Source organism: Xenopus tropicalis, chromosome 4 (genome assembly GCF_000004195.4).
Source record: "Xenopus tropicalis strain Nigerian chromosome 4, UCB_Xtro_10.0, whole genome shotgun sequence".
NCBI lineage: Eukaryota > Metazoa > Chordata > Amphibia > Anura > Pipidae > Xenopus > Xenopus tropicalis.
Genome location: NC_030680.2, coordinates 141386416 through 141508311, shown reverse-complemented (window position 1 = coordinate 141508311; position 121896 = coordinate 141386416). Strand labels below are relative to the sequence as shown.

The 121896-nt window shown below is 42.4% G+C and overlaps 2 protein-coding genes across 5 annotated transcripts; one reads left to right on the top strand and one right to left on the bottom strand.

Annotated features, from left to right (window-relative positions):
* Positions 1 to 11585: 11585 nt before the first annotated feature.
* Positions 11586 to 21202, bottom strand: LOC100492806 (2-epi-5-epi-valiolone synthase). 3 transcript variants are annotated; one of them, XM_002940475.5, is made up of 6 exons: positions 21105 to 21202; positions 17219 to 17810; positions 15906 to 16533; positions 15044 to 15277; positions 14030 to 14282; positions 11586 to 13096 (listed from the first exon to the last, which is right to left on the bottom strand). In XM_002940475.5, the coding sequence occupies exons 2-6, from the start codon at positions 17407 to 17409 to the stop codon at positions 13014 to 13016; spliced, it is 1389 nt and encodes a 462-aa protein (XP_002940521.1). In that variant the 5' UTR covers positions 17410 to 17810; positions 21105 to 21202; the 3' UTR covers positions 11586 to 13013. The 3 variants fall into 3 exon arrangements, with proteins under 3 accessions (XP_002940521.1, XP_004914210.1, XP_031757073.1); XM_004914153.4 differs by having other exon boundaries at positions 11588 to 13096; positions 17219 to 17449; positions 21105 to 21200; XM_031901213.1 differs by lacking the exon at positions 21105 to 21202 and adding an exon at positions 20911 to 21038 and having other exon boundaries at positions 11588 to 13096.
* Positions 21203 to 21250: 48 nt separating this feature from the next.
* On the top strand, positions 21251 to 72801 carry MGC147226 (uncharacterized protein mgc147226). Of its 2 annotated transcripts, NM_001079162.1 has the most exons (12): positions 21289 to 21347; positions 24260 to 24443; positions 26770 to 26810; positions 28625 to 28848; positions 41844 to 42083; positions 45224 to 45295; positions 45520 to 45736; positions 46630 to 46838; positions 49346 to 49418; positions 59904 to 60021; positions 65860 to 65950; positions 72172 to 72801. In NM_001079162.1, exons 2-12 carry the CDS (start codon positions 24268 to 24270, stop codon positions 72181 to 72183), a joined length of 1473 nt encoding a protein of 490 aa, NP_001072630.1. In that variant the 5' UTR covers positions 21289 to 21347; positions 24260 to 24267; the 3' UTR covers positions 72184 to 72801. The 2 variants fall into 2 exon arrangements, with proteins under 2 accessions (XP_012816817.1, NP_001072630.1); XM_012961363.3 differs by lacking the exon at positions 65860 to 65950 and having other exon boundaries at positions 21251 to 21347.
* Positions 72802 to 121896: the final 49095 nt, after the last annotated feature.

Here is a 121896-nt window from a genome sequence, read left to right as displayed (position 1 = left end):
TACTGCAGAGCAGACACTAAGGGCCACAGATTTAGGTTTTAATTCATTACATATATGACCACAATGTTATTAGCAAATCAGCCCCAAATTATCAGACCTACGGTCTACTCTACTCTCAGCTACATACAGTATAATGCCTGCAGAATTATACAGACATGATTCCAGGATAAATGAGAAATGATTCTGGTAAGTATTGGGGAGGGGGAGCATATCAATCATTCCAATGTTGATATATAAGTCTCCAGATGTAGGATATGTTAGTAACAGAATAGTCCAAGGATCACAATACTTTTGCAAGTTGTATTTTATGCATGCTTATTTACTTGTAGAGTCAGCAATACAAATGTAGATTTTTACTGAAAGGAGATGATGGTCAAAATTTCAGTGTTTCGGTGTTTAGAATTGTATACAAAGAATAAATTGTGATAAAGAGGTTTGTGCCTCTGTATTGGGGGGATGTGTGATGCTGGGCTCGCTGGCAGTTTCCCAATATAAATATTTTTGGGATGTCATGTTGTGCTAATGCCCGGAGAAGATTTTCTCTATCAATGCAGCATTTAGAGGGGAAGGGGGAGCTATAATGAAAAAAAAACATTAGTTAACTTACTATGTAAAAACAAGGTAGCACTCCACCTTCCTGTAGGGAAATAAAACCCTCATTGACTGTCCTGCTTTCTGCAGGGGGAAACACGGACGCGGGATTCAGTATATGTCAGGGTTCTGGTCTGCCCCAGCGCGTCTGGGGCAGAGCAGAACGCCGACACAGGTACTAGCTAGGGAGCGGGGGCCGGGTAAATGGCCGCAGGGGGCCGCGGGCCGTAGTTTGAGGACCACTGCCTTAACTGGTCAGGCTTGGCTCAACAGTCAAACCCCCTTCCTTGTACAAATGTGGTATTGTGCATTAAAGAGGTTGTTTACCTTTAAATTAACTTAAATATGTTATAGAATGGTCAGTTCCAGGGCAGGAACTAGAGGTAGGCAGAAGAGGCAGCTGCCTAGGGCACAACGATGGGGGGGAGCCAGGCAGGAACCTCTCCTGCCTACCCCTAGTCCGTTCTCTTAGTCACCGCCCCTTGCCACTTGGCACTATCGCATCGCGAACCCCCCCTCCCCCGCAACTGCGCATGCATGCCAAAGCACATGCGCGGGGGGGGGGGGCGAGGTGGATGACCGGGTTGCCTAGGGCACCCGGTCGGCTTGGCCCGCCCCTGGTCAATTCTAAACAACTTTTCAATTGGACTTCATTATTTATTTTTAGTAGTTTATGAATTATTTGCCTTCATCTTTTGCCTTTTTTGCAGCTTTCAAATGGGGTTCACTGACCCCGGCAGCCAAAAAACTATTGTTCTGTGCGGCTACAATTTTATTGTTGCTTTCATTACTTACTTAATCTTACTATTCCGGCCATCTTCTTTTCATATTCCTGTCTCTCATTTCAACCACTACCTGGTTGCTAGGGTAACTAGAAACCTAGCAACCTGATAGCTGCTGAAATTCCAAACTGGAGAGCTGCTGAAAAAAAGTGAAATAATTACAAAACTAAAAATAATAAAAAATGAAGACCAATTGCACATTGTCTCAGAATATTACTCTCTACATCATACTAAAAGTTAACTCAAAGGTGAACAACCCCTTAAAGGGCCACAGTCACGGGCATCCTTACAGCCCCAGTGTATACCTAATATATATTATGGACTTGCCTATAAGAATTGTTTACAATTTCAGCTCCATTAAAATCTTTCTCTGCTCACAATGGAGAACCCTTCTGTCTGACTCTACTACAGGTTGAACCAGACATCTCTCTTGCCATTGTGAGGTTACATTTGACAGTTTGTGCCTACAGGGTGACAGACTGTGTCACCTACTTGACTTTTCATTTGGGAGCATTGAAGGAGACATGAGCTCCACCTTAGGGACTGATTGTTTGATGTGTAATGCTCAATGGCAACTCACAGCTGAGGACAATGACGAGACACACATCTGGGGTTTTTCTGTAGGTCTTGCCCCGATTACTGGGGCAGATGCAATAACAATAACTCAAGGCAACATGACAAAATTTGTATTCTGCATATTTTGTTTGTAAATGTATTTCATACGAGTAAACAAAAGGAATTCTGGGAATGAATTCCAAACAAACTCTTAGAAAATCTTATTTACATGGGTTTATCCTATATGCTAAAGCTAGCCTATAGGATAAACCAATGTAAATGGGATTTTCTAAGATTTTGTTTAGAATTCATTCCCAGAATTCCTTTGGTTTACTTGTATCTGTACCAGGCTTCTCAACCCTAATGATTTGTTTGTAAATACAAGTGAGTGTAATTACATCAGGGGGCAGGAATCCCCACCATATGGGCAACTTGCCAGCATACACTTGGCTCTCTGTGTTAATAAGGTAAGTGATATATAAAGGGCAAGTAAAGTAGAGAAAAGTTCTTTTGGATTATCCTTGTGCTACAGGTTTACAGCCAGGGTCGGACTGGGCCGCCGGGACACCACGAAAAATCCCGGTGGGCCCTGGCGGCCCAGACCCGACGCTTGCCAGTGCTCCCCCTCCCGACTGCTCTGCCTCCGGCGTGTCAAATTTACGCGCTCGAAGGAGGACGTCGGGTGGGGGGCCCTGCGAGGGGGGTTGGGGGGGCCCTGTGAGGGGGGTTGGGGGGCCCTGCAGGGGGGGTTTAGGGGACGTGCCTGGCTAGGGGCACCTGCAGGGTCCCTGGGACAGGAGCCCCGGTGGGCCCTTCACCCCCAGTTCGACCCTGGTTACAGCTAGTGACCTGCTGAATATCACAGGTTACAGCCTTCTTTTTAAAGGAAAACTATACCCCCAAACAATGTAGGTCTCTATAAAAATATATTGCATAAACAGCTCATATGTAAAACCCTGCTTTATCTAAATAAACCATTTTCATAAAAATATACTTTTTTAGTAGTATGTGCTACTGGGTAATCCTAAATAGAAAACTCCCATTTTAAGAATTAAGTTCCCTGGGAAGATAGGATTCACAGTGCACACAAACAAGCCAAGGCACACATACATGCTAGGCCCCATCAGCCAATGAATAGACAGAGTTCTGCCTTTTGCTCCCACACTACTTCCTGTTACAGTTAGAGCTGCATCACTTCCTGTCAGCTGATCTCTGAGGGAGCACACAGCCCATCACTAAATGGCGGCTCAAGGGAAAGGATGTAAAAGGGCAATATTTACTGATATATATATATATATATATATATATATATATATTTTAAATAATTTAAAGGGCCGGTATACACATAAGCACAATAAAAAGGATGTGGTGAAAATGTTGTCTGCACTTTTTTTAATTTAAAAAATCAATATTTTTTTTATAGTCTTTGCAATCATAAAGTACTGATGGAAAATTGTGCATAGTGGCACAATGACTGTAAAAACCCAAAAGAGTCGGTATACCAGATGTGGAGAATAACAGGGGCTGTGTTCACTCAGGGTGAAAAAGCAAGTACAGGCGGTGGAATGGATGGAATGATTTGCCCTAATATTACCTGAGGCACTAACAAAAAGTAGGTTACATAATATACATGTAGCCCACTTTATAAATAGATGTGGCACTACCTGCTGATATGTCACTATACTTGGCGCTTTCAGGAGTCCTGAGCCCCGCTTACTTTGGGGGAACAGCTATTACTTTGTACTTTGGCGTGCCTCCACCCAGGATAGGGATAGAATGAACTATAACTCCCCTCCTGGGACCTTGATACTGTACTGCAGTGTGGGGACTCCCAGCACTCCTGGCACCTTGCCCCCTCCCTGGGGTAGTTGCTTACCAGGCAGGTGGATCCTCCGTGTATGCAGAGACAGGACACTGGATGGATGTTTAACCAGTGGAACTTATTTATTGTCACAGATGTATCAGACAGGCAGGTTACACACAGGAGCAATGAGACAGTCAGGGTATACTCCCTCTTCCTTAAGAGACCCTCTCTCCACGAGATATTAGCAGTACTACACGCCAGATGATTCCCTTTAGGGGTTCCCTCCGGTACTTCTCGCCAGAAGCCCCTCTCTAGGGCACTTCCCGGTACTACACGCCAAGCGGACACCCCCTCAGCAGACCTCACCCCGGTACTTCCACTTAGATACCCCTGGATTAGGCAAATCTCCTACACTTAGCACTTTATACCCTGACTCCAGCTATGAGTGCTGGTGGATCTTAATCCATTAAGCCTCCTGTCGGGGCCAAGCTGCCCAGCTAAATGATCCTATCTACCACTCCTAGAATGGTCTATTACACACATCTAACTCACTAGACCCAGCCTGTCACTATCCTCTAGCCAGAGGGGTCCCAGGCAGGAAGACCTGCAGGCACATGGCTGCACAGTCTTATATACTGTGTGCACCCTGTGGCCTAACTATTGAACTGCAGGGAAGCTAACTCCCTGTTAACCCTTATAGTGCCAACCACCCAAGGTGTCCCACTACCAAAGTGTTACCCTCCCTTGGAGTCTATCCTGGGGGCAACCATCCTAGGGGACCCAAATTTTGGGGAACCCTACATACAGGTTGCCACAGTGCCATTTGGTTAAGATTTCAGAGAAATAACTTTTTGTTTGTTGTCTGAGTTCAATTGAAGCCTATTGTGTTGGGAAAAACCCTGCTGCAAATAAAACACAGGTGAATATCTGCTTGATGTTATCTTGGGTGTCTGTTACTTTGGAAAAAGTACAACACTTACACTGCCATTTGAATGAATCCCCACTATATATAGAGAGAAAGAGATATAGAAAGAACAGAGGAGTGAGAGAGAGAGTATCTCAGATGAAGATTTGCAAAAGGAACCTTGTGATGTTCTTTCTTTCTGCTGTCTTAGTCTCTGGTCCTTAAAGCCTTCCAGGGTCGGACTGGGCCGCTGGGACAAAACCTGGTGGGCCCTCGCTGCCCAGATCCGACCCTTGCCTGCTCTTCCCAGCCAACTTTTTTCCTTCCCTGACACATTAAACTGAAGTGCTCAGGACTACGGGCGGGGGGGGGGGGGTTAGGGGGGCTCTGCGGGGGCCCCTGTGGGTAGTTATGGGGTGCAGCGGGGGCCCCTAAGGGGTGCGGGACGCGGCCGGCGGGGGCACTTGTGATTGAGTGGGCCCTGCACCCCCCAGTCCAACCCTGAAGCCTTCTGACTTCCATTCATGTACCCGACATAAAAGCCAAAAATTTTAAGGGTCAAGGTGTCTTTAACTGGGTTCTAGTACTGGATTTTACTGAAAAGGACAGTAACACTGACAATATCTCATCTGCGCTGACAAACAGAGAAGGTTTTGTAGAGAGAGAAGAGAGTCCCATTTCAGAATCTCATAGCAACATATCACTTAGAGCAATTGCAATGGTAAATAACATGCAATTTTGGATTTATATGGGCGAGCCCTCAGCTGGAACTTTTACCTCTGTCAAAGGCCAAGCACGAGTGTACAAAGGATTTTAGCCCTACAGAAGAGAAGACCTCTGGTACGTTATACACTATTATGTCTACATTTCCCCAGTAATTAACTCCACGGCTGACATTCCTACAGTTAAATTGACAGCTGTAATTACATAGTTATCTGACTGCAGGGTAAATATACGGCATCCCTTGTATAACTAAGGGAGATACTTGAAGTCTTGTCCTGAGGGATCACTCAAACTGAAGTTTAATAACTCCATGTGCAACCATACCTAGCCTTCAGCACTCTCTTACCTAATGTGGTCACGTTTTGCCTTGGACTGTCACAATATGCAGTATTGCACGGGAGCCACGTGCTTCCATCAGCAGATATTGTGCTTTAAAGGTGTAGCATGTTCTGTTGTTTCATAACTGGATTAAGATTCCTGGAAAAAGAAGAGAATTAATAGCATTTTCATACCAATAATAATAATATCATATAGCCTCTGACTGGGCCCTTTCATTGCACTCCTTCTTGCTCAGTCTTTGTCTTTATATTGGTTGGGGGTGATTTCAATTGGATTGTATTTACACTCATAGGCATCCATGTTTTATTGTCTTGTAGAATTTTAGGGTCTACACCAGGGGTGGCCAGACTTTTTCCATCGGCGATCAACAGATGACTCCTCCCCCAAGATGCAGCATATGTACGCATTCACGCTGCACTTCCGCATCCCCCGGCTTCAGCGCGGTCCACCAGAAATCTACACTGGTGGACCGACTGGTGGACCGCGATCGACGTCATGGCCACCCCTGGTCTACACTCAAGGATGACAACAGGGGTCATTTATTAAGTGCAGGGCAAAGTGCACAAAATGGGCACAATCTACCATTTTTTTTGCACCTTGAATAATTGCCACAGGTCACTGTGCTTCAAAACTTTATGGTTTCATGGTAGGTGCCGATTGTAACAGAGCCCTGTATTTACCCCCTGCCCTGTGGCAGAGCATTGGCAAGCCCCAGATGCAAGTGCTTTTAGAATGAGCACTGTTGGGCAGGACTACCATCAACTTTAGGGCCCCGCACCAGTTATTTATATGGAGCCCACCATGAACACAAGTGCGCAGTACCAACATTTTGGCCCCGCCCCTTATGTATGCATTATAAACAGCTGATGTTACTCTTATAATAAGCAGCTCATATAAAGAGATCCATTGATTAATGTGCTAATAAGTTGTTCAGAATTTTGGGGGTCAGTTGAGTTTGCCCTAAGTTTAACCCCTTCCCACCTACCTGCCCCTGCTCTGTGATATCATTGCTTGATATGGAAGTAAAATAAGTTTTTGCATACATTCCGTAAACCGAGTTGAGGGGCCCAGTGATATTGCTGTGAGGGCCAATAACTAGTCAGTAGTAGTTCATAAAATAGTCAAAATAATGTCAGTAATAAAGTCAGTATTTTAATTGGGGGTCAGTGAAGTTTATATGTAAGTTACGTAAGTTCCTTTGACATGACACTCGTAAGGGGGAATTTTGAAAGGTTATTTCACGGGGCTTGGTGCAGCTGTACCCCCTCTCCCCCCGATGGTCGCCTTTCTATCGGACTTCTGTTCTGAAGCTACACGGAGCTACTTAAGCTGGCCATACACGTGGCGATCTCACGATGTTTCGTACGACCGTCGGTCGCACGAAACATCGTCAGATCCGCCACACACCATTCAGGGCTGAATCGGCAGGTAAGGAGGTAGAAACAATAGGATTTCTACCTCCTTCTGCCGATTCAGCTCTGAAGGGAGAATTTTGGTCAGGCGCCTTCTATGGCGCCCGATCAAAATTTTCTAACCTGGCCGATCGGCGAGTCGACCGATATCAGCAGCTTCCTGCAATATCGGTCGGCTCGCTGACATGCCATACACGCACCGATTATCGTACGAAACGAGGTTTCGTACGATAATATCGGTGCGTGTATGGCCACCTTTAGTAGCAGCTACTTAACGCCAGAAAATCCCCTGCCATAGAAAATACAGATAATTGCCTCTGCTAAAACACACGTAGAGACAATTATCAGTAAATGATCAGCATTGTTTATTTTAGTAGCCACAACAAGTAGCTGCTACTAGTCGCTCTGTGTGTCTTCACCCTAAGAAAACACAAATTGTTTGGGTCAAAACCAAACAGGTGAAAACCCTATCAGAGCAACATATATTAAAAGAAAGGAAGGTGAGGAATCAGATATGAGACTATACAAATCTACTTATAAATTCAGTTCCAGCTGAATTCACATCTGTTTTTAACTAACTTAATAATATAGTACTTTATGCTGAAAAAAGACATCTCTAACAATTTCAACATTTCTGTCTATATGAAACCTGCCTAACTGCTAGTTTATCCAGAGGACTTTGAAGCCTCTCCTATTTACCTCACATGGTCTTTTCTAAGCACTTTTTTGAAAAATACACGTGAGTATTACAGTATATATAGATATCTGTGTTGACTGTCTCTCCTGCTTGTATAAGGCTCTGTGCTCACACACAAACCAGGGGCATACATCCATGCTAGGCTACTTCAGCCAATGAATGGACAGAGGTGTCCTGCCCATACACTTCTTCCTGGTTAATTTTTTCCTGTCAGGTGATCAGTGAGCGTCCCATAGAACCAGGGTTGCCAGGTTGGCAGGTTTTCCACCAAATTGGGCTACTAATTTAAAGCCTAGGCGGGTTTTCAAAGTACAAACCCGCCAAGATACAAATTTGGGCTAGTTTTTGGAGTCTTGGCGGGTTTGTAGTTTTCAAACTAGCCTAGTTTTTGTCCTCTGACATGCATATCCCAGTGCATGCTGGGTAATGTAGTTTGTATCTTACAATTAGCCTGCAGCTAAGATTAATGTAAAACTACAATACCCAGCATGCAATTATAGACAGAAACTCCATTTTCTATTCCTCTTTGCTGAACCTGAAGCAGCAAAACTACTATAACCTGCATGGACTGGGTAGAGAGGGCAGGGAAACATCAGCCATCCCAGTAACTGGAGAGGGGGCGCAGGGCTTGGGTAGTGATTATACACTTTAAAAAGGCATATTTTCCCATATATACTTTTATTTTTTAGAATTTTTTTTCATTGCGCATATTGGGCTACTTTCAAAGTAGCTTTTGGCTAGTTTTGGGCTGGTTTTAGAACAGACTTTGGCTAGTTTGAAAAAAATAAATCTGGCAACCCTGCATAGAACTTCACAAAATGGTGGTTCAAAGAAAAAGGCCAATATTTACTGATAATAAATTATCTTTAGATTAAGTTTTCACTCATAAAGTACAGATTTCCATTAAAAAAAACAATACAGTTTGTAAAGGGTTTGGCCTTTACAGACTGTATTGTACACCTAGGGGCACATTTACTAACCCACGAACGGGTCGAAATGAGTCCGATTGCGTTTTTTTCGTAAAGATTGGTATTTTGCGATTTTTTCGTATTTTTTGCAATTTTTTTCGGCGTCTTTACGAATTTTTCGTTACCAATACGATTTTTGCGTAAAAACGCGAGTTTTTCGTAGCCATTACGAAAGTTGCGTAAAATCTTGCGATTTTTCGTAGCGTTAAAACTTGCGCAAAAAGTTGCGCTTTTTTCGTAGCGTTAAAACTTACGCGAAACTTCGCACCTTTTAAGTTTTAACGCTACGAAAAAGGCGCAACTTTTCGTGTAAGTTTTAACGCTACGGAAAAAGCGCAAGATGTTACGCAACTTTCGTAAAGGCTACGAAAAAGTCGCGTTTTTACGCAAAAATCGTATTGGTAACGAAAAATTCGGAAAGACGCAGAAAAAATCGCAAAACATACGAAAAAGTCGCAAAATGTTCGTTTTCAAGTCGGAACTTTTCCAATTCGGGTCGAATTCGTGGGTTAGTAAATCAGCCCCCTAGGGTTGCCACCTTTGCCGGGTCGTAAACCCGGAAAAGGGGCATGTGATGATGTCAGTGCCGTGCGTTGCTGATGTCATCACGTGATGTGTGATGATGTTAGGGGCGGGGTTATTGCATCTGTCGAACCCAATTCTGAGGGTTTCTGCCCGATTTTCAGAATGTCTAAAACCAGGCAGAAGTTTTTGACATGGACAGGTGGCAACCCTACATATGCCAGAAAGTTCAGGGGCACATCTAATAAATGCATGTTGTGGGGCTGCACTGATTGCATTGAAATTAAATTACAATCCATGCAGATCTTTATGCTGTATTTTCAAGCAGCGGCCTAGATTTTTCATGATTTTCATGTAAACCTCAGACTACAATACATGCAACCATGTCTTCCAAATGCCATACGAAGGGGCACATTTAGAAAGGGCATTTAAAAAGGCATTAATATACAATCTAAATCATGACATGGTAATTTTCATGACATAAATTATTTGTAGCCTGAATGCTATGTCGAGAGTGGTGTCAAATAATGGAGTTATTTAGGGCATTAGCCTTGCTTTGAAAATAAGTACACAACTTTATTAATACACCAGTCAGCTCTAATAGATGGTTCCTGTGACCATAATGCATGACTTTATTTAATGTATAAGGGCAACAGGTAATTTATTTCACATAGCATTTATTATATATTGAAAGATTGGAGCTTAAACAATGTCCCCCACCCCCAGTTCTGTCCAGCCTTACTGCAGGTATCTTTTCTACGGCTTTCACACATGAACAATGTTCTTTATGACACCAGTATGCACAAAATATTGAGGCCCACAGAACATTTTGCAGGGACCCCTCCAACTACTGCATGCACAATTGGTAAAAAGTGCTGACCTTGTCTACATGAAATATGAGAGATAGTAACAGGTAGATAATAAAGCTGGAAAGTCTTGCTTGGGTGCAAACGTCATACATCTCGTACACTGAACCTGTAGCTCTGGTGTCAAATGACTACAGGTGCCTAATTAGGTTTGTTTATGGAGAAACATTCCCTTCTAATGAGTGAATGCCATTTCAATTACCATGGCTTCAGGCTGCAGTCTCTTCAGTACTGTTCTTGGTCTGTAAGGCTAAAGGTGGCAACACACGTGGCAATCTGCGATCTTTCGTGCCACCATCGGTAGAAACAATAGGATTTCAACCTCCTTCTGCCGATTCAGCGCTGAAGGCAGAAGGCCTTCTATGGCTCATGATCAAAATCCTTTAACTGGCCCGATCGGCGAGTCGACCGATATCAGCCGACTCGCCATACACACACCGAATATCGTACGAAACGAGGTTTCGGTGCGTGCATGGCCAGCTTAATGCCACAAGTAGCATATTCACGGCAAGCTGAAAAACGATTGCAGAGAATACGCTATTGTAAAATCCTCCTTGTGCCTGCACTGCAAAGCATTGAATATGCTCAGTTGCAGGCACATGTAGTCAATATCCAATGCGAAGTCTCCCGGTTTTTGGTGTATGTTGGCTACATGTGCCTGCACTCAAGCATATGCAATGCATCCCGGTGCAGGCACAAGTAGAAGTTTTTTCAAGGTATTCTCGGTAGGGATGTACCAAATCCCGGATTCAGTTCGGGATTCGGCCGATTCCTGACGTTTTTTCAAGGATTCAGTTTCGGCTGGATCTGTGTGGGGAACCGAATCCTAATTAGCATATGGCAATTATAATTCCGAAAGGGTTAAATGGACAGTGAAAAATTTTTTTTTTAACCCCTTCCAGTCTTAATCAGCGTATGCGAATTCGGATTCAGCCGAATCCTGCTAGGTGGGTTTGGCCGATCCCAAAAATGTGGGTTCGGTGCATCCGTAATTCTCGGCAAGCGTTCTTCAGTTTGCCAAGAATACACTACGTGTGACATTAGCCTTGGGTGGGCCATCCTTGGGACAAATAATGCAATAATGTGCTTGGGTGTTAGCCGATCAATATAACAGGACTGTCGGCTAATGTTATGCGTGCCCTTCATATTAAGCAGCGGGCACATATAAACTTGCCCACCTGGAGCAGCTATATAAGAAACAGGCCCTGCGGTCCGGGCCCCCAGCAACTGTGGGGTCAGCTTCCTCTATAGTTTCACCACTGACATCTGGGAGATTATGGGAATATAGTTTGTGTCTATCAAAGGGTGAAATATCCAATACTGTGTGTGTCATCTTTAATTTCTGTATGAGAAGCCAAACTCCACCCACACCCCAAACTCCACCCACACCCAGCAAGAATCATAAGGATGACGAGTCTTTAATATGATTTGCTCATTTAATTTATTACAAATATTTCTATATGATCTGCTTATTACAAATAACACCATCATCCTTTAGCACATTCTTCGTTATAATGTATAAACCAAGTTTGTTATAAGTAGTTCATATTTCTAACTGCGATCTTCATAAAGGATATCCAGCCCTAAATCCTTTTTTGTTCAAAATGTTACACATCATGCATTAAGTAAGTATCTGCAATGAAAATACACACTGGGTTCTCATTATACCCATAGGGTACAGTTTAAAATATTCCCCATATACTTGGCAGTTTGATAAAAGCTATGAATGAATGAATGAATGCATTGCCAGATTAATGTAATAGATGACATCAAACGGAAGATGTGTACCTTTTAAAAATGGGGATGTATTCCCTTTAAAACTTTAAAGTTTGAGGTAAAGCCAACTGAGTATAGAACTTTCTATGTATTTTGGCTGGGGTTGCAGCATATGAACTGGCCTATTCAAGCAACATGGCAGCTCCCACTTATGTGCAATTTCAAAACACATATGGAAGGAATATTTAGTGTACAAAATTCATTATTCTTTCCTAGTCTCTATAAGCATACAAATAAAGGGTTTTATATACACATAGTAAACAATGTACCCCCTTATTGTAAACTATAGGGATATTAAGTCACCAAGGAGCTCCATGACCATATAAAAGCATAAGGCTGAAGGTTGCAGGTCATGGAACTCTGAGGCGACTGCTAGAACATATATCAAGAAGGGGGTACATTATTATAATATACAAGTTTAAGAGTGTCATGTGACAAATGACATCACTAAGCACCAAACAGACAACATCCCTTATGATATCACTAAGCACCATGTAAGAGGATATAATATACAGGATTTCCACGCCTCTTGTGTATTACGTTCATTCGCTGTGTTGAACACACTCGCTATCAGTGGATTTGGGCAAGATCACTACTTGCAATAATATCTATGCTCTCACATACAGAAGTAAAGCAGGGTTTCATCCAGATAGCAGCCCAGTTTTAGAGTAACATTATCCATGCAGAGGTCCTTATGAATTGTGCTTAGTACAATTATAAAGCTACCGTTTCTAGCATCCTTATGGATTTATACAAAAGTGCCCCAAATTATGATACGTTTCCCTCCAAGCATCTTACCATCTAATTGTAGAAAAGCTCAAAACTAGCTCCTTTGCGCTTTAAAGCTTACACTCATTTGTCACACGAGTTCTGAAACGTCCCAATAATGGTCCTTAAAGTGCTTAATGAGACATGGTTCCCCAGCAGCCTACGATGCCAGCACTGCGGGTTTTGAGTGTAGGAACATGCTCAGATTCAGGCAATGTAAACTGTGGACTAAACCACGAACATATGGGGGACTATAGGTAGGAACATCCCACGCAGAGTTCTCAGGGGCTCCTGTTCTGCCAATGCTTATGAAGTACTGTTTCTACAGTCCTCTTCCCACATCTTATACGCTGCTTCTATAGTACCCTGACTCACATCGTTGAAGATTTCTGGCAAAAAAAAAAAAAAAAAAAAAAAAAAAAAAGGGACAAAATATTTAAAATCCAGGCAAAGAAATTTGTCCTAAAATACCATAGCTACACCAAAAGATCCCTAATGAGGGTTAAGCCGAATTTTATTTAAAGGATAAAGGTCCATATGGATTGAGGGTTGTATAGGCAAGGTCTGGACAATTAAAAAGGTTATAAGAATAGGTTTTACAGGAACATTTTCTCCTACCATGCATTACTAACAGACCTGGACTGGCAATCTTACAGCCAGAGGAGTTGCTGAAAGTTGCCAGAGACCAGGGGTCGGGAACCTTTTTGGCCGAGAGCCATAAACACCACATATTTTAAAATGCAATTCCGTGAGAGCCATACAATATGTTTGGCTGCAGATGCTGTGGGGCAAGGTAGGGTGGGTCCCAAGGATGCCGGATGTGGATGCGATGCAGAGGAGGGTGTGGTCTGCGCTCGGCGGATAGAAGACGTGTTCTAAGGCTTAGAACACGTCTTCTATCCGCCGAGCACAGGGGCAAGGTAGGGTGGGTCCCGAGGATGCCGGATGCAATGCGTAGGAGGGCGTGGCCTGCTCTCAGCAGATAGAAGACGTGTTCTAAGGCTTAGAACAAGTCTATCTACTGAGCGCAGGCCACGCCCCCATTTTTTTTTTTTTTTTTTTTTTTTTATTAAAGATTTGGCAGCGAGCCAGATGCAGCCATCAAAAGAGCCACATCTGGCTCACGAGCCATAGGTTCCCTAACCCTGCCATAGACACTATTTATTGGGCAGGTGGGGGGGGGGGTGGCTGTTTGGGTCTGTGTACTTCAAATGCCAGGGCCTATTTTGTACCCCAGTCCAGGCCTAACTACCAACCATATTTAGAATGAGGTTAAGAAGAATAGTTGATCTTCCCCCTGCCCATTTAGTAAATTGCAGTACCTGCAGTTCCCAGTCCTGTAGGTAGAGGGAGTCGCATCTTTCCTCCGCTGTGCTTGAATCTTTCAGCTAGGGCTTTCTTAATGAGTGACACTGCGCAGTCTGCATGCCAAACTGGCAGCTCCAGACCTCTCATACACTGAATGGTACGATCCTTCTCCTCCAATGTAATCAGCCCTCGCACATAGGATACGTGTGTCATGAACGCCATGTCTATGTTCACTGCTTCGCCGTGCATTAGGGCAGGTAAGACTTTCTGGAAATTGGCAAAATAGGAACAAGTTGAATATATTGTACCTATCCCATGATTTGTTTCATTTGTGCTCCATTCTGGGAGTACAAAAAGCTGCACCTCTAAAGGGGCCATAGGTGCAAACTCCAATGTAAGAAGGTGTAATACAACTTTAGGGCTTATTTAGGTTCAAGTTATGCCCATATGATGTAAATAAGGCCTTCTGTCTTTGCCCACAGTAGTAGGACTGCTTTACAGAAATCAAGAAAACAGAGCAGCTGTCTCCACTCCTTTTCTTTATGCAAGAAAGTAGTACATATTTTATTACAGTATAATGTGGTATGAAAAGATAAGATGACATTCTGCAGTGTTTATTAGAAGCAATATTTCCATCAAACCATAGGATTAATATCAATATGAAATTCACAAAAGCCATGTAATCTATAACTATAACTGACAGACAATCACTCAGAAGGAAATAAGGTCAGATACAAACACTGGTTTATCAAGAAACAGAATGACAGTTCTTGATGCCAGAGGAATGTGCCTTCCCAACCACATTCAGAAACATCAAACAGGTTATTAATGACTGTGTATAGTAAATACTATGTACTGCTTTCCTTGAAATGAGCTCATAGAAATCTTGTTTCAAAAGGCTCAGGACCTGTGCTTTTCTCCGCAGAAGGTGATTTAGTAACACTAAACCCTAAATAAGAGTTGGAACTCAATTGTGGAACTTTTTGCAGACTGAAATCAAGCACCCGCAAAATACTAAAGACATTTACCATCTCCAGCTCTGGGCTGATCACATGACCATAGTCCACTAGACGGTCCAGATCATCCTCCCAGAGATTGGGGGCCAGCTCCTCCAACATTGTTTCAATGGCGAGTCTGGTGGTCTTTAGGGCGGGGTCCCCACGACTTGTAACACCTAGCCTAGATTGAAATTTTGTATCTAGCAGGTGTTTCCCATGGAGCTCTAGGAGTTCAAACAAACCCTTATGCTTCATTAATGCCATCTGGAAATAAAATAACAGATTTAAACAAACTTTTTTTTTTATAAGGTTTTAATGCATAATATATTTCTTAGCATAATGAATGATTTAAATATAATCACTATTAAAAGCAATATATGTTCTAGGCTATCTGCACTGCTAGTTCTGACTACTTGTGCCACTGAAACCGTTCCCCTAGTCAGCTCCCCAGTTCCCACAATGCCTTGCATATTCAGTAATGTAAGATTTGCAAATAATCACAAAGCAAGACATTGTGGGAACTAGATTGTTGACGATCAATTATAAATCTTACTGAAAACGTGTAATTTATGTATACTGGAAAGTTGCCAAGTGTGACATTTTTCTTCTGTGCAAAGTTGTATATAGGGCTACATCACCTTTGTGTTATGCATGAAACAAATATGTTTACTATAAACAGTAAAGAAAAAAAACTGGAATTTGTCACATTTGTGGTTTGGACAAGGTATAGTTAATGGTAGCCACAGTGTGAGACTGATGTATATACTGTACTATAAACAGCAGTAGAATTTGCTGCACATATTTGAAATATTTTATAGATGACAATGATGGGAAACCCTAAATCTACAGTCATTTGACAATGAAGAACGCACAGACATGTATTGAGAAGTACCTTGAGGATTTCACCAAGGCCATTAGAGATCTGTCGGCGCGGAATCGTTTGGATAAAGGACCTGTCCAGGAAGGTGGCGGCCGGAGGAGTGTAGCTTCCCAGCTTATTTTTGCAGTTGCAGAAATTGACGCCATTCTTGGCCCCAACGCTGGCATCGACGTAGGAGAGGAGGGTTGTAGGAACTCGAATGTAAGGGGTGCGACGCCTGTAAAGGGAAGCGGCTAGGCCTACAATGTCCAAACAAACGCCACCTCCGATAGCAATGATCGGCTCAGTACGTCTATCGAGGGAAAACTTGTGGACTTCCTGTAGTATGTTCATCACCAGGTCCATGGATTTGGTTTCTTCAGTGGTTACGAAAGGGAGAATTTTATAATTGACATTGTTGGCCTCAAGGTACTTTCGGACTCTGGCGCCGTACAATTTATCGACGGTCGTGTCTATTACTATTAAACGCTTTTGTGGCTTCTTCTGGTAGGCCTCCAGCTCTTCTGCATCGGACACATGGCCATAGAGAAGGGTAGGATTGCATGGGTCAAGGAGGTCCTGGCTTTCTACCACTTTGTAGCGGAAAATGATGGGGGCCTGTACTGTCCAGCAGATACCAGAACTGCAGATCTTTTCCCCACTGTAAAGAAACAAATATTTAACAGTATTAATGATATGTAATAAAGAAATGCATAATGGAGTAATTGATTATGCAAAGAACAGATGTGATTAGAGTAGAGCCTTCTTTAGATGGATAACTAGGGATACTGTCTTGGCCCCAATAGTGGAGCCCAAAGAAACACATTTGAATATAGGAGGATATGAGATATATTAGAGCTGAAGAACTACAGTAACACTATCAGTGTTGTCCAAGCTATGATTCTTCACCTGTTGGAGCTCAACTGCCAGTAGGCTGCTAACAACTGAAGGGCTGTCAGAAGATACGGAGAGTCTTAGTTTAACAACAGTTGACAGCCCATGGGCCCTCTAGTACTACTTTATAAATAACTGGGCACAGAAAAGTATTCTGTTCCCAGTCCTTGCTCTTATACAGTTGGTGCCTTCCACAAAACAGACACACAAGAGCTGCCATTTACTTGCAGAGAGTCAGCAATACCAGGATTTGTACATATAGGGAGCAACGTAGTAAATTAAAATTTTTACCATGCCTAGCAGCCCATAGCAACCCACCGGCAGGTAACATTTACTGGTCATGCACACATCATGAGTTACTATATATGATGCAAACACATGCCAATACAATAGGAAAATTACCATACACTGAAAAACAAAGATAAAGCCCCCCACCCCCCAAACAAACTTACATTTTGGCTTGAGAAACCACAATCTGGTCTTCTTCCCAAGTGCAGGGAAATTCGTGCCCACTCTCCACCCGACACCAAGTGTTCTTCACCTGGATCAGTTTGTATTCTCTTTGCTTGCCGTGAATGCTGGGCAACTCCTTTTTGGAGGTCTCCTGAACAGGGGCCACTGGGTAGATTTCTCCAGCTGGCATCTTTGCAGTAAAAGTAGTTTGTTGCCTTCCAAGGGTGCTCCTTATAGGGTTTGAAAGGTGATTAAAACTTGCCGGCCCCTGAGATGTATTTATACAACTGTGGGCCAGTGAGTAGCCAATCAGTAGCCCTCAAGGGCAGTTCCCTGAGCAGGTTAAGGCACGTTACAGTTTATAAAACTGGTATTGTATAAGGCAAGAGGGAGTGGGCTGGGGCTTGGAGGAAGAGCCTATGTACAGTTCACTGACAGGTTGTATAAATTACATCAGGAAAAAAAAAAAAAAAAAAGTCCACAACTTTTTACATCTTCTAGTTGTATAAGTCAGACTTCAGCTCTATAGGTTATGAAATCCCATACAATCCGGCCAGCATTTGTACACAGATTCACTTTTCTTTCTAAGTGCTTTAATGAGAGAAAGAAAATAGTGTAAATTTGCATATATAATGGGCAAAGAGGGATTTAATGGTTTGCACACTTACACACACACAAGGTGTGTTCTATGATGTTTCAAGAGTCAGTGCCAGCAGTGCATAGAATATAAACAAACAAAATACAGTAGCAAATTACAAACACATTTAAAGGGGTAGTTTACCTTTAACGTTACCTCAGTATGGTATAGAACGAAAAATTCTTAGCATCTTTTCAATTGGTCTTCATTTTTAAAATAATTTTGTATAGTCTGAATTATTTGCCTTCTGACTCTTTTCATCTTTCAAATAGGGGGTCACTGACCCCAGTAGCCAATAAGCCATTAGTTTTTTTTATTCTTGTAATAACGTTACTTTTTATTCAGGCCCTCTATTCATAGTGCAGTTTCTCATGCAAACCCATTGCCTGGTTTCTAGGGTAATTTAGACCCATAGCAACCATATAAGTGTTCAAACAAGAGCTGAACATGAAGCCAATGCTGGATTTTGCCCCATTTGTGCACCCCACCCATGTCACAAATCCAGGCCTGCATTAAGCTATAAAATTTAAAAACCACAAATTAAAATGAAGACCAATTGTAAGTTGTCCCAGAATCACTTCCTACATCACACCAAGAGGCACATTCATTAAAGTACGACAGGTCCAAATACAAAAAAAATCATGTTTTTTCTAAAGTTTACAACTTTTGTATATTTTCTGCAATATTTTTGTTAATTTACGCAAATTTTTCGTACTCTGCACAACAAAATCATTTGTTGCAACGAGTACGAAAATTTTGGATACATTCAAGCTTTGGTATGGTGACTTTCCTTGGGCCGGGTTGGAGCTGCAGAGTGCCATTGAGCCCTATGGGAGACTTTCCTTGGGCCGGGTTGGAGCTGCAGAGTGCCATTGAGCCCTATGGGAGACTTTCCTTGGGCCAGGTTGGAGCTGCAGAGTGCCATTGAGCCCTATGGGAGACTTTCCTTGGGCCGGGTTGGAGCTGCAGAGTGCCATTGAGCCCTATGGGAGACTTTCCTTGGGCCGGGTTGGAGCTGCAGAGTGCCATTGAGCCCTATGGGAGACTTTCCTTGGGCCGGGTTGGAGCTGCAGAGTGCCATTGAGCCCTATGGGAGACTTTCCTTGGGCCGGGTTGGAGCTGCAGAGTGCCATTGAGCCCTATGGGAGACTTTCCTTGGGCCGGGTTGGAGCTGCAGAGTGCCATTGAGCCCTATGGGAGACTTTCCTTGGGCCGGGTTGGAGCTGCAGAGTGCCATTGAGCCCTATGGGAGACTTCCAAAATCATGCACTAAAGGTTCAAAGTCAGAAAGGTTTTCCCGCCGTTTACGATCGTTTGGATACGAAAACTTCGCGACTATCGGATCGCCATTCTCAAACTATTGTCTCAATACAAAAATTACGAGGTCTTCGTATTCAAACGAACAGAATTTGTGACTTTTCCCCAAACATCAGAAACGATCTGATTTCACGACTCGGATGCACACTTGAATGAATCTGGCCCCAAAAGTTAATTTTAAAGGGTAAACAACCCCTTTAAGCCAACTGACAGTATATAGGAAATGATATGGTTATACATAAATTAGGGAAGCACTGAATACTGGATTCAGTTCAGGATTCGGCCGAATCCCGGCGGTTTAAGGATTCGGTTTTGGCCAGATCTGCGGTCCTGGACGAACCGAATCCTAATTAGCATAAGCCAATTAGAATTCCGAAAGGGTTAAATGGGCAGTGAAAAAAAATGCAGTGTGCGGCGAGTTTTAACCCTTTCCGGTCCTAATCAGAATATGCGAATTAGGATTCAGATTCGGTTCGGGATTCGGCCGAATCCTGCTGGGTGGGTTCGGTACATCCCTAACATACAGTACAGGTATGGGACCAGTTATCCAGAATGCTTGGAACCTGGGATTTTCCAGATAAGGGGTCTTTCCGTAATTTGGATCTTCCTACCTTAAGTCTACTAAAAACTTAAAACATTAAACACAATAGGATTGTTTTACATCCAATAAGGATTAATTATATCTTAGTTGGGATCAAGTACAGGTACTGTTTTATTATTACAGAGAAGAGGGAATCATTTAACCATTAAATAAACCCAATAGGGCTGTTCTGCCCCCAATAAGGGGTAATTATATCTTAGTTGGGATCAAGTACAGATACTGTTTTATTATTACAGAGAAAAGGGAATCATTTAACCATTAAATAAACCCAATAGGGCTGTTCTGCCCCCAATAAGGGGTAATTATATCTTAGTTGGGATCAAGTACAGGTACTGTTTTATTATTACAGAGAAAAGGGAATCATTTAACCAATAAACCCAATAGGCAGGGCCGGATTTCAAAACGCGGCGCCCCGAGGCCACCCCCTGTCACGCCCCTCCCCCCCCACTGAGTGTAATGGGGGGGGGGGGGAGGGGGTGCTTGTGCGCGTGCGCAGTACCCCAAATGAACAAAAAATGTCAGATTTTGGTGCGGCGGCATGCCGCCCCCAGGTTTCTGCCGCCCTAGGCCCGGGCCTTTGTGGCCTCTCCACAAATCTGGGCCTGCCAATAGGGCTGTTCTGCCCCCAATAAGGGGTAATTATATCTTAGTTGGGATCAAGTACAGGTACTGTTTTATTATTACAGAGAAAAGGGAATCATTTAACCATTAAATAAACCCAATAGGGCTGTTCTGCCCCAATAAGGGGTAATTATATCTTAGTTGGGATCAAGTACAGGTACTGTTTTATTATTACAGAGAAAAAGGGAATCATTTAACCATTAAATAAACCCAATAGGACTGTTCTGCCCCCAATAAGGGGTAATTATATCTTAGTTGGGATCAAGTACAGGTACTGTTTTATTATTACAGAGAAAAATCTGAATTATTTGTTTAAAATGGAGTCTATAGGAGACAGGCTTTCCGGATAACTGATCCTATACCTGTAAATGCCAGAAAAAAAAGTAACAAAGAAAAAGTATTAAATAGAAATAGGGCTTGCCATTACACAAGGAGAAGTTAATTATGGAAACACATGGCAGGGGAGGGGAACAAGCAGTCTTATGAAACCAGTATGTTACATATATAGGTTTTACCTTCTCCCTTTAGGGCATTGAAACTTTCCAAGTGGTAGTGGAAATTAAATGAGACACGTTAGGGGCCCGCAGCAGCTGGAAGGGGGGACAGAAGGAGCCCTGAGTACCGCCTACATATTAGGGCAGGGCCCCCCCGGCTTGTGTAACCATCAATGTTACATAAAATAAGGAAAACATAAGATTCATTCACTCACAAATAGAAACACGCCAGCTTTCCAGACACTCCTAACGCAGGGAACCTGGGCTGGCCATTGGTCCGGGGCAGAAGCCAACCCTACCTGCCCCCAGGGGGGCAACTGCTGAAGTCCGGCTCACGTGTGCTGCATTTAAAGCTCTCCGAGTCACGTGGGGGAATCAGGGTGAAGCTGTCGCAGGTGCGACACGTTGCAGTTTATATATAGCGCAGCGGCGGTGGCGGCGGTAGCTACACAGCACTGGTATGTTAGGGGATAACTCTTTTGTAACAAGGGTTTCGGGCAGTTTATAGTATTAATCATGGATACAAATATATAAATAAGTATTAATTGCCTTAACTCCACTTTTGTGGCCCCACCCTTTGCCAATGAAGTGATGAAGCAGCTCAAACTTCTGGGTTATACTAGAGCATTGCAGGGAGTTACAGAAGCAAAGAATATGCCTCTCCCAAAGCTGAAGTAATCAATATCTGTAATACTATTATGTGTATAAGCTTGAAAGTTGTAGTTGCACCACAGCTGTCTGCTATTGCATATAAAGCCACAATGGAGCATGTATGTATGTATATATTTATTTATAAAGTGCTACTTATATACACAACTCTGTACAGTAGATACATTAATACAAACAGGGGGTTATTAAGATAATAAAAGATAAATACACAGTATAACAATAAATACAAATAAATAAATAAATACAAAATACAGTTGCAATGAGTGTATAAGTGTATAAAAGTAACTAAATTATAATGTGCTGCTGCTCTGCACTGGTAAAAGTTGTGTGTTTACTTCAGAAAGTCTACAGTAATTTATATAAATAAGCTGCTATGTAGCCATGGAGGCAGCCATTCAAAGGAGAAAAGGCACATAGCAGACAACAGATAAAACACTATTGTATCCTACAGAACTTATCTGTTATCTGCTATGTAACCTGTGCCTTTTCTCCTTTTTTCCAGCTTGAATGGCTGCCCCCGTGGCTACACAGCAGCTTATTATATAAATTATAGTAGTGTTACTGTAGCAAACACACCAGTTTTACCAGTACAGGCCAACAGTGCATTATATTTTTATTACTTTAACGCTGTTTCATTTTTTGGTGTTACTGTTCCTTTAAGAGTCAAAGACACAAGAGGATGGAGGTCCCTGCCCCGTAGAGCTTACAATCTATATGGGAGGGTAACTTACAGACACAAATAGGCAAATATAAGTGCTGTAGGTCACAGTGGGTGACATTACAATATAAGTGCTAGTTCCCAGATCAGGTGCTGGGCGAGTGCTCCAAAAGGGAGTCTTTGAGTTTAGTTTTAAAAAAGACTGAGGGAGAATTCTATATATCTTAAAGGACAAATCAACCCAGAACATAATTATTTGCCTCATAAAAGAAAACAAGATTCTAAGCAACTTCAGCAACTGCAGTATACATTCATTACACATTTCTAATGGTTTTTGACTTATTTGTATATATAATTGCTATTAGAAGTATGTAACGCAAGGCAGCAGCCTGACAGACCTGTCTTGCTGGAGGAGACTGACCTTTGCCACATTGTTTAAAAAGTAACAACCAGGAGTTCAACAAATGCTGCTTTCAACAACAATTACATTTGTAATAACTTTAAAGAGGTTGTTCACCTTTATGATGTAGAGTAATGTTTTTGCAATTGGTCTTCATATTTTATTATTTGTGTCTGTTTAATTAGTTCATTTTTTTTGCTCAGCAAGTTTGGAATTTCAGCAGTTACCTGGTTGCAAATTACCTTAGCAACCAGGGAGTGGTCTGAATGAGAGACTGGTATATAAATAGGAGAGGGTTTGAATAGTAAAATGCATAGTTTTTTTGGTGGCTGGGTCTATGACCCTAATTTGAAAATTGTAACGAGTCAGAAGAAGGCAAAAAATTTAAAAACTGTTAAAATAAATAATAAAGACTAATTGAAAAGTTGCTTAGAATTGGCCATTCTATAACATACTAAAACTTGGCCATGTTGCAAACTACATCTCCCATCATCCTCCGTGAATGCCAGTCATTTAGATATTCCACGTGCAGATTGGTTCCCAGTTTGAGCTCTTTTAATGGACGTATTGGGTTGCCACCTGGTGGTTATTTTACTGGGCTAGCTGGTAAAAATCATGACTGAAGCCAATGTTATAAATAGGAGGATAAGAAAGATAAAACTATAGGATGCAGGGTTTTTTTTTCAGTAAAGTTGGTAACCTTAGTAATGCTCAGCCCCAAAATGGCTGAAAAACATTGGCAGAGAATATGCCCTATGCGCCATAGCTCTTAGGGATACATTGTACTGCCAATATGCCCCTCCCACAAGGGGGATATAGTGGACCATGTGGGAAATCATCTTTACCCTCAAGTATAAGGCCTGTGATATAAATACAAATTGTATTGGTCTTGAGACCTGGAAGAAATCCTCTTATGTGTTAATTAAGTACGGGTGTGACTGTCAGTCAAACGCTAATCCTAGGGGACTTGACATTTAACACCAAAGCAAACCTGAAATATTACATGGCACTAAGCTTCAAAGTGGGGGGGGGGGACAAAATCCCAAAAGTGGCATAAGGAATGTTGCAGAGTCTGCTGTTTTAAACTGACTAATCTGATTCAATTGTTGCATAAATCAACCTAAACTCAGGTGGGTACAACTCTTTCATTGGCCAGTGTCAACTGCAAGTCCAGTAGTCACTGCTTTTGGTTGTAGGGTGATGATGGAAGTTGTATCTTAGGGCTGGGGGTCAGCCGGTGGGCCTTCGCTTGTTTGGCTATGGATTACCAAAAATCATTTTAAGGTAGAGTATGTATCAAAAATATAGAATAAAAAATGTCATTGTTGAAATTGTGCATTTACCCCACTGGGCCTTCTGCATTCCTGGCATTTGCCCCGATTGATGTATAAAGCTGGCCATACAGTCTGGGCAGAGCTGGCCATAAAAGTTGCCGACTCGGCTCCTCCAAATTGTTTTAGCAACTTAACGGCCTGTATATGGGGTGCACGGGGCTAGCAGTGAAGCAATGAGCACATTTTTAGCTGTTAGGATTAGAAGCGAAATCTGGTGTTTCCATGGTGGGGGGAATTTTCTTGCAAGTCTGCACCAATTTTTTTTTTTTTTGCAACTGGTACTGACTGGCTAAAATGTTTGAATTTTAGGTACTAAAATGGATCTTCTTGCTGAGTATCTTGAAAAAATCACAGATCTGTGTAGCAGCAGCAGCAGCGGGGATGAATTTCCTCAAGAACTAAGAACTTGTCTGGAAACTGCATCGAATATTGTAGCCAAACTGAGGGCTTCTTCAGGACTCGCAAAGAAAGACTGTGCCGGTGCAGTCTGCGGGTAATCTTGTTTCTTCCAAATGCCCTGCTTTTCACTGCCAATTTTGCAGTACTAAATTGCTCTCTAAATGTCCTGCTCTCCTGCTGACCCCCTCTGAGAGTTTGTAATAGTCTTGCACCCCGGCAGCGCCATGATTTACAGTACTGCTGTTAATGTATGGGCAGGGATTGGGGCAGGGCTGTCACTTTTTCTGTCATAAAATGCTTGGGGGCCTGAGATTATTATTAACATTTATTTATAAAGTGCCACATATGCCGCAGCGCTGTACAATAAGTGGGTTTCATACATTGGACATACAGAGTAACATATAAAGCAACCAATAACCGATACAAGAGGTGAAGAGAGATTGTTATGAACTGCTTGGGGGACTCAGGGAGTGACAGGAAATGCTTGGGGGACTCAGGGAGTGACAGGAAATGCTTGGGGGACCCAGAGTGACAAGCAATACTTGGGGGACCCAGAGTGACAGGATATGCTTGGGGGACCCAGAGTGACAGGATATGCTTGGGGGACCCAGAGTGACAGGAAATGCTTGTGAAACACTGAGTGACAGAAAAATTTTGGGTGCCACAGTTTGTTATGAATTGCTTGGGGGACCCAGAGTGACAGGAAATGCTTGGGGGACCCAGAGTGACCGGAAATGCTTGGGGGACCCAGAGTGACCGGAAATGCTTGGGGGACCCAGAGTGACCGTAAATGCTTGGGGGAACCAGAGTGACCGTAAATGCTTGGGGGACCCAGAGTGACCGTAAATGCTTGGGGGACCCAGAGTGACAGGAAATGCTTGGGGGACCCAGAGTGACCGGAAATGCTTGGGGGACCCAGAGTGACCGGAAATGCTTGGGGGACCCAGAGTGACAGGAAATGCTTGGGGGACCCAGAGTGACTGGAAATGCTTGGGGGACCCAGAGTGACCGGAAATGCTTGGGGGACCCAGAGTGACCGGAAATGCTTGGGGGACCCAGAGTGACCGGAAATGCTTGGGGGACCCAGAGTGACAGGAAATGCTTGGGGGACCCAGAGTGACAGGAAATGCTTGGGGGACCCAGAGTGACCGGAAATGCTTGGGGGACCCAGAGTGACCGGAAATGCTTGGGGGACCCAGAGTGACAGGAAATGCTTGGGGGACCCAGAGTGACAGGAAATGCTTGGGGGACCCAGAGTGACCGGAAATGCTTGGGGGATCCAGAGTGACCGGAAATGCTTGGGGGATCCAGAGTGACCGGAAATGCTTGGGGGACCCAGAGTGACCGGAAATGCTTGGGGGATCCAGAGTGACCGGAAATGCTTGGGGGATCCAGAGTGACCGGAAATGCTTGGGGGACCCAGAGTGACCGGAAATGCTTGGGGGACCCAGAGTGACCGGAAATGCTTGGGGGATCCAGAGTGACCGGAAATGCTTGGGGGATCCAGAGTGACCGGAAATGCTTGGGGGATCCAGAGTGACCGGAAATGCTTGGGGGACCCAGAGTGACCGGAAATGCTTGGGGGATCCAGAGTGACCGGAAATGCTTGGGGGATCCAGAGTGACCGGAAATGCTTGGGGGATCCAGAGTGACCGGAAATGCTTGGGGGACCCAGAGTGACAGGAAATGCTTGGGGGACCCAGAGTGACAAGAAATGCTTGGGGGACCCAGAGTGACAGGAAATGCTTGGGGGACCCAGAGTGACAGGATATGCTTGGGGGACCCAGAGTGACAGGAAATGCTTGGGGGACCCAGAGTGACAAGAAATGCTTGGGGGACCCAGAGTGACAGGAAATGCTTGTGAAACACTGAGTGACTGAAAATGTTTGGGTACCACAGTTTGTTATGAACTGCTTGGGGGACCCAGAGTGACAGATAATGCTTGGGGGCTAGAGTGACAGGAAATGCTTGGGGTGTGGCTATAGAGTGGGAGTGGTCAACATTTTCAGGTATTTGGAATGGCAGAACATCCAGATTATATTAGGATAGCAGCCTGAGTGGCCAGATTGCCTCAATCCAGTCATATAACCACAAATCAAACATGGGATCCTTCAGCGATTCAGACCCTCTCAGCTACAGCTATTAAAAGAGATAAATTGGCTCAGATAATGGCGGCACTGTAGCATTGTGGGGATAAAAACCTCATGGGGGTGGCTCCGTAATATCTGTAGCTCTATAACAGGGGAAAACGGGGAGGGAGAGTAGAACTAAATCAGACCCATTATGATTTTCTTCTGGATTTATTATGTGGAGTTAAGGGACATCTAGTGTTTAAGGAGAACATACTTCACGTGTCAAAGGAAATAAAGAATTCACTGCAGAACTCAGTGTTAATGTACTTCATTATTGTTTTTTTTTAGAAATACCTCAAAGCAAGCTGCCCAGAGTGGCCAATGTACAGGTATGTGTATACATCTCTATATGTTTGTTTGTTTTGGACAAAGTCAGCTTTATACCCCTTTCTAGTAGAACCCTGGATCACAATCATCTTTCAGTAGCAGTTACATTTACACAAAACTGTAAACCACTGAAAAAATGTGTACAGGCATGGGATCTGTTATCCAGAAAGCTCCCAATTACAGGAAGCCATCTTCCATAGACTTCATTTTAATCAAATAATTCACTATTTTAAAAATGATTCCTGTTTTCTCTGGAATAATAAAACAGTGCCTTGCACTTGATCCTAGATATAATTAATCCTTATTGTATACAAAACAACCCTATTGGGTTTATTTAATGTTCAATTAACATTTTAGTAGACTTAAAGTTTGGAGATCCGAATTACAGAAAGATCCTTATCAGAAAACCTCAGGTCCCTAGCATTCTAGATAACAGGTCCCATACCTGCATAGAAAGTTAACACTTTCATCTTGAAGATTATTGGTTTGGGTGTAAATTCCCATGAACTGTTTAAAGTTAACTGTTTTGGGCTTCCGTACCAGCCCAAGGCCCCCACAGCCCATTAGCAGGGAAGATCTGTGCCCCCAAAGATGCCCCCAGTAGCCCCCCATCTTCTTTTCTGCAGGTTCCCTGCACATACTCTGGGCTGCTGTCACTTACCTGAGCTTAGGGATCCACTCACAGTATACTGTATATATAGGATATAAAATGTCACAATACAAGACTGATTAGTAATGAATTCAGATTTACATTACATACTGGGCAGCTCAGAAATCAGTGAATTCTGCATTAAAATTAACTAATCAGACCTGTAGCATCAGTGTCTATAATGGGCAAACCTCACTTTTCTGTTTGATGATTTGTGATAATCCCTAAACTCAGCAACCTAGAGCGCACTGAGCATGTGCAGTGCCACTGACACTCAAAAGGTGGCCTAATGAGATCCAAGATCATCTCCTTTAGTTTTTTGGGTTTTGTTCTCCTTTTATTTATAGGGTTTAGCTATTAAAAAATATTCCATCCATTAAATAAATCCTAGGAAGATCTTTCCTTACCAGAAGAACATCAGATCAGCCGTCTTTCTTTCTCCTGAAAAAATCCTCAGCAACATCATGTCAGAAACTGACCAGCAGGTGGCGCTGATGGGACATCATTTATTCATACTAATAGTACCCTTAATATCTTGGAAATAAAAAATAAAAAAAATAACCAATGTAAATTGCAAAAGTGCTTACGATAGCACTCTTATCAATTTAACATTCATTTATAGTAAAGGTTTACTTATCCTTTAAAGAGAATTGATCGTTCATATCCATGTCTGGGGGTCCTACAAAAGACTGTATACACGAGCTGTTTTTTTAAAAAAATTATTTATGTTAAATTCAGATAATAGACAAAACACAAACAGATGCTACTAATGTGTTCTTTTCTTGGTTTACATTTATGCTGGTGTCTATTGCCCTTTAGTCTATGCGATAACATAAAGAACAATACATATTTATGGTGCATTTTACTTTGATAACCAGTTTAATGGCAATGGAGATCGCCTGTGTTTTGCCACACATTCAACTTTCAGCTGGGGTAGGGGTAAAACAATGGGAATTACCCCTTTATTGAATTTTATGGTAATTGTCTGGACCTTGCCAGTTACCTTGTGGTCCAGGCAGTTATATCTTGGGAACATACCAATGATAATTGCCTAATTGGCAGCATTTTTCCACCTATTGGATGCTGCAAGGGTGGCAAAACACCCTAAACTTTCTACTGTAGTTCTGAACCCATCTGAGCTCACTTTATTTACTCTCCTGCCTCTAGGAATCAATGCTTACAAGATGCTCGCACATCTGACTAGAACCAAAAACATCCTTGCGCTAGGCATCTGCTCCACTTCCATCGCCCTTGCCATGGCACATGTTTTACCCAAGGATGGAAGGGTAGTTCTGTGCTTAGCCGAACCCTCGCCACAGGAATCCCAAGACCATTCTCCCCAGGCCGAGAAGATACAAAGAAAGGTTGGAGCGACCTGTGATATTTTGAAGGTAAATTACACCTTTCATTCAAAGCCAGTGCTTATCTGCCCACCATTGTACGACACGTAACCTGTTTGTTAATATTATAAAATCTAAGGTATTGCATTAAAAACCTCAAACAGAATCTGATTGGCTGGGAGATGTTTAGCTCTGTGACTGTTCTATTGCTCCTACTGGCCTTTTTATGGTGTAGTTTTTATTACTAAATTACACTTGCTCCCCTTGCAAATAATTCACTCCGCCATTTAACATGTTATTATTGGACCAACAAATGTATTTTTATCTGTAATATTGGTGCGTGCATTGTGCCTGAGTCTGAGCTTTCAGCCAGCGCTACACATTAGATCTGCTTTAGGCTAACCTATTGTTTCTCCTACTCCCATGTAACTGGAGGAGTCCCAAGCCCGACTTGGATTTCTTACTATTGAGTGCTATTCTGATACCTACTGGGAGCTGCTATCTTGCTCCCTTCCCATTGTTCTGCTGATCGGCTGCTGGGTGGGGGGGGGTGGGAGTATCACTCAAACTTGCAGCGCAGCAGTAAAGTGTGCCTGAGTCTGAGCTTTCAGAAGGAGTCAGCGCTACACATTAGAACTGCTTTCAGCTAACCTTTTGTTTCTCCTACTCCCATGTTACTTGAGGGAGTCCCAAGCCGGACTTGGATTTCTTACTATTGAGTGCTATTCTGATACCTACTGGGAGCTGCTATTTTACTCCTTTCCCATTGTTCTGCTGATTGGCTGCTGGGAGGGGGGGGGGGATATCACTCCAACTTGCAGCGCAGCAGTAAAGTGTGACTGAAGTTTATTAGAGCACAAGTCACATGACTAAGGGTTCCTGGGAAACTAAGAATATGTCTATCCCCACATCAAATTTCAAAATTAAATATAAAAAAATTTATATAAAAATGCTCTTTTGAGATTTCAGTGCAGGATTCAGTAATTAGCTGATGCATTTTGTAAAAACATGTTTTCCCGTGACAGAATCCCTTTAACCTCTGCAGCTGGTTCTGAAGCTGATTTACTTGTTTGACAAGGTTACCAAACAAGTGAATCATTGTCCATTTTGGACACTCTGAATGAGCCCAAATGAGATGCTCTTTAGGTCAGTGTCGAACTGGAGTGACTGGGGCTACCACCTCAAGGCCCCACCACCCCAACTATGGATGCCCTCCACCTCCCACCCAACAGAACCTCCAGCCACCAGTAATTCACCTTTGTGTCTCAGATCTTAAAAAACTGAACAATACTGGTCCTGATCATATTAAATGGCACTTGCCCAAACAGTCAGATTAAGTAGGTGACCAAGTGACATAACAGCATCACAGGGTTGGGAACTGGCTTCACTGAGGGCAGGTCCATGTAGAATCTTGGAGAATTACAAAATTACTATCAGGTATATTGCTGGTCAGTTTGTAATACCAGCATCGGCCTTGATGTGTGGGCCTGTCCGAAACCCGTGGGTTGGACTGACATGCACAGCAACATTGTGGGTCGCGGGCTGAGCTCTTCCTGCTGGCCTCCTTGCCTTTAACCTTATTGTTCCCCTCTTCCACCTTCGGCAGTGTCTATAGACTTGCACCTGCCCCACCCCCTCGGTGACATCAGAGGCAGGGCGGGTCAGACACGGGTATATAAATTGACGCAGCACAGCGGGTGGGTTAACTTTTTTTTAACCTGCACATCACTACCGGCCTTAGTTTGTGATTTACTGGTTAGGCCAATGAAGTACCAGTTGGGTTCCAACACACAAACAAAATTGCTGTAAAATGCACAACAAAAAGGGTTTGATCAGTGCACATCCTCTTCCAACATCAGTAATTCAATCTAAATTAGGTTTGTGAATTGAATTGCTTATTGCGCCGGCTACAGGGTATATAAATTCTACTGATTATTTACCCTTTAAATGGGAGGATTGTTTTCTGCCTCTTACACTGAGCGAGCGTACTGTATTATTTCCCCCCCATCCATAGGCAGACAGAGGCTTCAGCCCCGGCACAATTGCTTGCACTGAATAGCTACTTGTGAAATCTGCCAAGAGAAACCACCTTGACAAAGTCAAGGACTCTGAATTTAATGTTAAACTGGGTGAATAAATTATGCATGAAATTGTGTCGAAGTCCCTCGTGTGCAGAATTGCTCCTTTTTGATATGAAAGGTTAATTCAGAAAAGAGTCCAAAATAGCAGGAAATGATGGGGATAAGTGGAGAGTATTCACTGTTGTGAGCTCTTATTACCAGAAATTGTATTTCTCCCCACTCTTCCCTTGGGATGTAGCTGTAGCAGAGAACACAGGCTGCGCTCAGGAGCGCTCCGTAAGGGAGGGTGGGAGAGAGGAACCAATGCTGGAGACTAAGGCAAAAGAGACTGACCCTTTGGGTTGGCAGACTAACACGACACAAAAGGTCAGCAGTCGCGCAAGCCTCTGATATATGGCTCTAATAACAATATCCGTACAGTAGGACACAGGGTTCATTCCAGGGGAGAGAGGTTTTATCTCTGCCTGCTGTTATGGGAAGCATGGTGGGACTTGCTATGGTTATCATTCCACCCAGTTACCATTCCCCACTCCCAGCCCCAAGCATCCGATATAAATTTAGGGAGATGCATAAAATTATGGAAAGGTCAACAACTATATTTGTGGCATGTTATAATAGTTACTGTAACCAAGGAGGGAACACTCATTGCCTCTTTTTGTAGTTTATTGACCCATGAACCCTTCCTTTTCTTTGTATGGGCGCCGGTTCCTGTATCTTTTACAGCCAGAGCCACCACACTGGGCATGGGGGAGCCGAAAAAAAGAGCCAATGAGCTGGAGCACCTATCGCAGGTTCAAGTGAAGCATGTTTACCCCTCCTGTACAAACATGGCTGCTCAATTACATTGCTTTTGAGGGGATTCTGGGAAAGCAGGAAGGGCTACCTGCCATCCAGTAGTGCACCTAGGATGCTAATCCTTACTAAATCTCCTCAGTGGAGCCTCAAACTGCTATTCTAACTAGCCCTATTCCTGTCTGTCACACCTAGGGGGGATTTATTAACCTTCGAGTTTTTTTTTACGATTTTGAGTTTTTTTTTGCACTAAAAAAAACTCTAATTCGAATTATATTTCAAAAACGCAAATGTACGATATTTATTAAGTGCAAAAAACCTGAAAACTCGAATGTAAAAATTCGCACTCTAAAAGCTTGCAAGTTTCTATAGAAGTCAAGAAGCCATGTTTTCAAACTCGAGTTTGTAAACTCCAAAAATTGGAGGTATTCATGTTTTTTATTCAAAACAAATTTTTCTTATTAATAAATAAGTGAGTATTTGATATGCAAGTTAATTTGATTTAGAAAAACAAACTTGAATTCATAAACTTGAAAACTGATAAATAAGCCTGCTAGAGTATATCATAACAATAACAAGGCCCTACAAAACCTAGGCTCCAATCTGATTCCCTTTGCTCAGGTGGAATCTCTCTTGCAAAGGATCCAGAGCACATGTGGGTCTCAGCTTATATACTTTAGAACAGTGACATCGTCTGGCCAGATTTTGAATTGCCAGGGGCATAGTCTAAAGCAGTGCTGTCCAACTTCTGTGGTACCGAGGGCCGGAATTTTTCTGACCTACGTGGTGGAGGGCCGATAATGGAAGCCAGTTTTGACCACTCCCCTTTTTGAAACTGCACCCACTTGAAACCACCCCCGTGTTATCACATGACCATACCCATATTAATGGTTGTAGTACAGCAAAAACCTTCCATTCTCTGCCTGCCCTACCCTGCCTGTGTGTGCCATACTCTGCCTTCCCTACCCTGCCTGTGTGTGCCATACTCTGCCTTCCCTACCCTGCCTGTGTGTGCCATACTCTGCCTTCCCTACCCTGCCTGTGTGTGCCATACTCTGCCTTCCCTACCCTGCCTGTGTGTGCCATACTCTACATTTCCTACCCTGCCTGTGTGTGCCATACTCTGCATTTCCTACCCTGCCTGTGTGTGCCATACTCTGCTTGCCCTATGCTGCCTGTGTGTGCCATACTCTGCCTTCCCTACCCTGCCTGCGTGTGCCATACTTGGGCTGGTTTGTGCCATACTTGACCTGTGTGTGCCATACTCTGCCTGCCTTATGCTGCCAGTGTGTGCCATACTCTGCCTGCCTTATGCTGCCAGTGTGTACCATACTCTGCCTGCCCTATCCTGCCTGTGTGTGCCATACTCTGCCTGCCCTACCCTGCCTGTGTGTGACACAATTCTGGCACTGCTCCTACAGTCTGCACAATAACTATATATTAAAAAACTTTTTAATTGCAGTACCACCTCAGTATATGTTCTTTTTGTTGTGTGCAGGGATTATTTATGGGTTTTTAGTGCTCCTAAAGTCTGTATGAGGTGTGAACAGGAGAACAATGTGGGTGATTACAATCTGAGCCTGAGGTGTGAACACTGCAGGGGGTGAACAATACAGAGATTAAAAGGTGTGACAACACAGGGGATTACATTTTTAAACAAAAATGAATCTGAATCTAAGGTGTGAACCATGCAGGGAGGGCAGTTAATCCCAGTACTGATACCATTTAAAGCTTACACAAGAGTAATCAGGCAGACAGGTGGGGGGCCACACAGAGGGGGGTTGCGGGCCGCCAGTTGGACAGCACTGGTCTAAAGGGATACTGTCATGGGAAAACATGTTTTTTTCAAAACACATCAGTTAATAGAGCTTCTCCAGCAGAATCCTGCATTGTAATCTGTTTTTCTCATGGGGCTAGCCATATTCTTAATTTCCCAGGGTGCCACAGCCATGTGACCTGTGCTCTGATAAACTTCAGTCACACTTTACTGCTGCGCTGCAAGTTGGAGTGATATCCCCCCCTCCCAGCAGCCGATCAGCAGAACAATGGGAAGGGAGCAAGGTAGCAGATCCCAGTAGGTATCAGAATAGCACTCAATAGTAAGAAATCCAAGTCCGGCTTGGGACTCCTCCAGTTACATGGGAGTAGGAGAAACAATAGGTTAGCTGAAAGCAGTTCTAATGTGTAGTGCTGGCTGAAAGCTCAGACTCAGGCACAATGCACTGAGATGGCGCCTACACACCAATATTACAGCTAAAAATACATTTGTTGGTTCAAGAATATTATTTTAAATGCAGAGTAAATTATTTGCTATGTAAACAGTGTAATTTAGAAATAAAAATACCCAATAAAAATCATGTCAGTATCCCTGTAACCTAGAAACAGGAACTTTCTAGGACCCTTCTATAACTAGAACTGAGGGGAAGTTACATTGATTGTATTAAGTATCCAGGGGCTGTTGAAGTCAGCTGTATGTATTTCGAGTGTATGAATGATAAATAGCCAACAATGAAAATATCACTTTTTTTGCCAACTTCTTAAAGGTTTAAAAGATTTAAAATTAGCCAGAAATGTGATAAAAAGATGTCAAAGGCAGCAGAAAAGAATACATTTATCTCGGATTCAGTGCATTTATATGAGATGGATTTAACTTAATTTATGGAGATGATAAAACAGCATTGATTTCCATCGTGGAAGCGGTAGAAAGTTGTGCTTTGCTCACCTTGAGTAGCGCAGACGCTCCAGGCGGTTATGGGGTCACGTAGAGATTTTCAGTTGGCTTTTGTGCAAAGACGAGCAGATTTCAGCAAAGTTCTCTGCCTGTATGTGATATAATGATAGATATTTATAGGGATGCAGCTTTGCTAAGGTGCCAAAAACCTTTGGAGTCACCTGGTTTAAATGATGCCACTTCTTCTCTATACGAGGCCCAATTCTGCACAGCACCCAAGGCCCAAATGGATAGACACCGTATGAGGTGCCATACACACTATGGCCCCTTTCCCTTTGTTCCCATCATTCTAGCAGCTCTTATTCACTTCTGTATCTGCAGGAATGGAGCATCAGTAGATTAGATCTTATATCCATAGTATGTGGAGATTGGTTGGGACCTGCAGGCCACCGTACATGTACTGAAAATAGTATGAAAAGTAGTTCGGAATGATTTTATCAGTATCGTGTGGCCAGTGATAGAGTTGTGTATTTATAGGTCACATCCACGATGTTTGCATGGAAAGTCAGTGGGTGTCATTTATAAAATTTGCGGCAACGCAGAATTATTCGCACAGTGAACATATTTGCCCTGCCAGTGTTTATATTTATAAAGCTGGACAAGACTGGTGCATTTAATGTGCAAACATAACTGCCCTATTTTATTCTCAGTGCAAAAGTCATGAAAGCTTTTTAAATATGGCACATTCGCAAATTGCAAATACGTATGTGAACATTCTGTGTCCAAGTTACGTCACAACTTAGTGGCGGAAGAATATCCACTAAACGATTTCGCAAATTGCTAATTTTTATTCACAAAGAGAAAATAAATGCACACAGAGGGCATGCCCATGCAAATCACTATCTCGTTTTCTAATTTTTGTGGTGTTCTCTTAACAGGAGCACCAACCCGGGGTATCAGGGAAGCAATTACACTCACTTTACTTTACTTGATTTGGTACTGGAACATATGTGGCTGTTGTCAGTCAGGCCCTGGATACAGGCTACTTTAGAATCCCTGCTGGGCTTGATGTTGGGCAATGGGATATAGTGGTAAATGGAACAGGGGCTTTTGGAATAAGAACCGTGGCTGTAATCAACCAATTTCTATTTAGACTAATGTCCCATGGAGCAAGTTAGTTGCCCTCGATAGATCTCTGCTACCCCGGGCAACTTACCGCTCCGAAATGCCCTTCCACCGGCAACAAGAGGAGTCGCTGGAGGAACTATGCATCGCGTTGGCAGTTGCCTGCAGGAGGAAACTTTGCATGACTTCAAAAAGCTGAAGCGACACCTTGGCCTTTCCACCGTGGAAGGGCATTTACTGCTACTTATAGGCACCATCTCTCCCTACTATACCTGCTATCCCACAGCCCCAGTCCCTTCCCAGAGGCTATTATCCCCCCACTGCTACTATAGGCACCATCTCTCCCTACTATACCTGCTATCCCACAGCCCCAGTCCCTTCCCAGAGGCTATTATCCCCCCACTGCTACTATAGGCACCATCTCTCCCTACTATACCTGCTATCCCACAGCCCCAGTCCCTTCCCAGAGGCTATTATCCCCCCACTGCTACTATAGGCACCATCTCTCCCTACTATACCTGCTATCCCACAGCCACAGCCCCTTCCCAGAGGCTATTATCCCCCCACTGCTACTATAGGCACCATCTCTCCCTACTATACCTGCTATCCCACAGCCACAGTCCCTTCCCAGAGGCTATTATCCCCCCACTGCTACTATAGGCACCATCTCTCCCTACTATACCAGCTATCCCACAGCCACAGTCCCTTCCCAGAGGCTATTATCCCCCCACTGCTACTATAGGCACCATCTCTCCCTACTATACCTGCTATCCCACAGCCCCAGTCCCTTCCCAGAGGCTATTATCCCCCCACTGCTACTATAGGCACCATCTCTCCCTACTATACCTTCTATCCCACAGCCACAGTCCCTTCCCAGAGGCTATTATCCCCCCACTGCTACTATAGGCACCATCTCTCCCTACTATACCTGCTATCCCACAGCCCCAGTCCCTTCCCAGAGGCTATTATCCCCCCACTGCTACTATAGGCACCATCTCTCCCTACTATACCTGCTATCCCACAGCCACAGTCCCTTCCCAGAGGCTATTATCCCACTGCTACTATAGGCACCATCTCTCCCTACTATACCTGCTATCCCACAGCCCCAGTCCCTTCCCAGAGGCTAGTATCCCCCCACTGCTACTATAGGCACCATCTCTCCCTACTATACCAGCTATCCCACAGCCCCAGTCCGTTCCCAGAGGCTATTATCCCCCCACTGCTACTATAGGCACCATCTCTCCCTATTATACCTGCTATCCCACAGCCCCAGTCCCTTCCCAGAGGCTATTATCCCCCCACTGCTACTATAGGCACCACCTCTCCCTACTATACCAGCTATCCCACAGCCACAGTCCCTTCCCAGAGGCTATTATCCCCCCACTGCTACTATAGGCACCATCTCTCCCTACTATACCTGCTATCCCACAGCCACAGTCCCTTCCCAGAGGCTATTATCCCCCCACTGCTACTATAGGCACCATCTCTCCCTACTATACCTGCTATCCCACAGCCACAGTCCCTTCCCAGAGGCTATTATCCCCCCACTGCTATTATAGGCACCATCTCTCCCTACTATACCTGCTATCCCACAGCCCCAGTCCCTTCCCAGAGGCTATTATCCCCCCACTGCTACTATAGGCACCATCTCTCCCTACTATACCTGCTATCCCACAGCCACAGTCCCTTCCCAGAGGCTATTATCCCACTGCTACTATAGGCACCATCTCTCCCTACTATACCTGCTATCCCACAGCCCCAGTCCCTTCCCAGAGGCTATTATCCCCCCACTGCTACTATAGGCACCATCTCTCCCTACTATACCTGCTATCCCACAGCCCCAGTCCCTTCCCAGAGGCTATTATCCCCCCACTGCTACTATAGGCACCATCTCTCCCTATTATACCTGCTATCCCACAGCCACACGTCCCTTCCCAGAGGCTAATTTATCCCCCCACTGCTACTATAGGCACCACCTCTCCCTACTATACCTGCTATCCCACAGCCACAGTCCCTTCCCAGAGGCTATTATCCCCCCACTGCTATATAGGCACCATTCTCTCCCTACTATACCTGCTACTCCCACAGCCCCCAGGTCCCTTCCCAGAGGCTGATTATCCCCCCACTGCTACTATAGGCACCATCTCTCCCTACTATACCTGCTATCCCACAGGCCAACAGTCCCTTCCCAGGGCCTTTATCCCCACTGCTACTATAGGCACCATCTCTCCCTACTATACCTGCTATCCCACAGCCCCAGTCCCTTCCCAGAGGCTAGTATCCCCCCACTGCTACTATAGGCACCATCTCTCCCTACTATACCTGCTATCCCACAGCCCCAGTCCCTTCCCAGAGGCTATTATCCCCCCACTGCTACTATAGCACCATCTCTCCCTACTATACCTGCTATCCCCCAGCCCAGTGCCTCCCAGAGGCTATTATCCCCCCACTGCTACTATAGGCACCATCTCTCCTACTATACCTGCTATCCCATAGCCCCAGTCCCTTCCCAGAGGCTATTATCCCCCCACTGCTACTATAGGCACCATCTCTCCCTACTATACCTGCTATCCCACAGCCCCAGTCCCTTCCCAGAGGCTATTATCCCCCCACTGCTACTATAGGCACCATCTCTCCCTACTATACCTGCTATCCCATAGCCACAGTCCCTTCCCAGAGGCTATTATCCCCCCACTGCTACTATAGGCACTATCTCTCCCTACTATACCTGCTATCCCACAGCCCCAGTCCCTTCCCAGAGGCTATTATCCCCCCACTGCTACTATAGGCACCATCTCTCCCTACTATACCTGCTATCCCACAGCCCCAGTCCCTTCCCAGAGGCTATTATCCCCCCACTGCTACTATAGGCACCATCTCTCCGTACTATACCTGCTATCCCACAGCCCCAGTCCCTTCCCAGAGGCTATTATCCCCCCACTGCTACTATAGGCACCATCTCTCCCTACTATACCTGCTACCCCACAGCCCCAGTCCCTTCCCAGAGGTTATTATCCCCCCACTGCTACTATAGGCACCATCTCTCCCTACTATACCTGCTACCCCACAGCCCCAGTCCCTTCCCAGAGGCTATTATCCCCCCACTGCTACTATAGGCACCATCTCTCCCTACTATACCTGCTATCCCACAGCCCCAGTCCCTTCCCAGAGGCTATTATTCCCACTGTTACTGCTTTGTCTGTCTGGTTAAGAACAGAATATAAATACATGCTTGGCCCAAGGTAATTGTCTCTGCTCGGTTCCTCTCCCCTTAAAAACATCAATTCTTTCTATATAGTCATTTCATATTTTTAATTATCTTGTTAGCTATATATGCAGGGCAGTCGTATGCAATTGAACATGTTAGGAAACACAAAACATTTTTCTGTTAAAAGACAATAGTTAATGCATTTGTCTGAAAGCGACTGCTTCATACGAGGATGCCGACTCTCCCCTCCTGATTAGTCATCTATGCCAAACGTCTCACTAAAACCGTCCAAGCGGTGCCAGCAGGGTGAGGGCGTAAAGCTAATGAATCAGTTGTATTGAAATGGAAGCGTTCTTACTATCAGTGGATATTAAATGGCGGTGTCACATTCCCTAATGCCATTAGTTACAAACCTTTTATATGAGTGATCATTCTTCCCATTAGCGCTCTCTTGGGTGTTAAAATTGTCTTCTGTTCTGTTGATCATGATTTGTCAGTGGGAATCATTCTGGGGACGGGTGACAGAACGGGAGAAGTGCATAACCGCACACTTTGGAAATCCGCATTCCATTTTCTTAATGCTCATACCTTTTTTTTTTTCCTCTTCTTCTGTTTTTGACCCAGATAAAACTGATGATTTTATGGCTAATTTAAGCTCCCCACGGTCTGCCTGGTGAATATGTATGTTGCTGCATTAGACATTTATTCTAACATAAAATTAGCTTTTAGCTTTGCTCGGAGAGACCTGCATTCTGCCTGACCTCAGTCGAATTGCCTTGAAGATACTTTGTGGATTTACAGAAGGTTGAAATGTTGCCCCCTTTCCTCCCCAGCACTGGAACGGGCAGCTGGGAAATACACATATAGAGAGGGCAATAGGGATAATCTCCAGTGTTTAATAGTATTCTTCTTAATTTAATAACAATCGGGTTACCTTCGGGCTCCAGCATCTGTCCTGGGCAGCACAATTCCCACTGAAATGAATAGGAAGTGAGTGGTGGCCACCAAGGGTGTTTTGATACCCTTTTGTGCCACCAACCATGACCCTAAACCATATACCTAGAGAATATGTGAGTTTTTATTTTTATAAAGGGCAAGTGACATACAGAGATAGGTATGTTAATAATAATAATAATAATAATAATAATAATGTTATTGCCGGCTAAAGGTAAGCCTGCTGTGTTGGCTTCTTAGCATGCAGTACCGCTTCTTGCCAGCAGGGAGCAGCAGCTACATACAATCTGTACTGCAGGCAAAACAGCTTATGCTGGCAATGAAATCAGTTTTAAACAATGCAACTCCTGATAATTGCAAGCCCTGTCTTTCAGTGAGAACTGAACCATTATCCATTTAATTTTACCTCTGTAGAGCTCATTTATGATAACAAGGTGCAGTACTACACACTAACATGAGTATAGAATACACTTGCCTACGTGCACTTGTCTATACTAGCACTTTTTTGTGGCGATACCTGCTTTAGCGCATGGGGTCCCAGAGGCAGTGCACCTAACCTGGGTTGCACTACAGTGGGTTATATGGCTCTTATTATCAAATGGAATCCTGACAACTTGAGCTGTATTAAAAGGAACATAGATTCACGAGAAGAGGGGGTTATTCTTCCACTTTGCAGATCGCTGGTAAGGCCCCATCTAGAATATGCCGTGCAGTTTTGTTCTCCTGTGCTCAAATGGGATATTTTTGACATCACAGAACCCTTCAGTGATTTCTAATATCCTTATCATTTAAAGTAGGGGGTACATTATCCCTTATAATACATGAGTGATACTCAGAGTTCCCTGTATAACTCAGCCTGCAGCCTTGTGCCTTTATATGGGCACAGAACCCCTCAGTGACTGCTAATATCCTTATCATTTACAGTAGGGGGTACATTATCCCTTATAATACATAAGTGATACTCAGAGTTCCTTGTATAACTCAGCCTGCAGCCTTGTGCCTTTATATGGGCACAGAACCCCTCAGTGACTGCTAATATCCTTATCATTTACAGTAGGGGGTACATTATCCCTTATAATACATGAGTGATACTCAGAGTTCCCTGTATAACTCAGCCTGCAGCCTTGTGCCTTTATATGGGCACAGAACCCCTCAGTGACTGCTAATATCCTTATCATTTACAGTAGGGGGTACATTATCCCTTATAATACATAAGTGATACTCAGAGTTCCTTGTATAACTCAGCCTGCAGCCTTGTGCCTTTATATGGGCACAGAACCCCTCAGTGACTGCTAATATCCTTATCATTTACAGTAGGGGGTACATTATCCCTTACTTCTAATATCTTGATACTGCACAAAATAGGGGACATTATTCTCTCTACGTGTCAAATGTGTTCATTGTTGGGATTATTGTTATTATTACTATTAATAATAACATTTATTTATAAAGCGCCAACATACCCCGCAGCGCTGTACAATAAGTGGGTTACATACATTGGACATACAGAGTAACATATAAAGCAATCAATAACCGATACAAGAGGTAAAGAGAGCCCTGCCCAAAAGAGCTTACAATCTACAAGGGATGCACAGAATCCAGGATTCAGTTTGGGATTCGGCCAAGATTCTGCTCTTTTCAGCAGGATTCGGATTTGACCGAATCCACACTCGTGGCCAAACCGAATCCTTAACATCACGTGACTTTTTGTCACATAAAAACTAGCAGTTAGGCAGGTTATATATAGGCATGATGGTTGAACGTGATGGACGTACGTCTTTTTTCAACCCAACTTACTATGTTACTATGTTATTATATATATATATATATATATATATATATATATATATATGTGTGTGTGTGTATGTGACAGTTCCTGTTGCCCAACCGACCAACAATAGGTTATTATTTCCCATCTATAGAAGGTGAAGGCAATTTGTGACTGTTGATCATAAGTAGCCATTGTAAGCCAAGCCGGCAGCTCCATAACAAATGCCGTATAATTTTCTGCCTATTTACGCTTGAAATAAGAATGTGTTTTGCTACAAGGGCCGATATCTGAATTTGTGTTGAATAAATGTGAGCACCTTGTCAGTAATTCTCTCCGGTTCTGCTTGGGATGTCTCCGAGGCTCCCGTATTATCGCTCGCCTGTTTCTCCCTTTTCACACTTAATCCGATACATCTGTATTCCGCGTCTGTTTGTTGTCTTGCAGGAGTTGGCCGCTTCAGGCGAGCAATTTGACATGGTGTTTATCGATGCCGCCGAGCGCAGTCATATAAACTATTACAACCTGATTATGAGCGGCAATATGCTAAAAATGAACGGTGTGATCTGCGTGCAAAGCGCTCTTGTGAGAGAGCATCATTCCCTGGAAATCACGGGTGATGAGGAGGGATCGGCCGTGGCCAGGAAAGTGACAGATGTAATTAATACCGACCCGGCGTTGGAACAGGTGGGTGCTGTCAGGCAGGGGAGCAGGGACTCAGTAGCAAAACAACATATTATTATTATTAGGAGTTGTTGTTATCTTTTATTTATATAACACCAACATATTCCATAGCGCTTTACAGAAATTATACATTAATCCCTACCCCAGTGATCTTACAATCTAAGGTCCCTATCACATTCCCATCAGTCCCTGCCCCAGTGAGCTTACAATCTAAGGTCCCTATCACATTCCCATCAGTCCCTGCCCCAGTGAGCTTACAATCTAAGGTCCCTATCACATTCCCATCAGTCCCTACCCCAGTGATCTTACAATCTAAGGTCCCTATCACATTCCCATCAGTCCCTGCCCCAGTGGAGCTTACAATCTAAGGCCCCTATCCCATTCCCATCAGTCCCTGCCCCAGTGAGCTTACAATCTAAGGTCCCTATCACATTCCCATCAGTCCCTGCCCCAGTGAGCTTACAATCTAAGGTCCCTATCACATTCCCATCAGTCCCTGCCCCAGTGATCTTACAATCTAAGGTCCCTATCACATTCCCATCAGTCCCTGCCCCAGTGGAGCTTACAATCTAAGGCCCCTATCCCATTCCCATCAGTCCCTGCCCCAGTGAGCTTACAATCTAAGGCCCCTATCCCATTCCCATCAGTCCCTGCCCCAGTGGAGCTTACAATCTAAGGTTCCTATCACATTCCCATCAGTCCCTGCCCCAGTGAGGTTACAATCTAAGGTTCCTATCACATTCCCATCAGTCCCTGCCCCAGTGGAGCTTACAATCTAAGGTCCCTATCCCATTCCCATCAGTCCCTGCCCCAGTGAGCTTACAATCTAAGGTCCCTATCACATTCCCATCAACCCCTGCCCCAGTGGAGCTTACAATCTAAGGTCCCTATCACATTCCCATCAGTCCCTGCCCCAGTGAGCTTACAATCTAAGGTCCCTATTATATTCCCATCAGTCCCTGCCCCAGTGAGCTTACAATATAAGGTCCCTATCCCATTCCCATCAGTCCCTGCCCCAGTGAGCTTACAATCTAAGGTCCCTATCCCATTCCCATCAGTCCCTGCCCCAGTGAGCTTACAATCTAAAGTCCCTATCACATTCCCATCAGTCCCTGCCCCAGTGAGCTTACAATCTAAGGTCCCTAGTATATTCCCATCAGTCCCTGCCCCAGTGAGCTTACAATATAAGGTCCCTATCCCATTCCCATCAGTCCCTGCCCCAGTGAGCTTACAATCTAAAGTCCCTATCACATTCCCATCAGTCCCTGCCCCAGTGAGCTTACAATCTAAGGTCCCTATCACATTCCCATCAGTCCCTGCCCCAGTGAGCTTACAATCTAAGGTCCCTATCACATTCCCATCAACCCCTGCCCCAGTGGAGCTTACAATCTAAGGTCCCTATCACATTCCCATCAGTCCCTGCTCCAGAGCGGGGACTAGCGGGTATTTTTTTCCAGCCATTTCCCCTAGATGGCAGTAGAGGGCAAAGCACCCTGTAGATTAATACCCTAAAAAAGTTGCCCTTCCCAGGGCTGGCTTTCAAGTAGGGCAGGGAGGCCAATAATCCAGTATATAGAAGATACTTGGCTGTCACAGGAATATTTTTAGGTTACTTACCCCGCTTACCCCATCAGTAGGGGCAGAAACTGAAAAGGATAAAAAAAAGCCCCCTGCCCAGAAAATATCCTTGGTGAAATATGATTATATTATGATTAACCAATACATTCTGCTTTCTGGGTGCTGTAACCCTAACAAACAAGGAGCTTATAAAGAGTTCAAATTGGAGAAAGGCAAATAATAATATAAAATAAAAATACTAGTTAACAATAGTAGGAAAATCTCCCCTTTAACTCCTAAACCGTCGGTAGGGGAACGAGTGCCTGCACATTAGTATGAGCGTTTACACACAGTCCTACATGGGATTCATAAAAGGAACCATTTGCCTGGGGGGATAAAAATGCTAATTGGATTGTGTGCATCTGTATCCGTCAACTTGACATTTTGATAATCATGAGCCCCTTCTATTTATTATAACGCGGCTCCGCTGAAGAAAACCATGGAATAAAAATATAATCTGCCCCGGAACAAGCAGCTCGTAGAGTATGAAACGCAACATAACTGATTTTACATGAATGGGATTTTTTTTTTTCCCCTAGAAGCAATTTCATGGAAATTCAAGCAGTGCTGCCTGTGGTTTATAGTAAGAGACCGTTATCCCAATAAATATATATCTATAATACACAATATACAAGGGATCTCTAGACAAGATCACACATGGGTCAATATATAGGCTCTCTGACTGGCTAGGGAAAATGCTATATGGGCCAATGTTCATCTACAGATGGTGAGATAGCATTGACCCCATGTGTAGGGATCACTTGAGGGTATATTGGATTCCCTGAGTTTTCTCGGGTGCCCAGATGTTTGGGCAGTGCGGCCAAATATCATCCAAACTGTCAGACCAGATCTATATATGTATGGCCGTCTGAACAGGGGTTGGCACAGCTGGGGGCTATATATGTCCTTGCAATGACTTCTTTAGTGCTCCCCATCCAGTATGAGGGTCCAGAGACTTCTTCCACATGGGATCCGTCCCTGAAATGACAAGTCTAGTGGGCAAAAGACCCTCCATATGGAATAAAACTGGATGGCACTGAAATGCTTACAAAAGTGGCATTTATATAGGGTTTTCCTCTCCATAGACTCAAACATGGCAGCCATTTATAGTACACAGGTGAACCAGGAGACTAGGGGGGTATGTAGTAGGCAAAGACTTTCCCTACAATTAAACTGCAATTGACAAGTAAAAGCTAATTGCTTTTTGGTTGCTATAGGTTACTGCCCCGCTATAAAAATCTTAGTCCATGTTATTCATGACTCCATAGGTGACCAAAATTCATGTCAACTGTTGCATATGTGTAATCATACTAGAGAGCATTGCTTAACGATTGTAGTAGGGACTGGTTGTTGGTTACGAGGGGCTCTCCTATATGAAGTACAGTAAATAAACAGGGGTAGGGTTATATAGGGAATTATCAGATGATTATCAATGAGCAGGTAAAGGTTGGAGTAGAGACTGTGTTCTAGATTTAAGTTCTAGATCCTTGATATAAAGCCTAATGCATTTTTCTGGGTTTCTAAAGGTCACATTACCCATAGATGGTTCCATTATCATTGCAAGAAGGATATTTGTCCCTCCATCTGGCTCGGAGAAGGTAAGGTGCATTTGCTATGATGGCCTAGGAGAACCTTTATTATTACTCACTCAACTCAAGTCTTGTAATGTCACATGTAGCTTAATAACCTCAACTGTCCTTTTTTTTTTTATCATAATCTTCACCTTCACCCATCTTCTCCCCTTCTCATGTTCTCCCATGATTTGGGTTTTTTGGATTCACAGAAAGACCTTCTAAATTCTGTTTTTCTTTACCTGGGACAGGATGTAATTGTGAAGGACGATGTGTTCTGGGGCTATAAAGGCCTTAGTATTCTGGATCGGATGCGCTTAGATGGAAGGGTGGCCTATGTGACAGGGGGTGGTCAGGGTATTGGAAGAGCCTTTGCCCATGCCCTAGGGGAAGCAGGAGCCAAAGTTGCCGTTGTAGACCTGATGCTTGAGAAAGCAGAGGCTGTTGCCTTTGAGCTACAAGTAAAGGGTAAGTAAATGTTTTATTGTGCCTGATGTCTATGGTGATGGGGGATTTTAAAACAGAAAAATGCCCAGTGTACTTTTAATTGCAACTAGAAGTTACTAGCTAGGCCCTTGACCTGACTTACTAATATATATATTGGTACATTGAACCCTTTACATTCCTGAACGCCCTGTGCAGAATTAGGGGCTGCCTTCTCTGCCCTGTAGGCTGAAACCATCCTTCCATCTTGTTTATTTGTGGTTAAAATGTCTTTAGACCAAAGCATTGGTCCTACAAGGCTGATCCTACCCTGCTGTGGCTTTTAATAGGGACAAGCTCTCATAGACCCAAGCCCAATGCCATAAGGTAGCAGCATTACTTACACCTGTACCACCTTGTTATATGGACATGACCGGAATTACTGTTATAGGATATAATCTTGCATGTATTATTAGTCAATATACTGTATTTATCCCCACTGTTTTTAAACTTTACTTTGTTGAACAATAAATATATATTTTTAGAAGGTCGCTGTGTGTTATTATATAAGTTGCAGACAGAGGCTTAACTGTTGTTGGTTGCACTCTCAAAACAAATGCAGGAAAACAGCATTTATCCCCCAAAATTAAGTAGAAAGTGCTTTCTTATTCCTGACCAGCAGGTGTCACTGTCCCACAACAATAAAATATTTCCCTCACTACGAAGCATTTACAACTTTGACAGTAACAATTGACAATCTGCAAACGTGCATTTTATCAGGACCAAGAGCCCACAGTGTACTTTTATTATTTGTACATTGATAAATAAGTGAATAAATATTTTTAATCTAACTCTAACCCTAATATTTTTCCCAAAAACTTTTCTTTTTTTTTTCCCCCTTACTAATAACGTGTAATTTATACCAAACCTTTCTGTAGGGATAAAATCGGTTGCCATAGCAGCGGATATTAGCAAAGAAGAAGATGTGAAAAGGATTGTAGATACAATTGTGACTAATTGGGGGAGAATTGACATAGCATGTAATAACGCTGGGATTAATATGAATTCGGCGAGCGAAGATACCACGCTGGAAGAGTGGGACAAAACATTCAGTGTGAACCTGCGGGGCCTTTTCATGTGCTGTCAGGTGGGTATTACAGACTTTCTGGGGTGCCCTGGGGCAGGGGCTGCCATGTTGGTTACTAAGAGTCCAGGTGATTTTATGAGAGCAAATAAGTTTTATCAGTAGAAATAATAATTTAATAGAAACTAAATATACAGAAATATATAGGTGTATATACACACACACATATATATATATTCATCTCCAAATGGGTGCATGGCGCAACCTCCAGTTTGAGGCACGCAAACAAAATACACAACACCCCAATTAAATATAAAATGAGTGAAAACAAGCAGCAAAAATGATGGTTTGGTAAAAAATGCAAATCCACAGTTTTTTTTAGATATTCTATTACATATTTATATGTAATATTACACAAGAGCCCTGGATATCCTGCAAATGATATCCTTATAAATGGTGCTTTGTGATGTCATCAGTTATCGTTGGCGTTGATGTAATTTCTGTCACATGACTCGCTGGAACTTGTGTATTATTAAAAAAAAAAAAAAAAATAATACACCCCCTGTTTATTATGAGGATATTAGAAGTTACCTTGAAGTTTAGCTTTTAGTCTTGTGCCTGTTATATGGTCAGGGAAGTCCTTAGTGACGTATAATATCCTTATATTTTACAATAGGTTGTGTGTGTGTGTGTGTATATATATATATATATATATATATATATATATATATACATAGATACATACAGTAAAACATCAAGTTTACATCATATTTTAGGTTATCCCTCATTTTACACCATTATATATATATATATATATAATTAGTTTAATAGTTCCCCGACCTGTAAAACAGCCTTTAGCCTTATGCCTTTATATGGTCATGGAATTCCTGACTCCTAATCTTATATTATTCCAAACACTTAATTGCATAGAAAATCCAAGAAAAAGGCAGGTCAAAAAGTGTGCACTAATTTCAAAATAACGCAGTTCAGAGTACAGGTATAGGACCCATTATCCAGAATGCTCTGGGCCAAGGTTATTCTGAATAAGGGGTCTTTCCGTAATTCGGATCTCCATACCTTGTCTACTAAAAAATCAATAAAACATTAATTAAACCCAATAGGATTGTTTTGCATCCAAAAATGATTAATTATATCTTAGTTGGGATCAAGTACAGGTACTGTTTTATTATTACAGAGAAAAGGGAATCATTTAACCATTAAATAAACCCAATAGGGCTGTTCTGCCCCCAATAAGGGGTAATTATATCTTAGTTGGGATCAAGTACAGGTACTGTTTTATTATTACAGAGAAAAGGGAATCATTTAACCATTAAATAAACCCAATAGGGCTGTTCTGCCCCCAATAAGGGGTAATTATATCTTAGTTGGGATCAAGTACAGGTACTGTTTTATTATTACAGAGAAAAGGAATCATTTAACCATGAAATAAACCCAATAGGACTGTTCTGCCCCAATAAGGGGTAATTATATCTTAGTTGGGATCAAGTACAGGTACTGTTTTATTATTATAGAGAAAAGGGAATCATTTAACCATGAAATAAACCCAATAGGGCTGTTCTGCCCCCAATAAGGGGTAATTATATCTTAGTTGGGATCAAGTACAAGTACTGTTTTATTATTACAGAGAAAAGGAATCATTTAACCATGAAATAAACCCAATAGGGCTGTTCTGCCCCCAATAAGGGGTAATTATATCTTAGTTGGGATCAAGTACAAGTACTGTTTTATTATTACAGAGAAAAGGGAATCATTTAACCATTAAATAAACCCAATAGGGCTGTTCTGGCCCCAATAAGGGGTAATTATATCTTAGTTGGGATCAAGTACATCATTTTCCTAAACAGTGTCCCAGATTTAGAGCTGATCTTACTTTGGGCTATACCTAAAGCAGGGGCACAGGACAAAGGATAAAATGCTTAATTGGGTCCCTCTGTACCTTTTTCCACCTCTTTAATAATTGTTTTCATTAAATCTCTCCAACGTTGACATTAAATAGATATTTGGAGCTTCAAAAAAAATGTGCCATTTTATTTTTGTAATTTCCACCCTCCCATGGCCGCAGTGATTTTCCCCGGAAAATCCAGCCAATCAGAGTATATATATATTTTTTTGCACTGCTTTCTTAAGCTTGAAAACCCCAAACGGATCGGTGGCCCATTAGGAGCAATAGAGAAGTACAGATATAATGCTGCTCAGACGCAAAGCAAATGAATGCTTTGAATAGCCTTTGAAGCGTGGCCTTTCTGCGCTATTGCTTAATCGTTAATTAGGATTAACAACGGAAACTGCTAATTAATTGCAGATTTCGGGTTCCCATTGATAAACGTATAGACGCTTGTTGCCAAAATCAAAGAGCTGCAATTTTCCCTTTTTTTATAAAAAGCCAATCGACACCACTTCTAGGTCCTTATCCGTTTTTTCTTTCTTTGTTTTTTTTATTTGGTTCCACGCTCAATGCTGAAATTTTGTGAACTGTTCATTATCGTGTCATCCTCTGTCAGCTCACCAAAAAAAAGGGTCACTGTTCCTCCCTTTCATTCTCTCCATAGGCTGCAGGCCGCGTTATGCTGAGTCAAGGATACGGCAAGATAATTAATACAGCGTCTATGGCAAGTTTAATAGGTGAGTGATGAGTCTTGACAGTTGCGCTTTGGAACTCCTAGTTTAATTAGTAATCATGCCATCTGATTTAATTAAGCATGTATTGGGAAGTGGTAAATCACTGACACTCTGTATCAGGTCACAAAATATATTAGCAAACACTTATGGCTCTTTTTTAAGATTTGTCACACAGCTCCACACCTGTGTGATCTGATGGGATTTGTATACCGAGGCAAGTGGGCCAACCTTTGTCTTATAGTCATTTTATTTTCCTTGTATCATAACACCATTCAACACTAGCACTTTATACATATTATGTATCGTTTAGATCAGTCCCTGTCCCAGTGGAGCTTTCAATTTGAGGTTCCTGTTATGGACAAACTAGGGTCAGGTCCATCAGGAGCCAGTTCAACCTGGCACACAGAGGTCATACAAACTCTTTGCAGACAGTGCCCAACTAGGGACCCGACGCAGCAATGCCAACACTGTATTCTTAGTATTTTGTGGAACCCATCATTGATTTTATGCAACAGTGAAATGTTTTTGGCACTGCAGTACCCAATGGGGAACCAGACCTGGTTATCCTGTGCCTATATGTCCCAGTGGTGTCTTGGTTTTTGAGTACCCAAGTAGATGATGCTGTCTTCCTCTAGATGGGTGTGCAGTGAATCAAATTGGGTGCCCAAGGGGATGATCAGGAAGCTGGTTTCCTCTAGATGGGTGCAAAGTGAATCAAGTTGAGTTCCCAAGTAGATGATCAGGAAGCTGTCTACCTCTAGATGGGTGCAGTATATCAAGGTGGGTTTCCAAGTAGACGATCAGGAAGCTGTCTTCTTCTAGATGGGTGCAAAGTGAATCAAGTTGGGTTCCCAAGTAGACGATCATTAAGCTGTCTTCCTCTAGATATGTGCAAAGTGAATCAAGTTGGGTTCCCAAGTAGACGATCATTAAGCTGTCTTCCTCTAGATATGTGCAAAGTGAATCAAGTTGGGTTCCCAAGTAGACGATCATTAAGCTGTCTTCCTCTAGATATGTGCAAAGTGAATCAAGTTGGGTTCCCAAGTAGACGATCATTAAGCTGTCTTCCTCTAGATATGTGCAAAGTGAATCAAGTTGGGTTCCCAAGTAGACGATCATTAAGCTGTCTTCCTCTAGATATGTGCAAAGTGAATCAAGTTGGGTTCCCAAGTAGACAATCAAGAAGCTGGTTTCCTCTAGATGGGTGCAGTAAATCAAGGTGGGTTTCCAAGTAGACGATCAGGAAGCTGTCTTCCTCTAGATGGGTGAAAAGTGAATCAAGTTGGGTTCCCAAGTAGACGATCATTAAGCTCTCTTCCTCTAGATGGTTGCAAAGTGAATCAAGTTGGGTTCCCAAGTAGACAATCAAGAAGCTGGTTTCCTCTAGATGGGTGTGGAGTGTATCAAATTGGGTACCCAAGTTGATTACCCAAGTTGATGATCACATATATTTGTCACTGTTCCTGTTGGAGCTGGCTGCCCTGTTTGGCAAGTTGTTGTACCACTGTGAACTCTATAATGCCATGTTATTATTTACTTTTATTTATAAAGTGCCAGCATATTCCACAATCCTGTAAAAAAGAAAGGTGTATATATATATATATATATATATATATATATATATATATATATACATACAGATTACATACAAAAACTGACCGATAAAAGAGGCACTCTGTAATCCTGTAATGGTAGTAGGTTCCAGTGCTCTGGTTGGCTACCTCCTGTAGTAGGTTCCAGTGCTCTGGTTGGCTGCATCCTGTAGTTGTTTCTAATGCTGCCATTGCCTACAGCTTAACTCAGTACACACACAGAGTAAGAAAAATGATACCTTTAGGTGCTGTGAACCTAATGAAATAATTAGTAATTGAAGAAGGCTACATTCAGCCTTTTGTCATTAAAGGGTTTCTGTAGCTGGAGGGTCGCACACATTAAAGGGCTCATGTAAGCCTCTGCAATTGCCCCATTGCAACCATATTGACGCTTGAATTCTGCAGAAAATGCTGCATGGTGCACTTTGCTCACTGCATTTATGGATGTACATGTGCCCTTTATATAAAATAAGAAACACAAACTTTGCTGTGTAATTTTGTGCTTTTATATTTTCCGCTTTGAAGCTGAAACGACAAGACAAATGCCTTCTCTGCTGCGTTTTAAACTGTCCCTGCCATGGCAATACAACCGTTATCTGTAATTACTAAGCTGGTCTATCGTACAACAATTGTCATGTGCATTGTAATCCCCCAGCCAGGGAACTGAACTGGAAATGATATTCTGAGCATGATCTGTTGCCGGCGTAGAGAACAGGATATGGTCCTGTGAGCATTAGATCCCCGAAATCCCCATATAAACCATATAGTACAGGACTGAATATTCTGAACAACCCTCACAACCGTACAGTAGGTGTTACAGAACTGACTATTTCACTTGCCTAGATGGTAAAATAGCAGCCAAGGCCGGGGCCAGTATTACAAATTTACATGACCTGCGTCCAATCTGCCCTAAGCCTTTATTTTTGCTCCCCCAAATCCTGCCTACTCACCTTCAATTCTGCCCCAAAACATCACAACTGCACCCTGTAAATTTCACAACTCTGCCCCCTTTCTGCCCCATCCCTACATCATCAGCTGGTAAGGCCTAAAATAAAGTGTGGCATACCTTGCTGTATATACTACTTGCTCCATGAACTATGGATTTGCACAGAGGCTTCAGCCATGGTCAGGCATGTGCGTTGCGGAAGTGACGGTAGTGCACAGCTTCCGGTGAACTATCTGACCCTCACCCCCCAACCCCCACTTCTGTTGCCGGATCTCCTATGGAATCTGTGGCAGAGGCTATGGGCATATTTTGTTTTTTCTTATAAATAAAAAACAAATATGTAGGCACCCAAGGGCCGCCCCCCAAAACCTGCTATTCTAGGCAAAGGCCCTTATTATAGGTGCCTTATTATAAATACGCCTCTGGTCATGGTTCTAGTACCTTGCTAATACCATACCATACCATACCAGTAGGCTTCTTTCTACAGCCTCTTTGAACCACACAGTTAGTTTTAAGTTTCTGCTTGCCCAGTCCAACCAGGTCTTGCATATGCAGAAGACAGCCATGATAGTGAAAGATTAACCTAACCATGACAGTATTAGTCACAGACTAATGGATTGACATAAGTCTTGGTAGGAAGCTCAATAAAGCACCCAGAAAAGTAATGGACAATTACTAGAGCTGAATTCATTTTTGTCCCTTCTCATGGAGCAAGGTATCCATATCTTCTAAAAGGAACCGACACTTTGACTGTCAAAGGACGGCTGAACTTCTCTCCCGTCTGTCCCAGACACCCCTGGAAAGTCGTCGAACATGCAAATCTGGTACATTAAGTGGGAATTATGTGCAATATTTGTCTAGTAACTTTCACTTTATTCCAGAATGTCCTGCCAGTTGTTACATTTCATTAAGGTTGCCAACAGGTGTCTTGACTAGGCCTTTGCTGTATCAGCAGTGTCGTCAAAGTGCCAATAAACCATTGAAACATATGGAGCGAAATCCCAACTGCTGAGCTAATCTGGAAGGCTGGTGTTCCGAGGCCCGCGGAACAAAAATTGATCAATTACACAAATTAAGCATAGCCCTTCAGGAATTTGTTTTATTGGTCTGGACATCTGTTTCAGTATTGTCCAAATCCAAAAATCAAACGGGGCTCGGGGCTGCCAAGTTAGGCAAGAAAATCCAGTAGCTATAAAAGTACAACTGAAAACCGCGCCGTTAATATTACGTCCATCTGCTGAATGTTATAGAAATATGCAGGCTTTTTTATTTTCCTTGGGAATAACGTTTATTTTTACTGTGCCCAGTGTGACATTGGACAGCATTCTGTTCGCTTTATTGCAGAACAAACTATAAATGTTTCTTCAAAAATGCATTTATAATTGTGTTATGAGTCCTTGGTTAAGTGTCCGCGCCACCTGCCCTATTTATAATTAAAAACAGCATTTGATTTTAAATAATCAGAACAGGGGCTATAAAGCGAGTCATAATTTGATTTTTTTTTTTTTCTTTTTTTTGAAATGTCATTATTTTGGACATTTTAAATGCACTCAGTTGTGAATGCTCAGACGTTGTAGGAATGTAAAAATAATGATTAAATGCAGAATGTGGTGATTATAAGTTGAATGGTCTATAGAAACGATCCTAGTACAGATGGAGCAATTTTTATTGTCGGTTTGGGAGCACCTTGGGCCACTTGAGTTGGTGTACCACATGGTTAACTCGTGCACTCTGCGTCAGTATGGATCCATGGGTCTTGATGAATATGAAATGACTTAGAGGTCCCTTTAAAAAAATAAAGTCCTGTTCTTAATGTATAATTTAGACCAGGGATCCCCAACCTACACTCAAATGTAAAACGAGTTGGGGAGCAACACAAGCATCATACAAGTTCATGGAGGTGACAAATAAGGGTTGTGGCTATTTGGTAGCCCCTATGTGGACTGGCTGCCTAATTCAAGCTATGTTTGGCAGTACAACTGGTTTTTATGCAACCAAAACTTGCCTCCAAGGCAGAAATTCAAAAATAAGCACCTACTTTGAGGCTATTGGGAGCAACATCCAAGGGATTGGGGAGCAACATGTTGCTCACGAACCACTGGTTGGGGATCACTGATTTAGATGAACCTTCAAGGCACTTGTTGGTTCCTATAATCAGTGACCCTAGCAAGCATAAGTGTTAAGATGGTCATGCACAGGCCCATGTTGACTTGACTTGTCTTTTACTCCGAAACTACTACTTCCTGTTACAGTCAGAACTGCATTATTTCCTGTCAGCTGATCCCTGAGGGAGCACACAGCCCATCACTTAATAGTGGCTCAAGGGAAAGGATGTAAAAGTCCAATAGTTAATGATAAATATATATTCCAGTTTGGTAAGATTCTTTAATAGGATACGTAATATGATATAAACTATCTGTTGGATAAGTATTAATTCTGGGGGTATAGTTTTTCTAACTCACTGAGTTTGAACGATGACCAGATATTAATCAGGCTGGCTGGGAAATCCGCTGCAAAGAGGAGAACATGGATCATGGATATGTTTTTCCCCTAACGAGTTTGCACTTGGTCTCAAGGGCCAAGCAAGTGTATCAGCCCAATTTACTCCACCATATCATGGAGGGCGGATTGTGAGCATTACTAGGCCTGGGACCTTCTTCCTCATGTAACTTTTAACTAGTAGCATCTCATCTTGATTATAGTTGTATTATAATTGTTTGGGGCCACCATCATGTCATGGTTTTATTAGGCTAATATCTAGAACTGAAAAGGCTATAACTACATACATATTTATATTACATTTTTGGGGGGTTGCAGTCAGACCCACATTAGCACTTTATTAAGTCCAACCCTTTCAAAATCAATGTAATTTGTCACTCAACTGGCTTAGTCATTGAGGCTGTTACATAGTTAGTTACATAGGGTTGAAAAAAGACCAGAGTCCATCAAGTTCAACCCTTCCAAGTAAACCCAGCACACACAACCTATACTTACCAATCTATACACTCACATACTTAACTATATATACAACCATTAATACTAACCCTAGATATTAGTATCACAATAGCCTTGGATACTCTGCTTGTTCAAGAACTCATCCAGGCCCCTCTTATAGGCATTAACAGAATCTGCCAGTACCACATTCTTTTAATACACAACTCCCAACATCCATCACGGCTGTTAGTGGGGATACGAGGCATATTTTTCTTGAGGCCTCAAAGAGGAGTTTTTAAACTGTACAGCAAGACATAGAGGCAGGGATCAACCAAAAGGAGAGGTAGGGTGAGGGTGAGTTTTTAGGTGAAGGCCTCTTTGCTCTCATAAAGGCTTAGTTTGAATATCAGGGTTAGAGTTGGGAAAATGTGAATTTGTTTATGTAGGTTTTTTAGGAAATGTAACTCATACACCAATATTTTCGGCTAAATCTGCTAAAGGGGAACCATTTCCAAATGGGGCTTGTACCACTGCCCTAAAACAAAAAAATACCAAACCGTAATATAAACAATCATAGTATAATTGCACCAGCGCAAAGCATAGTTCTGCATCTGTTGGGAAGAACCCATGCAGATATGGCCCTTATGAACAAGATGGTGTCTGTGTGAAAACAAAATGGCAGGTGGTAAAGGTTAAATGGCGGATCAGAGTCAAACGCTTCAAAGTGTGAAAGCTCTATTGTGTTTGCAGCTGAGGGGTGGAACTCTTGTACGAACGAGATGATTTTCCTGTCAGCGTTTTAACTGGCAAGAGTAATTTTCAGTCATTTAGCAAATTCTCTGTTGCATCGATTTCTCTTTTTATTCAATGAAACCTTCACAAGACCTGGAAGATTTGATCTGAGGCACAAAGATGGCTTGTTTGTGATCCGGCGCGGCGGGGATTGATGGGAGACGCTGTAGAAGAAAGCCGTGTATTAGATAAAGCACAAGCATGTTTGCAAGATACAACAGAGAGAGTGCGAGCAATCATCTGTCCCGCGGCCGTCACAGGCGTTTGAACAAATAACAGGCTTTTTACGTTCTCACAGATCTCGGCTTGTTTGTTGTCAGTGTATACACAGACACGACACGGTTAGATCGTTTCAAATTCAGCACATAATCCGGCTGTGGCAAGGGCTGTTTTCACAGTGTGTTAGCTGAAATAGTAAATCCTCATTCTTCGGTGGAATTCTGACCTTCCCGGGTTCCCTGCTGTCGCACCGTTTGGGAGCAGATGTAAAATATAGGGATGCACCGACTACGTTATTTTGGGTGTTTCGACAGAACCCCGAATCCTTTGTGAAAGATTCAATCGAATAGTGAACCGAATCCTTGTTTACATATGGAAACTAGGTTATGAAAGGGTTAAATGGAAGTCTGGCCTCCACGCGCTCTTCCGATTCGGAATCAATTCGGCCAGAATCCTGCTGTAAAAGGCCAAAATCTTCACTGAATTCTGTGCATCCCTAGTAAAATACAAATTTGTTTAGAGGGCAGTGATGCCCAACAAGAAGGATTATTTCTGTTGAAGTGCTCAGAAATATTTGTATTCATGCACATAAAGGGCTCACTTGTAATGGGGAAGGCACAGGCACTAGCAGGGCCGGAACTAGGGGTAAGCAGAAGAGGCAGCTGCCTAGGGTGCAACAATTGGGGGGCGCCAGACAGGAGCCTCTCCTGTCTATCCCTAGTCTGTGCTACTTTGTCATTGTCCCCACAAGTTGTCATTAGCGGTGGAGGCAATGCGCCTCCCCCCCCTCGTGTGTGCTTTAGCATGCGCCGTTCGGGGGTGGGGAGTGGCGGACCGGGTTGCCTACGGCACCCAGTCGGCTTGGCCCGCCCCTGGACACTAGGCATATTGATGGGCACAAACTGCACCCCATAGCACTCCCTACACCAGGAATCCCCAACCCTTTTCACTTATGAGCCAGACTCAATGTAAAAAGTGTTGGGGAGCCACACAAGCAGGAAAATAGTTCTTTGGGGGTGCCAAATAAGGGCTGTGATTGGCTTTTTTGTAGCCCCATGGGGACTGTTGGTCTGCAGTAGGCTCTGCTTGGAGTAAAACTGTGACTCTGGGCTTCCAAACCAGAAATGTAAAAATGGCACCTACTTTGAGACCACTGGGAGCAACATCAAAGGCGATGATGAGCGTCATGTTGCCCCCGAGCCACTGGTCAGGGATTACTGCCCTACACCTATGCTTGCAGCAGTGCAAGTGCTCTTCATTCTTTGTGTTGGTGGCACCTTTGTTAGTGTTTCTGCTCCCTGTGTGCCAGACGATGACATACAGGAGACACCCACATTTGTCACATTTGCTTGCCCCTATTATGGGAAGATTTTACTAGATATTATTGTTTTTTCACTGTGCACCCAGCATGCAATTAATTGTTCTTTCATCTAGATACATCTCCTATCACACTTCTGCACCACAGACGCCCACATCTCATTAAAGGAATAGGTTTTGCTTTTAACGTTCCCCTAGGTATAAGCAATGTGCAATGACCTTAGATGTGGATGTCTCCTTTATGGTCTTTGCTTGCTCTCCACAAGGGACAGTAAGAGGGGCTCATAGTATCAGTTGCAAGGTGAAGACGGTGTAGACAGTCAGGGAGTAAGAAATGGGTTGATTGTAGCGAGAATAACCTACACCAGTATAGGGGAACTTGCTTGATGCTTTATGTTGTACAGAAGCCATGAATGCCAGGACCTCAGAGACATCTGAAGAACTGAAGATATTTGTGTGTTACCAGAACTGTGGGTTTAGAGGTCAACAGCTGGCCTTTCTGGTTTTTGATGGCACTTTCAGTTCTCAAACCAACTATTCAACATTTCTCAAAACCCCATTCTTTTTAAAGAACCATCATGCTGACCTGTTATGGGTCTAAAAATGATGAATATCCCACACAGCACAGCTTTTCTTTCTTAATAGAGGTAATTCCAGCCTTATTATTTGGTCTTTTTTAAAGTCACTGGAGGGTATTGATTATTTAAAGGATAAGTAAGCCTTTTATTTTAGAATCCCCTAAAATGACTCCATACAGCCCACCCAATATAACATACTTTTCTCACTGCATTCATATTTAGTTTGTTTCTCTGTTACAAGCAGCTGAACTGCAGCTCTTTTACTTACATAGTAACATAGTAACATACTAAGTTGGGTTGAAAAAAGACATACGTCCATCAAGTTCAACCATAATGCCTATATATAACCTGCCTAACTACTAGTTGATCCAGAGGAAGGCAAAAACCCCATCTGAAGCCTCTCTAATTTGCCGCAGAGGGGTAAAAATTCCTTCCTGACTCCAAGATGGCAATCGGACCAGTCCATGTCTAGTGTGATGCTCCACCCTCTTTTTGCTTTCTGAGCACTCCTCTGTGCGACTATAAAGATCTTAAATATGTGCCTACTGGGCATGCTCACCGCCTCTGCACCAATGGAAATCAATCAGGCACCTCTTTGTACCTCAGAAGGGATCCTGTGTCAAATAAGGACCACCAATTAGAGCCTGCAGATGAATTTACTTTGAATTGTAGTCATGGCTGAATAAAAGCAAACAGAACAGAACAAATACAAATGCATAAGCCTCCATTTATAGAATAATCTTGCCTTTAATAGGAAATGCATAGGATAAATGTTCTCTTTAAAATGATGGCTTTTCTAAAGTCTTAAGAAACAACTTTTATTTGTCCTTTTAACAGTTATTTATTAAGCAAAATATTTTTCGTCAGACCTATATCTTTCAGAAACTCCAAAGCCCAACTTCCCTTAGTTGACTGAGGATCATGGGAGTTGTATTTCCCAACAGCTGCTTTTGCTATCCATGCTTTCCCTGGCTATGATGGAGTTTTCTGTTCAGATTGCTTTCTTATAAAAAACAATTACATGGACTTCAGCTTCTCGGCACTAACAGCACGCTCCTCCAGAGGCTTATTTTCCATACACTAAGCTGCCTCTCAGAACGGCTCCTGTGACGGCTTAAATGAGCCTCGTGAAAATACTGAATGAACCTCCTGATAAGCCACAGGCAGCTGGATGAGGCTTTTCATCTAGTGAATTGTGAGTTTAGCCGAGTGCCGCTCAGGGCCTGTTTCAAGGAAGGATATTTTGCTCAGGGCCCCTAGTCTCCAGCCTTGGAAGGAAAATCCTTTGAGCCTGGACATCCTCGTAATGAATACTAAAAACATCTATCAATTATTACACAACATAATTATTTGTACTTATATGAACTGAATGGGCAGCTGCCTGCCTTGCAGTGCTGAGGTCTTGAGTTTAAATCCAGCCAGAGAACTACTTGCAAAGGGTTGTTTGTTCTCCCTATGTCTATGTGGGTGCTTTTTTTTGCATTGTGTTGCCAGCTTTGGAGTTGGTGTCCCTGGGACCTTACTGTGGCCAATCATAGTACCAGAATGTAGAGACCTGCATTTAGTCAGGAACCCCCAGTTGTGTTCACCGTGTGGGCAGTCCACGGTTACCCTACTGGGGTACACGAGTAAAGTGTGGTCTTTAATCCTCACCCACCTCCCCAAGGAAAAGGTATTTATCCCTTGAACTGGTTGTTCCAGTTGCAAAGTGACATCAGTTCCATTCTATGGTCACTTCTGGTGTCACAGCTTGCTATGTAAGTTAACACATGAGAAGGGTCAGGTAGAAGGTCTGGGAAAATGGCATAGCGGGTTGGTGGTTCCAGGTCGGGTTGCAGGTCAAGGGGTTGGTGCCTGAATGCTTACAATTTAAAGGTCAACAGAGACAGCTTTATTAGGAACACCAATAACATATGTAAAATTTTATGCGATATGTATTTTTTTTTTACCTTTTTTCATTTGACTTGCCTGTCACAAGTTCTTCGGGTTCTCAGGACTGTATATAATTGCATAGAGAGTGTACAGAACACATACTGTTCTCTTTCAGTATCGTATAAAGTAATGTTCTCTGCAACAGACCATGCCCTACTGTTTGATTCTTCTCTTGCAGTCCCTCACCCCCAGAAGCAGTTAGCGTACAACACGTCCAAAGCCGGGGTGGTGAAGTTGACTCAGACTTTGGGAACAGAATGGATTGACAGAGGAGTAAGAGTTAACTGCATATCACCGTGAGTAAAATATAGTTTCTTTGCCAGGGAAATCTTTGTTTAGAGATAAGAGAATCAATCGATGTATCATACAGAAAGGCCCTTTCCCTGTGCATGTTACCATTGCATCTTTGGTCTGGCTTGAGTATGAGGAATTGCATATTGAGATTAGGACCTAAACCTGTATATTTTCACATTACGATTTACAGTCTTTGAAACTGTTTGATGCCACTATAGTATCTGTAATGCAGCCCAAACATTGCACTGCAAAACCAAGGAAGAGCAGGGGAAGTTAATAGAAGAAGAAATATGACCAACATGATGAGCGTAGAAAATCTTTGTGTAACCATGTCCAACTGATCTAGGGTGACTCTACCTATCTAATTTATGCATTGGATAGGCATAATAGGCATTGGTTGCTTTAAGGTAGCAGTGGGTCCAGGGCAAAGATCTCACTGGTGGGACCCCAGAGCTACCTAAGATATTTGCCAAAAGACTACCATAAGGCAGAAGAAGTTGAATCTGTTAACACAGGACATAAAGAAAAAGCCCATCATTGTGAAGTAGACATGAATCCAGGGGTGCTGGCCTGGGCCAAGAGCGATGCAAGGAGATAACCCATAATCACAAACATGAGCATTTTATTTAAAAAAAAAATCCTCACTGAACATTTGTTCCTATAGAAGATTAAATTAAATAGTTATATTTAGCTGATTAAAATAAGGGGTCTGTCATTTCCAGAGGATGTGTCAAAAGTTATAGCAGTTGGAAAGTTCAATGGTAGGCCCTGGGCAATTGCCCCTTTTGTCCATTTATTAAAACGGCCCTGCACATATGAACTGATTAGCACTAGTTATATTTGTTTAAGAAGCACTAAAAAAGCAAAGCAGTAAAAATACTGCAGTTTGGCTTAACATATAGGACATTTTTGTTTTACTTCTGTTGCTAAAGGGCTATTATTAAGTGTATGGGAGCATGTGTATAGTGTGCTGAACTAGGAGCTATGGGCGATCTCTCTCCTTAAAAGCCTGGGAAACCAATGCTTTGGTCCTGGCAATCTTTCCTATAAAAGCTAATGGCGGGGAGGATCAAGCCTGTGACTGAGACCAATGGCCTGATGGCCTGGTGTTGCCATCTTTGCTGATGGCTAAACCCGAACAATGGGAACAGGGCTGATGTGATCAGGGGTGGGGCAGTAATGTCAGGGGTGGTCATGATGACATCAGGGAAGAGCGTGATGATGTTGGGTGGGGTTATGATTCTGGGGTGGGGTTATTGCATCAGTTTAAAACTGGACAGCTCTTTGAAAAACTGGGATGTCCATTGCAAAGTTGGATGGTTAGCAAACCCTTGTCTATGTATATTCTGCCTGATGAGTAAGTCCAATCCTGAAATTAAGTATGGGATCTATTACACAGAAACCAGTTATCCAGAAAGCTCTGAAATACAGCAATCCTATATCCACATTTCCAATTGCTTTTTCTTTCGGTAATAATAGGAAATGAATGGTACTTGATGATGTCATGTCACACAGTGAGGATCTTAATATAGAAATGCTTTTCATTTATTGGCCAGATTGTTTGTTTTTTAGCTTTGTGAAACCCAAACAATAAACAGTTGAGACCCAAACAGGCGTTGGAAACCCGATCTGTTTGGGTCAAAACCAGACAGGTGGCTACTCAATGGTCAGGTCAGAAGCCAGGAAAGGCTACCATGCCAGGATGATCCATCCTATGAAAAAATATGACTAGAAGTAAATACACAGGATCCCCGTATGCAGCTGATTATGGCATTATAGCTTGTCAATATTATGATCATAAATCTGTAACTAAAAACCCTAAATTACTAGTGAAACTGGGGACCATGGAATGTGCATGAATCAAGCCCCTCTCTTTTGATTGTAGTCCCTTTGGCCGGATCAGTTGCACTTCTGTTGTGCTCCCACAACTCCCCTTTTTGTGTATTTATGAGCTATGGGGTCCCTGACCAAAGAGTGGACCTCCAAGGGCTAATAAAGTCCAACAACCACTGCTTTAGGGTGACCTCATCTCCTGTCATTGCCGAGATCTCAACATACTGTAAAGGCCAAGTAAAGCAAATCTTTTTATTAGCTTAATTTTGCGAGATGAGTGGCAATTACTCAAACTTTTAAGGCTGATTTGCTTTTTATTACCATGACCGATGTTTCAAAAAAATGCTACTTTATGTACATTATAAGTACAGTGTCCAACGAAACACTTCCAAAGCGGCAGCCTTATCATGCTTCATAACTCCATTTTATTGATATCACTCCGGGAATAATTACAGCAGGTAATAAACATGAGATGTTTATGGCTTAATAGGAGCGGGAGTTTAAGCTACAGCGCGGCCTACACAAATGCATTTCTTTCCCAATTCTTCTATTTTGTAGTAAATCCAAACGATTAATTTTATAGCAGATGAGCTGTGAATAAACACTTTCCTTTCAAATTGCAATTTCCTTTATGAATAGGGGCGATATATAATTTAGAGGGATGTTCGACCTGCTGTCAAGGGAGGGAGAGGGTTGAATTTAAACACAACTGGGGTCTCCTGGTTTTATTTCCCCTTTGTGCCTATAATCATGTGTCTGTATTTATAAGGGTAGTATAATCCATAAGGTCCCTTCTATAGAGTAAAGTATAGGAAGCAGTTTCTTGTAGGTGCAGAACATTGGTTAACCCTGAACTGCAAAAACACAATTTGGCCACTAGTGGCGCTGTTGCACATTTGACCGTGGAAACCACCAGTCTTTCTTCAGTAGAAACAGTTAATAAAGGCCTGTCAAGGCGATTACTGTAATATGGGCCCTGTTTAAATGTTTTATATGATATCTTTGTGAGAATAAATCACATGCTAGGCCATAGCAAGAAAACAGCCCCCAAGCTTTAGCCTCACCCCAACCATGCCAGCCCATACCCAACCAGCAGCAGCCTACCCACAGGAAATTATTAGTAAATTATTGGGCAGATTAAATTGAATAATTTATTTAGTTAAATAAAGAAATTATTAAGCTGAGATTACCCAAGAGTCTTCTTGTCCTTATTGTGGCTAAGCTGCTGGTTGGTTGGTTGGTGGTTGCCTGCATCGGAGTGAGTAGAAAGGAAGTTGGGCCAATTTATTCTACCAGGAAGCACAGAATTGTATTGTCTTTTTGGGGGGCAGGGTATCTCAGGCTGGTTTTGCTTGCCACCCACATCTTTTTTGCATTTGGTGATGACCATTGTCTGGTTAGGGCCATAGGTGGAGTACAATGAAGATTTAGGGAGGCTGAGCCTCCTCAAAAAGACTAGCTGTCATATATAAGTACAGGTTTGGGATCTGTTATCCAGAATGCTCAGGACCTGGGGTTTTCCGGATAAGGGATCTCCATACCATAAGTCTGCTAAGAATCATATAAATATTGAATAAACCCAGTATGATTGTTTTGCCTCCAATACGGATTAATTATATCTTAGTTGGGATCAAGGTACTTTTTTATTATTACAGAGAAAAAGGGAATCATTTTCAAAAATTTTAATTATTTGCTCATAATGGAGTCTATAGGAGATGGCCTTTCTGTAATTCGGAACTTTCTGGATAACGGGTTTCCGGCAGGGTCGGAACTAGGGGTAGGCAGAAGAGGCAGCTGCCTAGGGTGCAACAAGTGGGGGGGCACCAGACAGGAGCCTCTCCTGCTTACCCCTAGTCCTGCTACTTTGTTATTGCCCCCACCGCTTGTCATTAGCGGTGGGGGCAATGACCGATCGGGGTGGCCGACCGGGTTGCCTAGGGCGCCCCGTTGGCTTGGCCCGCCCCTGGTTTCCGGATAAGGGACCCTATACCTGTATACAGTTACGTACTTGCCATAGAAAACTATCTAGTGGTAGCATCCCCAATCAGAGATTTCACTTTCCAGCCCTGGTTGTGTAGGGGTTGGGCCACAAGTTAAAACTATAATCCCATGCCAGCTTTCCTTGCCACCCTACTCTTTTTTGCACTTGAAGGTGACCAATGTCTGGCTGAGATTTGGATAGGGGCCAAGGCACAAGCAAGAGCCAGAATGGGCTGTGCTAGAACTGCAACAATCTGCTCCTGATCACATCTAATTTTCTGCAACCGAGACAAGTAATTCCTTATTACTGGGAGGGGGCAGGACACATATATCCCCTTGTGCAACTATAACATACTGTATATATAACATATATATATATATATATATAAAGAGATATAGATTTTTTCTTCTTACAACTTTAGCATCTGCTGAGCGCATTTGTGTGCTGTGGCCCTACCTGCAGTTCCTTCACCAACTAGATCATGCCTGGCTGATTTGCTTCATTAAGGATTCTTTTATTAATCTCCTAATTGCAGAAGTGGCCTGTCACTTCCCCACATAATGGAGTCCTCTTGCTCATTAAAGCAACTAACTCCTGCACTGCCAGAGGGGTCCAGTCTATGGTATTTTAATGAGAGAGGTGGAATTGCAGGGTGCATTTAGCAAGCCATTATTTCATATGGCAGATTTACTGTAAATAATAGGAACAGTTTTGTTATTTCGGCTAAATACAGTAAGAGGTGGTTTGAACAATTTAACATCAATTAGAAGCCAGTTAGAGCGCTTACAGGTTATTAGCATAGGGAGCCAACCTTGGGAGAAGCATCTTTCATTATATTAATTTGCAGTAACAGTGCCCTAATGCTGGGGAAATATATACGTTTCCTATTGTTTACTCCCTTTCCCACTGTGTACAGCACCGGCAGTTCTAATTCTCGGCACCATAACAGCCCCAAATTCCATTGGGTAGAGCAGAGCTTATTTTCTAAGCAGACCTAGACCTTCTAGTGCTGCAAATTGGGCATTTTATATTGTGTGATTTGGCTATCCATGCAGATCAACAAATACCATTTATTTATTTGACATATGGCCCGAAGGAGCAGATCTGAGGAGTTGCTATCGCTTACTTAAACATCTGCCAATGCCCCGTCTATGTAGTGAGATGGGGCATTGGCAGATTAAATATTTATGGGGTTATGTAATTAAAGGCACTATGTTTGCCCAGAAGCAGTAACCCATAGCATCCAATCAGCATGTAGAATTTACTGGTCACATGTTTAAAAGCATAATTAGGTGGTATGGGTTACTGCTCCTGGGCAAACTTAGTGCCTTTTATTACATATGGGGGGTTAGTTTAGACTGGCTGACTGCAATCCAGTTGGATCACAAGATTGTTTACAGTGGTTGTATGTATGTCCCCTAAAAGGTTTTATTTTTCCTTTTCCAAATTGTCCTCACTGTTTGTTCAAGAAGTTGTCCAAGCTCTTCATAAAGGCATTATGGAACCTACCATTATAAAACCCCCCAAGCAGTGCCTCACCACTCTCACAATTAACAACTATTTACCCTTTTGTGTGTGAAAAAAGATCCCCATAGTGTTCGCTAATGATAATGAGTTATCATGTCTGTAGGCAGCTGCCCTCCTCCAGTCCCATGCAAGCCTCAACGCCAAGCTCTAGGGTTTTGCCCAAATTGGCAGGATCTACTGCACATGAAATTATGCTGGCACACATATAAGTGTATTACAGTATCGTAACCCTTATTACCACAGAAGTCAAACTAACAGGCCTGTAGTAATCAGACTGAGAATAAGATCTCTTTTTGAATAATGGCACCACATTAGCAATGGCAAATCTTCCAAACCTTGGAAGCTAATTCACTTGACAACCACAGAGCTAAGTTGCTTTAGAGTCCCAGGGGGGTCAAATCCTGGGCCTTTATTCATATATTCTAGTCTCTTTAGAACTTCCTCCTGAGCCAACCAAAAATAATTTGGGATTTGCTTTACTTTTCTCTGCCCTTTTCAGTCTCATCTTTTGCTTGCCTTATTGCTTTCTGCATGCTGGATTGGCCTGCTCGTACGCAATAGGAGTCTCGGCTGACCCAGATAAGTTAAATGTACGTTTTTTTTTCTCAATCTCAATGCTAACCTTTCTGTTTTGCCGTAAAGGTTTTGCTTTGCTTCATTTTCCCTCATTACTAAAGAGAATATACAGTGGTTTATATTTGTTAAGTAGCAGTTTAAAGAAGTTTCATTTGCCTTCCATGTTTAATGTGCTACAGAGATGCCCTTTATACTGCTTAAATGCGCAAGTCTGAAATAAAAGTTTAAGCAGAAGAAATAAAACTAACATTAAACTAGTGGTGTATTAAAAGGACCCATTTATTTGGCATAAAACGTCAATCCTATCTCCCCAATGGTATGTATACAGTGTTGAACTGGGGTACCTGGGGCTCATTAAAGAACCTCACCCCAAAATGAATAATAATCATGTTGAACCCAGACATGCCAGTCAGATTGCTGCAGAAATGGAAGACTGCTTCATTAACCCCAACATACCATTCAGATCAGGATATGGAAAATGAGCACATTAACCCTAGACATAACAGCAAAATGCATTAACTGAATATTAGATTGAAAGCATTAATTTGTTTAAGAAGAATGCAACAAACTTCCATGAGTTGGTCAAGCATTGAGGCCCGTAATGGTTGTGGATCAGAGGGTGCCCAGTATGGTGGCAGGCAGACAGGCAGTCTGTCAATGGGGCCCAGCAGGGGACAACAGTCGGCAGGGCCCATCACAGCAGTTGATGATTGGCTGGGCCCAAAACAGCAGCTGGTGATCAGCAGAGGCCCAACAAGGGTTGCCACCTCTCCTGCCTGGGAAGGAAGGGGGGGGAGACATAATGGGGTGGGCCATACCATTACGGGGGCAGGGCCATAACATGACGATTGGTCAATCACTGCACCAAACTTTGCGGTGATTGGCCCAAAATTGGAAAAATCGGGCAGGTAGTTTTGACCCAGAAAGCCCGCTTTTCAGTCGGTCAAATCTGGACAGGTGGCAACCCTAGGCCCAACACAGAAGCAGTGCGGCTTAGCGGGACTGGGGCCCATGGGGTTTTTTCAATGTATCCTTTTGGGCCAGTCAGGCCCTGTACATATATATCCTAATGTACTCCCTATTGTAGAACCTAAGTATATAGGAAGTCATAGGGGAGTTCCAGGGATACATTTTTCAGTTCTATTTCTACCCAAACCTTTTACTCCTCTGGGTAATCCAATCAATCTGCAGCGAGGTTTAACAGGCACAGGTTGTATGCTAACATGAAAAATATCAACTGTTTTGTGTAGAACAGATCCAAATGGCGGCCAATCATCAGAGGATAATGGGAAGTGTAGTTCAATAGCAGTGGGGTGTCAGTTGGAAGTGGCTGATGTTAATAGCTTAGTGCAGACTTCTCTATAAAAATTACCCCGGTTTAAATGTATGGCTGCTATTTGTTCGAGGGAAAAGCAATCTTTAATGAAATGTTGGCATGGAGCAGAAATCGCTAATAGGTTGTTAGCAAGACACAGTCAATACGCTATCGCATTAGTGCATTGGCACTCGCTTGAGGTATGTTGGACATAATTCAAATGAATCTTCCTCGGGAACATGCAGAGTGGCACATTTCCAAAGTTTCAAGAAAAAGCTTGATTGTTTTTTTATACAGTTGTCTGTTCCGAAAGTTTCCTTCTCATTCTGCCTGGCAGACGTCATATAGAACCCCAACATCTATATAACATATGTGTTCGACAAGGATTTAAGAAATTGCAAAAATTATTGGGGCAAAATATTAATTCACTGATTGTGAAACAGAATTTTGCAGTGAATTTGTGTTGACACAATCAGTCTGGGCCAGTACAGGTATGGAACCTGGGGGTTTCCAGATATGGGGACTTTACATAATTCGTATTTCCATACCTTAAGTCTACTAAAAAAAATCATTTAAACATGAAATAAACCCAATAGGGCTGTTCTGCCCCCAATAAGGGGTAATTATATCTTAGTTGGGATCAAGTACAGGTACTGTTTTATTATTACAGAGAAAAGGGAATCATTTAACCATTAAATAAACCCAATAGGGCTGTTCTGCCCCAATAAGGGGTAATTATATCTTAGTTGGGATCAAGTACAGGTACTGTTTTATTATTACAGAGAAAAGGGAATCATTTAACCATTAAATAAACCCAATAGGATTGTTCTGCCCCCAATAAGGGGTAATTATATCTTAGTTGGGATCAAGTACAGGTACTGTTTTATTATTACAGAGAAAAGGGAATCATTTAACCATTAAATAAACCCAATAGGGCTGTTCTGCCCCAATAAGGGGTAATTATATCTTAGTTGGGATCAAGTACAGGTACTGTTTTATTATTACAGAGAAAAGGGAATCATTTAACCATTAAATAAACCCAATAGGGCTGTTCTGCCCCAATAAGGGGTAATTATATCTTAGTTGGGATCAAGTACAGGTACTGTTTTATTATTACAGAGAAAAGGGAATCATTTAACCATTAAATAAACCCAATAGGGCTGTTCTGCCCCCAATAAGGGGTAATTATATCTTAGTTGGGATCAAGTACAGGTACTGTTTTATTATTACAGAGAAAAGGGAATCATTTAACCATTAAATAAACCCAATAGGACTGTTCTGCCCCCAATAAGGGGTAATTATATCTTAGTTGGGATCAAGTACAGGTACTTATTTATTACAGAGACAAGGGAAATATTTTTTAACTTGAATTATTCCCATAATTCAGAACTTTGTGGATAACATGTTTCCGGATAACACATTCCATATCTGCAGATAATTGTCCGTCATGTATAAACACAAACATTGGCCTCCAATCTTGATAACTTATCTGGGCTTAATCGGATATCGATTGGTATGCTTCAAAATCTTTATTGTGCCATAGATTCAGTCCTTGGCCTCCATTATGCTGCAGTCATTGGCCCAGGTTGATTATGGTGGTGGTGTGGTGCCATGTGTGGCCATATTCATGAATACTTTACTAACACCAGGAGAAGCCAACACAAGTGCTCAACACATCTCTGTTGTAAAACTAGGGAGGCACAAAATCCAGGATTTGGTTCGGGATTTACCCAAGATTCGGCCTTTTTCAGCAGTATTTGGATTCACCGAATCCATGCCTCTGGCCAAACCAAATTCTTAAAATCATGTGACTGTTTGTTATATAAACACAGGAGTTCTCTTTAACCCTTGCCTGTCTTAATTTGCAAATTAGGATTCGGTTCGGTATCCAACCAAATCTTTCAGAAAGGATTCGGGGTTCAGCCGAATCTCAAAATAGTGGATTTAATACACCTTAAGTGAAATGCGCATTACACAGATACCCCAGTGGAGAAAGCAAGGGGGGGGGGGGCAGTTTTAATGTTACACCTGCACTCCTTTCTGGCCATCAAAGGGTTATAGAGCATCCTGAATGTGACCTATATAGAGAGTGCGTAACGAACACATTTGTACAAATGTCATGTACTTTCATAATTGAATTGTATTTTAAATCAGCGAGATTGAGCGAATGCTCTTGCAATAACCTTTGCTGAAAGCAAACGAGCCTATCTATAAATTGCCTGGTATTTATAAGGTGAATTTAGTCACCGGTCAGCGGCGCGGTACACAAAACAAAGAACCCCCCCCCGCCGCCAACGCCTGCCTTGTCTCTCAGCTCCGCCGCTTCTCCAATCCACAGGAGCCGTGATCGTTTAAATTAGAATTAAGATGATGTTCCCGGGGTGGCGGGGAGAAAGGGGGGGGACATTTTTTTTCATACTTGCTCATTTCATATTTATCACTAGTTTGTTTGCTAATTTTAATTTGCAAGCGTCAGTTCTCCCGGCTAACTGGGTGGCTCAATGGGCCACTGATTTCTTTGAAATGACAGAAAGTAAATATGCATAAAAAAGGCATGCAATTAGCTTGCGTGGCTCGGCGCTGCCTGATTTCATTGGCAAGTTTACCCACTGTGTTGATAAGCTACATTATCTAGAAAATTGGCCGTTGAAAACAGCACCTCTGATTGCCAGCAAAGGTTCCAGATAACAGGGTGCTGAAGGCAAATATAATTGAGGTTGAATATGTTAACCAAGGTGTCACACGTTCCTTAGAAGCGCTAATTTATCAGCATGTTGGAATTTTTATTAACATTTGGATTTCATTCCTGCCACACTAATGAACTAGAATTGCCAGTTCGGATTTTAGTTACTGTCATCCCTGAGAAGTTAAATGCAATTCCTGTTAGGGAGAGTTATGTAAATATATTTGTTCTCGGGCGAAAGAAATTATATATTGCGGAACGCATAAATACGTCGGCTGAGGAAGGATATCGCCCAATCAGTGTCAGTTAAATTCAGAAAAAAGCCGGGCCGAAACGGAAACGGTTTATTGCGGCCTGTTCTCATTAATCCCAGGGGGGGTGGAAATGCTGTTTGTAGGTTTTTTTTAATGGGATAATGGTTTCTTTAAATGGCGGGATTGGGTGACTAACGGGTTACCGTTCCCCTTTGCAAATGACAGTGGCAGAGTTGATTAGACAGTGTGTCCTTGGCCAGGTAGCCCTAAGGTACTTACTGGATAATACACTGTATCTGGCCAACTGTATCTCTCTAAGTATGATATGTAATAGAGCGGCTGCGAAAGGAACGGGCCCAGCTCGCTAAAGATTTGCCGCTTCACAGCATGCTGGGTGTAATATACCTGTTGCGCACTGATGTGTCCGGGAGATTGATAGATCAAGAGGGTTAACAGCCTCTTATGGGTTTCAATAGCTGGGAAAATGGATCCAGAAAACACGCAGTTTGGCTCTCGGAGCGACTTGGGAAAAGCACTTGCAATGTACTATGTGTATAGAATTGTTTTATCTGAGAAATGAGCTCGAGCAATCTGCAAGGCTGTCCCAATACCCCACAGTAACGCAGCAGTCTCCAAGCCAACTAGATACCCTAGGCAACCCCACTGGCCACCTCACCCCCCGCCACACGTATGCTTATGTGTATTGACATGGTCGGACTGGGTCAGCGGAACACTGGGAAAAAACCCCATGGGCCCCACTAACCCATATATGATCCCCACCTACTCTTCCCCGCTGCCCTTCCTCCCCAGACTGTGGCGAAGTATAAAGTATGCACATGAAGGGGGAAGAGGCTAGTGGTGGGTGAATGGGTGGTCCCCTTAGGGGGTCTCTGGGGTAGCAGCTCCCCTAAGGCCTTGTACACCCCAGTTCAACCCTGCGTGTCGACGACCAGGATGAGGCAGGAGTGACGAGGTTGAGGGGAGCAGAAAGAAAAGGTTTGTGCCTTGTGGCCCCTAACTGTTCTCTTATATCTACCCCTAGTTCCAGCCGTGGTGCCCGCTCTAAATAAAAAACAACTTCTGGGAATCTGGGGTCTTTCATAAATCTGAATTGTTTGTTTCAAACTGCTCATGTTAAAGAGAGAGCCTAAAACAAAAGTGGATAGAAATTCTGCATTTTATATAAGTTCCATCATAGAAGTTCAGCAACCTGATAATAGAATTGTCCACATAAGACACAGATTTTAGGATGGCACACCAAAAAAAAAAATCAAAATAAGCAAGGGTGTTTACTGTAAAAGACTACCTGGATGCCTCTATACTAGTTATCAATGGATACAATCAACAGCGCACTTCTTAAGAAACAACTGGGGTCCTTCGTCAGGGGTACATGCCAAAAAAAAAAAGAGGGGAAATGAATGTCCGTAGCAGCACCCCATCTTGGATCTTGTTAGGCCATCTTTTGTGTGTCAGCGGCACTGCACATGCTCAATGGGCGGCCATTGAGAAGCTAAGCTTAGGGGTCGTGGGAAATCATCAAAACATTAGCAGAAATTGGGGTCACATTTGTTCTGCAGGAAATACTATTAATCACTGCAGATGTAGGCTTCAGTGGTTTCTCAGCTTCCAAGTGATGTTTATTCTAAATTGTATGGTGAATTTCATATTGTTTATATACAGTATATTGTGATTGGGTCCCTAAGCTCAGGGAAGTGACTGGGAATCAGCAGAAAGGAAGATGGGGGGCTACTGCGGCCATTGTTGAAGGCACAGATCCTATAAAGTGCTGTGGGGACCATGGGCTGGTAGAGAACCCAATGTGCAGCATTTGTGGCATAATTCTTTGTTGAACTTTAGTTTCCCTTTGTTTTGGGGACGTATCCAGAGTCAATTAATATATTTTGCTGGCAGCTTTGCCCTAATGTGCATTTCTTCTTCTTCCTATAACTGGCAAGTCATTCACATGTCTTGTTCTTATTTCAGGGGCATCGTTGACACGCCGCTCATCCATTCCGATGCCTTAAAACCACTTGTTCAGCGCTGGTTGAACGATATCCCTGCCGGAAGATTGGCTCAAGTAACAGACCTACAGGCTGGCGTTGTCTTCTTGGCGTCGGAAGCCTCCGACTATATGACAGGCCACAATTTAGTCATTGAAGGAGGCCAGAGCCTTTGGTAGAAGGAGAGAAGCGTCGCTTTTCATTCAGAGAAACGCTGAGACGTGCGTCGTAGCTGTTGTCTTTCCCTGAGACAAAATAGGATTACCGCCGTGGCATTATTCCAATCACAACGCAACAACAGAGCACACATTTGCCTAATGCTGCTTCCGCATTCGTTTTTACAGGTGCATTATTGGGTAATGCTGGATAATAGCTACAAAATGATATTGCATCCTAAGAGTTGAGAAGCGAATGATTATTTTCAGCACCGTAGGGAATTGGCATTCTCCGAGTAACATGGTTTATTTTCCATTTTATGTAGGTAATAATGTATGAGGTATTTGTAACGTGTTTGTATTGCAACATGTTAAAGAGCTGCAGTTAGGTTTCAGGGGTCATTGGCTAACTGTATTGTGGTTGTGGGCCCTATTCATTAAAGGTACTTGCATCATTATGCCTTCCTTGCACTTTTTATAGTTGGTCTCCGCGCCACTGCCATCCTCCTGTGCCGTATTGGGCGCTGCTGTGATTATTGACCCAGTAGAACCTTGGAGCTCCAACCATATCTGATCCAGTCGGTGGTTGCAGGGCTTCCATAATGAGCTTCGTCAAAAGGCCCAGTGCAGATGCATAAAAGCTTTGGGCACAGATGTCACCCTCAAGCCAGAAACTACATCTACCTGGAGTTTCTCAGCACAATTGTCTAAAGTATGAGCCACAGGGCCATATATATATATATATATATATATATATATATATATATATATATATATATATATATATATATATACAGTATATATATATCTTCCAACACAAACTGAGTGCGACTCGGTTGGAAGATATATTACAACACGGAAGGACTCTCTGTGAGTTGAGTTTATTATGCACCCATACTTTTCCACATGGACTGTGTGCACCGCATGTTGGATCGTCTGTATACTATATATATATATATATATATATATATATATATAATCGGCATTTGAGGGGCTTGAGTGGCATCTTTTGGGGGGAGTGCATAAATAATAGATTTTCTTTTTTTTTTTTTTACAAAAAAATGAAAACATTTCTGTGGAAATCCGGCGGCAGAGCTGGGTGGGGGTGAGGAGGTACGTGGCCGCAATGACATCCCTTCCACCAACTAGGGGGTGCATTTAGGTCTGGTACGTAGGGTGGCACTGGACCTATATACAGCTTTAACAAGCGAAACTGTGGACATTTTATAAGCGCTGTCCATAGTAGAGTACTGTTCTGTGCCAGGAATCCCTGGAAATGGTCATCTGAGGGGTTGGCACAGAGTAGCAAACCCTACCCATCCCCATTTCCACATGTCCCCACGCCCACCTGTGTATAAATCCCTGCTCCTCGCCCACTTTCCTTCCTGAGTGCCAGTGGGGAGCGAGGGCTTATATGCAACAATAGCAGAAGCAGCCATCTGCTCTGGGCCCCCCTTGCAGGGGCAGCTTTCTCTATTGTTACGCCTCTGGCGTCCACAACTGCATCAGCTGCAACTACGCCTGGCGAGCGCCATGTTGGCGGAATTCTGCGTTATGGGTAAAAATAAATTATGGCGTTTGCAGTCAGAAATTCACTCTGAAGTAACATGATTGCACTGTTGGGGTCTATGCACTAAAGATTAGGGATGCACCGAATTTGAACCGATTCAGTTGGGGATTCCAGGCTTTTTTTTAAGGATTTGGTTTCGGCTGAACCAAATCCGGATCCTAATTTTTGCAGCATGTTCCAATATTTAACCCCTTCCAATTCTAATTATCATATGCTTATTAGGATTTGGATTAGGATTCGGTTCGGGATTGGGCAGAATCCGTCGGGGGGTTTGGTCTAAACCAAAAAAGTGGGTTTGGTGCATCCCTACTAAAGATGTTCGGATACATCCCAATTTTACGTAGGGTATATGTCTCCCCTTTAATTCAACGTTGAATGTCAAATAATTGAGAACTGGTTTCGTTATATTATTATTCCTTTGTCAAAGCAGTGTTCATTCCGAGCGAGGGGCCTCTATAATAATTGATAAAAGGTTTTTTAGCCCTTTGTAAAATGCATTTGTGGGACCCCTGATGCTTCAGGAACATGACCGGCTTCATACACGCGGGATCTGTTATCTGGAAAATGTTATACAGAAAGGGCTTGGGGTTTATTAGAAGAATTGGGATTTTTTTCTGCTCGGAAGAATATTGTTATAATAAAATATAATTGTAGAAAACATTTTACTCATATTGAGGGCTATGCAGTAACACGTGCCAGGCTTGCCTCAGTGTATGACCTGTATGAACCAATCACACGTGTTTTTCCAGTGTTATAACTGCAGTGCAGTTTCGCCATGCGTGGATTCGCGGCAACATTCTGTGTTCAACATCCGCAAGTTTTTCCGAAATTGCGGCAAAAAGTTGCGCAGCAGCAAAACAAGGAATCCCTAATTTGTAAATAAGGCTATTTTGTAGGACAGACTATCGCTCCATGTTCTCCGGACCCTGAGGGACACTAAACAAGATCTAATTAGCGACAGTGTTTGTTAACGAAACAGAGATCTCTGTTTTGCCAGAGGAAAACATAAGCACAACATTAAGCAGCTAATATATCTGTAAGAAACATAATACCCTTACTAGTGCCTTAGTGCATATCCATGAAGGGCTGGCCTTTTACTAACGTGGCTTTATTATGTACTTATAAAGTTTAAACTAGCATTCCTAATATTCATTAAAGGGGAACTCCACCCAAACACAACTTTTTCAAAAGCAAAAATAATTTCGAGCAACTTTGCAATAAACATCAATTAAAAAATATGCAGCCTTTTTTTTTTTACGATGTTTAATGTAATAATCTGGTTTGGAACAGTTCCCTAAGCCCCGCCCCCTGTTCCCCTGCTGATCTGGCTGACTACTTTGTGACTCAAATAAAATGTAACAGTAGTCGCCTGTCCTCAGCCTGCCTCCTCCCAATCCCACAATTCCCTGCTGCACACGTGATGTCAATAAGGAACATCCCAGTGCAATGCATTGTGGGTTATGTAGTTCCTGCATGCTGTCTGTAAGCTGTGGAAAAGTTGTTACAATTTGTAACATCAATGTTTTAGTCCCTCCTCCCCTGCCTGCATTTCAAATGATGCAGAAAGAGAAGAGCTGTTTTGCAGCTGGATTTCAGCATATAAAAATGGGATTTATTCCTACTTTTTAAAGGAACAGATTACAGGGAAAGGGATATTAGGGGTTTCTGTGTTGCGTGGGGCTTTTTAACAAATTGTGGTTCAGAAGCCTCTTTATATCAGTAGATTCTGCATTCTACTACTATGGGGACCATGTTGTGATATCAAACAACAAAGAAACCTCTTCTATAAAGTCCTTGGAAAATGACATTGCTGCACAGTCTCAATAATAATACCAGCTCTTCTCAGCTATCTTCCTACCCATTCTAGATCAACTGCAATACCCTGGGACATATTACCCCTTTAGCCCATACCTCCCTATTGTCCTGAGTTAGGCACAACACCTTATTTTGCAGCTTGTACCCCCCCCCCCCCCCCCCACAGTGGCTGAGATGGGGGGCTGACAGATCAGGGGATCCTTTGGGCACAACTGTGTCATTTCAGCAGTAGTTTATGTAATTTACATGTTAAAGCACCGTAATAAAAAATGTGTGATAACGATAGTACAAAGAATATAATAGTGAACTGAGAAATATACAGAAAACCCAGTACATCTCTGTTCCGTCCATTAATTACAGGCATGATTGAGTCTGTGTTTTTATGGGGTTATGCATAATAAACCTATGCAATATTTCCCCCCCCGACCAGTAATCCCAGTAACCAGACTGGTCAAGTTCAGTTAGATTTATAAAAACAAATACTGATTGGCTGGTTTGGGTTAAAACATTAGGGCAAACTTTGCCCATGTTTGTGCATAACCCTCTGGAAACATTAACAATCCATGGATATCCGTGTCTGGCTGCAGCTTAAAGGGCCGGTATAGGAAAAAATAAGGAAATGAAGGGGACGTAGCAGTTAATTCAATGCCTGCAAACACTTTCTCTGCACTTTTTGTCGCTCTGTTTGCTATTAGCTCTGCTGTCTGAAGCCATGTTTTATCTGTTCCCTAAACAAAGCCTTAGCTAATGCATATTAATGACTCGGGTCAGGGAGCCTTACAAAAAAGAAGGTCAATGTATTTTAAATAACTCGCATGCTGTCTAGAAAATATGCCGAGCCTTCGGAAGTGCCGAGGCAGCAAGCATTACATGCGTACATATTGCATTATAAAGGGAAATGAATGAAGCAGAGACGTTGGAGTTTGTGCCCAGGCGATGCTTATTCGGTGGGGTAAGCGGGAGTTGCCATTTTGCCTGCCTTGGTCGAATCTTTCTCAGTGTCTAGTGGTGATGAACAGATGCTGATGTTCTGTTGAAGCTGAAGTTGGCTGCCCTGTTTGTATATGTATCTGTACAAAGAGAGAATATTCACTCTGGGACAAGAACCTTCAAAATAAAACACCAATCGGATGAGAGGGAAAACATTAATAAGGACAAAAGGCATCATTTGAAATCATGTCAGTATCATCTAGAAAGAGCCCCTGCATCCCCTTAACATCCAATCAATTCTTTTCAGCCACATGCACTTACATGATCTTTAGAGAACACCGTTAGAAACCATGGGCGCAGAGAGAGCACCATTAGAAACCATGGGCGCAGAGAGCGCACCTTTAGAAACCATGGGCACAGAGAGCACCGTTAGAAACCGTGGGTGCAAAGAGCACCGTTAGAATCCATGGGCGCAGAGAGTGCACCGTTAGAAACCATGGGTGCAGAGAGTGCACCGTTAGAAACCATGGGTGCAGAGAGTGCACCGTTAGAAACCATGGGCACAGAGAGTGCACCATTAGAAACCATGGGTGCAGAGAGCACACCGTTAGAAACCATGGGCGCAGAGAGCGCACCTTTAGAAACCATGGGCGCAGAGAGCACCGTTAGAAACCGTGGGTGCAAAGAGCACCGTTAGAATCCATGGGCGCAGAGAGAGCACCATTAGAAACCATGGGCACAGAGAGTGCACCATTAGAAACCATGGGTGCAGAGAGCGCACCGTTAGAATCCATGGGCACAGAGAGAGCACCATTAGAAACCATGGGCGCAGAGAGTGCACCGTTAGAAACCATGGGTGCAGAGAGCTCACCATTAGAAACCATGGGCGCAGAGAGCGCACCTTTAGAAACCATGGGCGCAGAGAGCACCGTTAGAAACCGTGGGTGCAAAGAGCACCGTTAGAATCCATGGGCGCAGAGAGTGCACCGTTAGAAACCATGGGTGCAGAGAGTGCACCGTTAGAAACCATGGGCACAGAGAGTGCACCATTAGAAACCATGGGTGCAGAGAGTGCACCGTTAGAAACCATGGGCACAGAGAGCGCACCTTTAGAAACCATGGGCGCAGAGAGTGCACCGTTAGAAACCATGGGTGCAGAGAGTGCACCGTTAGAAACCATGGGCACAGAGAGTGCACCGTTAGAAACCATGGGTGCAGAGAGTGCACCGTTAGAAACCATGGGCACAGAGAGTGCACCATTAGAAACCATGGGTGCAGAGAGCACACCGTTAGAAACCATGGGTGCAGAGAGAAGGGCAGGTACAGCTAAGAACTAAAGGCTCTTGTCTTGAAAAATTTACTGAGCAATTTGTTATGCCTTGGCCTTAAAATGTGGGTGCACATCACAACCAAGAGGGAACAGTGCCCCCTCTCAGCTCAGTGATACTTGCCCAATCCCACACTCACTTTGCACCGGAGCGCTACATCTAGGGGTGCTGGGAAACTGTCCTTAAGCTATAACCCATTTATCATGATCAGGGCCAGAACTAGGGGTAAGCGATGGAGGCATATGCATAGGGTGCTGCAAAGGGTAGAGCCCTGTACATATACCCCTGCTGCCTTCTCTAACTCTAGCCCTGCAAATGGCAAAGAGCAGGCAATTAGGGTTTGTGATAGTGGGGGGAGAGGTGGCTGGAACTCCTTGGGCACCCTTAGCTTTTCACCTGGGTCTAATCAATTCTCATTTTTTTGCAGACCTATCAAGTTGTTTCTTGTCAACTTATATCAAATCAGTTTGTTTCACCCAGACTTCCATTTGTAACCATGTTTGTAGGGTAGGCATACACTATAAGATCCACTTGTTTGGTGAGGTCAGGTAAAGACCTTGTTTCACTGGAGGCCAAAAAGTGAATCATTCTGATTTTCTCAGTGTGATGGTGGCCAAATCGGGTTAAGATCCTCTTGTCTGTTAGCACCAAATGAATGCGCCTTTACCCAATTTGGCCACCAACATACTGGGAAAAATCAAGTTCATCCTATCATTTGGCCTCCAGATCATAAAGGGCTTCTAGCAGGGTTGCGACCTTCCACAGTGATCAGTGATCTGCACATAATTCATTTCAAGTCCTGTCCAGATTTCTTAATTTGGCAAACCAGACAGGCAGTTTTCACCCAAACATCCCTTCTGAAAACCAAGCGGGCAACCCTAGCTCCTAGGGCAGTGATCCCCAACCAGTGGCTCAGGGGTAACATGTTGCTCCCCAACCCCTTGGATGTTGCTCTCAGTGCCCCCAAACCAGGGAGTTATTTTTGAATTCCTGACATGGGGGCAAGTTTTGGTTGAATAAAAACAAGATTTCCTACCAAATAAAGCCCCCTGTAAGCTGATAGGGTGCATAGAGGCTCCCTAATAGCCAATCACAGCCCTTATTTGGCTCCTCCATGAACTTTTATGGTGCTTGTGTTGCTCCCCAAGTCTTTTTACATTTGACTGTGGCTCACAAGTAAGAAAGGTTGGGGACCCCTGATCTAGATCCATTAGGAGAGAACTTTCCTTTGCTCTCCTCACCCAACAGGTCTAAACTGGTTCCTCATCATTGGAAAAATCATCCTCATCTTGGAAATCACTACTCATCCCTGTAGGTTGTGATCAATTAGAAACTGAACAAGAATCAGAACAGGAATTAAATACTCATTTAGTCTACAGACTTATTGCAGTTGGTCTGACTTTCACTAGTATAAATCAGATGAGATTTTTGTTTAGGAGAAAGTGACCTTCTTTTTGGTCATATCCAAGTGGCATCATATTTGCCTGAGATTGCATTGGCTTAAGGTGCCCATACACGGGCCAATTGTAGCTGGTGATATCGGTCCCTTAGACTGATTTGGCGGCTAATCGGCCTGTGTAGGGGCACTACCGACGGGCCTGCCCGACCAACATCTGGCCTGAAATCGGGCAGATATCGATCGGGCAGGTTAAAAAATCTAGTCGGATCAGGGACCGCATTGGCTCATTGATGTGGTCCCCGAACCGATTGTGCTTATTACCGGCGTTCTAATTCGATCGTTTGGCCCCAGGGCCAAACGATCGAATTAGCCTGAATTCACCCGATATCGCCCACCCGTAGGTGGGGATATCAGGAGAAGATCCGCTCGCTTGGTGACCTTGCCAGGCAAGCAGATCTTAACGTGTATGGGCACCTTTACTTTTCCCTGTACGCTGAAAGTACCAATGAGAAATATATATTTGATGCTCCGAGTTCATCAGCAACGCGTAGAAGGCGCAATTCCACTCAATTCCTCTAGGAGGAAACCTTATCCCATAATGTAACTTGCCTCTATGTCATGGGCTTGCTATTAAACCTTTTCCTTAACTTTGATATTATTGCATCTGAGTCGCTGCCTATGATATTTCTTTTGCAAGTTTTTCAACATTAATGTAGAATATCTTATAATGACAAAAAAAACTGGGGGGGGGGGGGGAAGAAGAAAAAAAAAAGATAATAGCCCATACCCTAGGGCCTGGTGTACACTTACGTTAAAAGAACAGCTTTTATTGGCAATTAACGTAATAATCCTTCCATGCCAAATTGCTTTAAATTAAACTTAAAAAAAAAACACTGAATGATAACCAGATTTAGTCATTTTCAAACATTAGCATAATCCATATTTTTTTTTCTTCTCGCTGTCGGAAATTTGAGTGCCTAAGTTATTATTTATCCAAGAATGTTTCATTCTTAATATTCCAAATAGATAAAAAGTGTTTTGTTTTTTTTTTTTGTTTTTTTTTTTAAAGTTGGATTCTGGCTGTAAACATGTAAAATGCTGGGAAGCAAACCAAAAAAGTGTAATTTGCTAAACGGCGCAGCGTGACAACTGTAATGGGTTCCTTATTGTAAATAGAGTCGCATTCCTTCTGTTCTGTAGCTGCACTGGGATAGAAGCTTCTCTGTAACACGGCAATGCTTCATGTTCCCTGAATGAATCCTACGGATATTTCTGTATATATTCTAGAAGGTTTAGCAATATGAGTACAGGTATGGGATCCCGTTATCCAGAAAGTTCCTATTGGGTTTATTTCATGGTTAAATGATTCCCTTTTCTCTGTAATAATAAAACAATACCTGTACTTGATCCCAACTAAGATATATTTACCCCTTATTATCCACTAGCCTGTGCCACAGAGTTCCTAAGGAAATCTGCTATCGGAACTGGGGGTTAGTCTGCTAAAAATGATTTAAATATTAAATAAACCCAATAGGGCTGTTCTGCCCCCAATAAGGGGTAATTATATCTTAGTTGGGATCAAGTACAGGTACTGTTTTATTATTACAGAGAAAAGGGAATCATTTAACCATTAAATAAACCCAATAGGGACTGTTCTGCCCCCAATAAGGGGTAATTATATCTTAGTTGGGATCAAGTACAGATACTGTTTTATTATTACAGAGAAAAGGGAATCATTTAACCATTAAATAAACCCAATAGGGCTGTTCTGCCCCCAATAAGGGGTAATTATATCTTAGTTGGGATCAAGTACAGGTACTGTTTTATTATTACAGAGAAAAGGGAATCATTTAACCATGAAATAAACCCAATAGGGCTGTTCTGCCCCCAATTAGGGGTAATTATATCTTAGTTGGGATCAAGTACAGGTACTGTTTTATTATTACAGAGAAAAGGGAATCATTTAACCATTAAATAAACCCAATAGGACTGTTCTGCCCCCAATAAGGGGTAATTATATCTTAGTTGGGATCAAGTACAGGTACTGTTTTATTATTACAGACAAAAAGGAAATCATTTGTAAAAATTTGAATTATTTGCTTATAATGGAGTCTATGGGAGATGGCCTTTCTGTAATTCGGAACTTTGATTTGTGATTGGCCTTGCATCAGTAACAATAAAAAAGAGTTTTTGTTATATTTACCTATGCAAATATGATCTATTAACCCTCCAGTTGTCAGCGTGCTTTGATATTGTTGAACGAGTTGCCAATAAACACATGAAAGTGCAAACTGACATCTACAGTGTTGGCAGACTGGCACTTTTTTTCCCCAGCATTGTAGATTGTACCTATTTCTAAGCATGTAAAGGGTTAAAATATTCGTCAGTTTGCTTCAAAAACTCAAACACCCCTGACAAAAATAAGTTATATTGAAACAGTGGGTGCTGCCTGGCAGGGACGTAGTGTCAGAATGTGCCAAGGCCCTATAAATGGCAGCAGCCAATGAGCAGTGTGCTTTGACTATTCCAATGCAGTCAGAAAATTGAAAGGAGGCATCTGATAAGTGGCTGGGATCCAGGTACACTTTGGGCTGTATTTTTGGCATTGAGAGTGGGGCCAGTACCAGGACTTCTTCTGGAGTTGGACTTGAGGGAGAATCAAGTAACTTAACGGAGCCGGTGATCCCTCCTTAATTCTTTGGGAGACAAAGCTGCTCTTTGGCAGCCCTTATTTATGAATTCTCATAAACCGCTAGCATTAAGCAATTACCGTGGCCTGTTCTAATTAAATAAATCTGTTGCACTTCCCTTCTGTGTATCAGATCTCCCACTTTCATGTTTGTTATTAACCTACAATCTGTACCCACTTAAACTCCAATTACCAGCGCCGCTGAGAATATTTTTAGATCTGCAAAAAACAGAGTTTAGGAGATACTGAGCTTTATTTATCAAAAGGGGATTTTCCCCCCATCCACTCTGGCTTTTATTGGTTTTATTCGGATTTCTTTATAGTGGGAAAGAAAATATTTTCTAGTTGAATCTACAGCAAGTAAAAAATGTTCTTATTATTGTCCAAATTCCTCTGGAGGTCAGTGGGCAAAAAAGTTTTCTCAGTAGTTTTTGATGAGATTTTTGCTTGGGATTTTGCCCAAATCCTGCCAGATTAAAGAATGGTTTGTGGCAGTGACTGAGTAAAGAACATATTTAGTTGAATAAGCTGTAGAAAGCCCATTGGGTATCATTGTAAATGTATGGGATCTGTCATCCAGAAAACCGTTAGTGAGAAAGCTCTGAATTACGGAAAGGCCATCTCCCATAGACTCAATTTTAATCAAATAATTGACATTTTTCAAATGATTTCCTTTTTCTCTGTCATAATAAGGCAAAGCAATCCTAGTGGTTTTATTTAATGTTTATATGTTTTTTTTGTCGGCTTAAGTTATGAAGATCCAAATTACAGAAAGACCCGGAAAATCCCAGGTCCCAAGCATTCTGGATAACAGGTCCCATACCTGTATTATAAGTTCCAGTGAGTCATGTGACAAAAATTACATCACTAAGCATTGACTATAACTGATGATATCACTGCATATAAGGATATAATTTACAGCATATTTATGGCTTTTGTGTATTATATATATACAGTTATGGGACCTGTTATGCTGGCCTGAAAGCCTGGGACCTGCAGATAAGGGGCCTTTACATAAATTGGATCTCCTTACCTTAAGTCTACTAAAAAATCATTTAACCATTAAATAAACCCAATAGGGCTGTTCTGCCCCAATAAGGGGTAATTATATCTTAGTTGGGATCAAGTACAGGTACTGTTTTATTATTACAGAGAAAAGGGAATCATGTAACCATGAAATAAACCCAATAGGGCTGTTCTGCCCCCAATAAGGGGTAATTATATCTTAGTTGGGATCAAGTACAGGTACTGTTTTATTATTACAGCGAAAAACAAAAAACATTTGTAAAACATTTGGATATATATATATATATATACTGGACAGAGAGCTCTCTCTACTGTTTAGTTGATGAGCCCAAAGGGGTACAAAGCAGGAATCTTCTACCTCCTGTGTCTTTTAACACCTAATCTTTGTATATTGATTTTTTCAGTTCGTGAAATGTTTGTTCCCCTTGTCTGGACCCACAATGAATTTGGTGTAATTTTAGTTTCCCCTCTTTATAGAGAAATTTAAAAATAATGTATTTTATTCTGTAATCGGGCCGCCGTTCCCCAACGCCAAGATCCCCGCCGTGTCCAAACACATTCTGTCCTTTCGGCGCCCTTCCCCGCGTTACTCATTCACCTGCCTTCGGTTTATGTTATTTGTCTACTGGTCCCTGAAACGACTCATTCCTTAAAAGTATCAAGTGATTCTAAAATAAACACCCTCCGCCGGAGACTCGTCTTATAAGGTAAAATGTAAGTTTAACGTTAAAATCCTTTTTTGTGTGTATGGAAAGCTGTATATAAACTCCTGGGACATATTTATGTCTGGGTTGTTAAACTTTATGTAAATACTTAAAGAAGAATTTGTGACCTGAAACATCTGTCCGAAGGCAGGCAATTGTAATTCATTAAGTTCATTTAATTTTACAGAACCAAAGTGCTCGGGAAATAAGGGGGGGGGGGGCACTGAGCCGCCAATGGCTGGCCGCGATAGATTGACAAATATTCTGCTTATTCTCCGTCATTATTTTTTATTTTCCTACCATATTGTTGCTGTAATAATGCCTTATACATGGGCCAATTATTCAGAAATCCCTTTTTTTTACAGACGTCGGCGGTAATAAATATTTCATATTTTTGACACAAGATGGATACGAGTGCAGGCCAAGCATTTCCATCAACAAAATCGCGCTGGAAAGCAACGCATTAAATACTTCGTTAAAAGTGCATTACCGTAAGTACATCATAAACCCTGATCGTGCATTCTGTGTGCACAGTATTAGAGGAGCCATATTGCAGTGTTTATGTTCCTGTAAAGAGGGAAACATGGGAATGAAGGTTGCTGCAGTCTAAACAAACGTGATCAAAGGCACAAGTGCTCTTGTGGGGGCCCCTGATATTTATATAAAGCGTAAATAGCCACCTTATTGTGCGAATATTGCCCCAGTGTCAATGGCTTGCTGTTTAAACCTATTGGCCCCTACGCTTCCTACAACATTTGCTGCTTTCTAGGGAGCTGCTGGGTAATGGTGATGGGTGGTTGTACTTTGATACCAACAGAAGGACCACAGGATGGACAAGGTGACTTCTTAAAGAGTTGTAAGGAGCTCATGTTTGGGATCTGGTTAGCAGGGTGTTTCCAGTTTGGTAGTTTCCAGTAGGATAACATCATTTCCTTGCTATCAAGGTCCCCAGTGTTAGTGCAATGACGCGGCTGGCTCGATGCGGCTTATAACAGCACATCACAACTTGCCACCAAATCTGAAATAAATAGACCTCCATGTCCTGGGTTCAATATGCAGGCATGACTGTGTGACTGTCGTCTTACCTTATGGATTCTTCACTATCTGGCATTTGTTTTGTCCTGTATATAGAGGCACCTGTAGGCCTTTCCCCCTAAAGCTGCCACCCTTGATCTACACTAGTATTCCCCAACCAGTGGCTCGTGAGTAACATGTTACTCACCAACACCTTTGATGTTGCTCCCAGTGGCCCAGGGGCTTGGAGACAAGTTTTGGAAGCCCAGAGACACAGTGTTACTCCAAGCAGAACCTCCTGCAGGCCAGCTGTCCCCATAGGGCTACCAAATAGCCAATCACAGCCCTTATTTTGTATCCCCAAAGAACTTTTTTTATGCTTGTGTGGCTCAGCAACACTTTTTACATCTGTTTGTGGCTCACAACTAAAAAAGGTTGGGGATCCCTGATCTACAGTATATAGAAAGTATAACAAGTTGTTTTGTTGACAATAATTTAATAAAACTGAGATCTGATTAAAAAATAAGACATACAACCCTTGGGTTTATTTCATGTTTAAATGATTCCCTTTTCTCTGTAATAATAAAACAGTACCTGTACTTGATCCCAAGTAAGATATAATTACCCCTTATTGGGGCAGAACAGCCCTATTGGGTTTATTTAATGGTTAAATGATTCCCTTTTCTCTGTAATAATAAAACAGTACCTGTACTTGATCCCAACTAAGATATAATTACCCCTTATTGGGGGCAGAACAGCCCTATTGGGTTTATTTAATGGTTAAATGATTCCCTTTTCTCTGTAATAATAAAACAGTACCTGTACTTGATCCCAACTAAGATATAATTACCCCTTATTGGGGGCAAAACAGCCCTATTGGGTTTATTTAATGGTTAAATGATTCCCTTTTCTCTGTAATAATAAAACAGTACCTGTACTTGATCCCAACTAAGATATAATTACCCCTTATTGGGGCAGAACAGCCCTATTGGGTTTATTTAATGGTTAAATGATTCCCTTTTCTCTGTAATAATAAAACAGTACCTGTACTTGATCCCAACTAAGATATAATTACCCCTTATTGGGGGCAGAACAGTCCTATTGGGTTTATTTAATGGTTAAATGATTCCCTTTTCTCTGTAATAATAAAACAGTACCTGTACTTGATCCCAACTAAGATATAATTACCCCTTATTGGGGGCAGAACAGTCCTATTGGGTTTATTCAATATTTAAATGATTTTTTAACTTATGGAGATCCAAATTACATTATTTTTTAGTAGAAATAAGATATGGAAATCCAAATTATGTAAAGACCCTTATCCAGAGAACTACAGGTCTCTGGCATTCTGGATAATAGGTCCCATAGCTGTATAAGGCAATTGACCTGTCAATTCCCAATTACTGTAAATAAGAGGCTTATTTATTGATTATAGTCCAGTGGTTTGCTCTGTTGTTACAACTGAATATATATATAAAACTATAAAGAATATTTATAAAACTATAAAAGAAAAATTTCTGCCAAGGTCAGAAAGAGAGTAACATCATTATTATAATAAATAGAATAAAATAATCAGTAATGGATATTTTGTCTTTATTAGGATGAAATTCCATTTTTTTTAGAATTAATTGTAGAATTTTATCATCAATAAATATCGGAGTGTAGTAAAATATGGCTCCTCCCATTGAGGAAAAAAATGGGATTTTACCAAATCTGAGCTGAAGAACAAGTTTCCCGGATACTTTCACCGAAAGGGGAGATAATGTTTTTAATTCTATGTTTAACTTTATATTTTGTTATAAATAAGATTTGAAGTGGAATATTATTGGCAAATGGAATTCAAACCTATCGGGGGGTTTGATGAAAGGGGAGTTTTGTAAGGAGCCAAAGTAGAAATGAGCGAATTTAGCCCAATGGAACCAGTTTTACTGCCCTCCCTGCCTAGGGAATGGGCTGCGGGGCCCATAAGACGTATATACATATGCGGCGTGTTTATATTTTTATTACTATTTCTTGAAACTGTTTCTGGTCTTTGATAAACACGAGAGGCAAATGGAAGCATCAGCTCTGACAGTTTCTCAATAAAGCGCCGCGCGATGCTCTGTCAACGGATTCCTTTCAGTGACAGCGGCTTTGTTCTGTTTCAGTCAGATTTCCTAGTTAACACATCAAAAGTGTATCTGTGTACATGCAATAGCGAGAAAACAGTTCAAAGGAGGAAGGGATTTCAGCGTTAACTCCTTAGTATCGCATTGCCATACTCAGATACAGCCAGCAACTTCCCGCCAGGGGAGAAAAGTTCTCCTTGTAGATTGTAAGCTCTTTTGGGCAGGGCTCTCTTCACCTCTTGTATCGGTTATTGGTTGCTTTATATGTTACTCTGTATGTCCACAATTCTTGGGTGGTTAAAATCATGATTGGAAAAATGTATGATTTTGGAAGCCTCCCATAGGGCTCAATGGCACTCTGCAGCTCCAACCCGGCCCAAGGAAAGTCTCCCATAGGGCTCAATGGCACTCTGCAGCTCCAACCCGGCCCAAGGAAAGTCTCCCATAGGGCTCAATGGCACTCTGCAGCTCCAACCCGGCCCAAGGAAAGTCTCCCATAGGGCTCAATGGCACTCTGCAGCTCCAACCTGGCCCAAGGAAAGTCTCCCATAGGGCTCAATGGCACTCTGCAGCTCCAACCCGACCCAAGGAAAGTCTCCCATAGGGCTCAATGGCACTCTGCAGCTCCAACCTGGCCCAAGAAAAGTCTCCCATAGGGCTCAATGGCACTCTGCAGCTCCAACCCGGCCCAAGGAAAGCCTCCCATAGGGCTCAATGGCACTCTGCAGCTCCAACCCGGCCCAAGGAAAGCCTCCCATAGGGCTCAATGGCACTCTGCAGCTCCAACCCGGCCCAAGGAAAGTCTCCCATAGGGCTCAATGGCACTCTGCAGCTCCAACCCGGCCCAAGGAAAGTCTCCCATAGGGCTCAATGGCACTCTGCAGCTCCAACCCGGCCCAAGGAAAGTCTCCCATAGGGCTCAATGGCACTCTGCAGCTCCAACCCGGCCCAAGAAAAGTCTCCCATAGGGCTCAATGGCACTCTGCAGCTCCAACCCGGCCCAAGGAAAGCCTCCCATAGGGCTCAATGGCACTCTGCAGCTCCAACCCGGCCCAAGGAAAGCCTCCCATAGGGCTCAATGGCACTCTGCAGCTCCAACCCGGCCCAAGGAAAGCCTCCCATAGGGCTCAATGGCACTCTGCAGCTCCAACCCGGCCCAAGGAAAGTCTCCCATAGGGCTCAATGGCACTCTGCAGCTCCAGCCCGGCCCAAGGAAAGTCTCCCATAGGGCTCAATGGCACTCTGCAGCTCCAACCCGGCCCAAGGAAAGTCTCCCATAGGGTTCAATGGCAACAAAAAAAATTGCTCGTAGTATTTGGAGTGAGAAAAAAGTTTTGATTTTTTTTCACCATTTTGCCAATTTTTCAGCAGTTTTGCCAATTTTTGCGACAAAGCGAAAACTTCAGTGAAAGTTCACTGTGGAAAAATTCCTTGTGCGCCAAATTGGGCGTGGTCACGTAAAATTTGGCACAGTCGTGTAAAAAAAGCGCAGGTGACAAAAAAAAAAATAGGCGCGATAAATGCTTTTCGCAAAGTTTGCGCCCTTACGTGAATTTTATTGCCGTTTAGCGAATTTTATGGCGAAGCAAAGGAACAGATTCGCTCATCACTACTTATTATAGAAGGCTGACACATGTACCGTATATACTCGAGTATAAGCCGATCCAAATTTTACCTAATTTTACCTAAGAAAACTGGAAAAACTTATTGACTCGAGTATAAGCCTAGGGTGGGAAATGCAGCAGCTACTGCTAAGTTTCAATAATCAATTTGATTGGTATCAACAATGTGTTCAAGTTTAAATTACGGTAATTAATATTAATTAACAGTATTCACCTATATTAACAACACTGATCACATGATATGGATATACCTGATTAGTATTGCTAATACTGGTAAATACTGTTCTTAGGTACTAATTATAGGTAATTATTGATTGAAGTCAAACACACATGATATGTGTTTAACTTCAATCAATTGTAATTAACTATAATTAGGATCTATACGTTTCAAATATAATGGGAACCGTTATATATATATATATAGATATAAATCTATCACTGGTACCTCGGAAGCCCAAAGCATACTGAGCATGTGCAGTGCCACTGGCACTCAAAAGATGCCCTAATAAGGTTTAAGTGGGAGGGCTTGTGTGGAATATTTTAAAGACATGGAGGATTATGTAATAAAAGGCACTAAGTTTGCCAAGGAGCAATAACCAATAGCAACCAATCAGCTGGAAGCATTTACTGTTGGAAAGCAAACATCTCATTGGTTTCTATGGGTTACTGCTCCTGGACAAACTTCAAGATCAAAATCCAAGGGGCTTTACAGTTTCAGTGAATAAAACTTCTAATTCCTTTACATATTCTTTTTAAGGCTTTAGTTTTCACAAATGAAATCAGGGTCTTAGAATACAGAACCAGGAAACAATGATTTGTTACCCTTAGGGGAAAATGTATGTATAACTTTATTTATAAAGCGCCACAAGGGTACGCAGCGCTGTACAGTCTTACAATATAAACAATTACACACAGGGAGGGCAAGTGTTATAATAAATACAATAAATAAGTATAAATACACAGGGAGTAAGTGCCATGTGGTGTGAGACACAGTAGGAAGGAGGTCCCTGCCCCGTAGAGCTTACAATCTAATTGTAAATAATAAAGCATATCAAACTGTGTTTCTTGTTAACATTCAACTAACTAAATGTACCCCATACATTCATTTTATTTTCTTTAATTGGAAGAATCCAGATGACCTGGGTGCTAGTGGAGCTCTATAAAGAATCCAGTATGATAGTAAGAAGAAACCCAGAGTAGAGCATGCTGGTATTCCACAATAAATCAAGGAAGTGGGTTTGTGTTTTAGAATGAACTCTGGGTGCCAGAGGACTGGTGAATCCTTATGAAAAGTAAAGTGCTCTCCAATTTAATCTGGATACTAGTAAATGGATGTTCTAAAATAAACCCTGGAAGCCAGTAGGCTGGTATTGTACAATGACTATGAGAAGCCCACAAATTGGTGTTCTATAAGCAGTCATGGAAACCAGTGAGCTGTAGGCTAGAAGAGGAATGTTTCCTATCCCACAATGATCAGAGATGACAGTAAACTTTTATTACAGAAAAAAACCTGGAGGCCAGTCAATTGAACTTCTAGCAGGAATCCTGGAGCCCAGTGGATTGATCTTCTAGCATTATTTCTGGAGGTCATTGGATTAAACTTCTAACATGAATTCTGGAGGTCAATGGATTGATCTTCTAGCATGGATCTTGGAGGCCAGTGGATTGATCTTCTAGCATTAATCCTGTATAACGTTCAAGTTAGGTAGGAACCAGTGTGCGACCGCTGAATGCAAAGTCTGACTCTTACGGTATAGCAGGAACTCCCAGCCCTTCCTGGTCTTCACCGACGCCCTTTTGGGGCCCTGGAACTTTCCGCTGCGGTCCAAGCTGCGGTCCTGCAAACTTTCAGAGTTCAGACGAAAATACGAGGTACCAGCAAGGCAAAGGCAGAATCGTAGTCGGGGTACAGGCAAAGGTCGAGGCAGGTAGCAAGAATCGTAGTCGAGGTACAGGCAAAGGTCGAGGCAGGTAGCAGAAATCGTAGTCAGGGTACAGGCAAAGGTCAAAACCGGAAACAACAATCAAAACGCTTGAGCAGGTACTGATAAATAACCAGAAGCCAGCTTGGGCAAGGAGAGAATGAGAAATCAGTTTAAATAGCCGGGTTTTGGCACCAAAAACAGCAAGGAAATGAAGTAATAGAAACAAACAGAAAACCTTTACCAAGATGGCGTCAACCGGCTTCATGTGCGCAACCGCGCATGCACAGTTGCGCGTCGGCACAAACCCGGAAGGACAGACAGCCGAAAGCGAGGGGGGTGAGTAACACGCGTCTGCCGGCCGGCGGGCGGCCCAGGTCAGGGGATCGGCCCGGACCGGCAGAGCGCCTCACATCCTGGAGGTCATTGGATTAAACTTCTAACATGAATCCTGTAGTTCAGTGGACTGATCTTCTAGTGTAGTGATCCCCAACCAGTGGCTTGTGTGCAACATGTTGCTCCCCAAACCCTTGGATGTTGCTCTCAGTGCCCCCAAACCAGGGAGTTATTTTTGAATTCCTGACTTGGGGGCAAGTTTTGGTTGAATAAAAACCAGATTTCCTACCAAATAAAGCCCCTGTAAGCTGATAGGGTGCATAGAGGCTGCCTAATAGCCAATCACAGCCCTTATTTAGCTCCTCCATGAACTTTTATGGTGCTTGTGTTGCTCCCCAAGTCTTTTTACGTTTGACTGTGGCTCAGTAAGAAAGGTTGGGGATCCCTCTTCTAGTGTGTATCCTGAAGACCAAAGAATTGCTCCTCTAGCATGAATCCTGGAGGCCAGAAGGTAGATGTTTTCAAATGAATGCTGGAAGCCTGAACACTATCATATAGAACTTTACAGATATTAATACAGTCATTTTGTTTGAGGCACATATTTTTTCACATAAACTCTGAAGGTTTTATTGCCTTTCTAAGTTTTGGAAATTAACATCCTAAATGAAGATACATTTAAATAATTCATGTTTAATTGTTAAAGAACCTGTCTATTGAAGAGCTCTATACCGTTAAGACATTTTACTTCTTTGTAATCTCCCACAGCCTACTTATGATTCCACGGCCTGCCTTCCATTAGTGAGCCCACATTAAATTTTTCATAGTGCTAGACAATTAAGCTTGCTTATGAAAGCAAGATTTCGGCTTTCAACTGCCCAATACCCACTCAGATCCCTGCCTTTGTGTTTTATTTCAGCAGCAATTTCAATTAAAAATGACTAGTGAAAATTTCCGAGGATTTAATGAAAAGGGACAAGATGAGTTACAGGGACGGCGCATAAAATGTAACTCCCTTGACTTCAAAGGAGAAATAGACAGAGTCCACAAATTGGATGCGTGACCTAAAAATTGACTTTAAATGTGTAATCGGGAACATGGGCATTAACGTATCTATGGCGGCATCAGCCCGCTGTCATTTAGTGCTTTGTTATTTACTGTATCAGTGCAAGTAAATTGCTTGGACAGGGGGAATATTTATATCACTCTTTGCCCAAAATATAGATTTTTGTAATAAAGACGCCAGCTGCTAATTTAACCTCACAGGGAGTAAAAACAACCCTTCCCGGCCCTAAAGTGACAATGGGACCGCTCCTTGGATAACGTAATATTAATTGGTAGTGATGGGCGAAAAAAAATTCACCAGGCATAGATTTGTGGCTAGTGATGGGTGAAAAGTTTTGGCAGGCATGGATTCACGGAGAATTTCAGCGTTTCACAAGTGGCGGATTGTTTCGCGAAACGGATGAAAAAAATCACCGCTGAAAAATTCTTCGCGTGTCCAAAATTAGCGTCAAACGAATAGCCACGTGACAAAAATAGCCGCGGGTGACAAAAGAAAAGCCGCGCTACAAAAGAATAGCCGCGGGCGTCAAAAGAATAGCCGCGGGCGCAAAAAGAATAGCCGCACTACAAAAGAATAGCCGCGGGCGACAAAAGAATAGCCGCGCTACAAAAGAATAGTCGCGGGTGCCAAAAGAATAGCCGCGGGCGACAAAAGAATAGCCGCGGGCGACAAAAGAATAGTCACGGGCGACAATTTTTTTTGACGCGCAAAATTTTTTTGGCGACACAAAACAGGACATCACTATTCGTGGCAAATTCACAGCGATTCAAATCAACAAGTATTGCTCTCAGATCACACATTCTGATGGGAGGGGGAGTGAATTCTTTTGGGAAAGGGGAGCGGGAGATAGGAGAGAGCTGCACAGACTCGTGCCCCAAACCTGAAGGAGCCCTAAAGGAGAGGAGGTCTGATACCAAAGAACATGTTTACACAAAAGAAGACAAGAAATCCTGTGTTTCTTTTGATAGAGGACTCAGTGCAGCTTTTCTGTGAGTGCTTATGGCTGTATTTACATAGACTTTTCTGATAAAGCTTACTTTTACCTTTACTTCTCCTTTAAAATATGGAACAATAATATGATATGCCAAAATGATAGAAAATGAAACTTGCACATCAAAAGAATTGTCTCATGCCAAAAAGAATATATTTTTTTCTCGAAGCGGGCAACAAAATTTGGGTGGAAAAATTTGGTGTGCATCCAACAATTGATGCCCGCGTCAAAAGAATTGTTGTGAGCGTCAAAAGAATTGTTGTGAGCGTCAAAAGAATTGTCACCTGCGTTAAAGGGATTGTCGCGCGTCGCAGAGAATTTTCTTTTTTTTATAGTATAGCCATGTCTGTTTAGTTTAATTTTCTATCATTTTGGCATATCATATTATTGTTCCATATTTTAAAGGAGAAGTAAAGGTATAAGTAAGGTTTATCTTAAAGGTCTATGTAAATACAGCCATGAGCACTCACAGAAAAGCTGCACTGACTCCTCTATCAAAAGAAACACAGGATTACTTGTCTTCTTTTGTGTAAACATGTTCTTCGGTATCAGACTTTCTTCTTCTTTAGGGCTCCTTCAGGTTTGGGGCATGAGTCTGTGCAGCTCTCTCCTATCTCCCTCTCCCCCTCCCTCCTTTTGCTCCCCCTCCCATAAGAATTCACTCCCCATCCTATCAGAATGTGTGATCTGAGCTGCCAACGGCCAGAGCTTCAGCACAGAAGCTACTGAGACCGAGCTAAAATGGCAGCTGCTATCTTAAACAACAGAGGGAGCTTCTACAGCTCTTTATTTATGTATGGTAAAGCTTTCTGCAGAATAAATATAGCGTTCTAGGTGGCACAAATGGGACGAATCTATTGGTAGTAATGCCAAAATGCCTTTCCTTCTTCTTTAAGAGCTTAATACGGCAACTAAAGTCTGTCAAAAACACCTCATCATTTCACATTCCTATCAGGAAATGGATACTTTATATTTACATATTCCCTGTTTAGAGAACCTATTAGCGGAAAACTGCATGTTCCTGCACATAGCAAGCCTTCAGTTTTAATTACCCCGGCATTAAGTGCATTAAGCCTGAGCCTACTATACCTGCCACGGGCCGACTGCAGCTTCCGTCAGCTCAGTGTGTATTGATTTTCTTTCTCACACAGCACTGATTTCCTGCTGAGAGATAAGAGCAGATGTCTTTATGCTCCAAATTGAATTTTTTTTCTGAAGAATAGGATTCCCTTTCAGCTCTTCTCCAAAAACGAACATGGTCTCATTTATGATCTCAGAGAAAGGTACAGTGATAAACTGATAGGGAAAATGTCAAGATTGAAACCAAACTGGGCCTTGTAGTTGCACTGATGGTTTGTGCATAGGGGTACATTACTGTAGCCTTGAGTATTCCCGGCCCCTTCCATAGGGTTTGTTTATAGTTATACAGGCATGGAACCTGTTATCCAGAATGCTCGGGACCAAGGGTATTCCATAATTTGGATCTCCATACCTTAAGTCTACTAAAAAATCAATAAAACATTAATTAAACCCAACAGGATTGTTTTGCCCCCAATAAGGGGTAATTATATCTTAGTTGGGATCAAGTACAGGTACTGTTTTATTATTACAGAGAAAAGGGAATCATTTAACCATGAAATAAACCTAATAGGGCTGTTCTGCCCCCAATAAGGGGTAATTATATCTTAGTTGGGATCAAGTACAGGTACTGTTTTATTATTACAGAGAAAAGGGAATCATTTAACCATTAAATAAACCCAATAGGGCTGTTCTGCCCCAATAAGGGGTAATTATATCTTAGTTGGGATCAAGTACAGGTACTGTTTTATTATTACAGAGAAAAGGGAATCATTTAACCATGAAATAAACCTAATAGGGCTGTTCTGCCCCAATAAGGGGTAATTATATCTTAGTTGGGATCAAGTACAGGTACTGTTTTATTATTACAGAGAAAAGGGAATCATTTAACCATTAAATAAACCCAATAGGGCTGTTCTGCCCCAATAAGGGGTAATTATATCTTAGTTGGGATCAAGTACAGGTACTGTTTTATTATTACAGAGAAAAGGGAATCATTTAACCATGAAATAAACCCAATAGGGCTGTTCTGCCCCAATAAGGGGTAATTATATCTTAGTTGGGATCAAGTACAGGTACTGTTTTATTACTACAGAGAAAAGGGAATCATTTAACCATTAAATAAACCCAATAGGGCTGTTCTGCCCCCAATAAGGGGTAATTATATCTTAGTTGGGATCAAGTACAGGTACTGTTTTATTACTACAGAGAAAAGGGAATCATTTAACCATTAAATAAACCCAATACGGCTGTTCTGCCCCCAATAAGGGGTAATTATATCTTAGTAGGGATCAAGTACAGGTACTGTTTTATTATTACAGAGAAAAGGGAATCATTTAACCATTAAATAAACCCAATAGGGCTGTTCTGCCCCCAATAAGGGGTAATTATATCTTAGTTGGGATCAAGTACAGGTACTGTTTTATTATTACAGAGAAAAGGGAATCATTTAACCATTAAATAAACCCAATAGGACTGTTCTGCCCCCAATAAGGGGTAATTATATCTTAGTTGGGATCGAGTACAGGTACTGTTTTATTATTACAGAGAAAAAGGAAATCAACTTTAAATTCTTAATTATTTGGTTTAAATGAAGTCTATGGGAGATGGGCTTTCCATAATTAAGAGCTTTCTGGATAAAGGGTTTCCGGATAACGGATCCCATACCTGTACTAGTACAACAGGCACTTTCTTTTCACCCCATTGACCACAAAATAATGACTAATGATTATTTGCTGCACTGCACCAAATGTTTCAATATGGAAAATAAATGGTTAAAAAAGGGGAAAAGATACTGATGAATGAATGAATGAATGTTCTATTAAGGAACTCAAAGACTGGTGGGACTCAGGGAGCGAGAAGTGCTGATATTTTAGGAAGACTATTATGGTACTGGAGTCCACAGTCATTGGTCTTAGCATGAAGAAATTCTGTTTTGGGTTAAGGTTGATGATGGGAATTAGCTCTTCTTTAGGTGGTGGCGGTAGCACCTATTTCTAATTACTTTACATGAGTAGTTTTGCCTGTGGGGACCTCAACATCTTGTGCTCCCCACTATCAAGCCTTCATTAAGGTGGATCTGAAATAACGATGACTAGGAGTGGGCCTGACAAGATAGATAAATAATACAGTGAACATAAGGATATTATAAGTCAATGAGGAGTTCCATGGCCATATCAAAGCATGAGGTGACTTTTAATATCCTTATATTTTACAACAGGGGGTTACATTTAAAAAGAATACACACGTTTCAGTGAGTCATGTGACAGGTATTTCATCACTAAGCACCAAATATAAAAGGTGGCATCCCTAAGAACTGTTTATAATTATATACTTTACAGATATTCTTGGTTTTTGTGTATTATAATAAATAATGCACCCTCTGTTGTAAAATAGGAGGATCTTGAAAATCACCTTAAAGTTCCATGACCTGTTTAAAAGCACAAGGCCTTCAATATCATGCTGTTACAGTGTCAGACTGAGATGCCAGGGGCCCACTTTCTAAACTCTAATTCAGAGGTCCCCAACCTTTCTTACTCGTGAGCAACAGTCAAATATAAAAAAACTTGGGAACCAACACAAGCACCATAAAAGTTTATGGAGGAGCCAAATAAGGGCTGTGATTGGCTATTAGGGGCCTCTATGCACACTTGCTTACAGGGGCTTTATTTGGTAGGAAATCTTGTTTTTATTCAACCAAAACTTGCCCCCAAGTCAGGAATTCAAAAATAACTCCCTGGTTTGGGGGCACTGAGAGCAACATCCAAGGGGTTGGGGAGCAACATGTTGCCCCATAGCCGCTGGTTGGGGATCACTGGTCTAATTCCTCCTCTTCTCCCTCAACCTGTTTATTATCCAAGTCTCCTTTCTCTATCCTTCCATCTCTTTTTTCCATACAGAAATAGGGAATGACCATGCAATTGGCCAAAAAGTTAGAAGCACCAAGAGTTATCCTGGTATCCTGGTAGGCCAGTCCGACACTGTGCCATTATATGGTCATAGAACTCCTCTGAGATTTATAATATCCTTATATTTATGCTCCCCAACTCCTCTCTCATTCCCCCCTCACACACTCGCATTCAAGACTTTGCAAGGGCTGCCCCCCTTCTCTGGAATTCGCTCCCACAAACTGTCAGACTTTCTCCCAATCTTTCTGCCTTCAAGAGATCTCTAAAAACACATTTATTTAGAGAGGCTTACCCTAATCTAGTTTAGCAATACCCTGTGCCCCACCTCTCACAACTCTGGTCATGCCCATTCCCACACCTTGTGTCTCAACCTTTTCTCCTTGTAGATTGTAAGCTCTTTTGGGCAGGGCTCTCTTCCCCTCTTGTATCGGTTATTGATTGCTTTATATGTTACTCTGTATGTCCAATGTATGAAACCCACTTATTGTACAGCGCTGCGGGATATGTTGGCGCTTTATAAATAAATATTAATAATAATAATAATAATAATAATAAAATGTGATTGCATTTTTTTCTTGAGAAAGAGACTTTTGGAAACAACAAATCCTTCTTGAACCCTTTTCTTTCATCAAGCCTTTCATCTATGGACTACATTTTGTCATATTTGTTTCTGGTATTCTGGGCTATTACGTACCGGATGGATTTAATGGGCACCTAAGACACATTATCATTTTTTGGTGGTTAGTGAATACGTTTGTATCGCTCTTCGAGACATTTTTCGTGTAGTTGCGGTTCTGCTTGATCATAAACGTCCTACAGACTTTTATTTCCATTGTCTTCCAACCAAACAAAGAGGTGGCAACGGAAAGATTCTAAAACGGTGCATTTATTTGTCAATACAAGTCAACGGTATCGGTCAGATCCCAATTATGATCTCCTTAAATATAAATATTTGATGGCGCCGGGTCCCAGCGTGGTTTTCATCTCTAATTTAACAGTGCTATCCATCTGACTAATGGAGATCGTTGTTTGCAAGCTAGATGCACTTTATAAAGAGCAATATATTTCTCTATAGAGGAGAAAAAGAACCCAAATTCCAAAAAAAAAAAAAAATTGCCATTAGCTTTAACATTTTGAGCGAAACTGTCACCGTTTGATCATAATTTGCTTTCTGCTTTCCTTTGTGTTTATGCACAAAATCAATACGTGCGGAATTCTGCGCAGGGAAGAAAGAACGTGATTGAGCAACCGAAGTCATAACCACGAAGTGTGTGTGATTATTTCTTGTCCCTAAAAAAAAAAATAACAGGATTACGGATATAACAAAAAAAAAAGTGACACACACTTTGCGACGTGATTGGCAGTTTGAAAGGTGACTGACACCGGTGTGATGGATTATGCTAGATGTGAAGGCTTCGAAATATATAATTAGAGTTTAAAAACTATTTTTAATGCATTTGGTTTCTTTTCTTTGCCTTTTTTTTTTCTTCTAATGTGCTCAAAGGGAAAAACTTTTGTTGCTGGGATAAAAAGAGTGCAGAAGTACAAAGTGAGAAAGCAAAGGTGAGGAAGAACCGTAAAGTCTTCCCCATAATCCTGCTTTCAGAATACCATGATAACATGTGTTTGACCAAACAGGGCAATGATTAAGGTCCAGGTGAACCTGGCTAAAAGGAACCTAAAGGACAGTTCTGCCCCCAATAAGGGGTAATTATATCTTAGTTGGGATCAATTACAGGTACTGTTTTATTATTACAGAGAAAAGGGAATCATTTAACCATTAAATAAACCCAATAGGGCTGTTCTGCCCCAATAAGGGGTAATTATATCTTAGTTGGGATCAACTACAGGTACTGTTTTATTATTACAGAGAAAAGGGAATCATTTAACCATGAAATAAACCCAATAGGGCTGTTCTGCCCCAATAAGGGGTAATTATATCTTAGTTGGGATCAAGTACAGGTACTGTTTTATTATTACAGAGAAAAGGGAATCATTTAACCATGAAATAAACCCAATAGGGCTGTTCTGCCCCCAATAAGGGGTAATTATATCTTAGTTGGGATCAAGTACAGGTACTGTTTTATTATTACAGAGAAAAGGGAATCATTTAACCATTAAATAAACCCAATAGGACTGTTCTGCCCCAATAAGGGGTAATTATATCTTAGTTGGGATCAAGTACAGGTACTGTTTTATTATTACAGAGAAAAGGGAATCATTTAACCATGAAATAAACCCAATAGGGCTGTTCTGCCCCCAATAAGGGGTAATTATATCTTAGTTGGGATCAAGTACAGGTACTGTTTTATTATTACAGAGAAAAGGGAATCATTTAACCATGAAATAAACCCAATAGGGCTGTTCTGCCCCCAATAAGGGGTAATTATATCTTAGTTGGGATCAAGTACAGGTACTGTTTTATTATTACAGAGAAAAGGGAATCATTTAACCATGAAATAAACCCAATAGGGCTGTTCTGCCCCCAATAAGGGGTAATTATATCTTAGTTGGGATCAAGTACAGGTACTGTTTTATTATTACAGAGAAAAGGGAATCATTTAACCATTAAATAAACCCAATAGGGCTGTTCTGCCCCAATAAGGGGTAATTATATCTTAGTTGGGATCAAGTACAGTTACTGTTTTATTATTACAGAGAAAAGGGAATCATTTAACCATGAAATAAACCCAATCGGGCTGTTCTGCCCCCAATAAGGGGTAATTATATCTTAGTTGGGATCAAGTACAGGTACTGTTTTATTATTACAGAGAAAAGGGAATCATTTAACCATGAAATAAACCCAATAGGGCTGTTCTGCCCCCAATAAGGGGTAATTATATCTTAGTTGGGATCAAGTACAGGTACTGTTTTATTATTACAGAGAAAAGGGAATCATTTAACCATGAAATAAACCCAATAGGGCTGTTCTGCCCCCAATAAGGGGTAATTATATCTTAGTTGGGATCAAGTACAGGTACTGTTTTATTATTACAGAGAAAAGGGAATCATTTAACCATTAAATAAACCCAATAGGGCTGTTCTGCCCCAATAAGGGGTAATTATATCTTAGTTGGGATCAAGTACAGGTACTGTACTGTATTACTGCAGAGAAAAGGAAATCAGTTGTAAAATTCTGAATTATTTGATAATAATGGAGTCTATGGGAGACGGGCTTTCCGTAATTCGGAGCTTTCTGGAGAACGGGTTTCCGGATAAGGGATCCCATACCTGTATCTGAAATATTCCCATGTTGCAATGGTTTATATTAGTGAACGTTTTAAATAAAAATAATAAAAATACACATATAGGACATTTCCCTAATCGATCCAACTCCATATTCCTAATGTAAATCAGCTCTGAAGTTATATTTTTCACTGTTTATTTTCATTTTCCTATTAGAACGCTTATTGAAGTCGGACAGGTTTGTAGCTGCATAAATGGGAAGGAATGGGCACGGATCTCCACCAATCAGCGCCCACCTTACACCAGGTGTCACAATACTCCTTGACCTCGAAGTGGCATTTTCCGTTCCATTCCCGAGTTGCCAAACAGATGTTGGAAGGCTTTGTGTTCCCGGCCCGACGTGCAATATGGAGGCCTGGTCTGCGACGCAAACTGGACTGTAAATAAATTATAGGGAATATGGGTTTAGACAGGATACAGAACTAAGCCAGGCTGCGTTATAAAAATGTCACGGCGCTAAACTTACACAAATAATACAGAACCGTATTGCCTATTAGTGTCTCGTGTCAAAAGCCGTTAAAACATAGTCCATGATTTTTAATACTGTGTTTAAATAACTTTACATTCGACATTACTACGAAACGTGAAAATAAATGACTTATTATTCGCTCATTACTTGCAGTATATATATATAAAATGTGCGGCGCTTGGAACGATCGGAATAACTTTTTACACGGAGATCTTTAAAAAAGGCCGTAATTTGGAACAGATGTTCCGTTCTGTGGGCTAATGGGGGCTGCTGAATTGCTCTCTTCTTTAGCTTTGCAGCAGAATGAATTAGATAATACTGCCATAGAGTTATAATGCTAAAATGTTTTTTTTAGAGCTTTTTTGGGGGATTAAAGAGGGTTTTAAATACTGCAGGTTTTGTTTAAATTGAGATTTAGAAGTCTACTTTTTCTTGTCTGAGCTCTGAAGGCTGCAACAATTCTGTAAACTCTCTAGGCATAGATACATCTCTGTGTAACTAGCTACAGGTATAGGACCTGTTATCCAGAATGTTTGGGACCAAGGGTATTCCAGATAAGCAGTCTTTCCGTAATTTGGATCTTCATACCTTAAGGGGCTGATTTACTAAGACACGATTTTGAATCCGAATTGGAAAAATTCCGATTGGAAACGAACATTTGCGATTTTTTCGTATTTTTTGCGATTTTTTCGGTGTCTTTACGATTTTTGCGTAAAAACGCGAGTTTTTCGGCGTCTTTACGATTTTTGCGTAAAAACCCGAGTTTTTCGGCGCCTTTACGATTTTTGCGTAAAAACGCGAGTTTTTCGGCGTCTTTACGATTTTTGCGTAAAAACGCGAGTTTTTCATGGCCATTACGAAAGTTGCGCAAAGTCGCGATTTTTTCGTAGCGTTAACACTTGCGCGCAAAGTCGCGCCTTTTTCGTAGCGTTAAAACTTAAAAGGCGCAACGTTTCGCGCAAGTTTTAATGCTACAAAAAAATCGCGACTTTGCGCAACTTTCGTAATGGCTACGAAAAACTCGCGTTTTTACGCAAAAATCGTAAAGACGCCAAAAAACTCGCGTTTTTACGCAAAAATCGTAAAGACGCCGAAAAACTTGCGTTTTTACACAAAAATCGTAAAGACGCCGGAAAAATCGCAAAATTACCGATCATTACGAAAAAAACACAATCGGATGCATTCGGCCCGTTCGTGGGTTAGTAAATGTGCCCCTAAGTCTGCTACAAAATCAATAAAATATTAATTAAACCCAATAGGGCTGTTCTGCCCCCAATAAGGGGTAATTATATCTTAGTTGGGATCAAGTACAGGTACTGTTTTATTATTACAGAGAAAAGGGAATCATTTAACCATTAAATAAACCCAATAGGGCTGTTCTGCCCCCAATAAGGGGTAATTATATCTTAGTTGGGATCAAGTACAGGTACTGTTTTATTATTACAGAGAAAAGGGAATCATTTAACCATGAAATAAACCCAATAGGACTGTTCTGCCCCAATAAGGGGTAATTATATCTTAGTTGGGATCAAGTACAGGTACTGTTTTATTATTACAGAGAAAAGGGAATCATTTAACCATGAAATAAACCCAATAGGGCTGTTCTGCCCCCAATAAGGGGTAATTATATCTTAGTTGGGATCAAGTACAGGTACTGTTTTATTATTACAGAGAAAAGGGAATCATTTAACCATTAAATAAACCCAATAGGGCTGTTCTGCCCCCAATAAGGGGTAATTATATCTTAGTTGGGATCAAGTACAGGTACTGTTTTATTATTACAGAGAAAAGGGAATCATTTAACCATGAAATAAACCCAATAGGGCTGTTCTGCCCCAATAAGGGGTAATTATATCTTATTTGGGATCAATTACAAGGTTCTGTTTTATTACTACAGAGAAAAAGGAAATCAGTTTTAAAATTCTGTATTATTTGATTAAAATGGAGTCTATGGGAAATGGGCTTTCCGTAATTCGGAACTTTCTGGATAATGGGTTTCCGGATAAGGGATCCGATACCTGTATATATCTGTGTATGTATCTGTAAGCTTATAGTTAAACGGAGTTGCAATTTGCCCCTGCAAACTCTCCGCTCACCATATAAAACATGTGAGTCTCTAGGAAGGGACCCTCAAATATTGTTGGAAGATTAAATTAATTGGGCACCAGTGGTTCTTAAAACAACTGATAACTCTTTATTTACAGAAATGTAGAATAACTTCCAACAGGATAGTCACAAGTAGATAAAGTATCAGTATTCAGCAGTTATGTATAAGGATTCAAACCAATGCTTTACCCAATAATTGAACAGGGGATTTTGTCAACTTGGAACTTTAATGAAAGGCTCTCCAAGTGGAACCTAGGCCAAGAACCCCAAGACACTGAGAACTCTAGGCCTTCTAATCTCCTTGGTGGAGCTTCAGGCTGCTCCCTAGCTATCCTAAGCTTATCTCTCACTCCTAAAGTAAGCTATTACAGAACTACCCTATCACTAGCTTCACCTACTGGGCCTACCTCTGCCCAGGCCATAACCTGCACCTTACTTCCAGAAAGGTGGAAACCAACGAAGGAAGCCAAGCACATGTCGGTTCAGTCTTTTATAGAATAGAATAATAATATCTATGGGCAGTTACTAAACTGCCAAGAGAATACTTTAACCCAGGTTAGGAAAACAGCACCCCACCCCAGCTGTAAATAAGGATCCACTTAGCTGTCTAGAACTTTAGGAGACTGCCAGAATAAAGGGTAACTAACCTTCAGTCCCCAATGTATTGGTCATCTATCAGTGTTAGGTAAAACAAGTAACACGTAGAAAAATGCAACCTTGATTAGCCTTAGGACATATTACTTCTGTGCTTTTCAGGCCAGAAGCTCCATGTTTATCACTCACATTAGTCTCTGCCCTCTATGCAGATAGTGCTTTGGTTGAAAACGAAAACAAGATACCAGTGCTACAGTGTTAACCACTGCCAACATGCTGTTTCCTTCATAGTGTGCACCTAGAGTAGTGATCCCCAACCAGTGGCTCAGGGGCAACATGTTGTTCCCCAACCCCTTGGATGTTACTCTCAGTGCCCCCAAACCAGGGAGTTATTTTTGAATTCCTGACTTGGGGGCAAGTTTTGGTTGAATAAAAACAAGATTTCCTACCAAATAAAGCCCCTGTAAGCTGATAGTGTGCATAGAGGCCCCTAATAGCCAATCGCAGCCCTTATTTGGCTCCTCCATGAACTTTTGTGGTGCTTTTTACATTTGACTGTGGCTCAGGAGTAAGAAAGGTTGGGGACCCCTGACCTAGAGAATGCAGGTTCTTGAGAACATTCCATGACCATCCGTCTATCTGCCATCTAAAAGAGCAATACAGTCTAATAGGGAACTACATGAAAGTGCACATGTATCTTCCCCTACTAAATGAAAAAAAAAAAAATGTGTGGGTAACATGGTGCATGAACATAACTATTTGAATCTAATATCGAAATTTCCTCATTGCGTTCGTAAAACCTCATACCTACAAAAAAAACTTACTGGGATGCTGGGCACAATTGCTATCCCTGCCGAATATCATCAAGTCTGTTGTACCTCTTCCCTGTCTTCCTTCACAATGTTATATTTCTCTATCAAAACATTAGGGGCGGGAGATTCCCAAAAATCGAGCATGTAATTATTCTACATATAAATGTCATTAATATTTGGAGGTAGAGGAATATTCACAATCATAAAAAATGAGACAAGCGTGACAGTGTTTCCAAAATATAATTATGAAATATATATATGGCGCTAGGATAAGTCTAAGGGGCCTATATAGTCAAATTCAAGTTCTTTCATGAAAAGTGTGGCAAAAAAAACCATGAAAAACAAATTACAAAACTTAATATCAAAAAATTATAAATCTACCTCCATCTGTAATATTTGTTATAATATGAGCTTGATTTTAAAAATTTTGTATGAATGAAATTCATTTTCAATTTCTGTAGATTTCCAAAAATCATATGTAGCAATTGTGGCATACTTTGCCTTAGCTAGTCACAAAAAGTAAAGACAATAATAACTTAAGTCTGTTTGGATTTAATTCACATAAGGGTCAGCTGACCTTGTATCTAGTCTTCACAATACACACAATTTTTCTTCTGCAACCTGATAACCAGTTAAGGGGCACATTTGCCAGTGGACAGTAGCCCACAGCTACCAATCAGCTATTGGCTTTTTTCAGCCGGTAGATCAAAGAAAGCAACAATTTGATTTGTTTCCATGGCTAACTGCCCATAGGCAAATGTGCCCAGTGTTGATAAATGACTCCCACTTGTCACCTTCCATACTATCTGTAACAAGTCCAACCCCTACAGCAGCGGTCCCCAACCTTTCTTACTCGTTAACCACAGTCAAATGTAAAAAGACTTGGGGAGCAACACAAGCACCATAAAAGTTCATGGAGGAGCCAAATAAGGGCTGTGATTGGCTATTAGGCAGCCTCTATGCACCCTATCAGCTTACAGGGGCTTTATTTGGTAGGAAATCTTGTTTTTATTCAACCAAAACTTGCCCCCAAGTCAGGAATTCAAAAATAACTCCCTGGTTTGGGGGCACTGAAAGCAACATCCAAGGGGTTGGGGAGCAACATGTTGGGGATCACTGACCTACAGCAAGGCAGGAAACACCTACAGACATTGATGTTCACCAACACAGTTCTGGGCTTCCTAAAGGCACCTACAGATAACTTTCTCCACTTAGTGAAACCTGCTGAGAAAGACAGAAAAAGGCTAATGACCAGTGTTTGAAGAAGGAGGCTGATAAGTATTCCAGAAGACTAGCTAAAAGGATCAGGCAAAGTCTAGGTAGAGGTCAGGTAGAAGTCTAGGTAGAGGTCAGGTAGACGTCTAGGTAGAGGTCAGGTAGAAGTCTAGGTAGAGGGAAGGTAGAAGTCTAGGTAGAGGTCAGGTAGAAGTCTAGGTAGAGGGCTGGTAGAAGTCTAGGTAGAGGTCAGGTAGAAGTCTAGGTAGAGGTCAGGTAGAAGTCTAGGTAGAGGTCAGGTAGAAGTCTAGGTAGAGGTCAGGTAGAAGTCTAGGTAGAGGGCAGGTAGAAGTCTAGGTAGAGGGCAGGTAGAAGTCTAGGTAGAGGGCAGGTAGAAGTCTAGGTAGAGGGCAGGTAGAAGTCTAGGTAGAGGGCAGGTAGAAGTCTAGGTAGAGGCCAGGTATAAGTCTAGGTAGAGGGCAGGTAGAGGTCTAGGTAGAGGCCAGGTATAAGTCTAGCTAGAGGTCAGGGTTAGCTGCAAACAGTGTAAGCCACATGGTGGGCAATTGTTATAACAATTTATTAGAGATGTTAGGAACAGGTTATGCACACAACGCAGCGGGGTGGAAGAAGAATCAGTTGGAAAGTTGCTCTGATGCACACTAAGCAGACACTCCACACTGTAGGAAGTGCTTGACACTCCCAATATGATGCCCAAGCATAGAACTTCACTCTGCCCTGTTCACCTCCTCAGGCCTCTCTGAATCTTCTCCTCCAAACCCAGGACTGGAGAGTTTCAGGCTTGCCTCAATGTCTCTTTTATTTGCAGCAGCACAACACAGCGCTGCACCCGAGTCAACAGGCCAAACACATTGGGTATAATGTAACATGCTTTGAGTAAAAATTAACTTTTTCTATATTTTTAGTATATTTAATATGTTGAGTGGGGCTTCAATTTTTCGCCTATAGATGGCACAGACTGGAGGCATCGGGCGAGATCAAATCCATCCCCGAAGATCCTCCACAAGTTCTTATAGTGCATTTAAGTGGTATTCATTATATTTTGCACTTTGGGTTGTTAATTAATGTTGTTCTGAGCTGAAACCATTTACTCCGTGGTGCCATCTCATCAGCGCTTTAGAGTCTTCTCAAGATCCAAGTAGATTAGACTAAAGGTCCCCATACACGGGCCAATTATAGCTGCCGATATGGGTCCCTTGGACCGATTCGGCAGTTTATTGGCCCGTGTAGGGGCAGAACCGAGGGGCCTGGCCGACCGATATCTGGCCAGATATCAATCGGCCAGGTTAGAAAATCCAGTCAGATCGGGGACCGTATCGGCTGGTTGATGCAGTCCCCGAACCGACTGCCCCATTTCCGCGTGCAGAATTCGATCGTTTGGCCCCCGTTTTCGCCTACATGTTACCCGTAGGTGGGGATATCGGGTGAAGATCCGCGGTGCCATCTCATCAGCGCTTTAGAGTCTTCTCAAGATCCAAGTAGATTAGACTAAAGGTCCCCATACACGGGCCGATTATAGCTGCCGATATCGGTCCCTTGGACCGATTCGGCAGCTTATTGGCCCGTGTAGGGGCAGAACCGAGGGGCCTGGCCGACCGATATCTGGCCTGAAATTGGCCAGATAACGATCAGCCAGGTTAGAAAATCCAGTCGGATCGGGGACCGTATCGACTCGTTGATGTGGTCCCCGAACCGACTGCCCCATTTCCGCGTGCAGAATTCGATCGTTTGGTCCCCATTTTCGCCTACATGCCTCCCTGATATCGCCACCCGTAGGTGGGGATATCGGGTGAAGATCCGCTCGCTTGGCGATCTGCCCGTGTATGGCCAGCTTTTACACAAGGATGGGTGAGAACATCCCCAATGCATCAACTTTTTTTTATCTGCACGTTTAAGACACCAATTAAAAAATATGGCAAAGCAAAGGCTTTTGCCTGAGATAATGTTTTCCAAGAGGCTAATTCAGGCGCAACAGTCGTCTGTATTAATGTAAAATGTATTCCTGATCTTTCTTCTCTATGAGACAGTCACAAGCGATACATCTTTTGGCAGTGTCATGATAATCTAGGTCATCCCTATTGTCAACCTTCTTAAATAGTACCTGTCCTTAGTTACAATTTATGTTAAAAAGACATTACAGTAAGCTCTTAATAGGATGAAGAATTAAACATTACGCTGTTATCTGGGGATGATATATTTTAGAATATAAATGGAAACACAAGACACATTTAATTAGTTTTGCAACCGTCAAATTGGCCTGTGGTGGTTACCACTGCTCTTTACCTCGATATTAAAAGAAATTGAACGCCGGGACGTTATTAATATATTTTTTTTTTGCTGGATATCAGCTTGACCTGCAACTATAATATTCATCAAGCATAAACTGCTCTGTAGACTTAATTAAACCGTATCCCAAACTGCAGTGCATTAGGATTTGCAGATGAAGAGGAGGGTTATTGAAAGATCAAAGCGCTACCAGCGCACTCAACTGTTATGAAAACCGAGACCCCTCAAAATGGAAAATGTGCCCTGTGGGTTTGCATTCCATATCATATATATATGTATTTTTTTTTACCAAGATTGGAGTAGAAAAAGTAGGGCTCCCTGCTAATGAATGGAGACTGGGAACCCAACTTGAGAAATTAAAAAAAAATGTATTCCAGGCCTGTAGCTGTCTAGATAAAATTCCCAGTATCCCACAGAATTGGCCCTTCACCCCAGCCATGAATCTGCCCCTGTAGGGGGGCCCAGCAGTGCTTCCGTGCCTTCACTTCCTGTCTCCTATGCAGCTTTCCATACTGTGTAGGGGGAGGGTCCAGGTAGAGCTGCACAGAGATTGGATAGGTGAAGTTTGAGCTTCCCCTCCAGCCCATTCAATCCCTGTGTGGCTTTACTGGGACTTTTCCCTACACAGTACACAAAGCTGTGTAGAGGACTGAACATGCAGGAACAGGAGTTCATCAACTAAGTGCAGCACAGCCAGCGCCCCCAACACCTAGAAAGCCACCAGGCCAGGGACTATCCCCCTCCCCCATAATGGCCCTGGGAGCAGGACTGGGTCAGCAGGACCCACCATGTTTTCCCGGTGTCCCACCACCCAGTCCGACACTGCTGTTTGCCTGCTCTTTGGGCAGGCTTGACTCTTTAACTTTAAAGGAGAAGGAAAGGCTAGTAAAGAGTTAATCTCAAGCTGTTCAGAAGATCAGAAGCCAAACAGGAAGAAAAAACGCTGAGCTGTGTAAAGAAAGTTCCCATAATGCCTCGCTCCTGCATAGACACCCAGACCAAGTGCTCAGTTAGTAAGGCTATGAGGAAGCTTCCTGCTGATCCTGCTCAGATCCACATTCCTAAGGGGGGGGGGGAGTGAGTTCTTAGAATTCTTGTGGGAGTGGGGAGCAGGAGAGGGGAGAGAGCAGAAAGCTGTGTTTCTCTAGCAGAGGAAAACAGACACAAGAAATCTTTTTTTAGAGGACTCAGTGCAGCGTTTCTGTGAGTGCTTATGGCTGTATATACATAGACCTTTCTGATAAAGCCTACTGAGTTTTTACCTTTCCTTCTCCTTTAACTATGCTGCATATGGTTATGTTCTGGACCTTCATGGACCAGTCCATGAACTTTTAACTTCTTGGGCATTCTTATCATTTCAGATTTCGGATTCTTTATCACCTGGGTCCACTTCCTGCCTGGTGGAAATCACTGCATGTTGAACATGACTTTATTAAAGTAAAGGGCTGCTATATTGCTCTATATTTTGATGACCATGGTAAGTGCTCAATGGGCTCATAGTAATTGTCCCTTGTTTCTTTGATGGCTTTCCTTACATGAATGCCTTGGTGCGTATGTCCTACAGTTTATGATGAGGGCTACTTATGCTCAGATATTTCTTCTACAGTTGAATTAAGCTATATTAATGCCTAGGCTGGACCATGGGAGTCTGATGCCTAATGTTCTAATGCAGAAGAACAGGAACAGCACCTCTTGTCTTTGTAGATTAAAATGCCTTTATTGCAAAGTTTTTTGGGGCAAACAACAACAGCAGCAACGTTTCAGGTCACATATGTCTTATGTGACCTGAAACGTTGCTGCTGTTGTTGTTTGCCCCAAAAAACTTTGCAATAAAGGCATTTTAATCTACAAAGACAAGAGGTGCTGTTCCTGTTCTTCTGTACCTGGATGTGCCGATGGAAAGTGGCTATTGGGGAACCTGCGCTACTTCTAACTAATCACAAGGCTAGGTGCTGACTACTACTCGCCTAATGTTCTAATGCAGATATACTGGTCAAGAGGTTTACATGTCCACATAAAAATAGTTGGTGTAGCAATGTAGTACATGGCTACTGGGTGGATGCAGGCCAGCAACAATTTTTTGACTCTCACTGAATTTTTGTCACAAGTGTTAACTCCAGTTCATGAGACATTGGCGTAAAAGGGGTAGAAAACTTTCCATGAGGGGATATCTGGGAAGGGGAACGGACAGTCTGTCAGGATGAAAGTCTGGCGCTCAGTGCAGAGAGCTGGGCCAGGATACACAGCTTTGCCTGTATTGGGCTGAGCCCCCTGCCGCTCCTACCTTGCACCTAGATTGAAACAGCAGTCTGTGCTACAAAATGGAACCCAGACGCCTGTGGCCATTCATACAATGCCCCACAAGTAGTGATGAGCGAATCAGTTCCATTTGGCTTCGGCGAAAATTTCACAAAAAATTTGCGAAACAGCGAAAATGTCGTGCAACAAAAAAAATTGTCGCCTGCAGCTATTATTTTGTCGCACGGCTATTGTTTTGTTGCACGGCTATTATTTTGTCGCCCGCGGTTATTATTTTGGCGCCCGCGGTGATTATTTCTTCGCGCGGCTATTCTTTTGATACTTGCGGCTATTCTTTTTTTGACACCGGCGACAATTTTTGGACGTGCGGCGAATTTTTCCGCGGCACATTTTTTTCATCCGTTTCGCGAAACAATCCGCCAATGGCGAAATGCGGAAATTCGCAGTGAATCCATGCCTGGTGAAACATTTCACCCATCATTACCCACAAGTGTGGAAAAAAATGCCCGGTTGTGGCCTTTTTTTGCACTTGGCACACTGCGTGGGGCATTGTTATGGAGCCCAATCATTTCTGAGGAGCCTCATTCAGCCTATAGCCAACCATTTCACAGCTTTGAAATCCAAACATGAATCTGACACCTCCTTTCCTTTATTATGGCATCACAAATCATTTACAGCAATGGTTTCTAAGCTATTTACATTATGTGGAATGCTCCGAAGGGAATGGGAAACGGAGCCAAACAGCGCTCACATTCAGCATGGCAGTCCCAGCAGAGCAACCTTGTCAGTCACACCAAGCGCCCGATGAAAGGAGCCTTAGTGTCAGCTCATAGGAACACCCTCACGTGGGGGCAGTTTTCGATGAAATTTGCAAATATTCTCCTTGACAGGAACACTTTAAACAGCTAATTCCAAAACACTAATAGACTTTGATTTATAACAAATTCACGGACCTTTGTTTGGAAACCTCATTTTTTTTACTTTAAAAGCCCCCCCCACTAAATCACATTTAAGGTTGGATTCTGATTGATTGCTTGTTCCCAAGGCCGGGGCGTATTCACCATTATTGTTTTTATTGTGGGGGAAAGGGACCTGGTTTAAATTTACTTGAGATTTTCATGTTTTTTCAGTTCAGCCTATTTGCACAGGTATAGGCACAGTAACCAGAATATATATCATTTATGGAACTATTTAATCATTACTTGTTAATAAATGGGACAATGTTGGCTATTGGATAGTGATGAGAAAACTTTTTCGGCAGGCATGGATTCGCAGCGAATTTTGCCATTGGCGAATTGTTCCTTGAGAATTCACAGTGGAAAAATTCATCACACGTCAAAAAAGTTGTGGTCGCATCAAAATGGGCATGGCTGCGGCAAAATGGGGTTGGTTGCGGCAAAAAAAGACGCACGTGACAAAAAAGTCGCAAGGGGTAATTATATCTTAGTTGGGATCAAGTACAGGTACTGTTTTATTATTACAGAGAAAAGGGAATCATTTAATCATTAAATAAACCCAATAGGGCTGTTCTGCCCCCAATAAGGGGTAATTATATCTTAGTTGGGATCAAGTACAGGTACTGTTTTATTATTACAGAGAAAAGGGAATCATTTAACCATGAAATAAACCCAATAGGGCTGTTCTGCCCCCAATAAGGGGTAATTATATCTTAGTTGGGATCAAGTACAGGTACTGTTTTATTATTACAGAGAAAAGGGAATCATTTAACCATTAAATAAACCCAATAGGGCTGTTCTGCCCCCAATAAGGGGTAATTATATCTTAGTTGGGATCAAGTACAGGTACTGTTTTATTATTACAGAGAAAAGGGAATCATTTAACCATTAAATAAACCCAATAGGGCTGTTCTGCCCCAATAAGGGGTAATTATATCTTAGTTGGGATCAAGTACAGGTACTGTTTTATTATTACAGAGAAAAGGGAATCATTTAACCATTAAATAAACCCAATAGGGCTGTTCTGCCCCCAATAAGGGGTAATTATATCTTAGTTGGGATCAAGTACAGGTACTGTTTTATTATTACAGAGAAAAGGGAATCATTTAACCATTAAATAAACCCAATAGGGCTGTTCTGCCCCCAATAAGGGGTAATTATATCTTAGTTGGGATCAAGTACAGGTACTTAGGAATAATTTTATGCTTGGGGGTCACCACAACATGAGGAACTGAATTAAAGGGTCGCGGCATTAGAAAGGTTGAGAACCACTGATTTAGTTCATGTAGTTTAAAAGAGGGGATTGTGACACATTTTGCCCTTTGCCCGTATCCCCATTAGTCCTTCATACTCGCGCTGAGCCCCCCAGTGTCTCCTCTGTCCCTCAGCCTAGGAATTTTGCCACTTGTTTCTCCCAGGATTAATCATGTCCAGAGTGAATGAAAGCGACATATTCCGTGACATGTAACTTTATATTATGTAAAGTACTGAAACACGGAACAAATTCTGAAACAACAAATGTTTTGGCTTCTGGTTAAACAGATATGAGGATCGGATCATGAGAAATTCTTTCATTGTGATGGGTTTCGGATTAGCGACGCCTTAGGGCCAAAACATGTCGGCTTTTTATGTGGTCCGCGGTGAATTAAATACATTTTGTAACTTTGGAAATGAATAATTTGAAGTTCTTAGAATGCTGATAAGGGCCTGAGGGCTAGAACATGTTTGTTTTTAAAGCTTTCCACCTAGGAGTAGGTAAAGGTTGTTATGCTGGCAACACAACAGAGCGAGGGAGGATATCAATTATGCATGGATCCTGCACGAACGTCCACATGGATTACATATATTTATTAACCGTGCCCTTATTGGGCCATTCCAGTTATGGAAAATGACTCTGAACAATCGTTTCTTTTTAATCAATAAATGATGATTTATATAGATGCAGACGGAGTCGAGAGTTCCCGACAGAGCCGGGCAAAGTGGCTACGTTTTGATTCGCCTGCACCAGGACCAACCAAATGTGACCCACGAATCTTGTGCACAAAACAGAGCAAATCTATTCGTCCCGACTGAAACGTAGGAAAGATTTGTTTAAACTATTCTAACCCATGTAAAAGCAGATTCTGGTGCTAGTTTTGCCTGAATATTTTATGAATGCCCTGATCTGACAAGAGAAGCTGTCACGGGTCAGCTATTTAAACACAGATCAATGTAGCAGTGTAATAGGGTGGATTGTTGCATATGTAACCCATTTATGGCTATAATAGCAAACTTCAGCTGCAGAGCTGGGCCCTTGTATAAGTTTTGGAGGAAGGGTCTCTACGCGGAACTACAACACTCACATTCACTATCACAGAGATTTGGGTGGTTCTTAACCAGGAACAGTAGAAAGATACTGAAAGAAATAGTAGAAAGAAACTGAAAGATACTTCCTTGGCACAATGAATATTTATAGCACAATATCACATTATACACTATCTGTCCCCAATGTACCAGGATCATCACAGTGTGTTCCAAAGGATATTATTCACTATCTCTGACCCCTACCAGCTTGGGGCCCATTTGGGAACCCATGTTGCCAGCTGGCACAGGGTTCCAGGGCTGGGTGGGCAAATAGTTCCTGCCCTTTCACTCTGTGCCTGATGGTGTAACCCTGCCTTTTCACCTCTCTTTCTCTCTCTCTTGTTCCATTGGCCCCCAACATTTCATGGCACAATGTGGCCCCAAGCACTGGGCACAGACACACCAAGCATACTATATAAAGTGTGAGACAGTGAATATTGGCCCCTCAGGCACACTATACACAGTGACAGACGTACCCTGGGGTATCAGTATGTATGCAGTGCCCACTTTGTGTTTAATGTCCCAGAACACATAGCAGAGTTATTGGGCAATCGTTGTTTGGGGTGGGTTGGACAGCTTGATGCACTTATTCCTCCTGGTGTGGGCCCCCCATCAGTGCGGGGCCCTATTGATGCCCAATTGGCGCTGATTTTATTGGTTAATCTTCTTACTTCCACCCGAGGCCTTCAACCTCAGGCTCTCCAGCAGCATCCATACCCCTCCTGGAGTGGAGCCCAAAGAGACAGAACCAAATACTCCCTCTCTTTATATAGACAGGAACAACAGTCAAGAAGCCCTGGAAGATGCCTAACAACATGTAATCCCCCATTAGGCTTTTCCTCTATTTTGGTTTGGTAAGTCCTGGTACCTTTATCTTGGATAACAGGGTGGGATGTGTTCCCTATTGGCCTGCATGGGTGGTGACCACTTCCTGTGAAGTTTGTACAGTAAGTGGGAGCAGGTTGCTCCTTCTCTTTGGACTTACACTTGAGGAGGGAGTGGATGTAGTTGGAGAGCCTGGGACAACAAGGACCCAGTAAAGGAAAGTCCTAAGGGAAATCATAGTGAATATATGTGTTCCTTCACACAAATATGCCCAGGGCCCAGCTGAGACAAAGAGAGTCTGAATGTTACCAGTGCTCTGCACAGCAGGTCGGAACTCATCCTGGGATACACCCTCCCTTCATCATCCTGAAAAGGGAAAATGTTGATCAAGGTGGTCACAATAAATGGGGTAAGCTCCCCGACTACATATATCTGTGTGTGCGGCTCCGTTACAAAAACAAATTTGAAAAACAGGGGGGCATTTACTAACATTCCCATTTTCGTGGTTGTGAAAAAAAGTTGCGGGAAAAATGTTAAAGCCATGAATGCAACGTTTTCATATTGTCACACAAAAACCAGCATCAAAAATACTCCAAAAGCCTGTAAAAACCATAGAAGCAAAGAAAGATCTTCCAGTTGTAAAAGGGACATCTGCCATTGACTTCTACAGGACTTTGGCTAGTTTCAACTGGCGTATTTTTTTACTTGGATTTGTCGCACAATAAATTGCAAAAAAATTGTGTTTTTTTTCCACAGCAAAGACAGGTTCTCTGCATCAAAGAAACCAAACCAAAAAAATTGGGCAATAGTTAATGCCCCCCTAAGGGTTAAATGTTTATACTACCAACACCTTCCCAGCGTCAGACTGGGCCAGGGCACAGGGAAAATGCCCAGTGGGCCCCAGCAGCCCAGACCCTAATCCCTCAGGACGCTCCTGTCTCCTGCGGTCTCCCTACCCCAACGCGCCACAGGTGAGTTTCATTTAGGGGCGCTCGGGGGTTTGGGGCTCCTGCGGGGGGGGGGTGTGTGAAGGCAGCGGGGGCCATTGGGGGTGCAGGGGCCCTCCACGAAGTCCCAAAGACTGAGCCGCAAGTTTATTGGTTTGTACGGTGAGCAGAGAGTTTTGTGGAGCACCCAGCACCTCCATTTAACTATTACCTTCCACATACAAAGCAAATGAATGTACAAGAGATACACAAATATCTGTATCAAAATGGGCACGAAAAACCCTCTAAAAAACATTTCATTTCCTAACGATGCCCCCAAGTGTACGTTGCAGACATTGACCTGTAACAATTGTTGGTGCCGTAACATTTTTATTGTTTATGGCCGTTTCCATTCCACATTATGTCCGTAGGTTCAGAGCAACAAATGTATTTCTTAAGAAGCCAGAATGATATATATATTTTTTATTCTTCCACTAAAATACTAGAAAAAACCATTTCTGAGACTCAAACCAAAGTGCTATTGATTACCGTCCAAGAATCACACCAGCTCCCGCGCACACAAAATAAAAAAAAAGTGTGTTTGTTCAAATGTAAGAAAGCCATTTTATCATTCCACGTGACTCCGACACGACGGAAAATATGTGAACCTAAGCCGCCGCCATTGAAATCAAAGAGCACGGAAAAACTCCACCGCAAATCTTTGTCTGCGACATAAACGAGGGAAACCAGTTTATTTGGGCCCCTTTCCAATATCATTTTATTCTTTTCATCCGTAGATCCAGGTAAAATATTTGCATATAATTCCATATGGGCCCTATTGGCTTAATTAATGAATTAAAATGGCTGGGGTTTTTGTGTGTGCGAGCCTCTGGTTTTCTATCGTTAAGTGGCGTGTCTGCCAAGTCTGGAATTCGTTTTATTGCTCCACCTGCATCCAACTTACAGAAAGAAAAAACGATAGCTTTTCCCCAGAAGGAGGGAATCAATAGTCATTCTTCATTTGGCCAAACATTTGCATTCTAAATGAACTCCCGTTTGGTTGGACACGTATTTTAACGCAGCTCGTTTTCCCATAAATCTCGCTTATTAAGGGTTTCATTTTGATAGAATTTTCATTCTATTTTCCAGGGTCTCGTTCAATTAAAATGCTCATTCCCTTTCAGGTGCAGGCAGCCATTTTCATGATCCTTCTGGAAGTTCTAATTTTTCATTACAGGTACCTGTAGAAACTCAGGGAATGGGAGGACTATGTCTGGGGCATTTGGGTTCTTTCATTCTTTGTTGTTCTTTCATTATACAAATTAATTATGGATTAATTTGCACCAAAATTGCTCCATTTACTTTCCCCCTTAGTATTTACCAATATCATCCTACACCAGCCCTCATACTGCCTTGCACACAGGGTCGGACTGGGCCTCCAGGGCACTGGGAAAAAACCTGGTTGGCCCCGGCAGCCCAGACTCCATTCCCGCAGGGCGCTTGACCAATCCTCCAATCTCCCTTAGACATGTTTGGGGAAGGGAGACCGACTGGTGGGGGGAGGGGGCCTGTGTGGAGGTGTGGTCAACTACACCCTTCCTTATGTGGACTTCCTGGACATATAAATGCAAACAAAATTTAAACCACAAACAAAAAAAAATTGGTCTACTCTTGGGGGCTGATTTACTAACCCACGAATCCGACCCGAATTGGAAAAGTTCCGACTTGAAAACGAACATTTTGCGACTTTTTCGTATGTTTTGCGATTTTTTCGGATTCTTTACGAATTTTTCGTTACCAATACGATTTTTGCGTAAAAACGCGAGTTTTTCGTATCCATTACGAAAGTTGCGTAAAAAGTTGCGCATTTTTCGTAGCGTTAAAACTTACGCGAAAAGTTGCGCATTTTTCGTAGCGTTAAAACTTAAAAGGTGCAAAGTTTCGCGTAAGTTTTAACGCTACGAAAAATGCGCAACTTTTTGCGCAAGTTTTAACGCTACGAAAAATCGCAAGATTTTACGCAACTTTCGTAATGGCTACGAAAAACTCGCGTTTTTACGCAAAAATCGTATTGGTAACGAAAAATTCGTAAAGACGCCGAAAAAATCGCAAAAAATACGAAAAAATCGCAAAATACCGATCTTTACGAAAAAAACGCAATCGGACTCATTTCAACCCGTTCGTGGGTTAGTAAATGTGCCCCTTGGTGTATTCTTATTAACTACCTACTATTTATGAGGAGAAAGAAGCCCACCCAGGCCTCAGCAGATTTGCCTCATACTTTCAGAAGCAATGCCAGAATAGCTTGTAAATGACCCCCCTGCCATGTCCTCAGTCCTTTGCACCCTCCTCCAGGTCCAAGTCCTGCCTTGCATTCCATTTGCAGAGATCATAACAACCTATAATCCATCTCACCCCCAACCCAAATAGTGTATAACCACATGTAAATGATTCTCTATTATGTTATGTTTGAACTACAAATTGCTTATTTTTACTATTTTCTTATTACCTTAATGGGGTTTAGTCCAGACAGATGGAGAGTAAAGAAAAAAGGAAGAGAGGACAGAATGAAAAATAGAGAAGGGAAAGAATATAAAAGAAGAAACCTTGGAAGAGCTCTTATTATAATCGGGGTCTTTTCTGAAATCCACTCCTTCGTGCTCATTAACCCTAACATTTTTCTTTATGAAATTATTGTTATTGTCTGTTTCAATCACTCAGGGATGGAACTAGGGGTAGGCAGAAGTGGCACCGGCCTGGAGCGCAAGGGTGGGGATCTGTTACCGCCGTCGCAGCTGCTCACCACACTCCCCCCTTCTGATGTCATCATGTGCACGTTCATATACACAGGGAGGTGGGGTAGGGGGGGTCGGAGGGGCAGTTGGGTTGCCTATGGCCCGCCTTTGCAATCACTAGATGCAACATGGGACAAGGAAAGAAGTAAAAGATTCTGGAAGGAAGGGGATTTCTCTTTGTCAATGAAAAAATAGGTGTTTGTCCTGGAAGTCCATATAAGGAAGGGTGTAGTTGACCAAGGTCCTTTTGGCTTATTGGTGACAATTTATGATGCCAAGGTCCTGAGTCTGTGGAGCTCACCATTGTAGGTGTTAGATAGCAGTAAGTGGGCTAGCACAGCAGCTGAGGCTCCACGGAGGAGGAAGGAGGGCTGGGTCAGTACATTTTACGCTTACAGGTTCAGGGATATCTAGTAGTGATGAGCAAATCTGTCCTGTTCTGGTTGCTTACTGACTGCTATAGAGCAAGTGGTATATACAGGACTTACTTCTTCAACCGCTCCCTAATATGCATCTCTAAATGATGCACAAGTTAGGGGACAGGAAGGGGCACGAGGAGAGCCACCTCCCTCCCTTCAACAAAACAGGACTGTATTTATGGAAACAAACAGAGCACAGAGACGTCTGGCAATTAATTTAGTCCAGAAGGCTGCTGCAAGGTCCAAGAAATGTCCGATTATATTGGGTACTTTGCACCCTTGCCCTCATCTGAGGGTTTGTAATGAAGGTGTGAGTGTAAAGGGTAAAGGTGCAGTCACTGCTACCTGGGAAAATCTTACCCATGCAGAAATAAAGGTCAATTGTATTTTTCTTGAACTTTTCTTAAAAAAAGAAAAGAAAAAGCTATTTGGTATCAGCCAAGAGAAGTTCCCGGATCCATATGTGAGCATCTATTTGTAGTGCGACAGGATGAAGTTGCTACAACTCTAAATGCTGAAAGGGTGGAACGGTGCCAGGGCCAGATGGCATCTAGGTCCCAGCTGATATTTCAAAAGGGAAAAAGTCAAAGAATAGACAAAATTCCTGCTAACCTCTCGAATGAAGGGCGAACTGGGATCTAACCATAATGATGTCGATGGGCGACCCCCACTGACTGCATGAAAACACAGCACTTTTCACTCCCGGTAACCAGGGGGTTCCCTCTTGCGCCTATAAATATTAATTCAAAGGAAGTGTCAGATATCGTGCCTGGCAATCCGAGAGGGTTTGTTTTAAATAGAATAGATTAACATTTTGGCACCAAAAGTGTAAATGATCTAAATTTGTTTTTTTTTATTCTCTATAAAACACAGATTCCCAGAACAGTGCAGAACCGGAAATGCAGAAACCCTAGAACAGGGGTCCCCAACCTTTCTTACTCGTGAGCCACAGTCAAATGTAAAAAGACTTGGGGAGCAACACAAGCACCATAAAAGTTCATGGAGGAGCCAAATAAGGGCTGTGATTGGCTATTAGGGGCCTCTATGCACCCTATCAGCTTACAGGGGGCTTTATTTGGTAGGAAATCTTGTTTTTATTCAACCAAAACCTGCCCCCAAGTCAGGAATTCAAAAATAACCACTGGGAGCAACATCCAAGGGGTTGATGAGCAACATGTTGCCCCCGAGCCACTGGTTGGGGATCACAGCCCTAGAATATGAAAAGGGGGTTACTGTGCAATATTAGGGTACAACAAAGATGTATTCAGTGTCACTTTAAGGTATGTGAGCCCACAGCAAAGATCTCATTGGTGGACACACCCTATGAAATGTGTGGCAGTGCTACAGTCAAATAGGTGAACTTGAGTATAAAAGGAGGCCATCAAGTAGTGATGATGCAAATCTGTCCCGTTTTGCTTCAACAAAAATTTTTCATTATAACGTTCCTTAGTTCCATCTGCTCCAACAGAAAATTGAAACAAATGAATGAAAAGGGGTATATTGTAGAGCTGCACAGCCCTATTACTGTGGGATGCTTCAAGCAAAGGTTAGCGCAGATAACAGGTCTTAAAATGGGCTCTGGGAAATGCTTCTATTGTCCATGTATTTAATTGACCTTTGTGTGTTACCAAAAAGTTCTTTGGATATGGACTGGGAAGTAAATCTGGTTGGCTAACACTCTATTGTCTTCCGTATGCTGGGAGAGGCATACAGTAGCCCCTCATGTGATTTGAGCATTGACCCAAGGCTTGATCCACCAGATACTCCCAAACCCAGGGGTGACCAAGACATACCTCAACATTCCATCCAAACTAGAATGCCCAACTTAAGGCTATGTATCAATGGATGGTTGCATTTCACCTATTTACCAGCGGTTTGCTCTTACTTACATCTGTATAGCAGTGCATGAAAATAAGAATCCGGAACCAGATCCTCTGTAAATGTCTAAAGAGGAAAGTAAGTCCTATTTTATCAATAAGTTGAGTATCGGACCTTGGTTTGAGTTCTAGGAATGTATATACCTTTTTGCTACCCCCACTGGAATTGGCAGTTTTTGGCCACCCTACTGCTGATATTAATGGCCAGTGTCGGACTGGGGTGCCAAGGGCCAACTTAGGCCCAGTCTCCCCTTCTCACTTTCTTTAATCTCATAATTACTTCTTCTTACATACTATTATCTATCCTTTCCTCCATTTCTTCTGTTTCTTCTCATATAGAATTGGGTAATGGCCATGGGGTAGGCTTACAAGGCAAATTGCTGGGTGAGCAGGAGGGCCCACTGCCCCTGGGCCCACCGGGAGGTTTCCTGGTATCTATGTCAGCCTTTCTAGTTGATGCCTGAGGTTAAGGTCAGGGCTTAGTACAATACAATGACATTATTGTGGAAGCTGGTGCCTTGGTCCAAAGATAAGTTCCCAAAAGAAAGTAAATAAGAGCTCTAGGTTAGTGAGCTTTTTCGTTTAAATAGACTGGGTTATTCAGGCTGTGATTTCTAATTAGCCAAATAGGCCAACGTGTCCCTTTTACTGTTTTATTAAATTACCCTTTATTTATTCCTTTCATTATACACTAATTATAATTATCGCTACAATGGCGTGTAAGGTATTTTACTCTTCCTAGTGAGTATCCCTTGGCCCATTATGTGACTATGCTGAACATAAAATTACCAGGTTTCTCAGTCTCTCCCAGTAATACCATAGTTGGTTCCAAGGAAGGATATGATGCTTGACTGCCAGAAGGTACAAGGCCAAGAATATGCTGTTGCCTTTCTACATTATCATTTGGTTACCAGATCTTTAGAGGCAGGGCCATCTGTAAACTTAACACTGGTTTAGCTCTAGATGTTTCCCCTGTAGCACATAGAACATACTTACAGGCCCGGATTTGTGGCGAGGCCACAAAGGCCTGGGTCTAGGGCGGCACAATTTTAGGGGCAATGGGAAATTCTCCCCACTGCTCCGTATGGTAGTTTAAATTGCCGCACATGCGGGGGGGGGGGGGGGGGGGGGGGGAGATGTTTGCGCATGCACACCGGGGGGGCGGCCTTAGGGCGCCTGGAATTGAAATCCGGCGCTGCATACTTAGTCCTTTATCAGAATAAACTGCAAAGATTTCAGTGGAATAAAAACAACAACATTTATTGGCTCAAATAAACATAAACATAACTCATAACAAAAGCATACTATACCAAAACATGACCAAGTGCATCCTAATCTCCTAACGCGTTTCGCACCATGTGGCGCTTCATCAGAGGAGGAGTCTTTTATCTTATCCATTATTATTTTAACATTGTATTGTGCAATGGTGTAAATTAGTCGTAAATTAGTCGCGCCGGGCCCCCCTGCAGAAAAATCTTTTGAGAGGCCCCAGGGAGACCAATCCCTCCTTCCTGACAGTGCCACACCTCCTGGCCCTGATATTTAAGGTAGGAGAGGGGCTGGGAGGGGGCACTAAGGTACAGCAGACCCCATGGTCTAGGCCCCCCTGCTGCCCGGGCCCCCTGGCGACCACAGGGTCTGCTGTATATATAGTTATGCCGCTGGTATTGCATATTATTATATTTTCCATAACTAGAAGCAATCTTGTCTTGCCCATTCCCACACCTTGTGTCTCAACCCTTTCTCCTTTTAGATTGTAAGCTCTTTTGGGCAGGGTTCTCTTCACCTTTTGTATCGGTTATTGGTTGCTTTATATGATACTCTGTATGTCCAATGTATGAAACCCACTTATTGTACAGCGCTGCGGGATATGTTGGCGCTTTATAAATAAATGTTTATAA

What these genes read in the sequence shown, in the direction of transcription:
- LOC100492806 (XM_002940475.5), bottom strand. Translation starts at nt 17,409, where the DNA reads ATGCCAGCTGGAGAAATCTACCCAGTGGCCCCTGTTCAGGAGACCTCC. An exon ending in GCCTTGGTGAAATCCTCAAG is followed by an intron (nt 15,278 to 15,905) that starts GTACTTCTCAAT and finishes TTTTATTTCCAG; the next exon opens with ATGGCATTAATGAAGCATAA. An exon ending in TCAGCCCAGAGCTGGAGATG is followed by an intron (nt 14,283 to 15,043) that starts GTAAATGTCTTT and finishes GCCAATTTCCAG; the next exon opens with AAAGTCTTACCTGCCCTAAT.
- MGC147226 (XM_012961363.3), top strand. Translation starts at nt 24,268, where the DNA reads ATGGATCTTCTTGCTGAGTATCTTGAAAAAATCACAGATCTGTGTAGC. An exon ending in CCGACCCGGCGTTGGAACAG is followed by an intron (nt 42,084 to 45,223) that starts GTGGGTGCTGTC and finishes GGGTTTCTAAAG; the next exon opens with GTCACATTACCCATAGATGG. An exon ending in CTCCATCTGGCTCGGAGAAG is followed by an intron (nt 45,296 to 45,519) that starts GTAAGGTGCATT and finishes TACCTGGGACAG; the next exon opens with GATGTAATTGTGAAGGACGA.